General features: G+C 49.1%; 10 protein-coding genes across 16 annotated transcripts in view; 4 read left to right on the top strand and 6 right to left on the bottom strand.

Annotated features, from left to right (window-relative positions):
- Nucleotides 1-7765, bottom strand: part of xxylt1 (xyloside xylosyltransferase 1) — a 16509-nt gene extending 8744 nt beyond the window's left edge. Inside the window, exons 1-3 of the mRNA XM_062450841.1 lie at nt 7529-7765; nt 6428-7082; nt 3201-3348 (exon numbers count right to left, since the gene is read on the bottom strand). Of these exons, the coding sequence (XP_062306825.1) occupies nt 3201-3348; nt 6428-6955 (676 nt within the window). The 5' untranslated portion in view covers nt 6956-7082; nt 7529-7765. The remainder of the gene's footprint in view (nt 1-3200; nt 3349-6427; nt 7083-7528) is intronic.
- Nucleotides 7766-20302: 12537 nt separating this feature from the next.
- enc3 (ectodermal-neural cortex 3) lies at nt 20303-30486 on the bottom strand. Its single transcript, XM_062450674.1, has 3 exons — nt 30127-30486; nt 27092-28898; nt 20303-22028 (listed from the first exon to the last, which is right to left on the bottom strand). The coding sequence occupies exon 2, from the start codon at nt 28888-28890 to the stop codon at nt 27121-27123; it is 1770 nt and encodes a 589-aa protein (XP_062306658.1). The 5' UTR covers nt 28891-28898; nt 30127-30486; the 3' UTR covers nt 20303-22028; nt 27092-27120.
- Nucleotides 30487-30814: 328 nt separating this feature from the next.
- zgc:172121 (uncharacterized protein LOC337599 homolog) lies at nt 30815-33998 on the top strand. The gene is made up of 8 exons (XM_062450729.1): nt 30815-31413; nt 31556-31623; nt 31926-32098; nt 32432-32535; nt 32709-32870; nt 32968-33173; nt 33507-33583; nt 33749-33998. Exons 1-8 carry the CDS (start codon nt 31321-31323, stop codon nt 33841-33843), a joined length of 978 nt encoding a protein of 325 aa, XP_062306713.1. The 5' UTR covers nt 30815-31320; the 3' UTR covers nt 33844-33998.
- On the bottom strand, nt 33879-38762 carry LOC134011209 (basic immunoglobulin-like variable motif-containing protein). Of its 4 annotated transcripts, none has more exons than XM_062450725.1 (10): nt 38596-38762; nt 37502-38074; nt 36768-36897; nt 36392-36487; nt 36036-36140; nt 35841-35935; nt 35626-35758; nt 35452-35535; nt 35259-35355; nt 33879-35133 (listed from the first exon to the last, which is right to left on the bottom strand). In XM_062450725.1, exons 2-10 carry the CDS (start codon nt 37995-37997, stop codon nt 34831-34833), a joined length of 1539 nt encoding a protein of 512 aa, XP_062306709.1. In that variant the 5' UTR covers nt 37998-38074; nt 38596-38762; the 3' UTR covers nt 33879-34830. The 4 variants fall into 4 exon arrangements, with proteins under 4 accessions (XP_062306709.1, XP_062306710.1, XP_062306711.1 ...); XM_062450726.1 differs by having other exon boundaries at nt 37502-38069; XM_062450727.1 differs by having other exon boundaries at nt 37502-38008.
- Nucleotides 38763-39315: 553 nt separating this feature from the next.
- On the top strand, nt 39316-41123 carry si:ch211-201h21.5 (uncharacterized protein LOC555526 homolog). The gene is made up of 5 exons (XM_062450413.1): nt 39316-39560; nt 39718-39900; nt 40019-40130; nt 40312-40448; nt 40590-41123. The coding sequence occupies exons 1-5, from the start codon at nt 39378-39380 to the stop codon at nt 40953-40955; spliced, it is 981 nt and encodes a 326-aa protein (XP_062306397.1). The 5' UTR covers nt 39316-39377; the 3' UTR covers nt 40956-41123.
- A 32-nt stretch (nt 41124-41155) lies between these two features.
- tmem131 (transmembrane protein 131) lies at nt 41156-65197 on the bottom strand. 2 transcript variants are annotated; one of them, XM_062450411.1, is made up of 41 exons: nt 64950-65197; nt 61887-61948; nt 61304-61344; nt 59009-59077; nt 56507-56627; nt 55773-55889; nt 55542-55664; nt 55336-55416; nt 54976-55126; nt 54736-54792; nt 54501-54562; nt 54301-54409; nt 53872-53980; nt 53494-53647; nt 53235-53405; nt 52782-52892; nt 52460-52594; nt 52237-52341; nt 51812-51898; nt 51200-51352; nt 50938-51013; nt 50588-50702; nt 50315-50453; nt 50099-50208; nt 49910-49982; nt 49520-49671; nt 49177-49319; nt 48196-48382; nt 46928-47113; nt 46363-46518; nt 45737-46197; nt 45308-45492; nt 45082-45212; nt 44834-44958; nt 44579-44734; nt 44124-44280; nt 43717-43832; nt 43375-43456; nt 43170-43273; nt 42766-42911; nt 41156-42613 (listed from the first exon to the last, which is right to left on the bottom strand). In XM_062450411.1, exons 1-41 carry the CDS (start codon nt 65077-65079, stop codon nt 42347-42349), a joined length of 5415 nt encoding a protein of 1804 aa, XP_062306395.1. In that variant the 5' UTR covers nt 65080-65197; the 3' UTR covers nt 41156-42346. The 2 variants fall into 2 exon arrangements, with proteins under 2 accessions (XP_062306395.1, XP_062306396.1); XM_062450412.1 differs by having other exon boundaries at nt 44124-44277; nt 64950-65196.
- A 393-nt stretch (nt 65198-65590) lies between these two features.
- On the top strand, nt 65591-79940 carry LOC134011226 (von Willebrand factor A domain-containing protein 3B-like). The gene is made up of 26 exons (XM_062450755.1): nt 65591-65786; nt 65874-65962; nt 66068-66318; nt 66570-66726; nt 66971-67140; nt 67641-67747; nt 67903-68016; nt 68268-68455; nt 68578-68732; nt 68817-68955; nt 69049-69180; nt 69554-69652; nt 69868-70056; nt 70326-70456; nt 70547-70683; nt 70792-70959; nt 71338-71398; nt 71734-71890; nt 73029-73150; nt 73281-73331; nt 73518-73710; nt 74323-74449; nt 74616-74737; nt 74861-74992; nt 75266-75437; nt 79174-79940. The coding sequence occupies exons 1-26, from the start codon at nt 65657-65659 to the stop codon at nt 79380-79382; spliced, it is 3702 nt and encodes a 1233-aa protein (XP_062306739.1). The 5' UTR covers nt 65591-65656; the 3' UTR covers nt 79383-79940.
- A 106-nt stretch (nt 79941-80046) lies between these two features.
- cnga3a (cyclic nucleotide gated channel subunit alpha 3a) lies at nt 80047-87077 on the top strand. Of its 2 annotated transcripts, none has more exons than XM_062450757.1 (9): nt 80047-80369; nt 82028-82179; nt 82377-82493; nt 82863-82991; nt 83304-83363; nt 84082-84309; nt 84505-84606; nt 84714-84820; nt 84926-87077. In XM_062450757.1, the coding sequence occupies exons 2-9, from the start codon at nt 82079-82081 to the stop codon at nt 86314-86316; spliced, it is 2235 nt and encodes a 744-aa protein (XP_062306741.1). In that variant the 5' UTR covers nt 80047-80369; nt 82028-82078; the 3' UTR covers nt 86317-87077. The 2 variants fall into 2 exon arrangements, with proteins under 2 accessions (XP_062306741.1, XP_062306740.1); XM_062450756.1 differs by having other exon boundaries at nt 82818-82991.
- A 1476-nt stretch (nt 87078-88553) lies between these two features.
- ube3a (ubiquitin protein ligase E3A) lies at nt 88554-95882 on the bottom strand. The gene is made up of 11 exons (XM_062450588.1): nt 95648-95882; nt 94965-95006; nt 94391-94677; nt 92836-94073; nt 92463-92607; nt 92154-92359; nt 91773-91937; nt 90959-91114; nt 90784-90857; nt 90519-90662; nt 88554-90148 (listed from the first exon to the last, which is right to left on the bottom strand). Coding segments are annotated over exons 2-11 (2538 nt in total). The 5' UTR covers nt 94967-95006; nt 95648-95882; the 3' UTR covers nt 88554-90027.
- Nucleotides 95883-102751: 6869 nt separating this feature from the next.
- On the bottom strand, nt 102752-131368 carry atp10a (ATPase phospholipid transporting 10A). 2 transcript variants are annotated; one of them, XR_009928373.1, is made up of 22 exons: nt 130707-131368; nt 125939-126143; nt 124975-125060; nt 122784-122890; nt 122362-122493; nt 121767-121897; nt 121246-121498; nt 120694-120911; nt 119947-120141; nt 117840-118413; nt 114732-114835; nt 114082-114208; nt 113685-113869; nt 112646-113006; nt 111117-111193; nt 109469-109594; nt 108585-108785; nt 108062-108142; nt 107720-107824; nt 106414-106601; nt 105066-106161; nt 102752-104967 (listed from the first exon to the last, which is right to left on the bottom strand). XR_009928373.1 is itself a non-coding variant. In XM_062450566.1 (21 exons), the coding sequence occupies exons 1-21, from the start codon at nt 131132-131134 to the stop codon at nt 105510-105512; spliced, it is 4536 nt and encodes a 1511-aa protein (XP_062306550.1). In that variant the 5' UTR covers nt 131135-131368; the 3' UTR covers nt 102752-105509. The 2 variants fall into 2 exon arrangements, 1 of the variants encoding a protein (XP_062306550.1); XM_062450566.1 differs by having other exon boundaries at nt 102752-106161.
- Between the last annotated feature and the right edge of the window lie 7625 nt (nt 131369-138993).

Raw genomic sequence — 138993 nt, 5'->3', positions numbered from 1 at the left:
GTCAGAGACGTACAAACAGCAGTTTATGCAGAGATAGTTCTGAGGCTTCTTTCATAGTGGTATTGTCCAGTAGTCTGTAGCACAGTCCACAGACAAAGCACGGTACCATCACACCTTCTCCTACCCCCGACAAGGAAAGGGTCTTCCCCCTTTGTCCTTCTCCCAGAGGAGAAGCTTCAAAGCTTCTGACCCAGCATGGGGTCAGATACAGAGGCCACACGGCCCACAGTATCAGACAAAGGATTTACAAGGAAGAACTTTCTTATGTGGATTTACAAACATATTCTCAAGGACTACATGGCTCATGGACACTATTTCAATGACAGTAGTTGATGTGTTATAATGTGTGTTTTTCCCATTTACTTAGAACGTTGTTTAATTGAGGTTTGATTATAACTTCCCTTCAAGTATAGTTAAGTCAGCCAATCTTGATATCAAAATGATTGTACCATACTAACAAAACCATTTACGAATGTTTTATTGTTATATTCTGAAGTTTGAGCATTCCATGGACAGTTGAAATAACGGAACTCAAAAGGTACAGCTACTTCACACCTAGGCAGATCTCAGGACGACGCCCAGGTGGGGGGAAACTGACCAATGAAAGAGGTCACCTTCACGGGGACCCCCCCTTGTTCTTTGGAGTATAAAACCCCCAAACGTACAATCACCCCCGCTTGTTCGTAGGAATTAAACTGAAGTGAACGCGTCATTTCTAAACTATTCCTCTCAACCTGCAAATTCACTGAGCGCCCGGAACTTTGGCCAAAGATTCCGTTGTTCTATTTTCGTTGGACGATAACGAAACCATTGACTCTACCCTTCTTCAAACCGACAAAAGTAACTACGATTTGCAATATTTCTTACCTGTGACATATTGGCATGTTGTGATTAAATTGTTGATGTTTGATTGTATCTTACAAATGAGTTAGCTTAACCCTTGCTAAGTCAGTTGCCCTTGCTCGTCCATTGTTACCACAAAGGCCTACCTGTCCCTCTCTACCCCTCTCTCTCTCTCCCTCCCCCCTTTACACGCGCTCTACACAGCCATTGTGTTGCTCGCCCTCATTTGCATCCAGCCACTGTACTACTCTGACTAACCCATAACTTATCTGGTATTTGTTCATTATAATTACATTCTCCTAAATAAATCATTGTGTATAATATTCGCGTATCACTCACGTTATCTGATCTGCTCTACTTTCATAGAATTCACGACTTAAGATTAGACTGATTATTACGAAGGCTATTATTTAAATATTATTCAATAAGGTTTCCTCTATCCCTTTAACAATAAGAGGTGGTGCCCCCCCCCAAGAACTACATACTTTATTATAAATTAAGTATTGCTAATCTTAAACGAGCAAACCCCGCTACAAGTCCTTGTAATGAGGAATATCGATCTTCTAGAACCATCCTCACAATCAACCGTCGACCAGAATCATCTAGGACATGACAAAATTAAAACGTGACATTTAAACGTTTCCGGAAGGTGCCAGATCTTTTATAGTTGTGAACATGCATTATAAATGTTGTACGTAAGATTCCGCAAGCCAGTCCAACCTAACCCAGCCCAGTCCATTTCAGCCGAACTCAACCCAGTCCAGTCTAACCCAGCCCTATGTGGCATAGCTTCACCCAGACCATGCAGCCCATTCTGGGGCAAGGACATTCTCACACGGGCTGTATGGATCTTGCAGTGAATATGCAATATAACAGGGGTCCTTCACTGCCGGGTAACAAATCAGGGAGGGTCGCTGGAATCAGGTAGCGACAGATCTGTCCTCCAATCGCGGTCCAGGTCCAAACATGTTCTCAAAATGAGCTGAATATATGAACTACTGTGTGTCTGCAGGCCACCGGACTGTCTGAAACGCATCTGTGTCTCTCAAAGAATCTATAGTAAGATGGGGTCCAGGAGGGATGGCAGGAGGTTGTCAGGTCCAGACTTGTTGACAGAACCTCCAGGGGCTGACAGGAGCCTAAAAACATGAGACATCTGTGTACTGTTGCATGTGCTGCATCTCTGCAGGGCTTTGATAATAAACAAATTACCACCGAAGTGCATTTCCATTACGTACTATCCTTTCCGTATCAGAGTTGCGCTTCTGACACTTGTTTTTCCAGACACTGATCAGCTACAGTGAGGAGTGGAAAATTTACTTGGATATGTGGCAGCTGCCATCATTGAGATAGCAACTACCAGCCCTTAGGGAGCACAGACAGTACAGAGGAAACATCTAGTACATTGTGGGAGGGGCTACTACACTATGGAAGGAGCTACTGTGTTGTGGAAGGAGCTACATCACTGAGGGAGGAGCTACTACACTATGGGAGGAGCTACTGTGTTGTGGGAGGAGCTACATCACTGAGGGAGGAGCTACTACACTATGGGAGGAGCTACTGTGTTGTGGAAGGAGCTACATCACTGAGGGAGGAGCTACTACACTATGGGAGGAGCTACTGTGTTGTGGGAGGAGCTATATCACTGAGGGAGGAGCTACTAAACTATGGGAGGAGCTACTGTGTTGTGGGAGGAGCTATATCACTGAGGGAGGAGCAGCTGTGCTGTGGGAGGAGCTACTAGACTGAGGGAGGAGCTACTACACTGTGGGAAGGGCTATGGCACTGGGGGAGGAGCTAGAAGACTGAGGGAGGAGCTACTACACTGTGGGAGGAGCTACTACACTGTGGGAGGAGCTACTGTGTTGTGGGAGGAGCTACATCACTGAGGGAGGAGCTACTACACTGTGGGAGGAGCTTGAGAGAGGCGCTACACCGAGTGAACAGCTAGGACCAGCACACAGTGAGGCGGTCATCGCTGCGGTCATCGCTGGGGCAGGAGAGCATCCTCCCTGCGGGGCCCCTCCTCCACGCCACGTGTCTGTCAGGCACCTGCCTGGGCTCCTCTCTCTAGCTGTGCACGGCCCCCCTGCCGCTCTCCCTCTGGCCATCCCTCCCGCACTCTCTAACACACTCTCGCTCTCTCTAGCACACACTAACACGCGCACCCTCTTTCACATACTCTCACACACTAACACCCTCTCTCACACGCGTACACATACTTTACACTTCAATTGGAGAGCTACATTCAAATACATACAAATATTTCAAAACCAATGTTCGTAAACCTGCATGACAGACGTTGCAGATGTGAGGCTTGTGTTAGCAGGGGAAGCATTGGGGCAGGGCGGGCGTACCTTGGGGCATGATGTGGTGCATGGCCACGGACAGGAAGAAGATGGCATCGCTGTAGTAGGCCCCGGAGCCGGCGCTGAAGTGCTTCTGCATGGCCTCCACGATGGGGAACAGCTTCTGGGTCAGCTCCTCCACGTCATGGAACACCGCCTGCAGCCCAACACATCAGAACCTCAGGAACACAGGTGACCCCACCAGGAGGGGACCCTCCCTCGAAGAGGGGACCCCTAAAAGCCTACAGGACCTTACAGGTTGTCCCCCTATAAGTGGGGGTGTACAGCATGTGACCCCTCCATACAGGAAATTACCCCTGCAAGAGGTGACCACGACAGGTGGTGACCCTGCAGGAGGTGACCACTTCAGGAGGTGACCCCTTCAAGAGGTGACCATGACAGGTGGTGACCCTGCAAGAAGTGACCACGACAGGTGGTGACCCTGCAGGAGGTGACCACTTCAGGAGGTGACCCCCTACATCTCTCACGAGTCTCCCAGGAGCTCTAACTCCAGGAAGTGTGGATCGGATCGTGCTCAGTGGAGAGCCGAAGCTGATCTGGACGATCTCTCTCTGGCTTACTGAAAGAGGATTGTAGAAATGCAGTAACCACAGGCTCTTATGCGGGCAGTTTATAAACCGTCAACGAAAAATAAGTTTCCCTGGTTACTGTTCTCTAGATAGACTCCTTAGAGATCCCACAGAGCACGTTAAGAGACATCCTCATCGATATGGGGAACAAATGATGCAGTAGTTGTCTGCAATGTGCAGACAACATTTAATGTTCCATAAAAGATTACTTTAAGCCCCTCGCCTGCAGTATGTCTGGAATCACAACAATCCTGCTGGGGATTTTCCATTGTGCAACAGTAGTACAGAGATTACTGTTCGATAAACCCCCCAAAACTGGGCTGCTTTTCCATTGATACAGAAATAAGGTACCAGTGCCTTACATACAATGCATTTTACCATGTCATCACAAAATGTGTATGGTATTCATGAACCTCCTGGGTAGCAGTCCCTTATGGTGCCAGGTGTCACACGGTGTAAATTCTAAATTTCATGCGTTTACATATACACATATACTGTATATACAGCATTTCATTTTGGCTACGCTACTCTTATAGAACCCGGCATTCGAGCGTGCACTGGCGGCCTGTGGAAAGTAGAGCTTTGCTTTACTTGACGTTCGCCTTCCGAGCGGATGGGAAAACACACAAGGCCTCGGCCATTTCCCAGGATCTCGCACTCGTCCAGAAGAACCGCGTGGAGACACACGGCACAGTGGGTTACAATCCTCTGCAGTGGGAACGCAGTGTTTCCCCAAAGGGTTACAGCTTTGGGGGGGGCGACCATGTAGAGACAGAAATGACATGCCGTCGTGTAAATAAGATAAATAACATAAGGCCATTTAGTTTGTTTAATAAAAGAGCAAGCTAGACACCTGTTTTATAGGAAAGGTTACCTTAAATGACTTATTTTGTGATCTGGCGCTTATGTGATCTGGCGCCCCGCCCCCCCAATGGTAGGGGCGGGGCGCAGCCTAATATAATGGTAGGGGAAACACTGGGAACGTGGCGTAACTAGACAGGTCTGAGAAGAGGTGGATGCTGTGTTGATGGTTACCTTCTCATCAACAGGCCCATTACTACTAGTTATTTCTAGTTCTATTTCAGCATCAGAATCTGGTTTAGTGTCATAGTAGCGTAATACATGTAGTGTAATACATGTAAACTTGAATTGTAGACGAGATGAGACGTAGACAAAAAGAATTAGGAAATAAATTATAATAAAGAATACTATAAAATGTGTACAATATGACTGTTGCTTACATAAATAAAATAGCTGTACAAAATGTGCAAAAATTCACGTTATTTCTAGTTTAAGCTAAATGTTATTGATCTCTTTCAAACTCTGAATTAGATGGCTCTCTGTCTTTATGGGGATGACGGGAGTCAACATTAAACGGAGATCAAACCTAGAGAAATTCAATAAATAAATAAGCGAGTGGCCTGGAATAGATGTTCAACCCTCACAGCAAGTGAGTCACACGTGAGAACAGGGACATCCTGTTAATCTTTCAGTCTGAGAATATCCAGTTCCATTTCCAAATCACAGCGGAACATCAGCCTGGTTGAAAGAAAGAGATTCTCTGGCTGACATTGCCTACATGCACACTCACTCCTGATCTCACTCCACACTTTATGAAGTAACATGTACAGGATTTAAACACACACACAGATACGACGGCTGACCCTAACCCTGAGCAGCAGAGAGCTCCCTGGCCTGGGAAGGGAAGCCATCATCAACAGCATTTCCTCTGGCCTTTCTGGTTCGCCTGCTTCGGGGCAGAAAACAGGAAGTGAATGGGACTACCAGGGCTCTGGACGGCCGCTACATCACGTAGCTTCCTGTAACACAGCACCTGGAGAGCACTGTTTTGTTCCATAGATACATAAGCCCAACACAGTGAACAACCTCAATGGAACAGGGGTCTTGTAACAGATACTCCTCTAGCGATGTAGTCAGTACTCCTCTAGTAATGTAGTCCATAACAATACTCCTCTCTAGAGATAAACATACGACATCTCTCTACATAAATATACGCATCTCTAGTGATGCAATACATAACAATACTCCTCTGTAGAGATGAGATCCCTAACAATAATCCTCTCTAGTAACAATACTCATCTAGGGATACAAATCCTGGCATATGTCCTTCCTTTAGACACAAACAAACAGTTGCATCACAATCGCATCCTTTACTTTGCTGTTGTTTGATGGCCAACACTGCCCTCTGGTGTTGAAAATGATGAATGATTTTGTATATGGTTAGTTTTGAATGAGTTTGGATTGGTACATTAAGTGAGACTACCCGTGTTTATACGGTCAGGTCCACCTATCGCTCAACGTTCTATAACAATGCAAACCCAGTTAATTCGACATGCTACCGGTGGTCATTGATATAGTACTGAATAAAGTACTGTAACTAATCTGTCCATCCATTTGTCTAGTAGTGGTCTCTAAACCTGCTCCACAAGAGCTACCTCCTATGGGGTTTCCCCTCAGAAAATGAATGAATGAATGAATCTGTCACACCTGATTCTAATACTTGTTGAATCAAGTTAGATAAAACTGGAGCTGGAGCCAAAAACCTATTGGAAGGAAGCTCTCCAGGAACAGGGTTGGAGACCCCCTGTCACACGGTGACTGACGTCCCTGGCCTCGCAAGCTCACCTCGTACTGAAAGGTCGAGTCCAGGAGCAGTTCCGGAAGCATCCTCTCCCCCAGCTCTCTGCTCAGCTTGTCCGTGACAAAATGAAGCACCAGCCGCTCTCCTTCCAGGAAGCGACCGTGTTTCACCAGGGACAACATGGCCACGCGGAACTTCTCCTGCAGGCTGCGGCTCTTGTCTACCTTGGTGAACATCATGAGCACGTGGTAGCGGCCGTCCCCGTGAGCTCCGCTGTCGTTCCTCCTGCTCCCGTCCTCCTCCTCATCCTCCTCTCTCTCCTCCTCTCCTCCTCCCTCCCCCGGGCGCTCCAGCCTGGTGTCCAGGGAGAGGTCGGCGTCGTTCCTGTTGGCATTGTGACTGGCCTGGGTCTGCTTGATGCGTTTGGTGGTGCTGGAGAAGTTCTGCCTCTCAGACCCAAAGTAGTAGAAAGCTACGACGGCCAGCGCTGCTGCGAGAAGCAGAACCATCTGATAGGACCTGAACGTGCTGATCCTGCCCATGGTGCTGGCGACAGCTCTCAGGATGCCCATTGCTACTCCAGCAGGGGGCTAATATGGTGATGTGTCACGTATGGGGCGATATGAAGAAGAATCCTGACCGCAACATCCTGGGTTCTTGTGTACTAGTAGATTGGTTGCAGGCTCAGTACTCCTTTTCCTGTGAAGAGTGCATGGAATAACATTAGTCAACATTGAGCTCTTAGGGTTGGGGTTAGGCAGTGAAGTTCTTACATTAGGGATAGGCCATAAGCAATTTCTGTATAGAGGTACCCAGATAGAGCTAGCTCTTAAGATGGCTAGCTAACTTCCAAACAAACTGCAGTACGGGTTTCTCCGTACCATTTCCTGAAAACGTATGTTCCTATTAAAAGTTCACGGACTATTTTAGCAGCAAAATGAATGCTCATAAACTCGTTTCTGAACCAGTTCTGCAAGCTAGGCTGTGTGACAGCTTGGATGAATATAGCTGACTTATGTAGCGAAAGAGGCTTTAACCATTGCTATATAACCCCTAAACCTTGCAGGGTAGACGGAAAGCGAGTTCTAGGTCTTTCAAAGCTTGCTAGTTGGCGTTTTCAAAATAGTCCATAATATATACTGTACCAGTGCATGAAACCGTCAGTCGTTAAACACTGTCCACACGTGTAATCCCGCGCTGTAATTATTAAACCGCAAGCGCAATTGATTAGTTGGGGGCGAGGTCTGTGTGGTGGCAGTCATATAAATATGAAACAACTGTATCTTGTGATCCCTCACTATGCTAAATGAGTGGATATTAACTAAATTATACTATGAACAATTTTAACAGCAGCTAAGACTGCGAGTACTACACCGGAAGACCACTTACGTCCAATGAGAGCGTCTTAAAGGCATAGAGCGAATTTGTCATATTGTCAGAATTTTGGATGTTATTTATAAATTCAGTTTGTACCTCGCTTTGGATGTGGGCGCTTTATGAACGAATACATTGAAATCAATTTTTCATTGTGGGTATTCTTTATCAGTAGCCTTTTTATTTCTTTGATTTTTCTGAAATGAAATTATTAAATGGGTCCCCTTATAATAAATAGCCTTTATTTCACAAAGTGTGTTGGATCTTCTGTTAGGACTCACGTTGGGCCGTCTCTGTACAGGGAGAGGTAAGTGTAACATGGGACAAAGACAAGTACTGGGATCCAGGCAGGTTGTCTACAAGTACAATGAATCAAAAGCAAGCAAGGGTCAGCACAGGGAAAAGTGTGGAGGGACAATCATTAATGCCTTCATCCCTTCATTCAATCATTTCTTCCTTCATTCATTCATTCTCATACAACATGCACAGGTGTGCCGTATGAGACCAGACTAGCTCCAGTACCAGGCCCTAGAGAGACTAGCTCCAGTACCAGGCCCCAGTGAGACTAGCTCCAGTACCAGGCCCTAGTGAGACTAGCTCCAGTACCAGGCCCCAGAGAGACTAGCTCCAGTACCAGGCCCCAGTGAGAATAGCTCCAGTACCAGGTCCCAGTGAGACTAGCTCCAGTACCAGGCCCTAGTGAGACTAGCTCCAGTACCAGGCCCTAGTGAGACTAGCTCCAGTACCAGGCCCTAGTGAGACTAGCTCCGGCTGTGAGGCTTCATGTGTACATCTGTTTGTGCACACACATTTATCCCTTCCCAAGGTACACAACATATACGCGCCGCTCTCTCTCTCATGAGCGAGTCAGGGGGAAGTACACTATATGGACAGCAGGGAAGGCTGTTGTGCCAATCCTATTTAGCTAGGAGCTCTGGAGACACAAGAGTGAGTCTTCCACTGCCCCCCCCCCCCCTCACACAACTCTGTCTTGGGCGGTTGGAGCCGTGCCAATGTTGTCACTGATAATAACCATCACAATCTACCTTCAATATAATTCCATGATGTGAAAGCACTTATGGGTGTTTGCTAAGGCATACTGACTGGGATTGTGTCACGCCTGCCACACACACACTCATACTGCACACCAAACACACACACTCACACACCTACCATACGCACGCACACACACACACACAAAGTGGAAAGGCCTGCCCGTGGCTGAGTCAGGGTTGGGTAAACCCGATCAAGTTTAAAACCTTCAAATCCGTGTCCTAAAATGAACCATATAGCTGCTCCCGGGTGGAGCTCGGCTGGGTGAGGTGAACAACGTCAGGGGCCTCTCTTTCGACAGACCAGCCTGCAGTCTGAGGGCCTCCTGACTCGAACTTACAGCCAGGAGAACAACGCTGAACTACCCTGCCGTGTTTGACTTGCTCTCTTCTTCCTTGGCCTGATGTGGGCACAGCCTCCTGCTGCCTGCTGCTAGCCTCCCGTCCACCCCCTCTCTCTTCCCCTCCCTCCCCTCGCGTCTGTTCCCAGAACCTGTTTACCGATGGTCTGTATGATAAGCAGGAGCCAGCCAGAGAAGAAACACATGCTTATACCCCCATACCTCACCCCTGACATCATGATACTGTGCTCAACCAGTCACCCAGCAAGTCTCCCACACACAGACACATCGCTCTCTCTCTCTCTCTCTCTCTCTCTCTCTCTCTCTCTCTCTCTCTCTCTCTCTCTCTCTCTCTCTCTCTCTCTCTCTCTCTCTCTCTCTCTCTCTCTCTCTCTCTCTCTCTCTCTCTCGCTGTCTCTCTCTCTCTCTCTCTGTCCATCTTTCTTTCTCTCCATCCATCTTCCTCCTTCTCCCCTTCTCTCTCACTTTCACTCTTCCTGTCTCGCTCTCCGTGTCTATCCATCTCTATCTCTCTCCCACAGTACAATATGTGCTTTTGTTGTGAGTTTCAGTTCGGGAGGGTTTGAGGAAGCCAGCTACTGTAATTTCAGCTAGTGTGTGAACAGATGTGTCTGGGAGAAGTGGTGGGGAAGATCAGGTTATCTCTGCTCCTATTGGTTCAGCAGGACCATGTGATTGGTGTTAGCAGACACTTGATAGGTTGTTTCCAGACCTGTTGTGGATGTATTACAGTAGTACAGTGTAATACTGGGTGTAATGCAAACATATACACACCTATAAACACACACTAACCCCCCACACACACATCTACAACATGTGCACACACACCTGTAAACGCACATGTATTCACAAACCATGCGTACACACATACACTCACAAACCTCTAAACATATCACATTACCACAAGGAGGAGTCATTTGGATTCCAGTCACATGCTTGATTACACAAATGTTATCATTGTCCTCCATCGTGACCTCTGACCACTGGAATCAGATTGATTGATTGCATTATTGACAAGCCTGAGGAGCTGGTTCTGGTTGGTTGCTTCAGTGTGTTTCCCTCCCGGACTGTCTGACTGGCCCTGTCGCCAATCTGGCGGTGATGTCATCATAAACACATCTTTGTGTGCCTTCCGCCAGCCCTAATTGGCCAACACACGCCTGTCGGTTGTCTGTGACTGGATGTGCGTCCCTCTACTTGGTCTGACAACAATCCAGGTCATTCAGGAGGCTGCGTAGAGGCCTTCAGGAGCATGACGATCTCTTCTTGATCTGGTTATCCCATTTCAGATGTTTCCAATCTCTCCAGACCTCTGTCTATCTGCATCTGTCTGCCTGATGGCTGTTTGTCTGCCTGCATGCCTCAGTGTTAGAGGGTGGCTGGCTGGCTGGGTTGCTGGCTGGCTGGCTGGCTGGCTGATTGGCTGACTCCCTGTAGCACGAACAGATCCAACAATGGGTTCATTAAAACATGTGCTTAACCTCTTTGTTTATTGTCACCGTGCCAACCTCAGAGCTTGACCAATCGGTGGGGACATCCCGGTCCTGTGAGAGAGTGGGCTGTGTTTGAAGAGGAGTGTTTACAATTCCGTATCCACGCAGCTCTGGGGGGGATGAGAGAAACCGCAGGGTGTCATTACCCAGCAGTACCCTGTCATCTTGCGCTGGAAGGCGACCAGCTCGGAGCGTTCCTCTGCTGTCGCTAACAGCCCTCCGATCCTGGGCTCTGGTCTGGCCTGAATGGGAGGACTGGTTCAGAACCTGCACCTTGAACTGGGAACACAGGGTCATCTGTCAGAGAGAGAGGGAATGAGGGAGGTAGGGAGGGATGATGGTTGGGAGAGGGGAACAGAGTGAGAGGGAGAGAGAGAAAGAGAGACAGAGAGACAGAGACAGAGACAGAGACAGAGACAGAGACAGACAGACAGACAGACAGACAGACAGAGAGAGAGAGAGAGAGAGAGAGAGAGAGAGAGACAGACAGACAGACAGACAGACAGACAGACAGAGAGAGAGAGAGAGAGAGAGAGAGAGAGAGAGAGAGAGAGAGAGAGAGAGAGAGAGAGAGAGAGAGAGAGAGAGAGAGAGAGAGAGAGAGAGAGAGAGAGAGAGAGAGAGAGAGAGAGAAAGAAGCAGAGGGATGATACCCAGGGTTGGCCTTGTACGACATTGAGATCCACACACACACACACACACAGCCTTTCTCCTCCAGCCTGCTGCTGCTGTGATGTGAGAACAAGGAGTCACACCTTTATTTGTTATGGGGAAGGGTGTTGGGATTAAAGTCACGCATGCGTGTGTGTGTGTGCACGTGTGTGTGTGTGTGTGCACATGTGTCGTGTGTGTGTGTGCACATGTGTGTGTGTGTCCACATGTGTGTGTGTCGGAGTCGTCCCAGAGCCTCTGAGAACATATGCCTTCAAAATTCTGTGTAAGCAGAAAGAGCAGCATGTGTTTCTGATCTGTCTTTTTATCCCACAAACACCCCATAATACTGCTGCATGGCATTCTAGGCTTCCTACAGGGCCCTGGGCTCCAAGTTACTATGACGAATAATGTGTCCCTCCTGTGGCCCAGCGTGTGTGTGTGACCCTCCTGCGGTCCAGCGTGTGTGTGTGTGTCTCCTGTGTTTCAGACTGTAAAGCTGTATTCAAAGAGTGCACTGGTCTTCGGTGAAGTCTGAGCAGAAAGGCTTGGATTCTTAAATTAGCATCCAAACGCTGTTAGCTAGCTAGTAATTTAGCTATGCTGCACTGTCCATACTCTGTTAGCTAGCTAGTTATGTTGTACTGTACTCTGTTAGCTAGTTGCAGCTTTACACACAATGCCAATGAATCAATGGCCATGAGGTCAAGGGTTAGACTGTTTTTAATTACTCCTGGTTCTGTATTGAATACTGTGCTGATTGAATGACTACAGGTCTTCAAGGGCCTGCTGAACTGCAGATGTGGCAGCATCTGCTGACAGCAGTGTTTTAACATAACTCTTGAGTTAAGTCTATTGTTACGCCTCGCAGTCTGTGACAATGACAGAACTGGTGGGACTGGCAATACCTTTTTCTTTTATCTCTCTCTCTCTCTCTCTCTCTCTCTCTCTCTCTCTCTCTCTCTCTCTCTCTCTCTCTCTCTCTCTCTCTCTCTCTCTCACTCACACCTCCCTGTTCCACTCTCAGCCTCTTCGCACAGATAAGACCCCCCCCCCCCACACACACATGCACACTCACCCCTGCACCATTCCTACTCCCTTCACAAGGTTAAGACCCCAGACACACACTCCACCTGGGGCAACCCCACCTCACCCAGACACATTCTGGTGTTAAGCCAGCCTCCCCTCCTTGCCTCTCCCTGGTTCAAGCTCTTAATCCCTGCCATAGTTCACCCTGGTGCATCCAACTGCTGGCTCTGCTGTTTCATCAAGGGCTTTAACGCCCTGACAAGATGATTTAGGAACATAGATTGTGTTGTTTTAAGTGGGCTTAAGTCTTGTTCGTTCATACCCTTTAGTTTATCTGCCAGGAGTTCATGTGAATCTGCCAGGACTGTTCTGTTGCCAGCTCTAAGTGGAGCATTGAGCTTTGCCTCATCTGACTTCTTTGGATGACTTGGATGGCTGGCTGGCTGGCTGACTCGTTGTTGTACTTAATTGACGGATTGCTTGGTTCATTGGCTGACTGACTGTTTAATTGACTGACTTACTGATTGATTGGCTGACTGAATGTCTCTTCCACAGATCTTGTCAGTCCTCCGGACAGTGGAACTGTCACTTCAATTTTTCCTTTTTTCAACTTAACTTCCCTTCTAGTCCGTCACCTTATTTTTTTTGTTTTTCGTCCAAGTTTTCCCACAGCTGGACCCTGCTGACTTGAGTTATGGTTCTGGATTCTTTACCGGCAACATCCTTCATGTGAATCCCACCCTGCATGAAAACTATTCTGACCACCCGGGCACTTCCTGTTCTGGTCCACTGTCTGGGCTATGATTGGCTTGAGGACAGGGACTGACAGACCAATAGGAGACATGCCTCTACCACTGTTTGTACTAAACTTCTTAATTGCTGACTAGTGGCAGACAAAGGGCTATTTTCAGGTGTTGTGGTCTGGGCGCCTTTGCTTAACCATGACAGAAGAGGAGACATGACCAGTTGGTGATTGTTGTTGTGAAAGAGAAGACACTGCTGGTTGGTGCCTCCATTTTAGTGTCTGGTATGATTAGTGGGTAACGTAGTTTCCTGACTGACTGTCTGGTGTCTTTCATCTGTGAGGCCAAGTCCAAGGGGAACAGGCGAGGGGTGAGACATGGGGGGGTGGGGGACTGGTCGGAGGAGGGACGGGGGGGGTTTCATGGGACCGGTGGGGGGGGTCCTAGACAAGGTTCTCTGGGGGCTGTCTGGACCCGGATCTGTCCCGAGCCTATCTACCCCTGCTGATGTTCTGCAGGAGTCTCTGGGACGAGGTGACACACAAAGGCGCTGTTGTCGACGAACACAAAGAACACTCTCTCTCGCTTCCTCTGGCAACACTCCGGGTGATAGCAAACGATAACACATTGTATAAACATGCCGCACTGCAGAGCAGAAGAGGAGGGGGAGGAGGGGGAGGAGGAGGGGGAGGAGGAGGAGGGGAGAAGGTGTCTTCAGTTGCAGGTTCGGTTTGCACAACCATCCTGTTTGCTCCAGCTCCCCAATCCTGGCAGCTCAAGTCTGTTTACCTTTGAAGTCGTTGTTACAGTTTGATTTCATTAGGGGTGCTGTAAACTTACGTGTGTAATGAGTTACTTGCGGATGTATTTAGTTTGAAAGCAACTGTACAGCCGACCCCTTTTTTTTATGGTTGTTGGGGTAGGCAATAAAGCAAGCCTGGTAGTCATGGGGATGTGTGTGAATGGATGCCATTGTTGCGGCGACCCGTTCACCTGATCTCTGAGGAGGGAACACAATGCAGGGCCCTGTTCAGGGCCTCCACAGGGAGGACCGGAGGACAGGAAATATCAGGTGTGGCACAGCGCTACACTGGGCCAGTAGCACAGGAGGACAGAGAGAGGACATGGATCCAGGAGGAAGTCTGCTTCTGACTCACTCATGGGTGTGTGTGTGTGTGTGCACAAGGTTTGCATTTATCACTCGAGAGGTGAACATTCAGTGGAGCTGGTTGGTCCAGTTTCCTACACACACACACGCACACACACACACACACACACACACACACACACACACATACATTCGGATCAGTCACTGGACGCTATTGTGTGACCAGCTTTCTCCTGAGAAAAGCGAACGTGGTTTGTTGACACACAAAGAAGTTTCCCTTCACATACCTCAGCAGTCCTGCCTGGGTTCTGCAGGTCATTCACACACTCAGCTCTTGCACTCACCGTCTGTTATAAGAACAGTGTATGTAGTATGCGTCAAAGCGTGAAGTAGCGTTATATAAAGTGTCTAAAGTATATTTGTTCACGTGATACTTTTCCTGTAGGCCTTTTCAGTTCACAGCAGTCTCAAATATTCTCTTCATTCATCCTGGGAATTCACTCTCTTCAAGGTTACTTGTGTGGGAGGTATTTGTGGCCGTCGAAGCAGATAAAATCCCCCCCCTGGTAGAATTTCCAGAAGACAAGTCGATACCTTGAGCCAAACACAGAGGCTGCCAAAACAAAACGCCTCCTGGAAGTCAAGATGGAAACCATTGTCTTCCAAAGAATCTGTTCTCCCCCCCCCCCCCCGAGATAAAAATTAGTTGCTGTTGTGTCTTCTCTCTGGCCGTGCGTTTCTGGTAACGCTGCTCAGATCACGCGGGCCTCCAGCAGGATCCTTCTCAGCTGGTCGCGGCTCAGCACTAACCCACCGACCACCACCAACAAAACCTGCGAGCAAACCGTCGACAGTGTGAGTTAACGCCTGTCTCGGGGTGTGCCTGTCTCTTTAAGGAAACCACGCTGGCTTATTTGCCTCAGAAGAACCAAACAATAACGGTGACTTAGTCCCCGACGACTGCAGCGTGTGAGGCTCTCCGCCGAGGAGTCAGGTCTTTCCAGGGGCCCCGGACGGCTGAGCCGAGCTGAGCTCCCAAAAGGCAAACTGGGGCGTGAGTAACGGTCGTCCCCCCCCCCCGTCGCCCTCCCAGTCCCCCTGGCTGGAGCTCCTTTCATCAGCAGAGACGAGGGTGGCTCCCAGAGGCCGAGTTGCTCCCCAGGGGGGCCCTCTTGTTCAGGAGAGGTGCAGGGGGGGGGGGGGGGGTCTTGGCGTGGGGACTGAAAAAGATCAGTCCCCTCCCGGCCTCACACAGCCTGCCAAAACAACAGCACAACAGCAGGGGCATGTGTCTGTGCGTGTGTGTCTACAGTGTGTGTGTGTGATTCCTGTGTGTGTGTGCAGTATGTGTGCGTGTGTACTGTGTGTACAAACTGCCAGTATGTGTGTGTGAACAGCAGGTGTGTCTGTACTGTGTTGTGTGTGTGTGTGTGTGTGCGTGTGTGTCAGATGAAAGCCCCCTCAGTGTCTCCTAAACCAAACGGTAACAGTCTGATGACACACCAGGGCCAGACAGTATCATGGCTGCCTGCCAGCTCTCAGATCTCCAAACAGCAGCAGCAAACACACGGCCGCTGGAGAGTCTGGCCTCTCACTCTCCAGATTGTCTCCGAGCCGGGACACTCAGCACCTCCCAGGTGTGGCTGTCCGGGGATCGGCCCTGATGTAAGGGATGGATCGTGTTCCCTGGAGCAGGACTGGCCGCCAGCCTCGTTCGCACCCTTTCCTCTCTTCCCACCCTCCTTTCTCTCCCTCCCTCCCTCTCTCTCTGTCACTCTCCCGCTTCGCCGAACTCCACCAAGGCCCTTTGCCTCTATTCCTCTGTGGGGTGTCTTCATTATTTTACAATTCCCTCGTTCCTCCCCTCCCTCTCCCCTCCCTGGCTTTCAATCATCCCGCTCGGCCCTGGGGAGTCTCAGTAGGCAGCCAATGAGAACAGGGCATTCTGCTGTCTCTCCTTCCTCCGAGGAAGTATTTAAATTACCGGGAGTTTCTTGTGAGTGTGTGCGAAGCCTTCTCACACACAAACACACACACACACACCACACACCTCGTTAGTGTGTCTGCCTCGTTCTGCGTCCGAGCTGAGGAAGTCTGAGGCAGGCAGGAGGATACTCACAGCACGGAGACACGCAGCACACAAACGCTCTCTCCTCTGCAGAACACACACACACACTCTCCTCTGCAGAACACACACACACACTCTCCTCTGCGGCACACACACACACTCTCCTCTGCTGCACACACATACACTAATACAAACACACTCTCTGCTGCACACACACACTCATCTTTGGTTCAGCCTGCTGTATTATTCATCTGGGTGTCAGTTCAGATCACAGTGTTTCAGCAGAGAAGATGTGCCTAGTGGCCCCAGTTACTGTGCCTGGTGGCAGGTCTGCACTCTGATCATCATCCTCCTCCAGAATCTGGGGGGGGCGGGGGGGGGGGGGGCAGGGGGGGTGCATCTGTCATGCTGCTGCTAGTCTTTGAACCTTTTTATGGAGGGGGAAGAAGATATGTGTGTGTCTGTGTGTGTGTGTGTGTGTGTGAGAGAAAGAGAGAGAGAGAGAGAGAGAGAGAGAGAGAGAGAGAGAGAGAGAGAGAGAGAGAGAGAGAGAGAGAGATAGAGAGAGAGAGAGAGAGTGTGTGTGTGTGTGTGTGTGTGTGTTTAGCTGTGTTCTCAGGCTAGACTGTGAAGCCTTCCCTCTGTGTCCTCCCCCCCCCCCCTTCCAGTGGGAATATATTTCTGTTTTATTAATGAATCTGTGAGACTGGAAGGAAATGTCAATTCCAGAGCCTTCCTCATCCCGGAACAAAGGCCTTCGCTGTGGCTTCGTGACGGCCAATGGGAAGAGAGACATTCCATGCCACGCGAGTCCAAGTATGCCCGGCGTGTGAGGAATGTCCGCCGGCGGGGTTTTGCCTGCCGCGGCCCGACCTCGGTCTGACCTCAGGAGCCTTTGTCCCCCTGGTCCTGTGGCCCCAGAATGACTCTCCCCGACACGCCGCTGTCCCTCTCCAAACAGACCTTGCTGGACCCTCCTCAGGACCCTCTATAGAGAAGACGCCCTGCGCCTCGGAGGGGGGGGGGGGGGGGGTCGCAAGATAAACACACGGACAGTGTGTGTGTGTGAAGATGTGTGTGCGTTGAGAAATACCGACAGACTCTGGCCAACGCCTGTGGTAACAAAGAGGCTTTAGGAATGTGGGACTGGAGGCCAATAGCAGTAAAACAGCAAAGTGTGTGTGTGTGTGTGTGTGTGTGGAGAGCGCGTGTTGTGACAGTGATTAAGTTGAGAGCGTTGCTTAGGTAAGGTGTGGCGGGTGTGGGAAGAGATTCACCCCATCTAAAGACTGTTTGTCTCTGGCAGCAGACGCAAGCCTGTCACAACGTCCATCTGTCGGCACAGCTCTGCCTCACTACTGCCTCTCAACCCTGTCCTCTGCCTCACTGCTGCCTCAAACCCTGTCACAACGTCCATCTGTCAGCACAGCTCTGCCTCACTACTGCCTCAACCCTGTCCTCTGCCTCACTGCTGCCTCAGCCCTGTCACATCTGTCAGCAGACCAAGAGACTGTAGCTGTTTGGGTGTGGATCCACAGACAGACAAATGAAGGTGCTCAATCCAACACCACCACAACTGAAACCTTAACTACCACCTCTGTCCACACATCCAGACACTTCAGCACCACCTGGGACACCAGACCCAGGCCTCAGAGCAGGCCAGCAGCATGAGGTGGCTGTGGGCTAACCCATGTCATCCTCATCCTCATCCCCATTGCCATCCATCATGTTCATCACCACCATCACCACTGTCGGCTTCTTCCGGACAGATTCGACTCCACACCACAATCTGCCCTCTTCACCTCACAACAATAGACCACCGCCTGTTCTCTCCAGCTTGGAGGGAGTTAAGCGTCCATCGATCTGCCTCCACTCGCCTCCCTCCCCTCTCCTCCCCCCGTGGGGCTTCCAGGTCAGGCGTGCAGGGCCTTGACTCCCAGGGGACCTGAGGGGCCAGTCTGGACTCTCCTGAAGCCTTTGTGTGGAGGGAGGCTTCACAGCTGGGGGGAGCAGGGCATAGACACGCGCCAGCGTTTGGGAGGAGAGGTGGAAGACCCCCCCCCCCAGTTCCACCTCACTGGGCCTGTTCTCCTGGGTTAAAAGGGAGCGGGAACTCCCTCCTGATGCACACGTACGCTCGAGCACACACTCTGACTCGCTAACACACACACGCATACACACACACGCATATCAACTCACTAACATACACACTCACGGTTACTAACAGATACTAACACACACACACTTACTCCCAAACACACACACACACACTCAATAACACACACGCTCACTCCTTGGTCCAGATTGGGTGGCGGTTAGCTTAACCCCCCCCCCCCCCTCTTTCTCTGAAACCAGTGAGTGAGTCTCTTTTGTCTCTGGGTCTCTGACTCTCTCATGTCTAACTTTGTGCGGCGGTTTAATTGTGTCGTCGGCAGAATCTGTTTGAAACGTTCCTGTTTTGCATGACAATGGGCTATTGACCAAGCCTGTCCGCTCGGCCAGCCCGCGCCAACACCGCCCTGAAGAGAGAGCGAGAGAGAGAGACGCTTCCTGTCTTTGATGTGTGGGTGCGTTGTGTCTGACCAGGTCCAGAGAGGAACACAGGACCGTCTGGGTCCATGCACGACTAGACAGGAGATGATGTCATTTCCCCCTCTTTTCTTTTGATTTGCCCGTCCGTTGTTTACATGGAATAACAAAAGCCCCTTTGAAGTTTTTCCGTCGGCTTTGAAAAGAATTAATGATGATTCGATTATGTCGGCACGGTTCATGAGTGTTCGTTGTGTCTCAGTGCTCTGCTGTTGATGTCGACAACATTCAGGAGACAAAGTGTGCTTCAGAGTGTGTCTGTGTGTTTCAATGAGACATTCATAATACTGTGATTAATCCAGATAGATGTAAACAAGTTTGTTTTCCATAAATGTCCATGTATTATTTTCACATTTTCGTGTGAACATTTAAAAAGCCCTCTCTCTCCCTCTCTTGCTGTCTTTGTCTGTCTTTCCTCCAGGGCCAAGGGCCCAGCTGTTTCTGGGGGGGGGGGGGGTTCCCCATCTGGCAGCTCCATGGACCTCCTCTCCCTGGTCACCCTCTCCTCCATCCCCATCACCAGGGGAGGAATGAAGGCCTATACCCCACCTCACCCCACACTCCAGGGACAGGCCTCACTGCCTGGGCAGAGTAGCCACTGTCTGCCCTGACCCAGCGCAGCCCCCTGGGGGCTTCAGCCTCAGTCCACCACAGCCAGTGGGAGAGGAAGGGAGAACGGAGAAAAACAAGAGAGGGGGAGACGAGGATGAAATACAACAGATGTTGTTTTGGATCGGATCCTCCAGTTTAATATCTCTCCCGCCACAGAAGAATTCAGCTGGACAGACTTTCCAGTCTGACTTATGGTGCCCGGCTCCAGACTACGCGGGGGCGTTGAATCTTTCCCACAGGGTCGCCCTGTCCTGCCGGGGCTTATCCTCCTCTCCTCCCTGTCTGCCCTGGCTGTCAGCAGCGCCAACCACAGTCCACCCACACTTCTGCCCCCACCTCAAACACAAATCAACATCTCACTCCCTCCAGTGGCATCACACTGAAAACCGCCTCAAAACCACCCTTCTCCCCTCTCCTTTTGCCCTGTGTTCATTCTCCTCCCTCTCCTCTCTTTCACCTAAACCGTCATAGAAGAGAAGAAAAGAAACTATGAAGAAAACTGAAGAGAAAGTGACAACACCTTCAGGAGGAGCGAGGGTGACAGAGGTGCAGACTAGAGCCTGAACATCTAGTCATCTAGAGCAGTGGTTCTCAATCCTGGTCCTTGGGACCCCCTGTCCTGCATGTTTTAGATGTTTCCCTGCTCCAACACACCTGATTCAAATGAATGGTCGTTATCCAAGCCTGATAACGACCGTTCATTTGAATCAGGATTGAGAACCACTGATCTAGAGTAGAGATTAGAGGTAAAAGGTGCCGATGGATGTTGAAACGCGCTCTAGAGACACAGCAGAACGTCCCCAACATTCCCACGACAACAGAGGACGCACACCCGAACTGAAGTTTAGCATCCTGATGAAATTTATTGACAAATGTACAATGGAATAGGTTTCGTAACAAATGGCACATCACAACAAAGTAGAAAAGCATCGTTTAGACATGTAACAGTTGGCGAGATGGGTCTAGTGGTCTGTATGACCAGTTCTAAATGGTTCTGTTTATTACTTACATCGAAAGAAATATAACTAAATTGTATAACTATAAAATAGGCAGAATTTAAACGTGTGCTACAAAAAAGGCTATGATTATCCACACTGCCTAGAACATTAGGACAGCAATACAAATTTAAGACAATCACTTTATACAAATGTGCAAATCAAACGCTTCTACAAAACGTACAAATTGATATAATTACGCTTAATGGCTGGACTTATCATTAGATGAAACAATAGACAGAGAGACCGAAGAGTAAAAAATATGTTACCGTCCGTCTAAAATGACATATTTACCAAGATGTTTAGAGATGCGTACGTTCTATTATCAGTTAGGATCCAGGAACATTCCAGTCCTGAGAACAGTTAACAGTAAAGGAATTTTTTTTATCCATTTTGGCAAGACTGATGTTTCAGTGTACAGGTGCTGTGTTGTAATGGGCGACCTAATGGTTGGTTGGTGTGCTGTCATTTGGCAAAGCATCAGTTGGTTGTGTAGAGATCGTCTGTTACGCGTTTCAACGTACCTTCCACATGAATGAGCCATCGGTAACACTGGTGCAGCACATTCAGAAGATCAAGCTCAACATTTCAAAACATCTCTGAGGCCACAGGAGAGACGAACAGCGCAGACACCAAATGATCAACAGGAATTTCAGAACTCTACATAACTTAAACCCTGAGACAGAGACATAAAAATAAACACACGGTACAAAAACAGAAACAAACATATTTCGAGAGAGAGAAAAAAATATAGTTAAAATATGCATCTTCAAATCATGGTTCACTTTTTAAGCCGACCAAGTTAAGTTGAGGAAGAAGATACAAATTTAGTTGACCAAAATTGAGGGAAGTTGGAGTCCAAGTCTAAAAATACCAGGAAGATTGTTCTGTGCACTAAAATCATGCACTTCCCAAAATGAACTCTCCAGACTCCAAACCAGAGAAGACATTTCTAAGTTCCTCTCCAGCACCTGAGCAGCACAGCAATGCCCCCACACAGGCAGGGCGTAGAACCAGCCAACAACAGCCACGAGTCAGCCAACCAGACATAAACCAGCCAGCCAGGCACATGAACCAGCCCGTCAGGGTGCGTGCTCAATGACGGGTCCTTCCGTGATTGATAAAAGGAGTTATCTGCAGACTGGCTTCCTGGTTCTGGTGGCGGGGGTGGACAGGGCCGAAGCAGAACTTCCTGTTTATGGGACAGTTGCCTTGGAAAAGAGACTGAGAGAAGGTTCCTCCGAGATAGCTGTCCAAGGCTGGCCAGACATTCCAGCCTCTCTCTCTCTCTCTCTGAGCAGTTAAGCCAGGCACAGTGGTGCAGCTCTGACCAGTCTCTACATGGGGAAGTTACACAAGACACACCAGGAGGTGGGCAGACCAGGGCCAGACCAAGGTGAGTCCACAGTCTTCCTCCTCAGCCGTGGCTCATTGTCCAGGCACTCAGCTCCAGGACTCCTGTCCGTCCGTGAGTCCAGTTGGCGGAGACGACATATCTCCCCCCTCCCCCCGGCGTTCTGCAGACTCAGAAGAGAGACGCGCGCCTGCATTCCAGACACCACCGCCGATCTGAGGGAGAGAGAGAGAGACAGAAGGAGAGAAACAGGAGAGAGACAAATAATGTTAGTTAGGCATGTCAAGAACTCTGAGCTGAACTCTCTGCACTCTTCTCAGTACTGTGAAGAGGGACCACATGACCAGAGATTTCTGTCGAAGAATGCAGTCATGAGCAGCTTATCTATGCCCATATTACCAGGCTTACAGACATACCATTAACAATGAATAATGACAGGGAACTATTCACATCAAATCCTCCCAACAATTTAGGATTAAGCCTTCTGGTTTATGAGCTTGAGACATTTCTACATTGAGAAATACATACATTGAAATGTATCACCTACCATTCTTATATTGTTACATTATTAAGATCATATATATTCACATATATTTTTTTAAATATCTGCCTCCATATGGTTTTTTGTACTGCAGTATATTTAAATTGTGAGATCCTGGAGAGATTTTTGCTGCACATATTCCTGTGTTTTGTGCCCTCAGGAGATATTCAAGATCTTTATTCAGATGGAACGTTCTGGAAGCTGTCAAGGGAGGGGGAACGTGAAATATGCCGAATTAGCATTTTGGAGATAATGCCACTGTGATTTAAGAGCCCTTCCTGCCAAAATTGCGTGTTTATGAGAGGGAGAGAGCGTGCGCGCATGTGTGAGTGCGTCTGGATGCGTGTGTGGCCTCTCTTTATAAAGACACTCAGAAATGTCAGTTAGACTCTGCTGGGGGCTGTTTGGGAAGCTTGATGAGAGCTCATTAGCATAGCTGCCTGCAGCAGATTATAGAAGAGTCTCTTCAGATACACCTGCCACACACACACACACAACAATAACTTCGGCTTCCCAAACAATACACTACACTATACAGTACGCTTGGGCAAGACACAGACAAAAGGATCTCCAAACACAGTCCGTTAGTTTTCAATAGAACAACAATAGGCTCCAGACACAGTAACCTACAGCAGGGCCACTCAGGGGGAACAGTAGGCCCAGAATATGAATTGGGCTCTACACACACACACACACACACACACACAGTGTAAGTATGTACTGTATGTATGTGTCATGAGGGCATGTTTTCTGCTGTTTTTAATCTCTCCCGTGTACCCAGCTGAAGTAGCTGACTACCATCGCTGCTGCTGGCTCCTGTCACAGTAACACTCCTGTTACTGCTCTCCATTACAGGAGCTTTCACGTTGCACAACACCAGACCTCACAGCCTGGCCTTACTGGGGGACACACACACACCAACTGTACCATTTCTGATACCAGAGTCACACCTTCAACCAGAACTGCTCATTAGAGACATTAAAAAATTAAAATTAAATTATACCCACAACGCACCACACCTAGGCTACGCTCCAGTCCCTCGTGTCTAACAAACCCCTACTAACTAGCAACCAGGGTTAATGACTGTACTGGCATCAATCCCAGCACAGACAGGCCCTTTTCTCCAGCTTCTGAATGGACATAAGAGGAAGCCATCACTGACAGACCAACAGTCCACAGCCAATTATTAGGTGTCTCGTCGTCAGCTGTGGCCCCTTCCAACTCCTACAACAACAACGAGGTTCTTCAGAGCCAGATTGCGACACGCCGCGACACAAAGGCCGCCGCTGTGCCCGAACAAGGCCCCCTTCACTCCTCAGGGGTGCAAACTGACGCCATTCAGATGAATCACCCCCGCGTCGCCTGCGCGCGCGCACGCTTGCTGAAAAGGCCCCCCGTCACGGTGGCTGATGTGCTTTTAAAAACAGTTAATCAAGTTATATTTTCCCGGTGATTATTCAACGGTTTATGAGAACCTTTTTCCGTTTTGCTCTTTTGTGTTGGCAATGCGAAGAAAAGAGCAATAAAAACTCTATTAGGTTTATGCTAATGAGGCTGCACTGAGGCCCAGAACAGGACCGATTGATTACTCTGGAGACTCGAGATGCACGTGCTCACCCCCTGTGTGTGTGTGTGTGTGTGGAGAGTACACAGATGCTACTATAAAAGGCTCATTGAGTGTGTGTTCCTGGTGGTCTCAGAGGGCGGGCATTAATAAAACATTAGTATTGAGTGGCGAGCCTCTTTCACCCAGTCCCCCCCCCCCCCCCCTCCCTCACACAACCATACCCCTCCCTCCTCCGCCCTCGACGACCTCTCCGTCTGACAGCAGCTGTCTGTGGACACACACTGCCCAGGTGGGTCCAATCACAGAGGAGAGGTCAGGACAAGGTGGTGACAAGAAGCCTGGCTCTTAGGACTAAAGACTGTGCGAGCTCTCTCTTTCTCTCTCACACACACACACACACACGCACAAGACCACAAAAGTCAGTCGTCCACAAACCATACATTTACAAATCATTACTAATGGAGGTCTATGACACACCCTCATTCCTCCTTAAATTAGAATGAGGATGGCTGGCTTTTTAAAGGAGTCATGCCAGCTATGCAACGCCTGGGTGTGCACGTGTGTGTGAGTTCATGTGTGCGTGAGCGTGTGTTTGAGTAAATGCTGCAAGAGAATAACTGGGTGGTTTCACACCCAATACAAAACATATAAAACAACACCACCAGCAGCTGACAGGGTTTCAGACTCGCTACCCCACAAGATAAGACACACACACAAGCTTTCCAGAGCGCTTGTTTCTCTGTGACCCAGGTTGAACGTTGACAGCCTTGGGAGCAGCAGAAATATTTTTAGTTGGCGCTCTTACGCTGCCAAACGGTGCAGAATACAGCCTCTACCTCTCTCCCTCCTCCCCCTCCCTCCCTCTTTCTGTCTCATTATAGGCCAACTTCTCTCTCTCTCTCTCTCCTGTTGTTCTATCCATCTCTCGCTTCATTTCTCTTTGTGTCCCTCGTTCTCACATCCCTCTCTCGACACCCCTCCTCCTCCTCCTCCTCCTCCTCCTGTTCCATGGCATGACCCAGGGACCCACAGAAAGGTCTGAGTGCTTCAGTGCCAAGCTGAGATCCACGCTGGTAGAGCAAGCTGCCAGTAACCCGAGTCTTTTTCCAGGATCCAGACTGTCATTAAAACGTAAAGGCCAGAAGAGAGAGTAGTAGCAAACTGAAGTCTGTGGGCTTCGGAAAGGCTTGGGTGACTAGAGACCTCAGCTCAGCCCAGCCAGCCTGTCTTTTTCTCTCTCTTTCTCTCCAGTCCACAGCCAGCCAGCCAGCCTGTCTCTCTCTCTCTCTCTCGCTCTCTCTCTCTCTCTCTCTCTATTCCAGCCAGTCTGTCTCTCTTTCTCTCCATCTAGCTCTCAACCAGCTGTTTTCTGCAGCCCAGACAGGCCTCACACTGTCTTTCCTACTCCCCCAACAAACCAAGTTAGACAACATCCTTTAAATGGTAAAAAGCTTCTCTTAAAATCGGAACCTCCATTTCCCTGAGGGAGAGGCTGCGTGTCTAGGTGTATTAATCGAGCATGGTTGGGCTCCGGTGACAGGACAGGAGATGGATGCTGGTCCCAGATTGGAGGTTTGTTTGCACAGAGGAATGACTTGGCAGGTTTGGCACTTACGATTCAAGCTTGACAACATCCATTTCCCTGGGAGGACACAGGGCCTTCTGTGAACGCACAATCCATCTCCTCCTCCTCCTCCGGGACTTGTTTAGTTACCCGTGTATGCGAATACAGAGAATTAGCAAAAACAGCGTCTCCCCAAAGGAAACAGAATGATCCGGCAGCAGATGCAGTTGACCCATCGTGAGAGTTCAGGGCTGTCAGCTGACAACACGCGCTGCAAATCATGTTTCTCAATCCAGCTCTCTGACAGTACAGACCCCCCACCCCGCCCTCCTCCACCCCAGAGAACCGAACAGGCCAACAGTCATGAAATCTGAACTAGCTTCATGCTCAAGTCTGTGCAACATCCCCCCTCTCTGCCACCCCCCCCCCCCCCTCCAGCATTGTCCTGGAGGAGACTGTGTCTCAGCACTTATCAGTGTTAGGGTGACAGAGGTGTGAGATTAGACACCTGCTGTTGGAGGTTTCTACCCCGAGGCCTGACAGCACAACTGGATCTGCTGCAGAAACCAGCCAGTCAGGCAGCCAGCCAGCAAGGCAACCAGTCCAGCAAACTTGCCAGCCAGCTAACCCAGCCAGCAAGCCAACCAAACCAGGCAGCCAGCAAGCATGCCAACCCAGCCAGCAAGCCAACAAACCAAACCAGCCAGCCTGCCAACAAACCAGCCAGCCAGGTAATCAGCCAGCCAGCTGAGCTAAGCTGCCGCCTGTCCTGCAAGTACAGACCTGATCCATGTCTTCCTGTTCGGGGGCAGCTCTGTAATTACCCCTCCGACATTCCTCAAGCTACGCTAGTCGGCCCGGAGCGCTCGCTCTGTTTATCCAACACCCTGCAGACGCCATAAGATCATGTGTAACCGTAACCGCTGGCAACCGTGACAACAGTCAGGGGATTTAAGTGTCCAGGTCCAGCGAAGCAGAACGGACCTCAGCGATTAAGGAGAGACAACCAAAACACTGACTTTGTACATAATAATACATTCATTTAGCGGATGATTTAATTCAAAGAGACATACAGTACCGGGGCAGATTTGAACCTCGAACCCAAGACTTCTTGATCTGCATTTGAATGCTCAAACCACTGAGCTATACCCTCTCTGTGAGCTGAGCTGTACCTTCCCCTAACAGCAGATGTAGACTCATTACAGTGTTTGTGTGGGTGGGATTTTAGAGGACATGAATCAGAGGAGAGATCTCAGCTGCCTGTCAACGGGTCTGCAGAACTCCCCTACGGTCTGCAGGGACGGACAGGGCTTCTGGCCAATAGTAGCTCCTACGCTCTAATATCCATACTCTGAGCTGGGCCTTTGTAGGGAATACAATGGAGCCAAAGCTGGACACAGGCTGTGTCTCCTGTCCGTGATTAATAACACTGCTGGGAGGATTCAGAAGTGTGGTTCGCATTCTCCACTCGCCTTTCCGTTTCACTGCCTCCATGGCTCATGAGATATGCATAAGGGTCGAGCTTTCGACTAAAATCAATAGAGGAATATATTAAACCCCACCTTAACAGACCAGATAGGACCAGAGGAGCCTTGACGGTACTCACCAGTGACCGCTACCAGCTCTCGTGAGTCGCTAGGCCGAGAGGTACTTCCAGGTGCTGACGAAGGCGGTGGGGATGAAGGAGTAGGGGACGCTGGTCACGCTGTCCCAGGTGTCCGTCGACGGGTCGTAACAGTCCAGGGTCTTACACCTCTGCGCCCCGAAGTAACCCCCGACAACGTAGAGGCGGTTTCCGGAAGCTACCGCGTGGCAGCTGATCCTCTTGGCCGTCACGTCGCCGAACTTGGACCACTGGTACGTCTCGCTGTTGAAGCGGTAGGCCGAGCTGGCCGAGAACTCCGTGTCGCCGCCGATCACGACCACGTGGTTCCCGACGACCGCCGCCGCCGTGTAGCGCCACAGCTGCGGGCACGACGCCGGGACCGTCCACCGGTTCTGGCCCGGGTCGTAGCACTGCACCTTGGGGAGCTTGTCCCTGTTGACGCTGGTGCCTCCAAAGGCAAACAGCTTGTTCTTGGCGCCGACCACCGCCGCGTTGCTAACGCCCTCTCGGAGAGGAGCGACCAGCGTCCACTTGTTGGTCTGCGGGTCGTACTGTTCCACCTGTTTGAGAGACACAGACGGGGACGCTGGGAAGGAGCCCGCCAGGGAGGTGTGGCCCCCCACCACGTACAGGACGTGGTCGAGTTCGGCGGCCCCGTGGCCGAAGCGGGCGACCAGCATGGGCGCGGCTTTGGACCACTCGTCGTGCAGCGTGTCGTACACCCACACGTCCTTGGAGGCGCCGTTCTCTGAGCCCCGCCCCCCCGTCACGTAGACCTTGCAGCCGATGGCGCAGGCGCTGCACTCCTTGCGCGGGCTGGGGATGTCCGTCTTGGGCGTGATCTCCTTGGTCTTGTGGTCGATCATGTACACCTTGTCGCACATGAAGGTCTGGCCGCCCAGGAGGAGCAGGGCCTGGTTCACCTTGCGAGGCCGGGCGCAGAAGCCCGTGACGATGCCGTCGTTCTGCAGGAGCCTCATCTTGCAGCGCACCGCGTCCTCCACGATCTCCCGGCCCACCTTGTGGCCCATGACCAGCTCCTCCGACGCCACGTTCTTCAGCAGGTAGCTCTCGGGCAGCAGCGCCAGGCGCACGCAGCGCAGGAGCTCCGGGAGGTCGGCGGTCCTCCGCTCGCCGTCCGCCTTCACCCAGTCGATGACGGCCTCGTACGCCAGGCTCTCGTCCTCCACCTCCAGCTCTTCGCTGAAGATCAGCTCCTGGAGCTTGTCCTTGGGCAGGCTGAGGAAGTCCTCCGTCCCGTGGAGGGCGGCGAAGTTGGCCAGGCACATCCGCCAGGAGAGCTCGTAGAGCCGCTGGCACTGGTGGGCGTCCGACAGCAGCATCATGCCCAGGCAGTTGGACGGGTGCAGGTTCTTCTCTAGGAAGTCGGCCGAGGCGTCGCGGATGTCGTGGAACTGGAGCATGTCGCCGGCTTCCAGCAGCGACTCGGCGTTCTCCTCGTTGATGAGGACGCGGGCCGAGTAGGCGTAGTCCAGCAGGAGCTCCAGGACCTCCGGGTGGAGGGAGTCGTGGAAGTTGACCTCTGCGTCGCGGCTCTCCCTCAGGCCGCCGTTGAACATGGCCTCGAAGTAGCGGCTGCAGGAGGCCAGCACGGCGCGGTGGCAGGGGAAGGAGCGGTTGCCGGCACGCAGCACCACGTCGGTGAAGACGCGGCGCTTGCGGAGCAGGTTGAGCTGCGTCAGGAGGCTGTCGGCATGGGACGTCTTGTGGAAGAGGTGGATGTTCATGGAGCCGGAGCTGGAGCGGGACTTGCGGTTCTCGTGGTTGCTCACAGACATCCTGGGACCTTCACAAAATACAAAAACAACAATGAATAATTCATAGGAGCTGGGTAGATTTTAGTGGTTGGTACAATGGGTGGCTTGTGTGATGTAATGGCAGAGAACGGGAATGGAAAGCTGCAACAGTAGTTTGTTGCAGCTATTAAAGTCCAAGTAACACTCCACATAATAGGCTGTACTTCCGGTCAAAAGCAAACTATAAAATATGAATGTTAGTATTGTGTAACATTTAAATTGTTAAGTCATGTGCCTGTGATCTGGAATTGGTTGAACATAGGCAACACAGCAGCTATAAACCCTGAATCTTATCAGAAGGCTCTGCGAAACAGGAAATGGACTTTGGACTTGTGCAGAGATGAAAGAAGACCTGATAAGCTGTTCAGTAACAAGCGCTGATGTTATGTACACAGTCGCTCTGGCAGGTAATTTCTCAAATCAGATTGCACCTTAAAATCGAGAAGACTGCTGATTTCAAAACTCATAAGAGGTTCATTTGAGTGATTGATGGTGATGAATGTGAAAGCACCTGCATGTACAGAACACCCCCTTTCCTTGACCTTTATCCGCATTTCCAATTTATGAATCACTGTCAAACTTTTGCTTGGCTAGCACTCGTTTGACGGCGCCTTAAGCAAAGCTTTGATGATCCAGTGTAAAACCTGACACCTCCCCGAACAAGTGCTTGAAGGCCAAATGATGTACTGTAGGAATTGTGCAATATAGAAGTATGATATGCATTTGATTAACTTCACCCTGTGTAATCGAATTACAAATGTCACTCTGCTACATAACTTCAAACATCTCTCTTTCTATAAAACCATTTTATTTAAGTACGTTTGAAAATTTGACTTGTACAAAAACTATGGACAAAATAAACTTTATAACAGTGAGCTTACAAAAACATTTAAGTCAAAAAAAAAGCAGCAAGTATGATGCATTTATCAATTATAATTTACGGGTTTGGACAAGAACACTGAAAGGTGAGACTTCCGAGAGGGGATCGGAATACTACAAGGCGTGAAATCTAATTCGTTCGGTGCAGTAAATGTAAACCGTGTCAAGCATGCTTGGGCTCAGTTTTCTTCCGAACTTAGCCTGGCAAACATTCACGACAACAATTGCAAGGGCTGGATCAAAGGATCGGATGTAAGCTTCAACTACTAGTAACATTTCGGAAGCATCGAAGCACGTATCTTAGCGATTGATAGCCTTCTAAATCATCATCTTCCTTACCTTAATCGTCTTCAACTAGCAAAGCAGAAACGCGATAAGTCACCGATGGATGGAATTCCAACTTCTGCAGCAGTTGTTTTGTTCACACTGTCGCTAAAATGACTTTCATCTTAAGAAAACAAAATTCAAGCTGTTTTATAAATCTTAGCAACACTGAAAATTGGTGACCCATCTGTTTCGTTCGCGTTGATATAGATCTGACAGTAAACGCGAATATTCCCTACGAAGTTCTTCGTAGACATTCAATTGCCAAACACGTTCTTGGAGCGTGGTGGAACAGTGAATGCTGTGCGCGCTACTCCGTGCTGTCTTGCTCCAGCTCGCTCCTCCTACTCAGCTGTGTTCTCGTGCAGTCGTGTCCAATAGACAATTACGGAGGGGGTAAAAACGGTTGATATGAGCAATTAGTCTGATTCAGCTTGGGTCCATAGATCTTTAAAATATATATATATCGGGCATAGACAAAGACAAATCCCAGTGGGAATTTGAGTCTAAGTCAGCGCAGTATGTGTCCTTTCTGAATCCTCCGGACACCCACTATCCTATTGTTATCTCGATACAATTCCCCGTAGGGTTCTAGCAGGTGGGCTGATTATGTTGTGGGAGTTGGGTGGGTTTCGTTCTGGTATACTAACGGTGTTGCTATAATGTACCAAACCCTACCGTACCAAACCCTTAACCCTAAGGGTTTTGGTACTGTGGGCACACAGTAAGTCACAATAACCAGCTAATGCAGAACAAGAAAAGGGCAACAGTTAAGGCGTCAAATCCTATACAAAATGATTGTGACAGGAAAAAAACGGATAATTTGGGAATGTGCGATGCTAGAGTATCATGTACTCAAAATTGTGACGAAATAGATTGAACTCTCTTGGACTCCAGTCACTCTTCATAAATGCACATAGACATAGTGCCATCTAGTGGTAAGAAGGGGACGTACATACGCAACTTTTCCAACACCAAGAACGGCGCATGAATTTGTTCTGAGACTTTTATTTTGGAAAAAAAACATGGGGACGGAAGTGCGTTTTGTCATGGAAAGTCGTTGATGCCTAAGAGCTGTGCAAAGGTGGCTGGACCATAAAATGTCTGGACTTTAGACTTCTTAAATAGACCTGTGATGCGCATTGGGCGTTGCCCTTGCAGGAGTAGGGTTATATCTCAACAAGTTACTTATTCAGTCGGCCAGTGACCATGGCGTTTCATATTAAATCTGTCAGTGGTGGACCGCTTGTTTTGGATGGAGGCCTGGCAACTGAACTGGAAGCAACAGGTTTGAAATTGCAGGTAAGATGTCTCAGAAAAGATGATCTATATATGACTTGTGATAATGATTTCGGATTTATTCGTTGTACCTTGGTTCAACTGTGAGTTAATGTGCAATGCAAGCTGGGCAATTTACATCATTCTGCATGTTGTTCTTGCACAGGGGGATCCTTTGTGGAGTGCAAGAATATTGCATACTAACCCACAGGCGGTAAAAGATGCTCATTCTAGGTAAGTTTAACACCAAACCTTAATGAACGAACCACACTTCGTCTTTACAGTTAGATTTTTGGGCGGGTACAGGGTATAATTCAGTTGTAGAGCATCTGACTGCAGATGAAGATTTGAATCCCCATATGTTCGAGTTCAAGTCTTTTATTGTCAGGTACAACACAGGGTCAGGCTAGGCACTGAAATATGTTGCTTTGGATAAAAAGCATCTGCTCAATGAGATCTGCTGAACATGACTTTATGTTTTTTACCTGAAGTGATACGCATGAACCACAAATTCTTGTTACTCGTCTTGGATTTAGATTCCTCTGCAGTGGAGCAGACGTTATCACCACGGCTACGTACCAAGCTAGCATACAGGGATTTATTACTCACCTGGGCATGAACTCTGAAGAGGCGGGGGAACTGCTCATGTCAGGAGTACGTCTGGCCAGAGAGGCGGTGCAACAGTTCACAACAGACAACCCTTCACCTGGTGAGGTTCACTGCACAGTTTATTCCTCACCACTGAAGAAGCCTAGCTCTGTGCACTGCCAAAGCGATCTGGGTTGGCCAGGCTGTAAAAACAGCAATTACTACAGTAGGCCATATGACGCAAGAGTGTCAATTTGGTTTGAATATTGGTAGGGACTAGGGACGAGCATTTTTTATAATCATATGCTAACTGCCCATGCGCTGCGTCTAATTATTGATAGGGGCATTTCTATGGCATGCTATGACTCTGCAGCTGCTAATGCAGGAGAACAGCTGAAGCTCAAGGAGAGAATCTGGGTGGATGTCAGCCAAACGTTCTGGTTTGTCTTCTCAGAGCGGCAGGTTCCTCTGGTGGCGGGCTCAGTCGGGCCGTACGGCGCTTATCTCCATGACGGTTCCGAGTACACAGGAGTTTACGCGGAGGAGATGAGTGTTGAGGTGAGCGGCTGGCAGACTGACAGTAACATATTGACGTTACGGTAAGACGTTAACAACAAGACAGGAGAGAGAGGGAGAGAGAGAGGGAGACACTTACCCAAAGGTGATGAAGGGTAATTACAGCTGAAAGCACATATCTCTCCTGTCCTGCCCTTACCTCCCCCCACCCCTAGGAGCTGAAAGCATGGCATCGGCCTCAGATTCAGTGCCTGGTTGCGGCAGGGGCCGACCTGGTCGCCATGGAAACCATCCCAAGCGTCAAAGAGGCTGAGGCTCTGGTGGAGCTTCTCCGAGAGTTTCCAAACGCCGCGGCCTGGCTCGCGTTCTCCTGTAAGGTACTCGTCACCGCTGTTGATAACAAGCTACAAGTTGCCATGACGAGGGACATGGCTGATCGTATATCACAATCACATATGTAACGGATTCCCTCAGGACGAGACGCGTGTGTCCGACGGCAGACGGTTTACAGAGGCCGTCCAGGTGGCCAGCAGGTCCAAGCAAGTGGTGGGCGTGGGGGTGAACTGCTGCCCTCCTGGCCTGGTCACACCCCTGCTGGCCTCGGCTGTGACCCAGAAGACTCCAGACTTTGGCTGGGTGGCCTACCCCAACAGTGGAGAGGGGTGGGATGTGGAGTCTGGGTGAGGCTGACAGAAATCAAATATTTTCCCATCACACCCAACACACGCCTGGCAATACTGGATATCAGCCTTTCTCAACCCTGGTCCTCGGGACTCCCTGCCCTACATGGTTTAGATGTTTCCCTCTTCCAACATACCTGGTTCAAATGAAAGCCCATGATCAAGCTTAGCAGAAGCCTGATGAAGGCCCATTCATTTGAATCAGCTGTGTTGGAAGAGGGAACCATCTAAAACATGCAGGGCAGGGGGGTCCCGAGGACCAGGATTGAGAAAGGCTAGTGTAGATAGAACATTGATGTTCATCAGACCTTTTTAACCGATTCTCACGTCAAGGTGGAGGCCTTCGGAAAACATTGTGCCCATAGCAGAGCTGTGTGTCGAGTGGATGACACAGGGAGCGTCACTCATAGGTAAGCCATGCAGGGAGGGAAACACAGATCCATCGATGGATACTTTTATCTTCTCTGGCAGAACTGAGCCGTGAGCGGGGAGACGAAAGAAACACGATAGGCTTAGGAATCCGATAGTACTCTTCCTTGTTCACTGACCGTGTCCTGTGATTGGTTCTTCCACAGGAGGGTGTTGTCGTATTCGCCCGGCCCAAATAGCAGAGCTGCGTCAACAGCTTCACAGAGGACTGGAGACTCACAGGACAGCGGGGTGTGATTAAAATTATGTGGAATAAAACTGTAAACTCCATGCAGACATGCACCAGCTATATTCGACAATATGAATACAAACTTCCAACAGGCTATTTAGGAAATGATAGTAATATAAATGCATTTATAGTCATTCGTTGTCAATAAAGAATAACAATGATTCACAAAAGTATAGAAATCTTAATTTATTTATAAAACAAAAAAAGGAGGCTTGACTATGGTAGATTCACTGGAAAGACACAGCAGAGCTGGGGCCAGTCAGCTCTCCAGAGGTTTACAGTGGGGAGAGAAACCAACTACACACCAACTACAGAAGCAAGCATGCAATCCTCTGCTCCTGCATCCCGACAAGGTTGAATATACCAATATATAGAAATACATCATATTGATCCTATCATCCTGACCTCTTACTGGACGTTCGTATTCAAACATAGCATTCTGGTTCTCTCTTTCAGTGTTCTAGAACAGATTGTCTCGGTATTGCACACCCTGGGGTTCACAAAGGGGCCGACACTGAATGTCAGCCGCTCACAGTCATTCGTTTAAAAGACCTTATAAAAAAGTCACCGTACTGTATATTCATCACGTTTTCAAACACACGCCTTTGACTTATGTTTCCTAAACAGTAATGAATTAGGATAGTTCTTCCTTCGTTGTATATGCAACAATGTCAGACATTGAGATTAATAGTGGTTTTCTAAACACTACTGAATGATTAAAAGCAATACACTCTATAAGGACTTATGAAGTGCATTGCACTTTATCAGTATCATCATTCTACCCTGCCCCGATATAACGACACACAAAATCCATGTGCAGATAAGTAAAGTCTTGAAGGCCCTAGGAATGCAACCCAAGGGCACGATAAGACCTTCCCCCCTATTTTTGGTTTACATCATGATGTGGTAGCGCGTTCAAAACCTCTTGATCTAGAAAAGCGACTCAGCAGCGTGGAGAACTCGGCATCCATCCATGACGGCCGAGACACCCAGCCGGCATCAGTCGGTGATGTCTTCTTCCAGGTCGCTCTCTGGAGAGCTCCGGTGCCGGTACTCGGTCGTGTTGGACAGGCGTTTCCACGCCACCTCCTTCTGGTTCCCCGTGCTGTGGGACCGACCCAGGCAAGACAGGTGCCTGGCCGAGGACTTCTCCTCCGAGCCCTCCGCGGTTCTTCCCTGCGCTCTGTCGCCGCCCTGGTGGTGGAGGTCGTGACGCAGGTTCTCCAGGTTCAGAGCCCAGGGTCCTAGCTTCTGCCAGTTTACCCTCTGAAAGGCCATGAGGCAGTGCAGGTTCCCTCCAATCTGCCAGAAAGGGGCATGGTTCTATTGGCATGACAACACTCTACAACAAATGACAACCTCCAAGCCTGACTTTCTTTTGTTTTTAAACAACATGCAGTCCTTGAGTGTTTTTAGTGAACTTGTACCTTTTTGGTTTTGCGACACTGTATGCCCCTCTCTGTGTGTCGGATGTCCAGGTATTCTGGGTTTTGTGTGTTGAGATCTGTGACAATATCAGCCCATCTAAAGCAGGAAGAAGGCCAATGACACGGCAGTTAAATAAATCCCCCGGTGTCTAAAATGTTGAATTCAAAAGCGTACGTTTGGTATCAAACCTACTTTTTACAGTGAATAGCTGGGTGCTTCCTGCTTGGTTCCCCAATGAGAATCCAGTGCTCCGTTTCATTAATTGGCAGAGAACCCCTGAGAAAAGACAATACATATTTAGCATTTTAAACCAAGAAATATACTAGTATTTCTTCATTAGCAGGCCAACCAACAACAAGAACTTGCTTGTACGCCTTGGCGGCTTTGAGTGGTGTAGCTTCAAAGCCGACTGGACAGAAGTAGTGGTTCTGGCAGTGGTAAATGTAAGCCATGGATTCGTCCTTGAGCCCCTGGGTCAACTTCAACAGCGCTCCCTCGGCTTCAACAACAACACAGTGGTTAGTGACGTCTTCCCATCCAGACAGAGAGAGAACCGAGGCTAGTTTGTGTGGCCTGCTCACCCGTTTCTCCAGCAGTCTTGTGCTTCCCGTGCGGTTTGTACAGAATGTAAGAACATCCACGGACTCGGAAGTTGTCATTGATCTGCCTGAACCATCTGTTTACAAAAAAAAATTAACATTCAGCTAATTGGGATCCAGTTTCCTGATAGGCTCAGAAGTAAGTGGCCTGGATAGAGTTTGAGAGTTTCTCGGTACCTCATCAGAGTGGCGTTTCCTGTGAAAGGGCCAAACTTGATCTCTTCAAAAGGTGGCTGGAATCCCAGAATCTCCAAGGCCTCATCTTGTGAGATGGGTGGAAGGCTGCAAAAGACAAAACAGGAACGATTATTGTTTGAAGCATTTCATACATTATTAAAGCCGAACAAAACAATGACGCAAGCAATTTATACACTGGGGAACAATAAACGGCTACTCTCTTTTATACCTCCTTGAGTGCTTTAGATACAGACACCACAGGTTACTCACAGTATATCACTTGCTACAATCACAGTAGTGCTACCAACTCAGACACTACAGGTTACCGACAGTATTACTACAATCACAGGCCATACCTTCCTGCTCCTAGAGTGCTGTACAGGAAGTTCCAACAGGACACCAGAGAAGAGATTCCACATGAGGTCTTGTACTGGGGGCGGCTGATGCAATACCTGGAGGAGAGACAGAGCGAAAAGCTCTGATTGCATTTCTATGATGACACCAATGATTTGAGATGATTAATATTGGGGTACAATTGTTTTACAGTTACAGTGTCGTGTATTACCGTTAGATGCCAGTTCCTTGACTCAGACGACCGAAATACTGTTAGAACAGATCCTTCTGCTGCACTTTCTACACGCACTATTTGTACATTGCTTTCGATAAAAGTGTCTGCTAAACTGGACTAAACTATGAAATGGAAAGGAACCGTTATAAAAAGCTCAGAATTACCATCTCCTGAGGTCGAGAACCTTCCTCTGCTTGATGTCGTCTGGGGAGGTGTGTAAAGGAACGTCCTGCAGGTTTCGGCTGGGTCTGTCTTGCGACTTCATCTTCTTAGAACCTGATTTCTTTACGTTGCCTAGAAACAACATGTGACATGAGAGACGTTTTTTGTTGTTGTTGTTTTTTTTACATACCATCTCAGAATGTACCATCTCAGGTTTCAATATAACGGGCAACATTCGAACGTGTGTTTGTGTAGTCTGTTGTATTCAGATCGGTTCTGCCGAACCACTGTTTTAAAACTTAAATAAAAAGGTCTTAAGGTGGGGCCTGGGTGTGAATCTGACTGAGGCCATTTCCTGATCTATCCCTGCTTTCCTGTCTCTCAAACTGTCTTATCGATTAATAAAAAGCTGTAAAAAGGCCACAAAATGAAAAGACAAAGTGCTGCTGGGTAACTGAACAGACAGATAGATGAGTATCGTCCTGCATTGGTGCTCCATCTCTCTGCTCTCTGAACAGCTCTGCTGTCACTGGCAGAGTTACAGTTACATCATCAATGACAGAGGGTCAGGTCACCAGCTCTCATATACCTGGCATCTCTCGCTTAGCACAAGAGCAGGAAAAACAACAACAATACTGTTCATAATGGGCATTCCTGCATTCAATTAGGCTGTGTTATAAATTCAGCTCAAGCCACAGGTATTGAAAAACGAGTGCTGCTTAAAGACCTTGCTTACTTGTTCCGGTTTTCCGGGTGAGCACTGCATCAAAGTCTGTAGTGTCGATTTCCCACGCCAAAATCGTTTTCATGTTGCCGCCTGAAGACACCTCTTCCATGTCACAGTCGCCATCCACACCCCCATCTTCACCACCAGCCTGGCCTTTGGAGTAGCCGTCCCCAGAGTTGGACATCCCAAAGGGGGCTCGGCTGTCCGGCTGACTGGGTGGCAGCCCTTCTCTGGAGCTCCCGGAGGGCCGGTACACGGAGGCTGCCTGGTTGAGGAGGGCGTAGTCGGAGCAGACGGTGTAGAACTTCTCCCGGGAGTGAGTGACGGGGCAGGTCCAGGGCAGCTGCAGCTCGGCACTGGAGGCCCGCCGGGCCCTCAGGGCCTCCTTGCCCAGGGGGCCCAACAGGCTGTGCTCATCCTCTCTGCTCGTGGAGTGCTGGGGCATCTTGCCCGTGTCGTCGGGCCCTGACTGGTTTGTTTTCTGGTCTTCTGCAGCGTTAGGCATTGAACGGAAAGCTAGAATGTTGAAAATGAGAATTGCAGCCGGACGTTTTAGGAACGTGTGTTTACTGGCCGTCTACTCTGCAGAAGAGATACGTCGATCAACACAACAAATTGTGGAATCAAAACCCTCCATCCTGTTATGGTATCAATAGGTCACTATACATCAAAACGTTTAAAGGATGCAATTATTCAAGATAGCCTTGGTGGCAAACAACATATAATAACTTAATCATTATTGTTATTAAAGTGCACAGTAGTTGTCTATTAATAGGAATGTAACGTAAAGCAATTTATCACATTTATCACATCAAGAAACGGTTTATGGGCGGTGCACCTTTGCGTCTTTTGAGGAAGGGACGATTCGAAAGCCTTGTCTAGTCCACCACTCATTATGATAAAGCTACCAGGCATGTAAACAAAAACCAGCTAGCTAACAATAGTTATACAATTGAACTGTAATAATTTTTGCGACAACCATTACAAAATCTGACCTGTCAGCTCGATGAACACTGGACAGTGATGGCTTAAGGTGTAATAATAACCATCTAACATTAACGTATGTCACAAATCTAAGGTCTTGGTATGCATGTTACACATACCTTGCAATGGCCGCTGATATCACATCGATATTGATTGATATGAAATCCTACACATTCAACAAATGTGTATCCCGAGCATTAAATGGAGATGATGAGTTGAGTTCCTGACGGCTTGGATCTTCTTCCGCTGCACGGCATTGACTGGGCTGTACCATTCCGTAAAACAGGGGTGTACAATATTTCTGTCAAATACGATTCTCAAATTCCCGCATCACGTATAGAGGAAAACGTAAAAAACAAACGTTTTGTAAATTGTATTCCAATTTTGAATATGCTACTGAATTTATCTTTGCATTCTACCTGATGTTATACAAATCTTAAACATGACTGTTGTGCCAGCCTAGTCAATCATTATAATGTCTAAACCAATCAGAGCGTGCCATTGTAGTTATGTAGAATAAATTATATGATCGCGGTGTGCTCTCGACTAGAGCAATGCCACGGTCAAGTTCAGAAGTACAGTACAATTTCTTCTGCTAGGTGAGAAAACAAACGTGAACACATATTAAACACAATATTTCGCAGTTTTCAGTTTATGAAAACATAACTGCTATTAAGTCACAGTCACGTAAGAAGCCTCGGTTATAGGCTATAAACGTTTCGGATTGAAGTGCAAAGTTTATCTTGATTTCCTGTCAGTGGTCAATGATTGATCTATGTGCACGATTTAACTTTTTCAAGTAACTTCGTAATCAACTGCAACTTGCCCACAACAGATCAGACACACATCTACTGTCAAAGAGCTCCCTCTCTTCTACCTCCTGGAGAAAAAAAAACTGATCATGACGAAGAGATTGGTGGTGATTGACACAGATTGTGGCATAGATGACGCCCAGGCGATAATGATGGCTCTGGCTGCGCCCGACGTTCATGTTCTCGCCATCACCTGCTGCTTCGGGAATACAGATGTGGACAACGTCTGCCAGAACGTGCTACGCGTGCTTTCTGTCTGCGAACGCTCTCAGGTAAATCAGTGTGACCTGTAAATTAACGATTAAATAATCTGCCAAAGGCACCCCATGTGTTGAAAATAACGTAATTCGAGGATTTGCATTGTTTCATGTTATGACACGTTTTATTTGACCAAGTTGTGGTGCTGGACCTGTAATTCAATTCCCCCAGATTCCGGTGTACAAAGGTTCAACAGGTCCCTTGGTTGGGGCCACCAACGCCATAAAGGACCACTTTGGTACAGATGGGCTTGGGGATGTGTTAGAAGATAGAGATCCACTGTGGAAAGAGAAGATCCAGACTGAGAGCGCTGTCAACGCCTTGATCCGACTTGTGTCTGATAACCAGAAGCAGGTAACATGAATGCCCTTCTGTGCGATTTACTCCTTCTAACCAGTTACTTTAGCGTGTGGGCGCCCTCTTGTGGTCAAAATGATAATTGTACTACTTTCTTTGATTTACCGTGTTTTAGGTCTCTCTGGTAGCCCTGGGACCACTCACAAATCTGTCTCTTGCAGTCAGACTCGATCCTACATTTCCTGCAAAGCTGAAGGATCTGTTTATAATGGGAGGGAATATGGAAGGTAATCACAAACTAAAATATGTTTTATCTGTTGGGGTATGGTTCTTGAACTTTAAAAGACATTTGAATGGAAGTGTTTGAAAGCTGACCTACCAGTGTCCTTGAATCTAGTGATCATAAGAAATGTTGTCTACCTCCTTCGTCTCCTACGGAACTTGTCTTTTGACTGTTTCATCTTGCAGGGAAAGGAAACGTCAGTCTGTGTGGAGAGTTTAACTTTGTGATGGACCCAGAATCTGCCTACGTAGTGCTGGAAGAGTATCTCTGCCCAACACGCATTGCATCATGGGAATATTGCTGCAGAAATAAACTCACTTGGGTAAGATAAACCGACCAGCAAGGTGATACGTCATATGATAATATCATATTGTTCTTCTCGCTTTTCACTAATAAATGACCCAACGAAGCATGAAAAATGCCTAAAAAGACAATCTGGTCATGTTTGTTTGGAATCGAGCAGGAGTTTTTCGAGGAGCTGGTCAACCAGGATGCCCCTGCCGCACGCTTCATGAAGAAGATCACGTCCAGCTGCTGGGCCTACTCCAAGGAGGCCCTGAAGACCAAGAGGGACGTCTTCTTCGGCTCCGGCTTCGTGTCTTACGACGCCTACGCCGTCGCAGCGTGCGTCGACGGCAGCGTGGTCACGGAGAGCGTCGAGTGCCCCGTCCGCGTGGAGCTGCAGGGGGCGCTGTGCCGAGGGATGATGGCGCTGGATCAGACCGACATGCTGAAGAAGAGCCATCGGGTGTCTGTGATGAAGACGTGCGATCTTGACAAGTTCAGAAAGCTACTCATGGCCTCCCTTAGACTGCCCTGTAGGAAGTAGTGGTGGTTATATAAGTGGTACTACCCTGTAGGAAGTAGGGATGGTTATATAAGTGGTACTACCCTGTAGGAAGTAGGGATGGTTTGCTAAGTGGTACTATGGCTTGATATGAAAAGTTTCCTTACTTGGCAAGGGTCATATAAACTAAAAATTTTCTAAATGTATAAAGGATACAAATTGTTTTTTTCTTTTGCATTACATTTACTTCTCTTCCTGTTCCAGTCAGATACCTTTTTATTTCAACTGGGTGACAAATGCAAGTGATGAACAGTACAAACATGAGTAACACTTGACCTGGGGTTGACATTCATTAGAACATAGTAACTTCAGTGTCACAACATGGTCATCACACAAGAGTTGCATGGTCTAACAGTTGAGCTGCATAGGTTATTATCCGAAACTAAACAAGTCTTTGTGGGGTGGACACAAAGGGGGTAAATGGTTGTTGGCATTGATCTTGTTTTATAATAGAAAGGGTGGATGTTACACAACTTCCACCTAATTCTGCAGGGACCTGCCCTCCCCTCATATAACTGGTTATACTTGTAACCTAAAGACCATATCACGATATGGATGTAACTTAACAATAACAAGGTATTTACTACAGATATTACTATGCAAGAACATACAATGTCAAATCAGAGTCAAGTGTTACCCCAAACGTAATCAAGTTCATTAATCCCTTTAACATGACCAACTTAATATCAATTCCAACAAAAAGCTTCTTTTTTCTCTCCTCACTTTCAGCAGAACCTAATTAAAAAATAAGTAACATCAACACAATGTCTTCCCGATCCGCGGCCAATTGGTGATCTTGACGAAAAAAACATCTGGGCTTTAAGCTCTCAGCTGTTAAACGATATCCTGATCATAAAATTGTATTTCTGGCGTAATAATCACTGAAAAAAGTTTTCCTGGATGTTCTTCCTCAACTTTCAAAATATACTGATGCCAGGACTATGTAAAAACTGGAACCAACCTATAAAACAGAGTGCGTGTGGATTTCCACCTGGGGGCCTTTTCAAACAGAGGCCTACAGAACCATGACATAAACCTCTCAAACATAAGTGCAGCATCATGGGGTACATGGAACCAAGGAACAGCTTCGCATCGTCACTTTCCAACCTTCAAGAAGCTTCATACATATAAAAGGTTATTGCTAAAACAAATCCAAATATATATATATTTTTTAATTTTTTTTCCCGGCTTTGAATGCAAAGCACCTTTACTGAGGGGGAACTGAACGTGGACGTCGCAATCTTTAATCCACCGTTTCCGACCGATTCAAAAGAGGATGCGATCTACGTCCGAGTGAACGGAAGTACCGATTAACAAAGTAACCCTGACGACAACATGTCCGTGTTCGTTGGGGTGGACGTTCTACTGCTCTCTTATTGGTCAGAGTTGCTGGGCCAGGGCTCGGAGCCCCGCCTCCCCGGCGTGGGGCCCCACATACTCCAGGGGTTGAAGGTGCGGCTGATCTCGGGGGGGCCGGGGGGGGCCGGCGGGGCCGGGACGCTGCCCAGGTCGGGCAGGGCGGAGGGGGGGCCGGAGGGCGCGGAGAAGGAGTGCAGGGCTTGGTCTCGGCTGGTGGACCAGATGGAGCTGCTGTAGGGAGTGGTGGTGGACCAGGGGTTCCTCGTGTGGCCCAGGATGGACTAAACAAGCACACAACAGAGAGGAGTCTTTAGAGGGCGGCCATTGGCATCATCCATTTATTTATATTTAACTGCATGTGGACTGTGGGAAGTGGACGTCCAAGTGTGTGTGTGTGTGTGTGTGTGTGTGTGGGGGGGGGGGGGGGTCCTACCGTGGTTGGCACCGTGGGGGAGCTGCTTGGCCAGGTGTGCATGGGTTCGCTGCTCGGGACGTCCCAGATGGAGGAGGAGACAGGGCTGAACTCGGACCAGCTCTGCTGAGGCTCAGGCGGCTTGGGGAACGACATCCCGCTGAAGACTAAACCAAGCGCACACGGAGAGATCAGGCAGCGAATAAACACACACACCAGGTCAACGAGGACGTCAAATAAAGAGCGGTGAGGTGGCTTTTCTATTTTGAGTTAGGAGTCGCTGTGAGTTTGGATTTGTTTATATACGGGCCGGATTCATGGACTGACAGTATTTGTTTGGGTATTTCAGACCCACACCCACAGCCACGACAACACAGCAAGCGATTATATAATACGTTCTCCCTCACAAGACTCCAGTTACTCACCCCCTGTCAGGTTGAAGGAGTTGTTGGGTCCAAACGCCGAAAAGGAGTTGACAGAATTATAGCTTGGGCTGTTGGCACTATCAATGGGACTCCACAATCCAGAGCTGTGAAGAAAAAGATTTGTTGTAAACTAAAAAACTGGCACTACACCATTTTTTAATTATTATTATTATTATTCTGATGACATGAACACGGAATGTGTTACCTGTCAGAGCTGTCACTCTCGACGGACGTCATGTGACCCAGAGTCTTCACCTGGGGTTCGGGCTTACCAGGGCCAGAGCCACCTGACGACCACACAAACATGCCAACATCTCAAGTCTGTGTGCCACAGCTGCAGAGGCTATTCAACAGTGCTGCAGACGAGGTGAGGTAAGAAATGTGATAGGTATGGCTCCGTGATTAGAGCGTTTCACCAGTTCTAATCACCCCCTGCATGTCCGCTTTGAATAAAAGCGCCTGCTAAATAAATACATTGCTATCATTTGACATCTTATCGAGTGCCAAGTAAGGCAAGGTGAGGTCAGAGGTGATATATGTAGATCACCTGGACTTCTGTCGTATCCAGCGGCAACGGCTGCAAACGTGGGGTTGCCATCCTTCCCTGGGAGAGACGCAGGGTTACTCATCTTGTTCCCGGGAGCCTTCTTCAAGTTGGTCTCACTGGAACAGAAACGCAGAGAGGACTTTGGTGAGGTGGGGATTGTGGCTGAAGCAAGGCGGGTATCTAAGATGACAACCACTCAGAAATCCATCTAGCCCGTGATAGACAGATGGTTCATCCAATCACCTCCAAAGTATTTGTTTTCAAAGTGACCCTTTTCCAAAACAGTTTCCAAGGACGACTTCCCAGATGGGCATGTGTGACAAGACCATCTGGCAAGCCAGGCCAGGGCGTGTGCGGAGGCCGGGCCTGATGGAGGATGGGAGGAAGGAGAGTGGCGGGGTCAGTACCTGTTGGCGTTGAGCACGCTGCTGTACGTTCCTCTGGGGACCAGGCTGGGGGAGGAGGGCGGGGGCGGGGAGCACGTCCTGGCTGAGAGGGCTCTCTTGAGGAAGGAGTCCGCGTTCATGGTGCGGATAGAGATCTGCTGCAGACTGTCGGCCTCTGCTGAGCGAGAGGAGAGCAGCGCTGTGACTCATTCACACAGCCTGGGAAGTTCTGCATCCGCACGCATAACACTTAGTAGAGAGAGGCTCATAGGCTTATGGTTGTCTGATAGGCTGGTGGGTCTACAAATCTAGGTGGCTGGTGGCCTACAAGCCGGGGGAACATTCATGTTCACCCTAAAGCCTGACCCTGGAAGTAGGGGACTAACCCTTCATGTTCACCCTAAAGCCTGACCCTGGAAGTAGGGGACTAACCCTTCCTCTCCTGCGGGGATATGGGGTGGGGATACGGGACTCACGATTGCAGGATTTGGGGAGTGGGACGTCCCATTCCGGAGCAGCAAACTCCTTCTCGCCCTCGGAGCTGCTGCTGTGGTGCAGCTCTGGGACGGAACCGGCGGACGGTAGCTTCACCAGCGGCGCCGGACGCCCCTCCTCCGCCTTCCCACAGTGTACTGCGGCGCAGAGAACACCACAGTGTCAAAAGGTGAGGGAAAAAAAACAAAAACAAAGAAGCGAAGTAGGGGAGATAGTGGGGATAGTAGGGAACTCACGGCGTGGTTTCTGCAGGGTCCTTGTTTTGGGGCCATTGGGTGGACTCGGGTGGACCAGGGCTTTGGAAGTGAAGGTCTTGCGTTGTTTGTTCTCCAGCGGCGTGACGTACGGCAGCTCCAGGGAACTGACAACAGCAAGAGGGTCACGGTGAGCAGAGGGCCATAGACAGCAACAAGAGCAAAATCAAGACATTGAGGTTATCAGAGGTAACAGGGAGGCTTGGCTCTCGCTACGAGGGCAAACGAACCTGGACTTCTCGACTTGGGGCTCCTTCTTCGCATTCGCTTGTTTCTTGATTTGGGGTTTGGCGAGGAAGGACGAAATGTCCTCCTTTTGTTTCTCTGAGGTGACTGTTCGCCCTTTCTTTTTCACTGGTTCCTGAAAAAAAGGGAGGGAGGAGGGCAAGACCTCGTAACGCAAGTAAGACCAATTTGTGTGTGTGTGTGTTTACGTTGTGTGTGTGTGTGTCCAACCTCTTTGGTGCTGGTCTCCGTGTCGGGGTTGGAGGTCTCCGTGGTGGTGGAGGAGCTGTCGTCGTTGTCAGCCAGCGGGTCTTTGAGCTCGTCTCCCTGAGTCCTTCCCTTCGCCTTCCTCTCCTTCTCCTCCTTCTTCTTCTGGGCTTTAGTTTTACCCCGCAGTTTCCCTTTAGACTCCGGCACTGCGGGAAAACACACACACAAACACGCAAAGAACCATTGGTATCATTTACCTGGGATCTCTGCCTCAGACACAGAATAATTTTTTGATCAATTATGAATGGGAATTTATTCCCATTCATAATTGATCAAAAGTGATTTTATCACACACTCCCTCTCTCCCTTCCTTGCAGCCCGTTCATCTTCCCAGAGACCACGGTTGCTGTGATCGAGGAGGAGGAGGTAGCAGCTGGATTGTGAGCTCACCTTTGTTCTGTGTTGGCTGAGAGCCCTGTTCCTGCGAGGCCTCCGGCAGCGGAGTCTCTGGTCGCTCCATGTCGTTGTCCATGGCCCCCAGCAGGTTGGCGTAGTCGGGGTCGTCCGTGCAGAGAGCCCTGTGCTGGGGCAGCGGCGACCCCGTCGAGCCCTGAGCCTGGAGCTCCGTGACCCCCACAACCGGATGCTTGGAGCTGCGGGCCTTCCGGGTGGGTAGCTGGCTGGCCACCACCCCCCCGGCCCCCTCCTGGCCCGGGGGGTTTCCTCCTCTGGCAGGCTGGGAGGAGGAGGAGGCTTGCATAGTGGAGCGGCCGAAGCCCATTCTGGTTCTCTGGCTGTCGGGGTCTGGGGGCCCCCGGTTGATTCCCTGCCGGCCCCCGCCCCGCGAGGGCCCCCCTGCCCCATAGACGCCCCGCAAGGGGTTCTGCTGTGAGTCGCTGAAGTCATTCAAGCTGAAACACACGAGACACAGAGGGGGTTTCCTGTTTACACAACCACAAACGAGAAGAAGCAGGTTTTTGTGTTGTCATCCATTTCATTGGTGCTCAGTACCACCACCACCTCAACTGACGCTTTCCCTCTGCGGTCTATATAGGTGACGCTGTAAAATCACTCACTTTGTGTCGCTCTGAATGCGTGCGATTTCCCTGAGGTCGAAGGGGCGGCCTGTCTCCAAGGGAGAGTTGGACTCCAGAGACAGGCGTCTCCTGAAGGGCTCCCAGATGCCCTGGGCCTCCAGGTAGGCTGTGGCTATCACCAGCAGGAACATGGAGCTGGAGAGACACAGGCCTGGGGTTACAAACAACCCACATACAGGACAGAGGATTATTCAATCAAAAGGCAGCAGTTGCCATTAACTCCTGTAGATAGTATCAATTAATCCTGCTTGATGCCATAGACAGAATTTAATGACAGCTGTGGTCTTGGATTTAATAATCAACCATCAACAAGACAAAAAGGATTTCACATCTAGAGTTGCAAGCCTCTATACCTGCTATGTAGCCTCTATGTAGCAGTTTAGCTAGGCATGCTACGTAGCCTCTATGTGGCCGGCAGGCTGACCATGTGGCCGGCAGGCTGACCATGTGGCCGGCAGGCTGACCATGTGGCCGCCAGGCTGACCATGTGGCCGCCAGGCTGACCATGTGGCCGCTAGGCTGACAATGTGGCTGGCGCGCTGACCTCATGATGAGGGACACGATGACGTAGAGCTCCAGCTCCCAGCTGGGCCTGGGGAGGCTCTCGGAGCACGCCGCCAGGATGTGGTACGGCAGCGAGGCGTTGAGCACAAACACAAACTCCGAGCCGCCCGCCGTCACCAGCTTCAGCTCCCGGATCACCCGGGAGGACGTGAAGTCAGGTGTAAACCTGGGACGGAGAGACGGGAGAGGAGGGAGAGAGAGAGACAGAGAGGGGGATGAGGAGGTAGGGAGAGAAGAGGGGAGTGAGTAGGAGAGGAGAGAAGGAAGTAGGGAGAGAGAAGGAAAGGAGGTAGGGAGAGACGAGGGAGGGAGGGAGAGAGGGGGATGAGGAGGTAGGGAGAGAAGAGGGGAGTGAGTAGGAGAGGAGAGAGGAGAGAAGGAAGTAGGGAGAGAGAAGGAAAGGAGGTAGGGAGAGACGAGGGAGGGAGGGAGGGAGAGAGAAGGAAGGGGGTGGGAGGAAGCAGGAAGGGGAAGAGAGAGTGGGCGGAGGAGAGAGAATTTGACCAGGTTATTTAGTGGTGGCGTGACCGAGTCTGTACACTCCATTAGTGAATGTGAAAAAGAGACATGAGGAAGGGCTCGGACATACTGCTTATACATTGAAACACTCATATCTGCAACACTGTCACGGAAATAACTTGTCACACTACACTGGTATGACCCGTGACCCTTAGCCCTACAGTAGCAGGAAATGGTGTGAACACGCGGGTGGTAATCGCGGATGTTGCAAGCGGCTCATTTTCGAGAGCCAGGCCAGGACTATTTCAGACAGATACACCCTAGTTTATGAAATCAGTGAAAACCCTGCCGACCGCCCCTTAAAGCTCGTGTGACTAATACTCGCAGTTATTCAAGCCAGCCAGAACGTCTTTTCAGGGAAATGCAGACATTAGCGGCTTTGCGCGAGGACACAGAGCCCGTTTTCTTCCTACGTCTCAATCGCAGTTATTCATCCCCCTGGTCCACAGAGACCCAGGGCTCGCAGCAGCAGCAGGCTCCAGGCCTTCCAAGGTGCGTGTTGGGTGTTTAAAAGGTTGAAGTGAAACGAGAGCTCAGAGCGTGTGGGGAGGGGAAACAGAGAGGCCATCTATCCTCTTGCTACTAGTGAGGCCTCACACACACGATTGTTGCGATACTTCCTTCCCTGCGCTGGCCTACTTCTGAAACCCCAGCCAGCTGTGGGCATCACATTTACCCAGCATCCCCCCCGCCACTAAAAAACGCCATTCCGTTTTACTCCCCACTTACAATATGACAAGGTCTTTCGAAGCGTTTGGCATAAGTGCAAATTCTTGACAGTTGAGAACTTTGAATCCATATCCTTCGCAGGCTTTCCCGTTGATCTGGGCGGGCTGGATGTGGATGGGCAGCAGGCCGGTGTTCTCCACCCTGAAGGTCCTCCGCAGGGTGAAGTTGGGCTCCTTGGTCCTCGACTCTGAACGAGACAAAAGAGGAAACGGCTGCTCAGATGACAGCACAGACACATCCTGAGGATCTCCCCCGTCTAAGGACGACCTGAACGGGCCATGCCCATGCAGAGGAGACTCAGAAAGGCACGTCGATACCTTTAACACTACAAACAGTAGAACAGTAAAGCAATCGAAGATAAATACTAATGGTTTGTTTTGGTTCCTTCTAGTAGAGCTTATGGACAAGTGTGTGATATATGATATATACCGTATCCATAGCTACATCTACAGTACCAGTAACAGCTGCTCTTTGTACTGCTCTATGCCTACAGCATTGCCGTGGAGCCCCACGCCTGCAATCTCCAAACTCCACAACCCCCCAAACCACCTGCCCCCCACCCCCCCGCCCCCCCCAGGTCTGGAACTAGGGGTCCTCAGTCAGGCTGAGAAAAAACTCACTGAGCAGAACATTTTTGTTTACATTAGGACCTGAGGGGGGGGAACACTGTGTGCAGTCTGTGAGGAAGCTGCTGGTGCAGACCGAGGAAGCTGCTCTGGAGGAAACTACTCTCTGTGCAGTCTGTGAGGACGCTGCTCTGGAGGAACCTACTCTCTGTGCAGTCTGCGAGGACGCTGCTCTGGAGGAACCTACTCTCTGTGCAGTCTGTGAGGACGCTGCTCTGGAGGAACCTACTCTCTGTGCAGTCTGCGAGGACGCTGCTCTGGAGGAACCTACTCTCTGTGCAGTCTGCGAGGACGCTGCTCTGGAGGAACATACTCTCTGTGCAGTCTGTGAGGACGCTGCTCTGGAGGAACCTACTCTCTGTGCAGTCTTTGAGGAGGCCCTCAGTCATCTTGAACCTCAAGGAGCTGCCTGGTCCTGGGGCCTTCCCCGCCACCTTCAGGGTCTCTGTGGCCCCCTGGCCCTGGACCATGATCATATCTATCACCGTCAAGTTGTTCCTGAAAAAAAAAAATGCATTTAACAGACATTCTGAATGTTCCCCCCGTGGAGTGCACAGGTGCAAATTCACCACAACCGAACAGAACAGGAGTTTAACACTGAGGTTAACTATCAGTACAGGTCAGGAGGTGTGTTAAGAAGACATGGAGGTTACTGAGGGTGAGCTGTTAAACTGTGTGTGTGTGTGAGAGAGACATACCTGACTATGAGCAGCGAGGAGACTGAGTGGTTGCTGACAGGCGTGAACCTCAGGTTGAAGGATCTGACCTCGCCGGGCAGCAGGACCAGGTTGTAGACGAAGGGTTTGGAGGAGTCTTCCACGAATCCTGCACTGCTCTTTAACACAGAGTTCTGACACACACACACACACACACACACACACACACACACACACACACACACACACACACACACACACACACACACACACACACACACACACACACACACACACACACACACACACACACACACACAGAATTGTGTTACCTGCAGAATCACTTTTAAACAAGATATAACTTCTATCCGAGTTTCTCAATGAACTACAACTGAAACAGTGAGCCAGTAAGATGTTGAGGATCATTCCTACCATGTTTCTGTTGACCTGAAACTCCAGCGTGTTTGTGTCTATGTTGATATTGGACAGCTTCCCTAGTGGGAACCTAGCGGGGGCACATGAGAGAGAGGTGTTACCAGAGGAGAGGGTATGTTACCAGGTGGAACCAGGCTTGAGTCTGGACTGGTCCAGAGAAGGACCGAAGTGTTCTGTGGTTCCTACCTGTCAGCCAGCTTCCCAGTGAACACGGACGGGTTGGGGAACAGGGCGAGCGGGAGAACCTGTACGTAGACAGGAACATCTGCAGGGTTCTCCAGAACCACCTCCTCCTCCTGCACGACACACACACACACACACACACACACACACACACACACATTACAGCTTGCATGCATGCGGGACAAACACACACGTGCGCTTATTCATCTCCAAACTCACAGAGGAACTGTTGGTGTTGGTCAGGGGGAAGGTGATCCTCTGGGAGGAGTTGACCAGCGACGGCCAGGTCAGCTGGGCGGTGACCCTGGCCTGGACGCTCTTCTGCAGGTCCGTGTTCACCTCAAACACGGCCTCGATCCTGCGCAAAAACCCCCCAAACCCATCCCCCTGATGTGTGAGCGGAACAAGCAGGCGCTGTGTGACCTGACGGCGCCGGACGCTTGCCCCGCCCCCCCCCCCCCTCCCCCTGGACCCCGGCGTCATGTGACTCACTCGTGGCCGGAGCGCTCCTTCAGCTCCTTCCAGCGCCTCAGCAGCTTCTGGTGCAGGTCCACGTCCGCGTCCCAGATGTCCTCCTGCAGGGCCAGGCCGTGGGGCCGCGCCTCCGCTGGGAACACACGCCAGCCACACCCTCCACGTCACCTCAAAGGGTCGCCGAACGTTTGCCTCCACGTTACCTTAATAGGACTATTACGTTGCCTAAATCCTAACCCTGACTATCCGCAACAGGCCAGCATGTCTGCTGTCCCACATCCTCCTGCTGCTCGCTCACACTACACAGGTACAGGGCAGGTGGAGGCCTGGCCCAACCCAGGACAGGCGGGAGCCTCCAGGGTACTCACACTTCAAGACGAAGGGAAGGCCCACGTAGCAGTGGTCGCCACACTGCAAGCTGGCATCGAAATAAATATTTGCTACCTGTGTGGAGGGAAGGGAACGAGCCGATGCACACGCCCACACACACACACAGACACACACACAGACACACGGTTAGAGACGAAACTTAATACCAGTCAACATTCTTAGTGAATATCAAAAGACAGCAGGGCACAGTTTGAGATCACACACACACACACACACACACACACACACACACACACACACCTTGGACTTTCTCCTGGGCTCCAGCTCGTCCTTGTTGCTACGGAGACGTTTGTAGTAGAACCGGACGTCCTCTGTCAGAGAGCGGATCTGCTGTAAACGAACCCTCTGGGAGAACGAGCTCTGGATGCCCAGACTCTGGTGGACTATCTTTCCCTGGAGGCAGAAGGGGACACACACACAGGTGCATTCACAATTAGGCACGCCCACACAGGCAGGCAAACACAGGTGTTCACAGCCCTCAGGTGGCTGGCATACGGAACAATGTGTTTTTTTGTGTCCAGTTTATTCAGAGAATATTTGTTTTCTTCCTGCCATGTCTGACATTGGATCAGTTGCACACTGTTGGAGCTGGCTCAGTGGAACTGGACCCTCACGTCTACACCTCCCTCCCTTCCCCCCTTCCCCCCCTCCTCCTCTCTCCCTCCCTCGTTTCCCTCCCTCCCTCACTCCTCCACATGTAATCCAGTCCGACAGGCCTCCAAAATCCTGAGTCGTCCTCATCAACTCAACCACGCTGTAAAGAGAACCAGCAAAAACAAACCAAAGCACAAGGGTCTGTTTGTTTGCCATGACAGGCCAGCGCCACCATCAGACCAGGCAGTTCCGACTTACTGGGAAGGAGGGCGGCAGGACCATGTGTTTGGGCGCGCTGTTCAGCGTTCCCACGGCGATGAGAGCCTTCACGGGGACGGTTAATATCTGGGACAGAAACAGGGACACTTTGTCAGAAGGTGAACGGTAATGAGACTGCATTTATACAGCGCTTTAGTACCTTAGCGCTACTCAAAGGGCTTTAAATGGTTGCCTCTCACACACTCTCTCTACTCTCCCACAAGCACACACACGCTATAATAAGGAACAACTAGGGGCTCAGAGTCCTTGCTAAAGGACACTTCGTCGACAAGGACAGGAGTCGGGGATCCAACCCTGCAGCCGAGGTGGCCTGCAGAGCGGGGCTGCAGAGCAGGGCTGCAGGGTTGCAGAGCAGGGCTCCAGGGCTGCAGAGCAGGGCTCAAGGGGCCAGGAGGTGTGCGTACCTGGTAGTCTGTGGTGATGTGGACGGCCCCGTCGTAGACCCCCTCCAGGGCCCTGGCCACCAGGGTGACCCTGAACGCAGCGTAGTAGCCCGACGCCAGGATCGCCTGGACCAGGAGACAGCAGGAGGCTTTACATACGCTGTGCATCCATGCACACAGGATGGCAGACCCAACCCCCGAGTCTACCAGTGTTTCTGTTCACTGTGTGTGTGTGTGCCCTCACAGTTTTGTGGTGTGCCGCGGAGCTGTTGTGCAGCTCTCGGAGGCGCCCCAGCGCCACGGTCCGATTCCCCCGCTCCGTCTTGAGCAGCTCCATGGACAGACTGTCCCCCGTCACCAGCCAGGACTTTATCTCCAGCTGGGGGGGCAGGCGAGAAGAGGAAGGGGGGAAACAGGAAAAAGAGAACAAAAACATTTCAGAAAAAGAAGAAAAGAGGAAGGAAAGACCAAAAAAAGGAAGGAGAGAGAGAAAAGATTCGATTTGACCGTCGGGTCAAAGGGAGGCTGTTCTCATTGAGGGGGGGGCGGTCAGAAAGAACGCTCACCTCTATAGGGTTGCTGTTGATCACCACAAACACGATGCTGCTGGTGTCCGTCACGCTGCGGATGCCAAAGTCCAGCTGGTGTTCCTTCAGGCTGGGGGACAGGACCAGGGGCTACACGCACACACACACACACAACGAGGGGACAGAGAACCAGTCAGATACCACGGCCTTGGATGCACAGAACGAAGCCTTTAACCCCCAAATACGCAAACATTTCAAAAGATCTCATTTGAAGGATTCCCAGTTCAAGGGAAAAACTGCCCATTTGACCAGGAATGATGCTTTCAGTGCGTATGAAAGATGCCAGTGTACTTAGACCTCTAGTGTGTATTTAGTTTGGGAACTACTGAGTTGGAAGGCTGTTCTCCAGAGATAGTTTGCCAAAGTCAGTGCCCCCCCCCACCCCCCCCAGCCCCCCTGTGTGTTGTGGCGGGTGGTCGCGGCGAAGCCTACCTCCAGGAAGCCGGTGTAGGCGCGGACGGGCAGGTGGAACTTGGAGGCGTTGGTGACGAGCAGGATGTTGCTGTCGATGTGGATGGAGGGCCGGACGGGCCGGAAGAGGAGGGAGAAGATGTAGCGCGACTCCTGAGGGGGGATGAGGATGGGGGCGCTGAAGTTGTGCACCTGGGGTGGGGGGGGGAGTCAGGTCACCAGAAGGTCTTCCAGGAGGACTGTGTGAGTGTGGCCTTGGCAGAGCTGCTGCAGTACTCACCCTGAACATGGTCCTGGCCAGCTCAGGCAGGGACACGTTGTGGATCCGGATGGCAAAGTTGAAGGTGTTGGTGAGGAAGATGGGCCGGTCCACGGGGTCCACGGGGCTGTCCCTGATGTGGAACAGGGTGGCCGTGTGGTCGAAGCCCAGGTACCTACCCCAGACCCAGGACAGGAGCCACCATCAACCTGGGCTTGCTTTTGAAATTCAATCCTTCACCTCGAAGGACGTTTAAATAATTGCCAAGACAGGACCAGACCTTCAGGGATTTAACAGGCCAAACTACACTGCCCCAGTGCCAACTCCCAGCACTAGAGCCGTCCCCTCCTAAAACTTTGACACGACCCCCTGGTGTGACGGCCTGGTTCTGACACTCACCCCTCCAGGACCTCTGCTTGATAGGGGATCTCTAGTTTAGAGTAGCTTTTCTCCTTCGCTTTCACTGTAATTTTACCAGTGAACTGATATGGTTTTCGTGCCCTGGAAGCTGGAACAGAAGCAGAAATTCAGTTCATCAGGGAAAGACTGCCACAGTGGAGACTCCAGAGTTGTGCAAAACACAAGTCTCTCTCTCCTCAACTTCCCTTACGACAATGTGTCTCTGACCCGTGACAACAATTGAAAGAGTGCATATCTGATCATTTAATGTGATTTTCATACAGGGGTGCTCGTGGAGGTTAGCAATTTGTAAATGAAATAACGTAATCTTTTCCTCTGGAGCCGGGCCAGGGTACAGGAAATGACTGTCTCTTCCTCAGCATGCCACGGTCAACATTCTGGGTTGGAGTATTCATGTGCAGGACTTACCATCAAAACTAATACTTGCAACTTTGGTATATCTGTTCTCTCCTGCTTTCAGCGTGATGGCTTTAAAGTCTATCGAGACTGCTTCGTTTGACGGTGTGCTCCTGACACTCTGAGGAAGAAAACACAAGAGTCACCTTCCGGAAGGTACCGAGTCGTGTCATCGTCGCCTCGCCGACCGGAGCAGGAAGTGAACGACTTACTGTGATCGGGACGTCTTTTGTTCCCGAATTAAGCAGGTGTAAATTTAGCTGCTTTGGTCGATCTGGAACAAAACAAGAGGAGAAACAGAGTCAGAGAGCGAGAGCGAGAGAGAGAGAGTCAGAGAGAGAGAGAGAGTCAGACAGAGAATAAAGGAAATAGAAGTGCATGGTCATGGACATACGACAAGGCGGTCCTGGGTGGGCAGTGTTTTGGGGCATTCATACGACCACGTACCTTGTGACCGTAGCGAACCAAAGTCCAGCATCTCTGTGGACGAGTATATACCAGGTGCTGGAAGCAACAGACGAAGGAGGAGTTCAGAGATTTGGTGTGTTGGAGCAGGGAAACATCTAAAACATGCAGGGCAGGGGGTCCCGAGGACCAGGATTGAGAACCACACGGTCATACTATGTCTTCACCACGGGTCTCCAGTCACACACAAAAGGTCAAAGGTCAGGGTTCAGGGGGACCCACCTGAGGTGACCTCCACCTCCACAGGGAGGATGATGAACTGCTCCTGGTTGGGTGCGTTCGTTTTGATCCTGATGAAGGCCGTGTGGTTGTCAGCGTCCCTCGACGAGAAGCTGGCCCGCATCACCCCCTTCGTCTCAAACGGGGGGATCTCCTGAAACGAGCGGCCGGCGCACACAGGCGTGCACGGAGCGCGGTTAGCCACCGGAACACGCCTCAGCAACAACCTCGACCTCTCGATACAAATATTTAACGGCCGCATCCTCAGAAAAAGCCGTCCCACCCACATTTGAAAACAAAGCCAGGCCCCTGATACATGGCACGGGGTTAGCTTTAGCGGAGGGAACATGAGTTGAAACTCACCCAGAGTTTTCTGGTGCCTCCCTGTTGGCCTGTTGGCAACTCGAGATGCAGGTCGCCACCACTGGAGTACATCTCCACAACCTGGAGGGGAGTCGAAACAAACGCGCCCTCAGTAAACGCCATCCCACCGATGTTGAAGTCAGTCAGGTATTGAACCGCCAGACAGAATACAGCACGGACAGACGGGGCGATCTGAGGGGGTTCACCTGCAGCGGTTCACTGTGGGGGTTGTGGATGTTTATCAGTGGTGAGAAGCTGCTGTTCACTGGGACCCTGGCTCCTATGAAGGGCCTGAGTCTGTAGGGGTTGGGGATTCCAACACCGAAAACCTGCAGCAGCCGTGACGAGAGGGAAAACCAAACCACCCAGTCCAATTAGCATCATGTTCCAGAGGAAAAATGGAACACTGTTCGTGTTTAATGAGTTCGGTAGCTTACCTGGTATGTAAACACCCCATGGTGTGATGTATTAATAAATAAAGTATTTTCTACGTTCCCTACGACCCGGGCGAGAAACACCACGTCGAAGGATGTGTTTCCCCCCGGAGGAATCACCTGAAACCGACACAGAAACACTCATCAGGGAGCTGGCCGAAACACTACATGAAAGTAGACATGAAACAGCACACTTGTCAGAGCAATCATCTTCCCAATGTTTCAGTTTGATTAATGATGTACACAAACTGCACACTGTCATCTTAAGGAAGACCTGTCTGGTGACATTCTAATCTAGTGTATCTGTTGGCCAGCCTAACCCTCCACACACACACACACACACACACACCCCCTGAGGCTGCAATTTACGAGTGTGTCAGGAACAGGTGTGATGGGTGTAATTTATTAGTGTCACAAGCCCCGGCTCTGGACTCCTTTAATTAGCTGTTCCTCAGGAGGTGACCACCCAGCCTCACTACTAAATAGGACATATCTTCTTCTTCTGTTCTTAAACTGAAGGGGAGGAACACTTTGTTTTTAAGGCCCTAATTAACTCTGAGATGACAAGTAAGTATCACGCCCCATAACAACACTGTTCACACCCCAACACACAACACAACACAGGGGCTGTAAGAGTGCACTCTCCCAGCACAGGAACCTTCCCTGGCAGACCCAAGGTAGGAAGTCGACTCCAGGGAAAGTAAATGAATACATACAAATAAAATAAAAATGCTTACCCTATTTTGAAAAAAAGATGCGTGAAAATGTGCAGTTGTTGCTGATATTGATATCAAACTTATTTCTTCGGAGCTCGGATTATGCAAATAAACCTTTTCCATTTTTGGCATCCCAACAGGCCTAGAGGAGAGGGAAAAGAGAGAGAGAGAGGATCAGGGTCCACAGGAGTTTACACGATGAGCAACATCAGTGTATGAAAGGGGCCGGGTAAATATCTTTACACATCTACAGACAAACCCAAAACACAGAAGTCAAATCTGAGGTAAAAAAAAAAAAAAAAAAAAAAAGGCACCCAAATTGAACGAATTAAAGTTACATGTGAGGCAGACGTCCCACTATCAGGGGGAGGGGGGGGAGGCGTTGCACAGGGCTGGGACGGGGGAGCAGCCTGGGGGCCTGCTAACCCTGACACATCAGAGAGCTGGTGCTAACAGGCACCAGAAGGTCCTGTTGTTGTTGTTGTTGTTCGGACACTGAGAGGACGTCAAGAGCTTGCTTTCATCATCCAACCAAAAGGTAACACCCCCTTAAAAAACACCATAAAAAGCATCGAGATGAACTTCTGTAGACTCGGGGGGTCTTTCTCTGACCCGTCACAAGCGGTCAGGGGGGAGTTAGGTTTCAGGTCAGGTGCAGACACCCAATCAGGGGCTGTTCGGGGTCAGCGCTGGGCTCAGACGCCCCCCCTCCTCCTATAGCTGTTCAAAACCCCAAACACCACCCCTCCTTGCTCCCTGCAGGAAGCAGGCCTTATCTGAGGGGTGATTAGCACCGTCAGACTGATTCATGGTGGGGGAATCATTTACCCTGGTCTTTATGACAGTGCTGCTGGTTGGAGCTTGAGATATTCTCAAGGTTACCCGCTGATTCCTTACAAACAAGCACAGCTGATAAGGGGGTTGTTTATTGAGGAAGTCAGGGGGAAGGGAGGTGGGGGTCAAAGACAGCTGTGTGTGGGTGTGTGTGTGGAGTGAAGGGCTGAAGGTCCCCAACTTTGCGATCCTAAATCTCAGCTCGTCGCCCCCGGCAGCGCAGGCTACGAGACTGACAGAGGCGCCGTTCCCTCTGTCAACATTGGCGTGTGTGTTTGTGGGGGGGGGGGGGGGGGGGGGTTAATCTAGTCATGAACTTTTGATGTTGTCTAGAGATATGAATCAGTGTGCTCCAGTTGGGTCCCAAGCAGCCACACCCAGGCTCAAGCTTCCTCGATGACCCTGGACACCCCAGCAGATCCCCTCACACACGCCAGGCTCCAGGGCCCTGGACACCCCAGCAGATCCCCTCACACACGCCAGGCTCCAGGGCCCTGGACACCCCAGCAGATCCCCCCACACACGCCAGGCTCCAGGGCCCTGGACACCCCAGCAGATCCCCCCACACACGCCAGGCTCCAGGGCCCTGGACACCCCAGCAGATCCCCTCACACACGCCAGGCTCCAGGGCCCTGGACACCCCAGCAGATCCCCCCACACACGCCAGGCTCGATGACCCTGTAGACCCCAGCAGATCCCCCCACACGCCAGGCTCCAGGGCCCTGGACACCCCAGCAGATCCCCCCACACGCCAGGCTCCAGGGCCCTGGACACCCCAGCAGATCCCCTCACACACGCCAGGCTCCAGGGCCCTGGACACCCCAGCAGATCCCCCCACACATGCCAGGCTCCAGGGCCCTGGACACCCCAGCAGATCCCCTCACACACGCCAGGCTCCAGGGCCCTGGACACCCCAGCAGATCCCCCCACACACGCCAGGCTCCAGGGCCCTGGACACCCCAGCAGATCCCCTCACACACGCCAGGCTCCAGGGCCCTGGACACCCCAGCAGATCCCCCCACACACGCCAGGCTCGATGACCCTGTAGACCCCAGCAGATCCCCTCACACACGCCAGGCTCGATGACCCTGTAGACCCCAGCAGATCCCCTCACACACGCCAGGCTCCAGGGCCATGGACACCCCAGCATACCCCCCACACACACCAGTCAGACCTTCCTGACAACAGATATGTTTACTGGAATGCACCAAAAGATTATTCCTTGTCGCGTAAACTATTTGGATATTAAACTATATCCTGATCCGGATCAGAAAAGAGAGGCGGAGGAGGAGGGGGGAGGGAGATAGGCAGGTGATAGGGAGGGAGAGGGGGAGGAGGGAGAGATGTGGAAGAAAGGAAGAACCTACCAAACACACCTAACAACAGTGTTTGGTAGGGTCCTGGAGAGCCCAGCAGATCCCCTCACACGCCAGGCTCCAGGGCCCTGGACACCCCAGCAGACCCCTCACGTCACCATGTGGCACGGCACAACCACATTCCACAGACACGACTCAGAAAAGTGGACACAGATGAAGGAACGCGTACGCAGGAGATGAGTCAGACCGTCCTGACAACAGATATATTTACTGGAATGCACCAAAAGCTAATTCCTTGTTCCTATTAAACTATATCCTGATCAGAAAAGAGAGGCGGAGGAGGAGGGGAGGGGGAGGAGGAAGTGGTACTCACTGTTCGTGGAGGTCGAGCATGGGGGGCTCGAAGCGGATGGGCCGGCAGTTCCCTCTGTGTGGGGCCGAGCTGAGACAGAGAGCACAGAGGTTAGCCAGCAGCAGCACCAGCAGGCCGCCCAGCCTGGGGGCCATGCTGAGACCACCCGCCCAGACACACACAGTGCTGGGGCTGCTCCGAGGAGTCCCACCACAGTCTGTGGACCACAGCTAGCACATGGAGGAGTCATGCGGGTTCATAAACACGAGGCCGTCAGCCAGACAAAGGATGGCTCTTGCGAAGCCCTGCTTCCCTAGTGTCTCTCACACACACACACGCCGGGAGACCCTAGCGTGTAGTGTTTCTCTCTCACATGGCAGAAACAACAGCGGGCATCAAGTTCACAGGTGTGGGCCAGGGACAGACAGAAACAGGTGAGGGAGAGAGGGAGGAGGGGGGGGGGGGGGGAGATAGGCAGGTGATAGGGGGAGGAGGGAGAGAAGGGGGAAGAAAGGAAGAACCTAGCAAACACGCCTAACAACAGTGTTTGGTAGGTTGTCTCAGTGTGAATCGGCCAGCAGGCGTGTCTGGGGAGACAGAACACACATTGTGGAGGTGTCTGGTGTCCCATTATGGAAATACGACATGCAAATAGAGCAGGGTAAGTGATTTGGGCTGGGAAACATGACTAAGCCTCAGGCCACTGCATGGCAAACAGTGTTGGGAGATTTGCTCAGACTCTCGTTGTAGTCCGAGCACACACAATCAGATCAGCGGACAGAAATCCGAAAGAGAAAACCTGATTATCTGCCTGTCATTTGTCCTCTCATACCATCCCCCTCCCCCCCCTCATAACAGTAATTATGCTTCATATTTCAGGAGATGATGCACTGGCGGCTCAGATTAGCACAATCAAAGCTAATGACTCCAACTTTCCCCTGGGGTGTTATGACTTGGGTAGCACAGATTCAGTGTTCCCAGTTTAGGGGGGAAAGTGTTGATGTAGCGGCGGGGCCAGTGATGACAGCGCCAGGCTGGTATGGGTTAGCGTCTCCTGGGTATGGCAGCCTGACTCACACAGCCACCCTCCACCACACGCTGGGCGTGCCGGCAAAGGGTTTTTGTTGCAGGCCTACTCTCCCCTCCTCCATGGCTCTCCCCTGCCAGTGACCCCCGTCTTACCCCTCTCTGTCCACCTCCATCAGTAAATAAAAGGTATTAAAAAAAAAACGAAGAACGAGTGTCCATCAAGTGAGTCTGGCCCAATTAAAGTGCTTTGATTACGGCCCTCGCGCCACAGAGCTGAATGTTAGAAGTCGCTGACTGCCGTTACGAGGCGGCTGCTGCCGTCAAATGGGCATCAGCGTCCAGACCGGCGCGAGCGCTGCGTCACCGCTCAGCAGCGGGGGCTCGTCTCTCCGGGCGACGGTGCCAGACGGCCACACAGGAGGACGACGGCCTGACGGGCAGAGGTCCTTCGTTAACAGGGAGTGACCCACAGATGTCTCCTCCCTCCCCTCCCCCCTCCAGCTGTGTGGAGGGACCAGCTCCAGTAGGAAGCCCAGGCCAGGACCTACGGCAGCCACACCTGAACACGCCTCACTCCTCGAGGCCCCGGGAGCCGACACCCAGTGACAGTGCTGGGGGAAAACGCTGTCACGTCCACGACAAGGAGAATACTGATAGATTATGACGCAGTATGACATAGGGTGAAGGGTGAATGTATGGGGCCACACAACAAACACTGTTGTTCACACACAGATAATGACCCAATCAAGGAAGCACCCCAACAGAATTTCCCCACGATGGCAGTGCAGACAAGAGAAAAGTAGGAAACACAAAAAGACCTATTCCTCAACTGGGTAGGGGCTAAAGATAGTGACACAGGCTGTGTTGAGTTTGAAAGACTTTCCGCTGACATGACAGCGGAAGTCTCTCTTCTTGAGGAGCGCGGCCTCGTTCGGGTGGGCGTGTCGTAAACACCCAGCCAATCACAGCAGGGCAACGAGCAGGTGTGGAATGACAGGCCATGCTCCAACGTGGTGGGAGGTTGTGATTGGTTGATGGATTTGAATGGGAAGCCATTATATACGGTGGTTGTTAAAATAGCTTTAGGGAAATAAGGAGGAAGTAGAATATCCACAGGCATGACACAGGAAAAGGACATTTTGTCCCATCTGTCTTTTTGTAAACGACACTAAAAGGTGTTCTTAAAGGATTACATGGAGAGAGACAAGGAAAACCACATACATTATTTACATTTGAATATAAAAGTCTACGAGATTATAGGTATTAGTATGACAAATAAACACATACCTTTTTTGATGATATAAACTAAGATCAATGTCGGACTCTGTCTGTGAAAGCAAAGAGGAAACAATGAACATCCTAAAATTGATACCGTCTATTCTAAATGTGCAGGATTTGGTGGGCTTGGCGGAAAATAGATAAGGGTCCTTTTGGATCTAGCCATCACATTAGGCAACAGAAATAAGAGACTTTTAGAGAGATCTGTTTGAGGCAACTTTCTGGAATCTGACAGTATGGGTACAGTGTGTGTGTGTGGCACACGCGTGTGTGTGGTATCATCTTGTGCAGTGAAATCCCTGTACTAGCTACACCAGTGCCAAGTAAGCCACCCTCACCACAGACAAGCGTACAAGACATCCCCCCCCCCCCCCCACACACACACACACACACACTTCTACAGGGCTAAAATTAGCCCGGGTGGTGGCGCAGCACCGTGCTGCTGGTGTATTTATAAGCATTCAACACTACACTACTACAATAACAAAATACACCCAGCGTTTGCTCAACAGTTTGGTGTGGCAGTTGAAACCAGTAAAAAAAAAGAAAAAAAAAAAGAAAGAGAATATGAGATCTAAAATGTCCCTCTTACCTGCAAGAGTTCTCCTTCACCGAAATGAAGCACTTCTAGAATTGTGTCCGACTGAATAAATGCTGTGAAGAAAAGTTGAAAGTATTTTTTTTTTCTGGTTAGATTTCAACCAGACAACCCTGTTGGGCGGACAGTGATCTAGGGGCCATTTCAATGAAGCTAATGAAGCTAATCAATAATTAGCTTCATGGACATGGATCTGAAAAGGTCATGATGATCGATTAGCCACTAAATCGATTGACTGCATGGTAATTGATTACCCACCGATCAAACCCACTGCAGAGAGGAGTATTAGATAGGAATCTACTGTGTTTTTACACATGGCTACGATCTGCTTGTTATTGATACTAGCCGTTTGCCTTTGATAAAGAGAAACAAGAAACTCAATTTTGCCTGAGGGTGGTTTGTGAGTCATCTGGTTTGGAACTACCCCCGTAGACAGCAAGATTACTGTTGCTTTGCATAGACAAACAGTGCTTGTACTGTAACCTGCAGTCAGAAAAATATTTTATATAAATATAAATCAGGCCCTACAGAGACATTAGGTACTTCAATCAAATTACTAAGTTGTTGTTGAACTCAAATGTGCCCACGTGATATGAATGATTATTTTGTTCAAAGTTAAATATAGACAATATTCAATTGTCAGCCTGATAACAATCCTGCTATCTGCTCTAACACCTGATGATAAACATGGGCCTTGTGCTGTTAAACTTCTGATCCTTGATCTTCGGCTGTACTTTTTCATGCACCACTTGGTACGTTGCTTTGGATAAAAGCACCTGCTAAACGAATCAAACGTAACGTCAACATCAAATGTAAACGGTGTCCCTGCCCCCTGACCTTTGAGATTCCATTCTGTTCAAGAGTCTCTGAACTAGTTGCCCCTCCTAATACGCCTTCCAACAGTCCAACATTAATAATCACCTCCACATGCTGCTAATGGTTATCACATTTACACTCTACAGCCAGACACACTCTCTCACTCACACTTTCCAGCCTACAGAATTCAGCATGTTTAAAGTGAAATTGAAACAGGAGTGAGGATGAACTTTGAATGTACTTTCTCTTGAATTTATGCTGTATAGGACAATCTTCTAATCTAATAAATACACTGTGTGACAGGGCTGCATGGGCCAATGCCATGGCAACGCTCCCACAAACCATTGCATCTTAAGATTTTTTTTTTATTTTTTTTTATTTTTTTAAGAAACGTTTTTAAATGAACATATAATAAACATAGATTGTGTGAAGGACAAAACAACTCAAATTGTGTACGTTGTATTTGAACACACCACAGTTAAATCAGGAAGTTGTGGCCTTGTCCCTCAGACATGGGTGTGAATCTAAGCTCACTTGGGTTTTAGTGTGGCTGACAGTAGACCAACAAACTAAGAGCTAACAAAGACCTAAAACTCTATAAGAATAGCATATCACAAGGTCATAATCATGATGTATGGTTGCCATCTCGGACTACTCTATCTTTTAGATTCTTAAAATCTTACATGGCAGTAGAATAATGTTCTGGGCAGGCACTAGCCTAATCCTGGACCAAGATAGGCCTGCACTCCCACACAAACTATGCTTAGAGGTAGCTACCTCTCAAGGTGGACATGAGTCACAGTCAGCCTAATCCTGCTCGGACTAAGCCATTCAGTGACAGTGGTGAGGGCAAGGATCACACCCAATTCTTGGTCAAAGATACAGTGCACAGCACACAATGCCTGTAACTCCGACACTGTTTTACAAGACCAGCCACAGTTTTGAACACAATACAAAATTATAGGTTGGAGAGAGAAAGACAGTATATTCAAATGGTAGGTGTTAAAGTTCACAGGATGCAATGTAACATTTAAATCATACATATTGTAGTAGATCAAATAACCATATTGTCGCTATTACAAGAGAATCAAATAATAGTTTGTAAGGATAAGGACAGGTTTCCCCTGGGGATAATGAACGTCAAAACCTAGTACTGTACACTCCATACAACAGGCGAGAGGAAGGTTCAGAGAGAAGAGCACAGAATACTAAAACATTACAGTTCTAAACGAATATAACCAAATCTTTCCTATACAGCCGAAGATGCTTTGGCAGTTTCAGTCAATTTTTCCACTAGCCAGAGGGAGCTGCTATTCATTAGTTAACACGACACGACCACCGTTATCAACACTGATAGGAAGGCTGCTCCAACCTCACAAGCTACAATTGACTTCGCAATTGAGCTGGCTATCTAATTACCTAAAGCACTGGTTCAGCTTTCTGTTATTTTAGCCTATTTAGATCATTAAAGACAAGGCTGTAAATTGAATGGCTGCGTCGGTATTCGGGTGATCCTGACGTCAATCAAGATGTTAGCATGACTTTGGATGGTCCTGACAGCTAGCTAACTATGCAACAACCAATGCCAGATTAACAGAGTTGGAAATGTCCCTAACCAGCATAGCCTGTTTAATTATTTTTAAAGAAACTTATATTTAACGAACTATCTAAAAAGGTTCTGTACCCACTTAGCTCAAGACAAAAACATCCCCACAGATTGAACTACTAGCTAGTTAGCAGGCTAGTCATGTTGCTGAATACATTTCAGAACTAATTAACGCGTGTAATTGATTTGAAACACATGTTACCCTGAACCAGGTGTCACATTTTAGCCCGAGCTCTAACAACCCATAGAACCAAAATGTATAAAGATATGTTATCGTTGTACGTATAGTTTTGTCCGCGTTGGCAATGCAGTTCTTCAAAGACTACTAGCGAGCTAGTTAGCGAGCTAGCTCAGCTGCCCATTGAAAGGCCGTACTCTGCTTAATGGCAGGCGAAATAAGTGGTTTGCTGTCAAATATTAGAAGTCGGTTTTTAAGTTAGAAGTTAACTGAGCTGTCTGTTTAATTAAACAACCTGCTAGGCAGATAGGCCATTGGACATATTACAAAATGCAGCCTGAAACAGTAGTACTAGTCATTGCATAGCTCGCTAGCAAGCCAGTTCAGTTGAGACTTTATGCCTGTCTACACACGCCAGTACAGTAGTGAAAATTATGCCAATTGAAAACGTACGAACCTTGTTTGTTTGCCTGCGCCGCGTGAACGAAGGCAATAAATAAAATCCGCACGATTCCAATACATACTGTTTTTGATCTTATTGATGACTGAAGTAAACTCTGTACTCCTTTCTGGCTATCCATGCTCATGCTTCTGTTCGGTCGCTGGCTATCAGAATGCTGCTGCGGCTGATTGCATGCCGATATTATAAACACTGCTCAGTCCGATGACACGACAACTAGAGCTGTGGACTGTCGGATGTGCTATGCTGGCACTTCAGTACGCAATATTAATCCTATCCAGTTTTGTCTCCAAATTGATGCAACTAGTTTTGCAAGTATAAAACAAGATTAGGCTACATAAGTTATAACCCAAATCAGTATACAAACTTAAATTTTTGTGAAAATGTATTATTGACTTCCATTATAGCTACTCAATGGGAATGCCATCTGAAATTCTTTGGGCAAAAATAATAAATGTTTATTACTTTGAAAATATTGGCGAAAGTTAATGTTGCGTGCGTGTGTGTATTTGGGGTTTGTGTGTGTGCGTGTGTGTGTGTGTGTGTGTGTGTGTGTGTGTGGGGGGGGGGGTCAGAAGTAGAGTGAAAGGTGATTGGACAAAGCCTAGCAACTCCACTGTTTCTAGCGTCAACAACAGGCCGGCTGCTTACTTGTTTCTCAGTGCAAATAAAAAATGTAGGAACTTGAGAAGCTTTCGTAGAAAATGGACGAGTTTATGGAGGACGTGGAACAGATGAGTTCCTCGCCTGTGTGGTTGAAGACACACGGACTAAAGGAAGGCAAACTCTGTCTCTCGAAGATCATCAACCAAATCAGCTTTAGGCACAGCGAAGGTAGCAAAACATCATATCTCATATCATACATTAAACACAAGGTGTATTGACCTATCCCTCATTGTAATTCGTGTTGTTTCCTTCCAGATTATGTCCAGTCTCTGAGGAAGTCTGTAGCTTCTCAGTATGGCGAAGGTTTATTTCCCCAGTTCAACAAAGATGGAAGCTGTTACAACGTAAATTAATTCATAGCCTAACTGTATAGTTGTAACTGATGGCCTCAGAACATGTTTAGTATCTTTTTTCTTCTTCTTCTTCTTCTTCTTCTTCTTCTTCTTAAGCTGACAGCCACTCCAGAGCGACTGCAGGAACTGTGCTTCTTGTTGGAGGAAAAAGCCCAGTTGTACCACTGCAGGGTGGCCTGGCTCACCACAGGCAGCAGACAGGTGTTTGGGGTGATCCAGGAAGATTCTGTCAGCTTGGTTCTGGACCTTGGTGGTGGGATCGGGTCTCAGGACCAGCTGGGGAAGGATGCTGTGTGCAGGGTCCTCAAAGAGCAGGTGTCACGGGTCGCCAAGTTCAACCTGATCTGGTGAGGAACCTCTTCACCATGTCTGAGTTAGTGCTTCCGTAGACCTGTTATCAACAGGGCCTAGAAAAGGATTGTTGCATGAATCACTAGACCTATAAAAAAACCTCACATAAAATAGGCTAGTTTTTTTTTTCTCTTTTCTTTTTCTGTGTGTGATGTAACTGAATCGTAGCCTAGCTGTCACACTGTTCGGGGGCTGTCCCACCCACATTTGAAAACAAACCTACGCCCCTGACGTTGTTTGTCGGCAGCTCTGGCATCACTGTGAGGTCGTGGATGAGGAGAGCTGTGGCCACCTCCGAGTACCACATCCGGGCTGCGGAGAGGTGGCTGCGTGGCCTAGCCCCGGAGCCGTCCTGCCCGGCCTCCACCACTGCTGCCCTGCAGAAGGCCATGGAGGATCCGACGGTGGGTGTGTGACCTGGGTCCCTGGGGGTCCCTGATGGTGGATGGGTTGAAGGGAATAACAATAGCATGGTACCCCCCAGTTTGGAATTTGCACTCCCCCATATATCTTACGGCGGTTACAGGACCTCCCTAGCCCTTCCCCACCACCCCCTCAAATTGAGCACTGCTCTCAATTTGTTGCCGCTTGTGTACCAGAGTTGAAAAACGTAACATAACATATAGCTCTCCATTTTTTCTCCAACAGATTCAAGCAGTCTACTTGTTTGTTGTTGGAGATTTCAAAGGCAGTGTCACAGACGTGCTGCGGAACAGACCTCCAGGGAATATGAATCCAGTTCATACAGTGTTGTTCCTGTCCAAAGACGAAGAAACCGTTGCTGCTTTGAGAGAGTTATCACAGCTCACTGCTGGGAGGTAAAGACCTGAACCTCCACTTGGGGTCAAATCATCCATAACAACACTTTTTATTTTTGCAATGTTATGATTCATGCAACATTGTCTTCGGTTATGTATTTGTACCCAGTTTGCACTGTCCTGTTCTTGAGTCTTTTCTAATGCATTCGATCGAAGTGCATTGCTAATAACCCACCAACTCAATAAAGTAAGTTCAATAAAGTAAGTTTCCACCAATCAATACTGAAGAAAAGGTTAGTCAATCAGATTACTTGACATTGACTCGTCATGTCCTGTTGTTTGTGCTGAGTGGTCCAGCTATGAGGACAACTGCAGCTAAAAGCATTTTTCCTAAACAAGATGATCATTGGGATTTACCGCCTTACCACAAGAGCACCAAACTCATGAATCAAACCTGAAAGGATCTTTACCGTCGACTTTTGAATGTTGACGGAAGGTCCCTCAGCTGAATCCCTAAGGGGGATCCTCACCATCGACCTTGCCTCTGTCCTTTCCTGGAGGTTTCATGCTCACACAGGGATGAGAGGGGGCGAAGGCGAGCCATTAGTCTCCGCAGAGAAGCGGGGAAGCAGTGAGGCAGCATCCCAGCCTGCAGGCCGTCCCCCAGGTACGGTACCTCTGCTCTCCTGGCCGCTGAATGTCCCTCTTCGTTAAGGTCGTTATGAATCAAGTTCAAATACATTTAGTTTCATATTATGGAATGTCACGAGGGTGTTGAAAACACGTGTGTGGGTGTGGGTGTGTGTGTGTGTGTGTGAGGAGGTGGGGTCAGAGAGGATGTTTATCTGGTGTGGTGGGAGAGACAGGAGGCTCTAAGAGCCAGGGACGTTGTTCTGGACATCCAGAGACAGACCATCGCAGATCAGACACACCCTGGTGAGATCTCTGCCTAGCTTCACTAGTGGTCTAGCAAGCAAATGGAAATGGCCCACATACATCACATTGCAAAAGTCTTAGGCACAGATAAAAACATTTGTAAAAAAATAATCACAAAATGAAAATAATTTACCAAAAATGTCTCAGTGTTCCACTTTTATACTGCCCCCAAAAACGTAAACAATATTCATGTGAAAAATCTTGGAAGCCTTACTTTTACACAGTACTGAACTTAACCTCAATATGAACAGACTCCATGTGTCTAGATGTGTGTTCACCGGTTGAGAGCCTCAGCTCCAGGGAGTGGCTGTCGAGGTTTGGATTGATCCCTCAGAAACTAGATGTCTTCGGGGCTCTGGCAGACTGTGCCTTCCGCCACTCTGACGGTGTCGTTGACGTCAAATGCCAACCGACAAACAAGACCACCCAATCAGATGCCGTGAGTGAACTGGTTTATTATCCATAAATACAGTTTTATTTGCGCCCGATGGAATAGCTTGTCATTATTATAGTTCGATCACCCGTCATCCCTTCCTCCACTCTGATACTTTTCTCAAAAAGGTAAGGAGAAAGATGCTGGTGAACGCTAAGTACTGTGAAGGCTTCGCTCACACGAAGTGGCGTGACGGCTCTCTCGTTCACGTCTACGTCCCGGCGGAGAAGCTCCGGCGGTATGAAGAGAGGATGGCCGCGTTCCTTCAAAACGTCGGGAGGAGGTAGAGTATGAAGCGGCACGAGGTCCCATCTGCCGTTGGTCAACAAGGGGTTTTCTGAAGGAAAGATGTTTGGTCTCTGCTCAGATTAACGGGGCTAAGAAGTGGAAGCAAAGACTTGTTTGGGACTGTTCTAGAAGATCACCTCTACCTCCTCATCGATACCTCCGAGTCAATGAGAGACCACCTGCCTCTGCTTAAACACAAGATCCACCAACTAATAAAAGTGACAATTTATTTAAAAAAGATATATTTTAAATGGTACAGTTACACCCCCATTGTTTCAGAGTTCATAACAATGTGGATTTCATCCTTGCAGGAACAACTTTGTCATAAGTCAAAGATTAACGTTGTGGCCTTCGGGTCGCGGGTAGCGTGTTGGAGGAGCAGGCTGACAGACGTGAACCCACACAGCCTGGACAGTGTTTGTTGGTGGATCAAAGGGCTGCAGGTGAGCTAGGTCAGACTCTAAAAACAGCTGCTGTAGATCTGCTAAAGCTTGGTGCTTGCTTTGGATTTCCCAGTGTGGAGAATGAGAAGAGGTAGCCTATTTCTAACCAACACCAGTAAAACAGGCTTTATGTCGACACAGATACAGACTTTATCAGATGAGTGAGCATTATAAATGAGCCTGTGTTTACTTCCATTTCGGTATTGTATGGAAATATGCAAACTGAGTTATCTCAGAGTGGATGGAATTACAAAGGGGAAATTCAGTTAGATAATGATATAACTGTAAAGAATTTAACTACATTAGATTAGCAAATTTTCTTCATTTATCATGCATGTTTACTATTATGGCTCAAACAAAATCTTGTTTTTAGGCTGCAGGTTCAACCAATACTTTGGAAGCGTTAGGTCAGGCCTTCACTGACCGGGACATGCAAGCTGTTTACCTGCTGACAGATGGGAGGCCTGACCAGGTACGGCCTTATCTCAGTGGCAGGAGATCACAGTTTGTCAGGCTTAACTTACCGCAAGGTCAAAGATCAAAAGCCACCCCTTGTCACTGTTGGCCTGTGATTCTTTGCATGGAGCAGATAACTGCCCCGACACAAGGGGCCGACAGCCTTTCAAAGGTCATAACAGTTTAACCTCAGCCCATTGAGTGTAACGTTTCGTCACTAACACCTCTCAGCCAATCGGGAGCATCTTGGAGCAGGTTCGTCGCTGGGGCCCTACCAGTATACCAGTGCACACGATCTCCTTTAACTGTGATGACCAGGAGGCCAACGACTTCCTGCTTGATCTGGCCAGGGAGACACAGGGAAGGTTCCACTGCTATCACCCTGCCACTCAGGGCTCCCCTCTCCCCCAGCACTATGAGGTGAGCCAACAGAGACACATCGTTTTGATGTCACAGCCTTTATCGAAACCTCTGAGCGGCGTATGCTTTGTGTTTAGCACGCTGTACAACAAGCAGGCTGTAGTTGTCTTTGTTTAAAATCATCACCAGACAGTGACACTCTGATACACAGCTCATTCGAGCGACGACACGGTCCCATAGCCCCCTAGATCGGTTTGACGGTAAACAAACGTTGAAAAAATGTTCAAAACGGTCAACGAATAGTCTGTTGTCATATGTTTCCCATGAAGAGTGAGGATATCCACCTTTTGAAGTGTGAGATGAAGAGAGGGGAGGGAGACCTCCGACGGGTCCGGAGTCTCCGGGCAGAGTGTGTGATGTTGGATGCGTTCCACCATGAGAGCAGGAGAGAAATCAATAGGTGAGATCGTTATTTGTCGACGTAACTGTTTGACCCCAGACACTGTGATTTTAGGGAAAAGCTTAGACAATCTCCCAGCTGTTTCTACAGTGGAAGAACACGTCAGAAGGGTAACAGCGCCACCACCTGGCAGAACAGCACACGGCACCAAAAAGAGGAACCTCTCGGAAGTGCCGTCGAACGACCACATTCGGAGAGGTGCCAACACAAACCAGAGGAACATAAAGGTTATTATAAAACCAACCATCGCTCACCCCAACAAAGTGCAACAAAACAAACGTACCTAACAAGCAGCTCTCAGAATCCCATCATCAGTGTCTGTTTAACCTGCGAAGGACAAACTGCCGCCGGCATACTTGGGCTTGTGAGGAGCGGTCTGGCTGGGAGTGACCAGGACCCCACCCTGACCGACAGGCCCCCCAGCCCCACCCAGGACTGGATGCTGTCCGAGACCCGGCTCCTCCTCCAGAGGAACGCTGAAAAGCAGGAGCAAGTCCTCCAGAGTGAGTCAGCACGCTGCTACAATAACAAGGCCTACCTGGGGATGGACTCCCCCACCCCCAAATAAATGACTTTCCTGGAAGCCATTTTTGTGTTTCCATTTTCAAGTAAAGCTATACAGTGAGGAGGAGAGGCACAGAGAGGCTATAATCAGACTCATGAGCAGGGTCTTCTGTAACATCCAATCATGTACTGCGGTTTCCATGAGACCCACGATTGGCTGTAATTCCTAAAACATCCTTTTGACTGTAATAGTCGATAATTCAAAATAGAAGTTTCCCCGAGGCTCCTTTTGAAATGTAATGAGCGGTAATTTCAGGTGAGTGCAGCGTTGGAGAGCAGTTTTGTTGATTAAGTGTTCCTTCCTGATTTCCTGACAGAACTGAGGTTGGGGTCCTCGGATGGGGACACAACACGTCAGGAAAAGATCAAACCAAGGCAGTGAGTATTATGTGTCAAGCTGATTCATTTGGGGGTTTGGATTGCCTTTTTGACTGGTCTAGTCTGGTGCCTTTTGGTCTGTTATATTCTACGTTCTCTCTGTATCCTAGTAACTTATTCTAAAACCGAAAACGATAGGAATTATATAGGGTGAAGTGAGGGGCTTGATTTTGCATGAAGCGTCATGGATGGTTCACAAGTTGGACGGAGGGCTGAGGAGTGGGTAACACCAAAAATAAAGGACCCCCTTTGGTTCAACATCTTCTCACTTTTAAGGGGTTTCCCCCAAACGGTCACGGGGGTTGGCTCACATCAAACCTGCACGTGTGTCCCAGGTCCCTGGATGTGTCGTCCGCTGAGTGGCTGAAGAGCAACAGTCTGGAGGCCAGGAGACTCACCTTCAGAGAGGCCGTGACTCCCGCCTCCATCCTCCACACCCCCAAACACCTCCCCCTGCTGGACAAACAGGTTTTCTCCAAAGTTTTCGATGAGGTATGCCTGCACGTCATCTGCCAGTGTGCCACCCACCACAAAGCCAGTGGATCTTATCAGCTACATGGGTTTGTGTGTCCGCCTGGTCATGATTGGTTCACTGTCGGTAACCCGGTCAACAGCTATTCCATTTCTATGTCCGCGTTTCCTTTGAGATCCTGCAGGGGGCAGCGTTGTGATTGAAATAGGTCCGGTTGCCACAGATGATTCAGTGTTTCAGAGTGGGAGGATGAGTAAAAGTTGGAACAAATCAAGGCAAACACTCATCAAGGCTATAATCAGATATTATATAAAGATTAATTTTTTATTTTACCAAGAAATCCACGCAGAAAACCACAAAGGCCTCACCACAGGGTCCCAGGTTCGATTCCATCCCGGGCCATTTCGTACATGTCCTTCCCTCTCTCTCAACCTTATATTTCCTGTCATTCTACACAGTTTCTATCCCAATGAAACAGAAACACCACAAGATACATCTTGACAGTAATACAAACAACTCAGTCAGCTCTACTACTAAGCGTTTGGTGTTTCCTGACGTCTATGCCGAGCCTGATTGGGTGTACAGCCTCAGCGCACGTTCTCAGTGTGGATGAAGCCTGTGTGTGCTACTCAACACTCTGGTGTTTTTCTGCAGCAGCACGGCTGCGCGGCTCCCATTGTCCACACTCAGCTATTGTCCTCCACTGAGAGAGTAGAAGGACCACCTGAGGTACACAGCATTCCTCGTGTTTGGTTTCTTCCATTTCTATTCAAATGAGCCCAACTAACTGTCTAAAACCTCCTATTCATTCCGAGCAGAAACAATTGGCTGCAAACAAGCGCCTGTGTCTGCCTGCTCTCTAGAAGCAGCGCACAAGTATGTAGCGTGATGATGATGGCGGTGTGGGTTCACGTGGATGACACTCTTAAGGCTCAATGGCCTTGAAGGATGACAAACCACGCTGCTATGGCAACGGAGCCGTGATGAGCAGACTGGAGACAATGTATAGTGTAGTGTTGATGGACTCGGAATTGTAAAATAATTTCTCGCTCGCTCTCTCGCGTCTTATTGACACACACGCACACCATTCTGTTTGCATGTTTACCACTGTCTGGGATGATGTGTGTCTGTGAGCCGTTTCTTTTCTCTCCACTTCAGGCCTGTCCTCTCCTGCACATCAGCCTTGGCAGCAAGCAGCACCTGGCTGTGATCAACCCTCTGGCCCTGAACCTGGAGGGCTACAAGATCAAGCTCCAGAAGGTTCTGAAAGCATATGAAAGGTCCTGAGAGCCCAGCCCTTCTGTGTGGACCTCACACGAACACCACATCCTGTATTGTGACTGACAACAGCGTCGTTGGTTTCTTCATCCTAAAAGATTAAACATCCGCTGTTCTTCATTCCTTGATCAGGCGTTTGAACAGGATGGTGTGGAGATGTTTGACTCAAGAGGAGAGAGATCAGTGAGTACACTACATATGAGTGGATTAAACCTAATCTTGACTTTCCTACGGGATCAATAAAGTTAATTGAATTTATGACGATAGTATTTAGACTGGGGTTTCTGTGTTGGTGGTTGATGAACAGCTAGAATAAGAACTAGCTAATCAGAATCTCATTCCAACCTGGCTGTGTGACGTGACCCAAAGGTTTGGTGGCGACGAGCCCGTCTCCTTCAGGGTCCACCGGTCCCCCCTGCTGGGGGCCCTGGAGCGGCTGGGCTGGCCCCTGGCCTTAGAGGACGTCACTCTCCTGGAGGAGCAGATCCACATGGGCCTCTCCTTCCTCCAGCAGGCCTCAGACCTGCAGCGGGCCGCCCAGGAGAGGAGGAGCCTTCACACCGTGAGTCACGCCGTTCTAGAAAACTCTCACGACGGACTCTAGAGTCACTTCCGTTGCCTCTGTGGAATCTGAAACCTTCCCGTGAGATTCGAGTTGTTTCTCCTCTGCTCGTCTTCTGTGCTTCTGAGGTTCTGAGGCCAGGTGACGACAAGGTGACAGCAGCAGACTGAAACAGAGCCTGCAGACTGTCGGGATTACTCTGTTCACCTTGTCTGACATTGAAGTCACACAAGAAGTTCAAGAGGGGGGGGTTATAAATCCAATCATTCTTCAGCTGTGCAATCAAAGGCAAACAGTGTATCAGTTAAGCCTCTGCTATAGGTTTGCACACAAACACATACACGCGCACACAAACACACTTGCGCACGGACAAGACACAATCTCTCTTGTAATCAGCTGGTGATTGAAGTGCAATGGGAAATTAGACCTGCTTCAGGATGCTTTAAACCTCACAGTAATTTGGTCATTTCTGTTTATTCCAAATGTCCTGACATCAGTCTAGTTGCATGTTGTTTTATTTATTTGTTTACAAATCCTGCGAGGAGGAAGTAGCTGGAGAGTAGCATGGTTTGTTCTCCAGAAAGTTCTCTCTCAGTTCCTCTGTTTACATAGAACGCAAGACGCGACAAGAACAGTTCATCGAACACCCCAGTCAGGAAGGCATCCCGGAGACCCCCGGACCCTCTCAGAGGTCAAAGGGTAATCGCCAGGTCAGAGGTTGATGGGTACTACAACTCTGGTAAGCGACCCCCATCCCCATCCCTCTGGAACGGGAACTTAATGTCCTGGATGTAATTAATGTGTCTGACCAACATGTTACTCGTAACAATTCGGAACACACCTTGAATACTCCTTGACTGTGCTTCCTCTCTGGCTCCTTCTATGTCCCTCCGTGCTTGCCGTAGGTACGGTGAGAGAGTGTGTTAGGAGGAGGGCGGTGGTGGAGTTCACCAGCGGAGGCTCTGAGATCGTGCCTCCCGAGTTCCTCTTCCTGGTGGGAGGGGCCCAGCCGTGTCCTCGTCTAACAGTGAGACAGACACAGATGCTTTTTATAAATGCATGAAAAATTTGTGTTTTTATATACCTAAATAAACAGAGAAAACTGAATCCCATCATCCAGAACTTCCTGTCCACCCCCGTGTCTCCTCAGATGGGGGACTTTGTCCTGGTGGCGGACGAAGACTCAGGCGGACGCTTCTTCCCCGGGGTTGTCATAGCAACCCCTTGTCGCCTGGAGCGGGCAGACAGATTGTTTTCCGTCCTCCAGCCCGACGGGAAGAAGGTGCGTGGAGGGCTTCTGGGGGGGGGGGGGACGAGAGGCTGGCTGGCGGATCCAGCACCACTTACCATCCCTGCCTCAGCTGGGACCCAGTCCAGCGCCTGACATCCAGGGCCCCCTTACGCTGCCACTCTCACTCTCCCTGATGAGGCGAAGTGAATACGCTTGCTATGCACACACTGGAAAATCAACTCAAGGGGTTCACATGTGACAAGGTTGTCCGCTTCCATTTTGTATTGAAATGGCAGTTTTCTCATCCCTGCATGTCTGGTCCAGGTTCACTGTCAGAGGATCAGCATGGTGAAGATCAGCCAGAGGAGGTACCTGCAGGCCTGCCTGGACCTGCAGCAGCATCTCCTGTCAGCCAAGTCCAGGTCTTACTCAGACCCACCATCCAGCCAGAGGCCCTCCAATACCAGCACCTCTGAGGGGAGTTGGGACTCAGCAGGTCAGTACAGCAGACCCTTTAGACTCACAGCAGGTCGGTACTGCAAACCCTATAGACTCACAGCAGGTCAGTACAGCAGACCCTATAGACTCACAGCAGCTCAGTACAGCAGACCCTATTGACTCACAGCAGGTCAGTACTGCAAACCCTATAGACTCACAGCAGCTCAGTACAGCAGACCCTATAGACTCACAGCAGGTCAGTACTGCAGACCCTGTAGACTCACAGCAGGTCGGTACTGCAGACCCTATAGACTCACAGCAGCTCAATACAGCAGACCCTATAGACTCACAGCAGCTCAGTACAGCAGACCCTATAGACTCACAGCAGGTCAGTACTGCAAACCCTATAGACTCACAGCAGCTCAGTACAGCAGACCCTATAGACTCACAGCAGGTCAGTACTGCAGACCCTATAGACTCACAGCAGCTCAGTACAGCAGACCCTATAGACTCACAGCAGGTCAGTACTGCAGACCCTATAGACTCACAGCAGGTCAGTACTGCAGACCCTATAGACTCACAACAGCTCAGTACAGCAGACCCTATAGACACACAGCAGGTCATTACTGCAGACCCTATAGACACACAGCAGGTCAGTACTGCAGACCCTATAGACTCGCAGCAGGTCAGTACAGCAGACCCTATAGACTCACAGCAGGTCAGTACAGCAGACCCTATAGACACACAGCAGGTCAGTACAGCAGACCCTATAGACACACAACAGGTCAGTACAGCAGACCCTATAGACACACAGCAGGTCAGTACTGCAGACCCTATAGACTCACAGCAGGTCAGTACTGCAGACCCTATAGACACACAGCAGGTCAGTACTGCAGACCCTATAGACTCACAGCAGGTCAGTATTGCAGACCCTATAGACTCACAGCAGGTCAGTACTGCAGACCCTATAGACACACAGCAGGTCAGTACAGCAGACCCTATAGACTCACAGCAGGTCAGTACTGCAGACCCTATAGACTCACAGCAGGTCAATTCTGCCATTTAGGCTTAGTAACACAAGAATCGAACCGGCAACCTTCTGATTAATAGCTCGATTCCCTAACCGCTCAGCAATCTGACCCCCAATCATAAATCCAGCATGCCTCTCCCCTCCAGCATACAGTGAAAGCTGCCCACCCAAACCTGACCTGAGGGAATTGATGACACACTGCCAGATCATTAAAGACCATTGGATTAAAGGCCAATATGAAGTTCCAGCGACCAAACGCAATACAATCTATATTCTATATGATTCATTGTTTCCCTCCTCACGAATCATTTAGGACACTGTGTCATTCCTGACCTCACTGTTGACAGTTAAAAAAAAAAGATAGATAGATCTGGGCCAGACGTCCACAGCTGCAGGTCTGCGTCCTCTGACCCACATGGACAGAAAGCAGGAGAGGCTTTAGTCATACCTCAGTAGCATGTCTGCTTCAGCATCATAGTCTCTCTCTCTCTCTCTCTCTCCCCATCTCACACTCTGTCATACTGTGGAATGTGTGGAGTAGACAACGTCACTTTTTTATGGAGGGATGGAGGGAGGGATGGAGGGAAGATCAAGGGAGAGAGAGGCTGTACTGTGACAGGAGTTGCTCATGATAAATGATACACCTCAGTAAGCCTAGGTTTTGAATAAAGTAATTACCATTGGCCTGCTTTCTGTCTGTGTAAAGAGGCTTTCAATAGATCTCAATGCACCTGGACATTGTCCTAAACCAATCAACACAGGTTGTAGAGGAGGGTGTGTGTGTGTGTGTGTGTGTGTATGGCTCGATTCAGTATTCTTCACCATGGCAACATGCAATGAATCCAACCTCCATATTCTATACCTATGACGCTGTAATAATGGACTTTGATTGGTGGCCTTTTGGACTTCTGATTTGAATAGTTAAGGTGGAACCAGGTGTGGACTGCTACCCATTGTCTAGCCACAGTTGCTGGACCATGCTCATTTACTGTCCAGATGACATCGAAAGATTAACAGCAATCTAATTGCTGATGATTATCTCTCCCCCCCCCCCCCCCCCCCCCGAGCTAGCTAAGGGAAGCAATGCATTCTGGTCTTAAGCCTCGCTCTTCTCCGAAAACTGCAGACAGGTTAGCAGACCAAGCTGAAGCTACAGTTCGGTTTTCAACACAAAATGATCATACACTTGTACCTGTGTTTAAATATAGGTGGCGTTCATGCTGACAACTGATAGCACACACACTCTGGGAAAAAGCCCTCCTCATGACAGATGGCCTTGGGGTTAAGGGGCTTATAGATCAGAGGGGAACATTTCGATTTAATTCGGGGAGATACTGGTCTGCTGTGTCTATTTACTATTTAAATGTCTTTATGAGTGTGTTTGTTTGGTATGCTGGATTCAGACCCGCAGGAAGGGCTATAGTGTAGTTCTTCTCCATTAGTCTTCTTTCTTTCGCCCTCCCTTCCTTCCTTTCTCTCTCTCTCCCTTCCTCTCCCTTCCTCTCTCTCTCTTTCTCTCTCTTTGTCTTTCTGTCCCCAGTTAGTCCGAGGTAAGAAAATCTGGTCCCTGGCCGACAGACTCTCTATTCTTAGTCCAGCTGAGCCCTTTTCCTCAAGCCAGAGAGACGATCCCAGGCTCTATTACCGGCACCATTGTTTACGTTCCTCCCCCACCGCAAGCCTGTCCATCTCATCCTGACTCTGGTGATGTGGTCGAGGGGGCTGTGATTCCCCGAGGCGACGGACCTGTGTGCTGGTGGGGAGGGGGGGGGGGGGGCGTTAGCAGGCTCAGATAGGCGATCAGGTCTAAGATGGGATTAGAAGTGCAAGCTCAGAAGATTGCCAAGGGGATTGCTCAGGTCTCTCTGGGATGACAGGGGGTTGCTGTGTTGAAGCCAAAACAGGTGATACTTTGTGAAACCGGCCTGGAGACAAATGGTGCTTTTCTCCCAGGCCCAGATAGCTGTTTCATCACTACTCGACAAGCAATGCTAATGACCTAGCAGCTAGGTTATTTAGCTAAATATAAACAGCCCGGTATTTACAAAAAGAACCTGCGATGTTTATGAAGATTAGTCATTTCAGACTTTTTGTCACAGTTTTAGATTGCGGGAAATACACGCCGACTGATTAAGAAAGAAGTTAACCCTTTCACAGCTCTTTCGTTGGTATGTGTGAGCTGGCCATAAGAACAGCAGGCACAGTAAGCAGGCTGCACTGAACAGTTGACAGCCTAAATATGGGCATTGCATTACAGTCACATCCAGACAGCTGAGGGTGTAGGTTGGTCACAGGTGTTTATCTGTAGGTATATGTGAAGCCCTCTGTGACATTGCTTGTAGGAAGAAAAGAAAAGGTCTATGCATGTAAAATGTTTTAATTTTTATTTTCAAGACCTATGGAAATGTGATTCACATAGAATACTTCCGATTTATCTTACCCCTCTGAAGATTAAGTGCTAAGAGGTCTTTCTTAGACTTCTAGGATGCCAAAATCGGTCATCTTATTTCTTGGCTGTAACACCTAAAGTAGTTCTATATTTACCTATTTTCTCACACCCGAGGATGCTTTACAGAAGAATGAACAAAATAAATAATTAAATATATAAAAAATAAATACAAACAAACAACCAGATCTTGTTTACATATGTATATCAAGGCTTCAGGTGATTTGGCTACGATTATGATCCCTGAGGACAGACAGATTACATAGTACTATCTGCTGAACTGATTATGATTGACAGACTGTGTCTGTGCCCTGATAGGCTTCGTGGCCGCTGAGGGTGGGAACATCAGCTATATGAAGACTCGGAGGAAGGCAAGAAAACAGGAAAACACACCTGAAGAAGAGGGCTCCCAACAGGAAGTTGAGGTCAAGTTCATGGCCTCTGACCAGATCCTGCCTTCCAGAAAGCAGCGGGGTGAACAAACTAAGGCGAAGGAAAAGAGGAAGATGAAGGCGATAGGTGAATAGGAGGATGAAGAGGAGAAGGACATAGAGGAGGAAATGGAGTCGGCGGATGTTAATACCAGCTCATCTGAGTTGAGCCACTAAATCATAAAAACTAGACAAGTTAGTGTTAATACTATGTGTGACTATGTGTGTCAGGGAGTCAGATGGCTGAGCGGTTAGGGAATCGGGCTAGTAATCAGAAGGTTGCCAGATCGATTCCCGGCCGTGCAAAAATGACGTTGTGTCCTTGGGCAAGGCACTTCACCCTACTTGTACTTACTGTAAGTCGCTCTGGATAAGAGTGTCTGCTAAATGACTAAATGTAAATGTGACTATGGTTCAGCTCTACCATAACAAGTTATTCTTATGATTTAGATGTTATAAAAATGATACCTTTAGTATATTTACATGGGTCTGTGATTCACATATTGTGATGTGGTAGTGATAAGGTCTGTTTATGATGACATATTTTTGTGTATTCAAAAATAAATCATTTTCTGAGTGTTAATATAGCAGTGGGATATTATAAATCAATCTAGTGTGGACGTTCCTTGATTAACTTATCTACCATAGTATCAAGAGAGTAAATTGAGCAAATATACATGGATCATGTACAAAATGTAGTTAATAATCCAGTCTGGACTTGAAAGGCCTACAGCTGCTCCGTGGCCCCCTAAAATGATAGGGATAAGACGGGAAAGTTCTCGCTAATTAATATTCAACAGCAGAGGCCCATGATTGCATTGGACTCCTCCCACCTTTTGAGAACACACGTTGAGCTGTCCGGTGTCCACGGTGCTGAGGTTTTCCGGTGAGCTACACCGAAAGTCACGTACGAATTATACGACTTAGGCAATGGAAAAGTAGCGTCTTTACCGACGGACAATAAGGAAATACGGATAAGAAATTAACAGGATTACAATTGTATCGGAATGGAATAACTGTAGTTTGGGAGGAATGACCTGTACCATCGATATGCACAAAACAGCGTAAGAAGGCTACATTCAGGTGAGTTTAAGGCTTCAGACTCCGATGAAAAAAAGTTTGTATTGTTTTTCTGTCAAATCCGTTGTTTCACAAATTTTTTTCGAAAACACCCTGACAATAAATGTACGCCGAGACAATCGCATTATAGCTAATTTTGTTAGTGTTGTTATTTTAATTATCCTACAGTAATTTTTCATTTTGTGAGAAGTAATTGTTTGACATTAAATCAGGGACAAGGACACCAGGCAATTGCAAATATTATATATGAGCAGGGCTATATTCATCTCCATAAACTATCCCTGCAAGATCTTATTTAGACGGCCTTAGCTCCACAGTATTAGTGCTAATCTGCAGCCACACGTGTTACAACCGTGATTTGTTACACCATAAATCAGACAGCAGAACCTGTAAGTAAATAGACATCCTCGCCATGGTAACGTGTCATAGAAGGTCCCATCAACAAGACTTTAAGCAGTTAAATCAATGAAAGGGGGTTTGGGATTATAAAAAATATGACACTAATATGGCTCCCTGTGGAGTGCTGCTTGTTCTCTCTCCTTTCCTCTCTGATGCAGGTGTAGGGTATGACACGTCATAAACCATGTTGTATTTTTGTGTGAATTTAGACTTTATTCACCTACACAACTTCATGAACTGATAAATGGACCTATTAGAAGTTGGATTTAGTGCCAGTTTAAAAAAAATGCATGTATTGTCCTTGCTTTGTTCTAGTGGCTACTAGTAATCCAGTTACATTGTTACTGAAATTATTTCAATAACAATGCATTTCTAACTCGAATGAGAACAATAACTAGTAGGCCCCTCTTGATTTCATGCATTTATTCATGGGCACATATCAATCAGACAGTGTTGGCTACATTACAAAGTTTGCTTGCCAATATTAATTAGCCTAATCCCATCCCAAACCACAACAGCACCAAACATTGTTTGCAAGAACATCACAGGTGTACACAGGTATACATAACAGCCCACCCACGAACAAAGAAACACACTTGAAAACATTGTTTCTTTCTTTCCATACTGCTGAAAAGCTCAACCAAGTTTATTCATGGAAAGGGGCGCAGGTTTGTTTTCAAATGAGGGTGAGGATGCTTTTTTTTTATAACTGAGGATGTGGCCGTTAAATATAACTTTCTTAATAGAAAGTGTGGGGGGGACAGATTTGCCGTTTTCAAAAAGTGGGCGGGACATGCCCCACCCATGTGTAATGAAAGCTACACCCTGAATAATTTACATATTCACGTCCAACAATGTGCATCATGTCAGATATACAAGTCGTTACCCAGCACATAACCTAAAGAGAGGGGTAACACATGCTGTAGGGCCATAGTGTACTTACTCTAAAGCTGAGGTGATCTTTGTGAGTGACAGGGCACTGATCTTGTTTAGTGTTTAGGACATAATCAGGATGTATTTTTAGGAGTGGGACGTAAAAATACATCCTGATTATTTATAGTCTCTCAGATAGCTACATTGGGAAAATAGGTTTCAGCCAACACATCAACTACATGTCAGACAGTGTCCAATCTAACTCTTAGGCTTACAGCTATTACCAGGTGTCTTTGGCACTTACAACCATGATCATATGTGACGTTGGGACATTGTGCTGGGTTTTGTGACAGTGTTGACCCCAGAGCTGTGACTGGTGTCATCTACAGTGTTGTACAAGGCTGGATGTCCCTGGGCTATACAGAGCCTGAGGAGAGACCATGGCCAAGATCTGCACAGAGCAGTCTTACCCCACACGCCATCGACCATCCATCCGCACGCCGGATGCTGAGCTGGACGACGTGGAGAACGGGACCTACAGGTCAGACTTCACCACGGGGGCTGCCGCAGCAGTCGAATCAAACGCGCCCAGTGATTTCACACTCATTTGTGGTTTGCGGGAGGTGTGAGACAAGGAGGACTGCCTCATCGAGACGGTCGGGGTCACGCGTGTGTATAACGGTTAAGTCTGTAGACGGTGGCTCGACTGTCGCGTTTCCTTTTTCCCGTCTCCTCCAGGGGGCGCTCTCTGTGTGAGGACAACTCCTCAGAGATGCAGGGGGTCTTGTCTGTGGCCACCAGCAGGCTGCCAGAGTCTCGCAGAAGTTCCTTTGCGGGGGCCGGCGCCATGGCCAGGTATTCAGCAAGACGCCAGATCCCACCAGCAGTGTTGTTTGATTTCAGGCAGCTTTGTTGAGGCCACCTCCAACCAGGGGCATAGGTTTGTTTTCAAATGTTGGAGGGACAGATTTTTTGTAATAGCCGATGATGCGGCCATTGTATGACTTTCTTAATGAAACATGGGGGGGGGGGGGGGGGACAGATTTGCCTTAAAAAAAAGGTGTATAATGAAACCTACGCCCCTGCCTCCAGTGCCAACCACCAGTCCAGACACACTCATATCAGAAACCACGACGTTTTGTTACCGCGTACCTTCTTTTTCTCCTGCTGATCTCCTAGGCTCTCTCACTTCCTGTTCATGCTGCGCAACTGGGCGTCTCACAGAATGCAAGGCGAGGTCGAGCGACCCGATTCGTTCCTGGAGCGCTTCAGGGGCCCCGAGCTCAATGAAGCCTCCAGTCGAGAGAGCAACGCCCAGTCTCTGGGCCACCCCGATCGTCTGAGGAAGAGAAAGTATGTTTGTCTTCAACTGTTAATGTTCCCATAACTGCCCATAACACTGTTCAGAGAGAGATTATAGAGTTCGTAATGGTCAAAATGGTGAATAGTCTAGTGCCTCAAAGTAAACCTTCCTCCCTGGACGTGGAATAGATATCTCGTGATCCGCTGCACCTCTCATGAGTCTTGACCTGCCGTGTAACCGTGTTTACAGCACCACAGAGCACAAACAGACTAGTGGGTTGACAATGCCTATCCTATTCAGATGTCTCACTCATCTGTGACACGGTATTATCTAAACAAAACTCTCTTCAATCTTTCTCCAAGTGCTGTCGGTCACTGGCCACTGGCCACTTACAATATGAACAACTGCAACAACACAGACGAGTAAGTCTCCCATACTGGGTCAGCAACTAGGAGACCAAACGTAGTGGTCCTGGAGTCATTCTAGAACCCATAGACCTTTCTAGAAGGCATGTAGCCATCTTAAAATCGGTACTGTTCTAGAAGCTATAGACAATGTTCTAGAAGCCATATCATGTTCTGGAAGTTGTGTAGTCGTTCTAAAAGCCATATAGTTCCAGAAGCTGTGAAGTTTAATGTCTGCTTGGAAAGTGCCAAGAAATAGCTAGCTATGAACCATAATAGAGAATACTAGTATTATAGTACAGTATTGTCACAACACCTATCAAATGACATGGTAAGATGTTGCTTGATAGGTTTACCATACCTTATTATCTAATGCTAGAGATGCTTGACTCTGTGTCCCTTATAAGTACATTGTTGGTGCTGGTTATACTGTAAAGTCACCATAGTATAAACAAGAAAAAAAAGCCATGTTTTCGTAGGTGGCATACTCAGGTGGTGTCATGTTGCCATCTAGTGGCCATATGTGTGGCCGGCACCCTAACAGCTCTAACAATGTCTGAGCTAAAACCAAAACCTAACTTGATTAGAAATATCCAGCCTCCACCATACCCTCTATATCCTGACTAGTTACAGCTCTGTAGCATGGTCCCGTATTTCACCCACTGTAGTCCATGACAACGCCTCGTAGGTCCCCTCTCTCGTCAACAAGATGAAAAGCAAAACGTGTTATCCGTAGCAAAAAAGAAGACAAGAAAGAAGAAATAAAAAAAGATGATGAGAAAAAGGACGAGAAGAAAGAGGACGAGAAGAAAGAGGGGGATACGAAAGAGGATGAGAAGAAAGATGAGAAGAAAGATGAGAAGAAAGATGAGAAGAAAGATGAGAAGAAAGATGAGAAGAAAGATGAAAAAAAGGATGAGAAGAAGGATGACAAGAAAGATGAGAAAAAGAAAGTGGAGCCCCCGTAAGTATCTCACTGCCGTATCCGAACCATAGCTTAGAGCTCGATACCAGGACTGTGCAAAACACCTGTGAAGGGTAGGATTTCCACATTCCAGTGTGGATCATTTAAACGTGACCTCTGTGACAGCAAAATAACAAATAACCCTTAAAAATGTTTGGATTTGGGACTGTAATTTCACCAAAATATTGATTTTAGGAAAGAAATTTGGATCATGGACCCCGCTAATGATAACTACTACAGATGGCTGACCATCATCGCTGCTCCAACATTCTACAATCTGATGATGCTTGTGACAAGGTATCATCTTTGTTTCTCTTTTCCTCTCCTCTTTTCAGCTCTTCATCTCTCCATCTATCAGGTTTCCATAGTGACCCCAATGGGATTGTCTTTTTCCTCTTTTCCAGGGCTTGTTTTAATGAACTTCAGAACTCTTACACGACTCTATGGATGTTTTTGGACCTCACCTCAGACATCATCTACTACATGGACACGTTTGTGAGGTCGAGAACAGGTCCGGTACTCTTCCGTGCTGCCTCTCTAAGATCAACCGAGCCTAGACTGAGGTGCATTTGATATCACACAGTTTTCACAATTTTGTTTCCCTTACCTCCGATAGGTTTTCTGGAACAAGGCCTGATTGTGAAAGATGCCAAGAAACTGAGGGCAAAATACAGAGAAACGCCTCAGTTCAAATACGACATATTGTCAATGGTCCCCACAGACATCCTGATGTTAAAGTTCGGCTACAACAACCCTGAGCTACGCTTCAACCGCCTTTTCAAAATGTCCCGACTCTTTGAGTTCTTCGACCGCACTGAGACCAGGACCAGTTTCCCCAACGTCTTCCGTATCAGCAATCTCGTACTGTACATCCTGATCATCATCCACTGGAACGCGTGCATCTTCTTCGCCATCTCCAAAACGATTGGTTTCGGCACAGACACTTGGGTGTACCCCAACATCAGTCACCCAGAGCATGGAAGACTGATCAGGAAATACATCTACTGTCTCTACTGGTCCACCCTGACCCTGACCACCATCGGGGAGACCCCGCCCCCGGTCAAGGACGTCGAGTACCTGTTCGTCGTCGCCGACTTCCTCATCGGCGTGCTGATTTTCGCCACCATCGTCGGTAACGTCGGCGCCATGATCTCCAACATGAACAAGTCGCGCGCCGACTTCCAGGCCAAGATCGACTCCATCAAGCAGTACATGCAGTTCCGTAAGGTCACCAAGGACCTGGAGGCCCGGGTCATCAAGTGGTTCGACTACCTGTGGACGGAGAAGAAGACCTGCGACGAGAAGGAGGTGCTGAAGAACCTCCCGGACAAGCTGAAGGCCGAGATCGCCATCAACGTCCATTTGGACACCCTGAAGAAAGTGCGCATCTTCCAGGACTGCGAAGCCGGTCTTCTGATTGAGCTGGTGCTGAAGCTGCAGCCGCAGGTGTTCAGCCCCGGGGACTACATCTGCAAGAAGGGCGACATCGGACGCGAGATGTACATCATCAAGGAGGGGAAGCTGGCGGTCGTCGCGGACGACGGGGTCACCCAGTTCGTGGTGCTTAGCGACGGAGCCTACTTTGGGGAGATCAGCATCCTGGGAATCAAAGGCAGTAAGGCGGGCAACCGGAGGACCGCCAACATCCGAAGTGTGGGCTACTCTGACCTGTTCGCGCTGTCGAAGGACGACCTGGTGGAGGCTCTGACTGAGTACCCGGATGCCAAGAAGGCCCTGGAGGAGAAGGGGAAGGCCATCCTGATGAAGGACAACCTGATCGACGAGGCGGTGGCAAACGCCGGGGCCGACCCCAAGGACCTGGAGGAGAAGATCGACCGTCTGGAGATCAACCTGGGCACCATGCAGTCCAAGTTCGCCAAGCTCCTGGCGGAGTTCTCCGCCAGCCAGATGAAGGTCAAGCAGAGGATCACCGACATGGAGGCCACAGTCAAGTCAGTCCGCCCCGAGGATCTGTCTGAAGTGGTCGCGGACAAAAAGACCCAGTAATTTCACAGCAGTTTACCCAGAGACTTAACAGTATAAAAGAAGCAAGATTTTTGGTTTTCTAATATACCTATTAATAGCTAGTTTGATACTTTTCGACTGTACCCATTTATATCCATTTATACATTAAAACCGTGTATGTATATTATCATTCATGCAATATGTATTCTTTGTGTGAAAAAAAGAATGTGTCAAAACGTTGCTGTACCATGTATGCAGTGCATATACATTGCGGTATGCTGTGATTAAGATGTACCAAGCACCCTGAACCACACCGTGGAGACGTTACCTGCAGGGACGGCAGATACATTTTGAGGAGTAGAGGACCCACACTTCGTCAAGGACAAATCCATCAAACAACCATAAGTGGTTTTGGGAATGTACAGTTTTCCTGTCATGCGAGTTTAGTTCTATGAATGAAATGTTTCACAATTGATTGATTTCCTGTATGTGTCGATGCATTTCGTGTGACGTGTTTGAGCCAGTGTGTTCACGTGGGTTCATTACCCTCTCACAATAGTCAGACTCTGTGGGCTGATCTGTTCACTGGAGGAAAGGTCAAACGATGTGAAGGAATAACACAATAGATACGAAAGGCTCCCAATTCATGTATGTCCCACATTGTGTGCTTGTACAGTACTCATGAATTTAAGCTACACTGTCATCAAAGCACGCCAATGTCTAATAAACGACGCAAGTATGAAATGCAATGTTGTGTTTTAGCAGATGTTCGTATCACAAAATATTGAATAAACGACTTAAAAACTGCATTGTTTGTTGTGGCGGGTTCTTTGCTCAGAGTGTAGGGCTGCATTTGCGGTGTTCCCTGATAAGTAATCACTAACCTGCGTGGAGAGGTACTGTAAATACAGAATGAGTATGAATAGAGAAAGGAGCCTATTCAATCTTGTTGTCACGATACGGGACCAGCTCCTTCCCCAGCAACAGAGTACAGATCATGTTTTGGTTTCAAGGTTGTCAACACGGCTCAAGGCAGAGCCAGCGCGGCGTCGCACGACCGAGAAGTTTGGTCTGTAAAGACCATCGGACGCGTTGCGAGCCATGCCTGTCGGGTGGAGAACCTCCACCTCTGAGCTGTCTCACCCAGTCACCTTGTTCCACTGGAGAGAGGCGGCTCTGCTGGAGAAACACCTGCGCTCTCTGGAGATCCTGAAGAGGCAGACGGAGGCGTCCATCTGCGCGGAGCAGCGCGCCGTCCGCCTCCGCTTCCTCGCCAAGTTGCGCGGGACGACGCGGCGGCGGGGTGAGCGGGAGCCGGCAGGCGGAGACCTCCTCCACCCTGGCCTCCGCGAGCAGCGGCCTCCGGCCCGGGGGGAGAGCCTGCGTGTCAGCACCGTCGAAGGTCGGCTTCACGCCGACGACCTCCTCCTCCGTCGCGAGGCTTGGTTCTTGTGCGAGGAGGAGCGCTAGCCCACAGGAATGGACCGGGCCAGGGTCAAATCTCCAGAGAACACACAAACGGAGTCGTCCACGGGCCCCAGACCACCCCTTCACAGCAGGATCGGGGATATCGACAGCAGCTGTGGGAAGCGTCCCTCAGCCCCTCCGTGAGATCCCTCCGCTAAAGCGAAGGTCACATGCTGAAGGTGGCGACCTTCTGAGCCGCACTGACAAACGCCCGGCCATCCATGGACACGTCCACCCAGGGCCGGACGAGGACGGCGGAGCAGCAAAAGACCTTAGTGAGAGGATGAGGCTATTCATAGGGCAGGTGAGCGTCCTGGGGCAGCAGAACCGCCAGCAGGGGGCGATCCTGGATGACTACTACGCCCAGAGGCTGCGGGCTGAGGCCAGGCCGAGAAGAGAGGAAGCCCAGGACGTTGAGGAAGAGCTGGGCCACTGGGGGCCTGTGGGCAGGGGGGAGGCCTCCAGGAGTCTTACCCTGAGGAGGGTGAATGAGTCGGCCTCTGGGGAGTACCTGGCCCTGGAGCACTACAGAACCCAGCAGACCAGGGAGAACCTGGTGGAGAGCAACTGGGAGAGAAATACCTCCAACTGAAGCCCCGGGGCTCGCTGTTGACTTCTCTGAATACAGTGTGGTGGTTTTAGGTAGGTTGGAAAGTTGATGTGACACTGGACGGCTTCAAAAGTCGACTCAATTATGTCATGTTTTCCTCCTGCATACATACAGTGCTTTGCTTGTTCTGGAGTTCTCGGAGTGTTCTAGAATGTATGGAGGGAGGGTGTTCTCACTCATTCTCTCACTTGTATGACATCAGTCAAAGAATGTAGTCACTTTTAATCCGTTTTGCAGCATTTATACACACAGGTGATTTATGATGATTTAAATACACATTCTTGTCTCTCCTGAGATAGGCTTTGACCGAATAAAACAGTTTACCAACTGTACATCTCCATTCTGTGACCAATATACACACACTGTCTTTTTGTGGAGGCCGAGGAGGCTTCAACGTGTGCAGCATAACACATAATAAATCAATCACAAAAACATATCTAAAAACAATACGAACCAATATGAAGAAAACAAAACGTTTTCATTTTCCAAGCATAAGAAGCAGTCTCTCACGTTCAGCTGTGAAGTGGTGGCAAGTACTGCAAAGCCACTTAAGTCAGATGGCAAAGACAGTTGCTACAGTACGTCAGTATGATATGTAAAGTGAAGTGTGGTAACTAAACAGCATAGTCATTCTGTCATGGCATAAAACAGAATACAAAAAAAAGAAAAAAACACTGGCCAGGATTGATGGCGGTGTTAAACAAATACCTCACACACACACAAAATAGGTTTGAATCCGACTCTAATCACCTCAGGGAGCCCGTTACGATAGTAAGATGTAGGACTCCAGCCAAGACTAGTAGCTTGGTTTGCTAAAGTCACATTACCGGCATAGCAGCACCATAAACAACCCTTGGGACAGTGGGTCTGTGTCCTGATTACAGCAGTCCTACGCCTCGGACCGCACAGATGGCAAGAGAAAGGGGAAGACTTCAGGTCCATCTACAGGAGAACATGTTCCTAGAGAGACAGACAGTATATATATATGTATATATACTGTACACTGTACCGTTCACTGACCTGCTAGTTAAGTGCACTTTCACAGTTTCACGACAATCAGATACGGTTGAAAACTGCTTGAAATTTTGCTTAAATTATATTACACGGCAAAAAACTAAAACTCCATTGAAAAGAAAAGGGGGGGGGGAAGCGAACTGTCTTTGGAAAACATTGAAGCAGTAACAGGGTTGGGTGTAGGGTGGGTGGGGGTGGTTGGGGTCACAGTCATCCAAGACCTGGCACAGAACGACCTGTTTGAGCAATGAGCAAACCCTTCAACAACAACAAAAACGCAACGGGGGGCGAGGAGGCAAGCAGCCGACCAAAAAATGTATCCGACATATCAGCGATAGCATTTGCTGCTTTACAGTTTTGCATTGTTAACAAAACCAGCTGAATGCTGGGTAAAAATATATATATTTTGAATCTTAAACTTCTCAATCTTTTTTTCTAGGAGGTTTTCTCATTGTTCTCCTTTTTCAAATAATTGCAATCATACTATAGTGTAGGTTGCCAAAGTGTCCGCGTGTGTGTGTGTAGTGACAGTGAGGGGTATTCAGGCACAGGATCACTGCAGTTCTTCCATTTCAACCCACTGTACTTCCCATCGTTGACTTTTCCCTCTTCTGAAGATAGCAAACTGCACCCAGGAAGTGTTCACAGGCTCGTCTGTCCAATCACAGCATCCCGAATCCTTTGGCATAGGTGATGGCTTTGAGGAGCCTCTCTTTCAGTTTCTCCTTGGTGGAGTACTCCGGAAGTAGCAGTGCGTTGAAGCAGGTATGAGAGGTGGGTAACCTGGAGGAGGAGGTGAGAGGGTGAGAGAGAGGGTGAGAGAGAGAGAGAGAGAGAGAGAGAGAGAGAGAGAGAGAGAGAGAGAGATGGGAGTGAGGGAGTGAATCAGAGAGAGAGATGGTGTGGGGAGGGTGAAAGAAGATTGAGGGAGGGGGGCGAGGGAGGGAGAGTGAGTGAGACACCGACAGATAAATAGACCGAGAAACAGAGTAAATGAATGAGTGAGGGACAGAGTGAGAGATGGAGAGGAAGAAGATGGGGAGGGTTGGGGGGGAGAGATGGAGGAGGGGGTGGAAGAAGAAAAGAGACAGACTGAGACCGAGATGTAGACGACCAACCCACGAGCCCACGTCAACAAGGGACCGGAGCTGACCTGTCTGTGTCAGGGCCGTTCTTAGCGATGATCATCTTCAGCTTTCCCAGGCCTCCCACGGGCGCCCTGTCTGTGCCTGTGGTGAACTGGAGAAACAGCCTCTTCTGCTCCACACCGAACAAGTGCACCGTTTCCCAGAAGTCTCTGCAAGCAAGCAAAATTAAAAGAAATAAAAAACTTTTTCCATACTTGCTGGTCAAAGCAAAAACCAAGCTATGTTAGGGTGTAATGACAGGAAATGTATAATAATAACATATATGTTTACTTGATAATTTGGCAATCTTTGCTGTAGCCGCCGTCATACTCTGTGGTCTCTTCAAGGGCCTCGAAGTCAAGATTCTATGAAGTCAGGGGAGTTGCAGTTAGCAAATGCTAACAAAAGATAGCGTCGGAGAAAAAAACAAGACCAAAAGTGCTTTCTCTGAGATGACTCTCCATACCCTGCTTCCACAGATGAGCAGCTCCACTTCCTCCGGCCGAAACAAATACTTGAGCGGAGACTCGTTGGTCACCATGTGGAAGCCTCTCTTGAAGGCTCTGAATTGCCTCTCCACGCTGGTGTTGAGGGTGTACTCTGCATACAGACACACAAACTCCTGGCGGACGAACACAGACAGAAACAAATCAGTAAAACAACAACACAATGTCAACACTTCGAAGGCGGACTACTTCCCCCCCCCCCATCTCTCCTCTCTCTCTCTAGCTCTTTCTCTCTCCGTCTCTCCGTCTCTCCCTCTCTCTCTCTCTCCTCCCTCTCCCCCCCTCTCTCTTTCTCTCTCTCAGCTATCGGGGAAAGCAGGGGCAGGAAGCAGCTTGGCTCCCAGACAATGGAACACATCAAACAGCACCAGCCCCTCTTAAAGGCTCTCTCTCTCACACACACACACACAAATGCCAGCCAGCCAATGAAAACACGAGGTACAAAAGCACAAACAGAGCAAGACAAACAGGACATTCCAGCTGACGGCTGCCCTGGATTCCTCTCCAAGAGAAGGAGAGAGAGAGGGGGGGGGGGGAAGAAAAGATAGAGAAAGGGAGAGAAAGGGAAGATTAAAATGAGGGAGAAAGAATGAAAGGGGAGAGAGAAATAGAGATGGAGATACAGAGAAAGAGAGAAGTGAAATTAGAGAGAAAAAGGTGGGAGAAACAAAGTGAGGCAGAGAGAGAGGTGAGGGTCCGCTGTGAGGACACCTGAATGAGCCAGGCTGATAAGACGTTTCGCACGTTTCCCGGTTCGCCCAGGAATCTACGCACCTTTCTGTTCTCGTTCGTCACCGGAATCTTCTCTCCGTCCTCCCTCAGGTCGTACGTGGTGGGCTCTCCGAACAGGTCGGTCTGGGAGATCTGGAAGGTGAGCATCATGTCCTCCTCCACGTTCCCGTCGTACTCCAGCAGCTGCGTCAGACTCTGGTAGAGAAGCTGCCGGAAGGCACGACACAACTTATCAGAGCCGCGCCTCTTCTGGGGCCACTCATCATCCGAGCACCTTCACACACACACACACACACACATACACGCGTACACACTGACACACACACCTAATCACCTCTTCAGCTAACGGTGCATGTGAAGTGCGTGTGTGCGAAGGTAGGAATATCAATGGAGGACTCGGAAGATTCCAGCATGCTACCGTACTGGATGCGAGTCAGCCAGGTCCAGATGGGTCCCCTTCTTGCCCATGAGCTTCCTGTAGACCACCATGGGGAAATGGACATCCAGGATGCAGTTGTTGTAAATCGCCAGTCCTAGAACGATCCCGATCAGTGTGTACTGGGCCTCGTTCTCCAGCGAGGAGGGGTTGAACCAGAAGAGCTTGGTGTCGTCGTCGTACGTGAACATCCCTGAGGGGCGAACGCCACGGACAACACGGAGGGAGGAGTTCAGGAAAAGGGAGGTTTGGACCCAGAAACTAACACGTGATGTCTGTCAAGATACAATTCTCACCAATATCAATGTTGAAGATTTCCTCCAAAACCAACTGAAAGAACTCTTTGGAAACGCCTCCCTCATCTACTCCTTGCTCCCCCTCGAACTCCACAAACAGCTGCTTCTTCAGGTCTGAAGGGTTCTCCATGGAAATCATTTCCAGCTGAAACACGCAACACAGGCAACACGGTTAGAGCACTTGGGATCATGACATTGCAGGTTCAAATCCCCCCTGTACCATATTTTGCTCAGGAGAAAAGGGTCTACAGGCAGACTATAATAATAATTATTAGATTATTCTTAAATTAAATAATAATATTATATAGTATATAATATTAAGGGATAATATGACATGATTATCACCCCAATGCTGTTACTCTGTGTGGCTTACCCGGACCAGGGCGTCATCGATGATGTGGTCTCTCCTCACTTTGAGCCTGAGGTAAGGGTTGTGCTGCTGGCCCTGCACCATGCTGTAGAGCGCCGTGATCCTCCGCTCGCTGTACATGCGGATGCGGTTGTCGTAGTACAGGCCCTGGTTCTTGGTGACGGCGTTGAGGATGAACGGGCAGCTCTGGAAGGAGAACTTGCTCTCCGAGTCCACCTTGAAGAAGGTGAAGTCCTTGTCCATCTCCACCACCTCGTTCAGCGGCTCGTTGACAAAGTCCTCGAAGGGGACGAGGGGCGTCCGGCAGTCCAGGGTGCGCACGCCCAGCTCCTTCTCCAGGAGGTCCACCCGGGGGCCCTTCCGGTGGGTGCGCTCCTCCCCCAGCAGCTCCTGCAGGGTCAGCTCGCTGGACTCGAGCTCCTCGTCCTCCTCCTCGTTGTGCCCCACGTCCAGGTCGCCGGCCAGCACGTTGGCGTAGAAGACCAGCTTCAGACACTTGACGGCGGCCACCACCGCCTCGTCATCGTTCACCAGGTTGTCGCTGTCGTACTCGTTGCTGATGACGGTGAAGGTGATGAGCTGCTGGAAGGTCTCCATCATGCGGCGGATCTGCGAGCCGGTGTACCGGGACCACAGGCGCGTCAGCCTGGCGAGCCCAGGCAGGGGGAGCTTGCTCATGGCCTTGCAGAAGACGGGCATCGCCACCTCCAGGTACTCGGGGCTATGGAGGTTTCGGTTCTCCATCACGATGATGAAGATGTTCAGATAGTTGGGGTCGGTGTCGTACACGTCCAGGTAGGTCAGGTCCAGCTCCAGATTGGGAGTCAGGTACACCAGCGCGTTGAGGAAGGCCGCCTCGGTCAGCTCGTTGGACAGCAGCTTGTCGTAGACCCTCCTCACCGCGTCTATGTCCACGGACACGTCGAAGGGGCCCAACCTCAAAGGGATGCTGTCCTCCCTGGAGGGCTCCGCCTCTGCCGCCGCGAAGGCTCCTGACCCCTCCTCCTCCCCCGCCGCCGTCAACGTCTTCTCATCCTCGCCGGCTTCCGTTTCCTCGTCCCCGGAGAGGCGGGATCCGCGTCGGTCCTTGCCGAAGACCCGGTCCTTCCGGAAGCTGTGCACCAGGGCGTCCGCGTTGGAGAAGATCCTGCCGATCACCCGGATCATGGGAGAGAAGTCGCCGGTCACCTCGCAGGCGTCCATGATGTTGTACACCGTGTGTTCAGTCAGGTAATGCACCTCTGAGGACAGATCCAGCAGAGTCAGTGAGTAAACAGGGGTGAGGAATAACAGAAAACTATTTTAGGATAGGTCATGCAGTAAGTGAAAAAGAGAACAGTTAGCTATATTTATTGTTATTACTTAAATTTTCTTTAGTGTATTGGAATCTTTTGTAGGACCTGGAGTGGGTAAATGGGGGTGAGAGGTTAAAATAATGTTGAAAAAAAGCCCTTATTCATTTGACCTGCTAAACAAATATGTATATATATATATATATATATATATATATATTTGTGAAAGAAGACACATGCAGGGCGTTTCGTTCATCTGAGGCTACCTTTGTAGTCTTCTCTGGCACTCATCTCGCTGTCGCTTCTGGTTAAGGCAGGGTGGATTCCGTTGGCTCCGCCGTCCGGATGGGCACCGTCGTTTGGGGGGGGGGGATCACAAAGTTTGGCGTTAATCTTATATAGCTCCAGTGCCCTGACGGCGGCTGCGTTGTTATCCACGGGTTGAAAATCAAGACACGATGCACAGAATGTATTTGTGCAGTCCCCATTTCCACAGCCCTCGGTTAACTGGCGAAAGTAGCGCTCGATTAGATGCTTTGCAGTCGCTTTCTTCCTGCACAAAACATTCAAACGGGAAGGCAGAAGGTTTAATGCAGTGTCGGAGAGCAGACTTTATTCATAGTAGCTCTCCTCATACATCCAAATTAGCCATTAAAACAAATCAAGGATGTTTTTAAATGCCCTTCACTGGCCCATGTTGCCATCTAACGACAGACACTTGTCAGACTGTCACTGATGGTCCGGGCCAGTGTCCTAGACCAAGCACATCAAGACAATGGTACAGTACGAAACCATGGCAACAATGGAATTAGTAGTGGCATGCCAACTAAGACTACTTACATTCGGCTTGATTCAGAGTCTCTTGTGATATTTGATGGTACTCTGAAATCACAAGAAAGCAATCTTAAGAGGTATAATTTCCTGATGTGTAGTACTAGGCCTACATGTTAACCCACAGTATCCAAGCTATTGCCATAAATATGGTAGGCCCAAACATGTTAATTCATGGTATCCATTGCCATACATATGGATGCTAGTGCCAGTAGACCAACTGAATGATGGAAGAATGCAAAAGTTTGAACGGCTTCAATTTCTCTAGCCCTCTTACAAGGTCATAGCCCTTCAACACAACGGTCTAAAAACTTAATTCTCGACTTGTTGACACAATTCCCCCCTAGTTGTCACATTCAGCATTGCTTGGATACACTGTCGCCTTGGCTAATGCTGCTTGAACATCATGTTGCAACAATGTTTACGGTTATTGGTTCACATCGCACATGCACAGTTTTGTCAACAGGGAGAAGAGGGGAGGGGAAGGGGGCAATGACATTTTTAGCCGCTTATGGCTAATTCTAGCGATGTCCTCCAAGTCAAATCTCTCTATTTATGAGACAAAAAAACAACACGAGGGCATAAATGACAACAGTATTTACAGCGGGGGTGTGAACTAATGTACTAAATAAGGTCCAAACACAAATGTAGAGAAGTAACGAAAGGTTGTATGCTTATATTTTTCTACCGACCTGTCAAAGTACAGTAGCTTCGTTTACTGGGGACTGGTTTTTCTACAGCGGTGCGTAAGTCCTCTCCTTGACAGTCCTCCACAAATTAATTCACGTTGAGAACCAGTGTCCTTTCGATGTGGATTTCTGTTTCTCTTTATTTCTGATAATACTGGTATTTTATTTAAATCTAAGATACAGTACTTTTGTTTTGGGGCCTGAACTGTCAAGTCACGAAATGTTCACTGCCATTTGAGTAAACACTGAGATATCCCATCGTGCAATGCGCGACTTGTCAAAAAAACGTCCAATCAGAAATCATCTCATGACGACACGATAGATGGGGGGCCTTGAATAGTTCTGTGATATTAATGCCTACATTGGATTAAAGCTGGATAATGAATTAGTAAAAAGTTGTGTAGAAATTGTTGCACACATTACATTTCAATTTCAAGAGTGAAATATGTGTGTGTGTGTGTGTGTAGGGGGGGGGGAGGTGTTGAAAAATATGAATGGATTTATCCTTTTCCAAAAATAGATCAAAATGCATATCATACAGTCCTTCAAAAATCGTTCTTGATCGCAACCTGTAATACTAAATATAATCAGAAGATGGCAGTGGTTAGTAATGACCACAATCAAAGCCAGGCATGTAACGCAATTACAATTTATGGTTATTTCTCCCTTGTGCTGTGAAGTGTTTCTAAGGGAGCAAACTGTCTCCATAACAACTTGAACAGATTGATCAGAACAAAATGTGAAGATATTCAAAACACACTCGGGAAAACCTGTCAACTCCTTTAAACCTCATATAACCTTTCCCTCCTTTTACACAATTGTAGTAGAAATATATTACTGTCGACCTTTTTAGCAATGGGGGATAAAGAGTTATGTTCATTTTGAATGACCTTTTCAAAGGGGATGTGAAACAATGATGTGAACATCACAGATATAGCTGGAGATGTGAAAAGCAAAACAATCTAACACTACAGAAAACCAAGGCAATGTTTTAGTTTCTCTGTGGTGTGTGTGTGTGTGTATGATAATTTGTTTACAGAACGTAAAGCTCTCACCGTGCTCGAGTCCTATATCAATCGGGTGGAAGAAAACGAGTTGACGGGACACGCGGTCAGGACCCCTTCAAGATTGTCTGAGCCAGTGGAGCATGCGTTCTCCAGACAGCTCATTCCTCTAGGCTTTCCTCTCCATCAGTTTTAGGATCTAGTTAAATGGCACTGACGAACAACCTTTCATGAATCAAATAACCCACGGCCTTGACACCTCCAGTCCAATTCATTTACATCCTGGGAGCCAGCCATGAACGCTGTAGGCTATCACAATACTAATGGTGGGGTGAAGTTTGTGGAGAGAAAACATAAACACCATCTGTATAGATCTTTTCTAATACAGTGCTGAGCCTACCCAACACATCACCAACATACACACACTCACAAAAGCACACACGCACACATTTTCAGCATTGGTGAAGTTGACGGCACTGCTTGTGTCATTATTTACATACAGAGAGCATATTCTATCGGTACAAGGACCTTATTTCCATCTGATGTAAGGCTGGAGGTGGGAGGTGAGGTGTACATGATTCTTGAGTAGCAGATGCATATTTAGGCCTACACAAGGGATATAATACCCAGACTATGATTGATCCTTCTGGTATTCTTTTTCTTTTCTTTTTTTACTGCGGGCGCACACTCATGCATTGCAGATGTTATGAATTCAATGGTACATAAATCTATTAACTCGGTTTTCCTTTTTAGGTCTGCTGAGACCCGCATGGTGGTAGTCAACACACACACCTTAAGCCCCCAGTGAGCTTTATGGGATAGGATTACCGGCTGAGTATTTTTAAGGGGCTTATGACGGGTTTACAATACCTGAACACCACCGCGGTCGTTTACCTTGCTCCTCGCTAGCGGGAAGCAATGCAATCAGAATCCTAACCTTTCATAAATCAACACTGGCATGCGTCACTGGTACTCCAAACCCATGGCATCTCATTCTGAAATAGTGCCTTGTAAATTATGCATTATTTAATCCATGTGCACAGCCCCCTGTGGTGCTGGGGACTGTTTGTAATTCTGTGCGTGCGCGTGTCAGCTTGAGATGGAGTTTTGCATTCGCTATGACATTTTGTTTGAGCAGTTATCAGTCCTCCTTGTCACAGGGAGAAGGTTCGGTCGTTTAATCATGTGCCAGCGGTATGGGGGAGGTCGTCAGGGCTCGAAGCAGCTGCTAAACATGCCTTTTAATGCACGTGGCATTTCACATCACAAACTGACTAACATAGAGTCAGAATCCTGAGGTAATTGGGGCACAATTAGATTAGAGGTGATGGCAGGGAAGAGTCTCATTCTCATGACTTTAAGTCAACAGCTAATTTTCTAAACAGGACCCCAACAGCTTGTTAATTAAGGCAAGATGAGAGAGGGATGCCCCTATTACTCAGTCTGAACACAATACAAAGGTAACAAATGACAACAAAGTGAAACCATGTCTGCTTTGTTTAACATTGAGCTGTACATTTGGGGACTGCATGCAGTTACCCACTCCAACACTGGGAGTCTCTACAACTTCATGACAGACCGGCTTCAGTCACATGGCAGCCATCGCTGGAGAACATCAGTTTGTACCCTAAGATTGATGGTGGAGATAACATTTTTGCTATGCCATGCATATCTCGTAAACAATTAATCACTATAGCTATTTGTTCCATAGAGAGGTGTCTAAATGGATGTCAATAGCGAATACAGAATGTGAACATACACACACACACATATGCTGTGACACGCTAATGGGTAATGTTACAGTTTGTGTGCGTGTGTTGTTGTGTTTGGATGCCCATTTGAGCAAAGTTATCCATATCTATAATTTCTGTAAAGGGGTAAACAAGTAAACAAAACAAATCCTCCGGAGTGTTTCGTTTTTCGGGGGCAATATCAACATGGGCAGATGCTGTCATAATGCTATGACACTCTGACACATCTAACATATGATATGCTTTCCATCTGGTTCCAGGGCTCCGTGAAGCCCTGAGGGTCGTCTCAGGACACCTAAAACAGATGTGCTATCCCAGGAGACAAGAGCCTCAAATAATAATAACGAAGCAAACTGGATTTCTTTTCCATCGCATCTACAGTAATACTCTGTGATTTACCTCCCTCACATCTAGACCATAAAGACTGGAAGGTTGGTGTCGGGAGGGAGAGGGGGAGTGGGGGGAGGGGTGGGGGCGTACTTAATGATAACTCATGAATTCTGTGCGGCTTTGAAACAAAGACAGGCATAGTAACAGTGTGACTGATAGGAGACCTTGCTTTCAGCAGTAACGGCACAATCTGGGGGAGAGACGTGGATCAGGCCAGGATGCTGGGATTAATGCATGTTCTCAGGGATTACAAGAATGATTTAGAATGGCTCCTGTCGTCCCAAATGCCCTCCTCCTCTCCCTTCTCCCTCCGTTGAGGAGACCGCGAGTGAACCTCTTCAGCTAAACAAATGTGAATCTGTGTCATTTTCACATCTTTAGATTTTGCCGATGCTGATTACAGCATCTTCAATGATTCGAGAAATTGCCCTTTGATAATACCATGAAGCGTGGACTGCGTCGCACTCCCAGTCCTTCAGAACCGCAAGCTGCTGAGAGTTACAGACCACAGAGAGAGAGAGAGCTACGGAGAGGTAGAGAGGGAGAGAGATCGGGAATAAGAAGGAGAGAAAGAGAAACAAGGAAAACAAGATAGTGAAAGATAGAGAGGTGGAGAGAGAAATAGTGGAAACTAACCCTAACCCTGAGAATTATAGAGACAGAGAGAAAGAAAAGAGAGAAAGATAGAAATAGAGAGAGAGAGAGAGAGAGAGAGAGAGAGAGAGAGTGAGAGAGAGAAGCTGCCCCATCGATATCTGTAGCCAACCTAAGCTTTACAGTCCACAGCTCCTACACAAGGGCCTGCTGTACCATTTCCATTTTACAACACAAGCGCTGTTCCTAACTAACCTCTCTGCTCAGGTCATGTACCTTCTCAATTATTCAACGCCGCAAAATCAGGGATTTTAACAGACTGCCCGTCGGACAGACCAGCGCTCAGCTAAACCTGCTCTGTGCTGTATAAGCCCTGGTCCCACGAGGAGGGCAAACACGTGTCGTCATTCCAGCCGTTATTACCCCAGTCAGCCTTTGTACGAGATGAGAGGATAACACGACAGAAAGAGGCTTCACAGTGAAGGTGAAGCCCCGCCACTGTTCAGCACGGACCGCAGCACGGCCTACACGAGGCGTACTGTACCACGGGACACATCCGTCTGACCCTGGTGATGCATCGTTGACATGAAATATGTGAGGGCGACGGCGGAGTACTTTCAACCGTGTTCACGCAGCCAGCCAGACCGAGGCCTGGTGAAGGTTGTTCCTAGGACAGAGGGAAGGGGGAACACTATAGGAATGTTTCCTCATCATCGTTAAGTGATTCCTGGAAATGTGCCACAGGACCAGCAGAGAGAAAGAAAGAGACAGGGACAGAGAGAGAGAGACACAGAGAGATAGAGAGAGAGACACACACACACAGAGAGAGAGACATACAGAGAGAGAGAGAGAGAGAGAGAGAGAGAGAGACACACACACAGAGAGAGAGACATACAGAGAGAGAGAGACACACACACAGAGAGAGAGAGACACACACACACACAGAGAGAGAGAGAGAGAGAGAGAGAGAGAGAGAGAGAGAGAGAGAGAGAGAGAGAGAGAGAGACACAGAGAGAGAGAAACACAGAGAGAGACAGAGAGAGAGACACACACACAGAAAGAGAGAGAAAGAGAGAGAGACACATATAGAGAGAGACAGAGAGAGAGAGAAAGAGAGTGAGAGAACGAGGGTTAGTGAGGCCATTAAAAGAGAATCCAAGTGCTCCGTGATCACGGTGAGCCTGCTTCTCCAGAGTCCCACAGGCTACAGCATGGTCTCTGGGCCGTGTCCATGGCCAGCATAATTAACACGTCCTCCCTCTCTCTCCTGACTTGGACCGCTGGCTCTCATTATCCTGTCTCCCCATCATCTAACTCTCCTCAGTACAGTACCAGTTACCTCACAGCACATCCAGGCAGCAGTATGCAACGGTACAGGTTTGTTTTCAAATGTGGGTGGGGCATCTTCTTTTTGATAACTGAGGATGTGGTCGTTAAATATAATATTCTTAATAAAAAGTGTGTGTGTGTGTGTGGTGGTGGGGGGGGGGGGCGGGGGAGTGAAACCTGAAGAGGTGTGGGAGGTTTGGACCGACCGTGTCACTCTGGGAGGACAGAGCCACTCGATGTCTTCTGGGTATGGAGGCAGATGGCCCTGGACAACCCCGCTCTTTCATTTGCAAATTGGAGCCTAAAGTGACTTGACGCCTGACTCACGTCTTCTGCACGGGTGTGAATCAGAGGCCAGTATTACTCTCCGGTCTCCCCCACACCCTCTGTTGAGTTGGGGACGGCCCAACACATAAACTAGTCGGTAGGAGGCTGTAACACGGCCCGGTGGCAGTCGCATCGAAGCAGACACTTTTATGAGGTGGCTCAGAAGATTGGAAACGTTCTGATTTGCACCTATTAAAACTATGAACAGTGAAGAGGGTCGTGGTGGTTCACGATGCGAGCCCACCGGGCGCACATGCAAAACATGCAAATAACCTCCATAACGGCAGCTGCGCCAGCCTCATCTCGGCCCACGGGCGCAGGTAATCAAAAAAAGTTATCAGGACGATGAAAGGAGAGAGGAGCGGATCCATTCATCCTCACAGAAGAAGGTCGTCCAATCACATTAGTCACCTGCTACATATCATCGTGGACAGAGATAGGACAAGCTTGTGACGGCAATTAATTTCATACCCTATTCCTGGTCATATCACTCTAGAGAGCAGCAACGAACCCCAAAAGACTTCGAGAAAGAGAGAGAGACAAAGCGAGAGACAAAAGCACTACAAAGTCGCAAAAGATGCCCATATTATGCAGAAAAAACAGCTGATCAATCTGTCTGCGTATACGACCTCGGCGGCAGGGCGCTGAAAGAGATAGAGAGAGCATCGCGCAAGGTCGGACTAGTCATCATTATCTCTGTGTTAAGATGAGGAACTTGCTTTTGAAAAGTGCAGTGACGGTCAGTAATTTGCCGATCCCAGGGTAAGGGCGGAGTAACGGCGGCATCAGCACTGCCGCCTCCGTCCCATCTCCCTCGCTGCGCCTTAAAAGAAATTCATTAATAACAGCTTCACCTGGCGAGGGACCACAGATGCTCCGCTCACACAGCTAAAGCAAACCTCTGCAACAACAGGCCAAAGATCATTCATCTTGTAAAGGCCCATCGCCTCCTCCCCGCCCGCCCGCCAGGTCTCAGAGGAGAGACGTGCCGAGGCAGGGGAAGAGAGACGGGGGAGAGGGATGGAGAGGAGAGCACAATCAGGCTAGGGCACTCCTTCCGTAAACATGTGATGATAAAGCTTTCACCACAAGCGGCCAGCACGTCAAATGACCAACTCCACATATAGGCTAACAATGTTACTGTGATGTTGGTGTAGTAATTACATTGATTTTTTTTCCCTTTCTTTTTCCGTTGAATGAAAACCCTGCTGTTTACAAGCAAGCACACAAGACAGACAGTTGTGCGGTTACCAACTCAGCTACAAACTTTGAACCTATGGCAGGGACTCCCAGTCTGCAGGGAGACAGCAGTGCCTTCTGTGCTTATGGGACAACATCAAGCCTTGTCTGACCGCTGGAGTTGAACAGAGGTGACAAGGGAGGGGGCAGCAGGACCCCTCCAGGGACCTGGGTTGTGTGTATGGGCAAACACAGAGATGCACACGCAGTCCTCCTGCCACCAGGACTCCGCTGGGACAGGGATGACCATATGCCCCCCTCAGTCCAGATGCACAGCAACATCCGTCTCCCGGGGTTACACTCCCAGCTGCTCCTCCATAGGTCAGCACGGAAGGGGGTTAGGTTTGGTTCCTCAATATACCGGTCGCGATGTCATTCAAACATGCAAGTATTGAGTTATCAAATTACTTTTATTCAGCTCAGGGTTTCAGTTTTATTTTGCACAAAAAAGGATTATACACAGATGTTCTCTTTTTCCAAATCAGTTTAAATTTATTAAATATTTCAGACGCATCAGAACTAAAAACGGCATTAAGTAGGCATTGCCCGAACACCACATCAGACAGACAGAAAGAACAGCTGGAGAAGTCCGTGAATCAGCAACGGCACCGTAAACAGTACATCCCATAATAACAAAACACCGCAACAACGTTGTTGGTGTGGGAAAAAACAACAGGAAACTCTCAAACAAATGGTGTGACACATCAAACTAACCGACAACTATGACAGCCACCATGTGAAAGGAACGAAGCAACAAACCAGGAGGTGTCCCAGGGTCAAGTACTTTGTGTGTAGTATTTGATGTGTGTGTGTATGTAGTTTTTAATGTGAGTGTGTATGTGTATTTGATGTGTGTGTGTAGTATTGTGTAGTGTGTGCAGTATTGTGTAGTGTGGAGGGAGACGGGGTGCCAGAGAGGAGGGCTCACAACTATGAGAGCTCTGTGCCGGAAGGCAGCAGGAATTGAGGCCTGGTTTGGTTCCAGAGTGTTCTGTATGTTCAACAGCAAAGAGAAGAGAGGAGACAGCAGCCGATAACAGCAACACATCCATCAAAACATGGATGTTATACTGGAGACCTACACTGTGAAACCTGGCGACCATTTAAAAAAAATACAAAAAAAAATATACAAAAGAGATGGATTTAAAATCCTTATCAATGTGCAGCTGAATTATCTTAGTGTTATCTTGGTGATGGTAAGTATCAAAGTCTTTAATGAGGAATACCTTTTCCAGTGTTGAGGAACGTTACCGTTTAGGAAATACACAGATGGACTGGATAACAGTTGGTCCATCGAACACTTCAAGAGATGATACTGTCAGAACCGATTTGGACAATATAGCATCATAACATAACCAGCTGAAAGGCTTTACAGGCACTGCTTGGTACAACCCTTAAGTTTTTGGAAAAAGCACTTTTTATTATTTTTCCCTGGGTAACTGTAAGCATCATGGTATGGCTGAACATGGTTTCCTTTACCTAAACTAAAAAACACCAATGTGAGTGCATAGTTAGAAACAATTACTTTTGTAACTGAACATGATTAAAATAACAACAGTATACGATTTGAGATAGGATATATATCCAGAATCTTTGGTAGGAAAGAGAAGAATATGTAACAAACTTGGCTGCTTAAATTCAGAGTAAGTACACACTAGAAACAGAGAACTTGCATTGATATTTTAGACATGATCCTTTTGAAGCCATCTGCTCAAGGTACTTGGAATGCTCTTGCATAGAATGTTGCTCATGTTACTCACGGTCAGGCCGTTTTTTCATTGGCTGCCAAATCGCCAGAAAATTCCATAGTGCAACTTTGGATTCTATATGGGAAGGAGCAGTGGGTAGCAGAAAAACAACAAACTTAACAATCATAAGTCAAAGGTCACACTCTCTAGGTACTTTGGAATGCTGGATTTGGTACACGAGTAAAGTGTGTATTGGTTGAGATGTGTGTAAAAAAAATAATTAAAAAAAACGAAAAACGTATTATTACAACTTACAGTTCTACTGCAGTGTGTGAACCTTCAGCTGACCCTCAACACACACATACACGCACACAAACACACACGTGCACACCCACGTACACTGTGTAAAGGAGTGAAGACTTGAACACGGAAGTGAGACCTCGCTGTGCTCAGTACAGTAACTCACAAGGCATCTTAGGGTCACTCACAAGGACTACATCACTTGGCTTTGTAAAGGACTACACGTCTCCATAGAAACAGCACAGGAGGAAAGTGAGGAGAACCAGATGAGAAGAACTACGTTTTTTACTGCTACAACATTACTGCTTCTACCGTAAAGACTGTAGCTTATATAAATACTTCATGGAAAGCACTTAAGGTCAGCGGAGCCATAAAGAGGTGAAAACGCCAAATTCAAGGAACTGAGTGACATTCACACGGTTATATAAAACGAAAAGGCCTGTGTTGAGACCTAGATGTGCTTTGAAGCGAAGCGCCTCAACACAGGCCGCGTGTGATACAGTTTCAAGTAATGGCAAAAACCTCGATAAGTCCTGCTCCGACGCCGTCCTCCAGAAACTGGTGTCGAGGAGGCTTGAACACGGAACAAAACGGACCCATTTCTCTCACCAGAACCACAGGGAAGCTTCCAGTAACAGTTGGTGTGAAATAAAAGGCACATGGAATCTTCCGAACGAACGCACCACAGCGTTGAGGCTAGCCTGGGTTGGAGCATAAAAGGCACATTGAAAAGGATTGATCGTTCGGAGAGCAAGGTCACTGTGAATCTGGACATAGATGAATGGATTCACTCCCAGACCTGGCTCAAGGAATAAACATCGTGCAGTTGTACACAGATTCCTTCTCCCATCAAAGACACATGTAAATAACTGTACTCTCTCTATAAGAGAGAGAAAGAGAGATATGCAAAGAGAAAGAGAAAGACTTAAAAATATATCTATACAAGCTGGAAATGGAATGCCTTTGGTCTGCTTTAGCTGGAAGCAGAAATCCTCTGCAATTTGCAAGACATCTTTCTAATACCCCTGCAGAGTTCCAACTCCCAAAAAGCGACCGTCCAGTTTGATAATCTCCCCAGTCAGAGCGACTAACTCTGCTTCACTTTATACATCTAAAATACAAACGTTGAGTACCTACAAATCTTTTATAACTTTATAAAATATCTCCAAAAAAATATAAAAAATTCAATAAAGCTATCGTGCAAATCAGATGGTTCGTGTAACATAGTACAAATGGTGACCCATCATAGTAAGCTGGTTTGGAGCGAGTCCCTGGGGCCGTGTGAGGCCCGTGGGCCTGGCTCCAGCACCGCGTGGTCGGCCCCCGGCCTCCCCTCGCAGTCCCTCCTGTAGGTGGCGCTCTGCCTCCCCCCAGCAGGGGGCACCGTGAGCTGGACGCTCTCTGCCGGGCTGAGCAGAGGCGTGGAGGTGATCCAGCTGGACAGACTAAGGCGGGAGAGGTCCAGACTGGCATCCACGTCGCTGGCCGCGTGTTTAGCCGGGGAACGGTGGTGCTCGGCGGGCCTCGGGGCCTCCTTGGTGTACGGGAGAGTGTCGGTCTCTGTGGAGGCCAGGGTGAAGGGATCGGTGAGGCTGAGGTCGTTGTCTCTGAGCCCTGCTAGGCCGCTGGGGGCCTTCCCTTGCGGCCTCAACGGCCTCTCCTCCAGGGGGCTCTTGGAACAGCCGAGGCCGTCCTGGCCTCCGAGGCCGCAGTCTTTAGGGAAGGAGTCGCCAGGGAAGGGGAAGAGGGAGGGTCGGAGGGCGTAGCGGGCGCCCACGGCTAAGCCGCTCAGGCTGAGAATGTTCCGGCGTGTCTCGGCTGGGAGGCGGTCCAGCTGCCGGCCAACCTGGACCTGGCTGGGGAACAGCGAGCCCTGACACGCCCTGTAGAAGTATCTGGAAGATAACGTGGGAGTGAGACATCAGGACATACTTCCTGGCAGCTCTATCTGGGGATGTGAATACCATTTCACTGGATTAAACATAAAAGCATCTGGTAATGAAAACAGAAATAACCCCACACACAGAAAAACTTGCACTCACTCCAAGACAAACGCACGCACGCACGCACACACACACACACAGTATACACACATGCAGAGGTAGACAGACATTCAGACAGACAAACACACTACACACACACTTCACCTGGGCAGCAGAGCGGCCACAGGAGTGACGACACACAGCAGGTAGAAGAGCGGTTCTCCCAGCAGCCTCTGCATGGTCCAGTAGGGGTTGGACGGGGAGTAGCAGGAGGGGCAGGAGGCATTGTAGCACAGCGACACGGCGAAGAACAGGGCCACGCTGAAGCCGATGGACAGCCAGTTCATCCACGTCTGCAGGGAGGGAGAGAGGGGCACAGTGACTCACAGCCACCTGACTCTGCTGACTCACCACACCGCCGGTGGCCACGGAACGAAAACATTCACAACGCGGAGAAACGTCCATCAGTGTGTCACCAATTAAAGGGAGGTGGGGATGACGACTGAGGGGTCTCTCTCTCTCTGGTGGGGGGGCAGGTGGTATGTTTCTCTGAAGGGGGGGGGGGGTACACAGTGTTCCCTCGCACCCCCTCCCTACCTCCCATACCTTTTGAATGACTTTCACAAACCTGTCCCAGTCAACAGACTTTATTTTCCTGGCCAGGCAGGCGGTACTGGAACTGCCAGCTGAACATTTGCTCTCCAGCGTTGCCACGGCTAACTGGGACTGTGGGCTTCCTCTCTGCCCTGCACAAGAGGACATCGTGGGCCATTTTTCATGTACAAAAGCTGTCAGGTAAACCAAATTTACAGCCTTCCGGCGTAATGGAAAAGGCTTTAATCCAGTCCAGGGTCATCCGTTTTAAAACGGCTCGCAAGCCGCCCATCTCGGACGCTAGGGGAGGCACACACACCTGGGAACCGACTCGTGGGACACCCAACTAAATAAAGCTTTATTTTGGCGGCTGAGCGTTGCGCTGCCTCGTAGGGGGAACGCAGCGTCGACACGTTGAGCACAGGCGGGGATGGTCGCCGCGGTGATAGATGGCCTCGGGTGCCGCAGTGTCTTCTGGTTTGATATACTCAGCTAGACGCGCGCGGAAACACCTACTGCCTTGTCAAGCCTCGGGCTGGTGCAGACACTCAGCCAGGGGGCTGGTCGGAGGCTGCAGGAGAGGGGGATTCTGGGAGAGGGAGTTTCTCTACCGCCAGGGCCGAGGAAAAGGACTATTTTTAATCCCCCAAAAAGCTGCAGCAACTAAACCTCACAAGCTTTGGTTCAGTTACCGCAAATTCCCCCTTTTTCTTTGTAGCTAAAACGTTTCCGCTTAAGTCAGGGGAGCCTCTGCTGAACCAGGGCCTCATCCAGCCGCAAGCTTCTTTATCGGATTTCTCAAGTCGATTGATTCCGAAACTCGAGCGCACAGTCAATTAGTACTGAATGAGCGTGTGTGGGCTGGCGGGGTCCTCACCCAGGTCTTGGTCTCCACGCCCAGGTGCAGGAGGATGGTGAACAGGGCCAGCGTGGTGATGGGGGTCCCCCACGTCAGCAGATCCACCTCGGAGTCAGCGTAGGCCTGGAGGAGGGGGGGGGGTAAACAGGGAAAGGAACGGGGAAGAGCAGGGAAAGGGGGAGTAGAGAGAGAGGGACAAGAGAAGGAGAGAAGGTAGAGGGAGGAGGGAGAGACAGAGAGGGAGAAACACAGGGAGACCAAACGACGCCAGAGAGACAAAGAGAGACCACAATCAGGCTCGGCAACGAAACAATATAACTGAATATCCAAAACGCAAATCGAAACCAGAAAAACACTCACAAAGTAAGGGATGAAGAAACAGACGAGGCTTTGGTAGAAGGCATCGATCATGTTCATCCAGAACATGTATGGCTTGTATTCCTGAAACACAGATCCAACCAAAGCCTTAACTTTGAGCATCACAAACCACTGCTCCCCTGTGCCTGTACCAGAAACAGTCCGCCGGTTAGGACGTCCTCATAATGGACCTATATGAAGTTATGGTCCGTGAACAATAATCATAAATGTCCTCTGAAGAGTCGCAGAGGGCCCAGATCAGCCCTAACTGTTTAATTGTTCCGTGTAGGGTGATTCGGCTCAGCGGTTGATTGAGTTTTAGAAACCAGAGGCATGCCTTCCTCGGATGTCAAACTCCCTGTAGGATCAGCCGCTACAGAGGCTACAGCTGGGACGTCCTCTCTGGAAGCTTCTCTCCCGGCGCTGCGTGCTCTACACACAACCTCCCATCCATGAAACCCCAATATGCTTTCATACCTCTTAAAAGATGGGCTGAGAGCACAGGTGAGTGTGTGTGTGTGTGCACCTCTGAGTTCTGTCCGTTCATGTAGAGCTGAGGTAGTTCCTGGAGCGTCTGGGACGACACGTCCTTGTCCAGCGTGCCCGTGACCAGCTGGGGGAACGCCGAGAACATCAGGTTGAAGAAGATGAGATACCACTGGTCGATCATGGCCGAGCCGGAGAAGCCACAGTAGAACTGGTACCAGAAGACCAGGGCCACGAACATCTGTGAGGAGAGGGAGAGAGACACAGACAGAGAGAGAGAGGGGGAGTGAGAGACAGAGAGAAAGGGAGGGGAGAAGGGAGAGAAAGATGGAAAGAGGGAGATAGAAGACAGGCAGAAAAAAGGTGAAAGGTGGAGAGAGAGAGAGAGAGAGAGAGAGAGGAATGAGAGAAAGCGGAAAAGGGAGGGAAAGGAGGAGGCAGAGAGATAGAGAATGAGCCAAGTGAGCATCTGCAGCTGTTCTCAGGTAAACAAACGCGGGGGAATCTCATAGCCCCAGGCCACACAGGATGGCCGTCCGACAGACCAGACAGCAGCTCCCAGACTGAGGCACGCTTTAATCCAACGGATTCCAACACGGGACACACAAACAGGGGGCCGTGCCGGCCACTAAGTAAAGAGCTCTGATGGAGGACATTGAAAATATTGATGGAAAATATTAGCACAGATCAAAGCAGGAAGGAAAAAAACCTCTTCCAATTTTTGGGTTTGTTATTTGGGGTGACCTCCGTGTTGGACTAAAGATGAAAGGGAAAGGAGTCAGGGTGACAACATGAGGTTTAGCCTACATGTAACCCCCTCAGGTCAGTCATCCTAGAACCATCATCATCTATTCCAGCCCAATGACTTCCCAGTCTCCCGCCACAGTCCCGTTGCAGACCGGGCCCCGGGAAACAGACACTCACTGCATTCTTGTAGAAGAAGTAGAGGATCATGTTGGCCAGCCGGGAGTAACACCAATGTCCGTGGACCAACAGCAGCTTCTGCAGGTACTGGAAACGCGGGAGGGAGAAGTCGCTGGCCATGACAGCCTGGCGGAGGAGGGGGAGGGGGGGGGGAGGGAAAGGAGGGGAGGAGGGAAAGGAGGAAGTGTCGGGTGAAAAAACATGTATAAGTGAGCACACACACACTTCAAAGTGCTGACACACACTATTGCCCACACACACACACACACGCACACACTCACACACGTTACTAGGCACACAGCCCTTCACCACACTAACTCCTGCTGTGGGAGCATGACAAATCAGCTGCTTCTTCTAGACTAAAACGCTTCCTGAAATTATCTAAACATCCCCTGAAAGACTCCCTCTCCTCAGAGCCGCGCCGGGCAAGCCGAGCGCCATAGTCGAATACAAACACGACCAGAAGAAGTCAGAGAGACACAGAACCCCCCCCCACACACACACACACACACACACACACACACACACACACACACACACACACACACACACACACACACACACACACACACACGCACACACAGATCCCTGGGACACCAGGAACCTTCTGGAAGGCCTCACGACTGTCAAAATAACAGCAGCTGCCTCATTGTACAGTAATTTAATTTCTGCTGCGCCCCTAATAACCGAGCTTAAACGACCACGCGGGGGAACCGGTACCGACTAGAGAGAAGGCCAGTTAATCACAGCGCCTCGTTCGCCGCGAGCGGAGAAAAGCCCACCTCAGCAAACCGCGGGCTCTAGAGGAGTGACTGTCTTCTCATTAAGACCAAATTTTATTAACAATGATTAATCTGGCGGGCGGCGCAGAGACAGGATATGGAGTCTTTAAACAGATGTGAGGTGCTGCGTGCCGCCCACAGAGCCCTGCCTGCAGGTTAATTGGACGGCTCCCTCCGTTGCTATGTCGTTGCTATGCCCGGTCACCTTCCCGGAACGCGGTGCACAGTTGCACTCTAAGTTCATGCACATCTCTCACTCGCACACACAGACAAACTCACACATGCACACACACATATACCCAGACACACACACATATACCCAGACACACACACATATACCCAGACACACACACACATACCCAGACACACACACACACATGACAAACACACACACGGCAGACTGTTCCTCAGAGCCCAAAGGACAGTACCTGGTGTGGTTAATGAGTGGGGATGTGGAGTGCATTACAGGAAACCACCCAGTTAACCCAGCCATTTACCATTACCCCTCCTCTGACTGGATCTCCCTTTTAAATGTCATCCCTCGCTTCCCCAGGCCTATTACTGTACATCCCATCCTCCCTCCATTCTCCCTCCATCCTCCCTCCCTCCATCCTCCCTCCCTCCCTCCATCCTCTCTCCATCCTCCCTCCCTCCCTCCCTCCCTCCCTCCCTCCATCCTCCCTCCCTCCCTCCCTCCCTCCCTCCATCCTCCCTCCTCTGTCCTCAACCCCCTGTAGGCACTCACCCCCCCCATCCACTCACTCACTCACTCACTTATATATTTTATAGTCCCCTTTAAATCACCCCAACCCTGCTTCTACACCACCCCTCCCTCCCTCCCAGGCCCCTCCCATGTTTCTCCTTACCTGCATGCCCTCCTGTCCCGAGATGCCCACGCCCACATCTGCCACCTGGATCATGCTGACATCATTAGCCCCATCACCTGAGATTAATGTGGGGAGAGGAGAGAGAGGTACAGATAGAGAGAAAAGAGAGCGAGAAGGAGGGAGAGGTGGAGAGAGAGATGAGAAAGAGAGGGAGAGTGGAGGGAAAGAGGGGTGGGGGGAAGTGGAGAGAGAGAGAGAAAGAGAGGGGGGTGGGAAGAGGAGGTCTCAAGAGACAGAGAGAGAGAGAGAAAGAGAGGGGGGTGGGAAGAGGAGGTCTCAAGAGAGAGAGAGACAGAGACAGAGACAGAGAGAGAGAGAGAGAGAGAGAGAGAGAGAGAGGGGGGGTGGAAAGAGAGGGAAATAGGGAAGCAGAGTGGGAATGAAAAGAAAAGAAAGGGAGAGATTCAGTAAAGGGTGTAAAGCTCCCCATCCCTCACCACTAAGTCACTCCACCTAACTGCTAACACAGCAGAGACAGAAAAGCGCTCGGCAGGCAGAAACGTGAGCTAGCCGAGCGCAGGGCAAACAAAACAACACACACAGTGAACAGACAAGACCACAGTGAGTCGTAGCGGTCCCCGCAGAACACCACCTTCATCCCGACGGCACACCCTTCCCCAAAACACACCTCTGCGTAAACAGAAAGTCCTCTCCATCAGAGGGGGGGGGGGGGGGTCACAAACACAGCCTATATATATATATATATCTGGGTGTTTTATTATCGTTATTGTGGGTAGGTCCGATGGTGGACCCCCCCCTAATAAAGCAAATAGTTTTGGCACCAGTGGAAACTGCTGTCGTACGGGGGGGGGGAGGGGGCGAGGGGGGTTATGGATGGAGGTCTTGTGATGGTGAGCTGCTGGAGGTAGGGAGCAGTCTGTCAGAAGGTCTCTGCCTGGTATTGGCTGCCAACACGCTAGCATATTTCACAGCCGTGAAGCCCCTCTCCTGCGGGGGGATAAGCGAGGAGTGATGTGGGGGGGGACAGGGGGGACGGGGGGGACGGGGGGACAGGGGGGACGGGGGGGACAGGGGGGACAGGGGGGACAGGGGGGACGGGGGGGACAGGGGGGACGGGGGGGACGGGGGGGACGGGGGGGACGCTACACTTCGGGGTTTGAGCCGCTTTCGAGGCATTCCATCCATCAGTTGGGTTGTTTTCCGGGAATCACCTGCCACAGTGTTTTAGGAGGTGAGGAGCTGGGGTTTTCTCAAAGAAAACTGCAGCGATCACTTACAGCTGCCCCGGTCTCCCCACATGACGAGCCAATCACCTGCTGACGGGGCTAATCGACCAATCGCCTGCTGATGTGACGAATCGACCAATCCCCTGCTGATGTGACGAATCGACCTAGCGCATGCCCAGCCAGTCACCTGCTGGTGTGACTAATTCACCAATCACATTCTTATGGGCTTCGACAAAGACAATCTCACCGAGACGGTGTGAGAGAGGCCACAAAGCAAACCTGATCATTTAAAAAGCCAGACAAGGACGGCACTTCACCCACCTATGGCCAGGGTCATGACCTTCAGCTTGTTCCGAACCAACTGGACCACCATGCTCTTCTGCAGCGGCGTGGAGCGACAACACAGCACCGAGCGGCAGCTCCGGGCCACGGCCAGGAACTTGTCCTCCAGGCTGCGGTCCAGCGCGTAGGCCAGCGTGCGCCCGTCGATCACCAGCCCCAGGCGGTGCACCAGGACGGGCGCGGCCTGGGAGGAGGCGGTGGAGGAGGAGGAGGGAGGAGGGGAGAGGTCGAAGAGGGGGAAGTCGTGCTGGAAGGCCCCGGCCGCCTGCTCCGGGGAGGGGCACAGGAACTTGGCCTGTATGTAGTGGAGGCTCTCCTCGAGCAGCGCAGCACAGGCCTCCTGAAGGAGAGAGAGAGGGGGGGGGGGGGTGGTGAGGGTGAGAGACAGAGAGAGAGAATTGGAGAGGAGGGAGAGTTAGGGAGGAGGAGTAGAGAGGGGTGAAGAGGAGAGGAGGAGAGACAGGGAAAACAGAAGAGAGAGACAGAATTGGAGAGGAGGGAGTTGGAGAGAAAAAGAGAGAGGTGAAGAGGAGACAAAGAGAGAGGAGGAGAGAGGGAAAATAAGGAAATAGTCAGGGAGAGAAAAAGACAGAAAGAGAGGGTCAGGCTGTTTCTATCTAACTTTCACAGAAGGCGCGTGATTTACCGACACACAGTCAGGGGGGGGGGGGATAGGGGGGCAGGGCCGGAGGAGAGGACACTGTCAGTATCCAGCACCGGTCTATCCCTCAACACATCTGGCATCCAGACCCTGGTACCAGACCAAGCCAGAACTCACTGCCACGCCTGACCCAATCACATAACTTTCTCCTCCTCGAGCCAAAAATAATTAGCCAGGAGAGAGCGTTCGCCGAGGTGTTGAACAGCATCCAAATCCCTTCTCCTTCACGGAGAAAATGCCCAGAAACGATCCATCAATCGCTCTCAGCGCTCCCTCCATCCATCTCTCTGCATGGGGGCCAGTAGAGGGCAGCGGACATGGGGCAGAGCCAGCCAGAACCGCCCGCGGGGGCCTCACCTGGGAGTCGGCGTTCAGAGTGATGATCTCCTCCTCGGGTTCCAGCAGCTTGCAGGCGTAGGCGATGTTGACGGCCGTTTCCTGTTTGTCCCCCGTCAGCACCCAGATTTGGAGTCCGGCCTTGCGCAGGGAGGCGATGGTCTCCGGTACGCCGTCCTGAAGACGGTCCTCGATGCCTGTCGCACCTGCATCGTCACACGCCCGCTTTGTTTACTTCCCACATGACCCTCACAGGGACCCTTACACATTCCCCCCCCCAAAAAACCAAAACAAAAATGCATTCTAAATTCTCTTTAAACCCCCAAAAAAGAAACACTGAATTGTAGACAAAACGTGTGGATTATTTCGCTGCTGTTGTCGCTGCTGGTGGCGGGGCGGTGTCGAGGTGTGCGTTTACCCAGGAGATGGAGGTTGGTCTCCAGGCGCAGGGCCGAGTCAAACAGCAGCTCTTCTCGGCCCTGGAGGGCCGTCTCGGCCTCTAGGTGGCGCCGCAACCAGGCGGCATACTCCTCCTTGGTTAGAGTCTGACGCGAGCACACACACACACACATACAACCATACACAACAACACAGAGCGTAAAATCCCATATTTAGTCTTCTTACATTTTTTTTTTTATCTTGATGTGAACTCTGAGCTCAAAAACAAGGGTTTTCCCTCCTTACTGGGCAAGGGGAGGTAAACAAACCAGCGGCGGGTGGGAGTGAGCGAGACCTTGAGGAAGGGTTTCATCACACCAGGACGCGCCGTACACAAGGGAAGGTCAACGATCTCACGAGCCTCGGAGGTGTCGAGAGCTCGAGTTGACAGGCTGGGAAAACGGCCCGGCCTTCGACTGAGTCACCACGCAATGTCACTCACGGAATCACCCCAAAGCCTGCCAGAATACGGCTTTCGGGAAAGTTTTCCCCGCGGCCGGCTCAGTGACACGTCACGGTCGAGTTTCAGGTTTGAAAACGGATGGTGCTGGATGGCAATGTGCTGCATGTGTAGCGGGGGGGCCGTGGTGTGTGTGTGGGAGTGTTGTCGTTTTCTCCGGTAAGTGTTACCTTTTTTGCGATGCACAGCGTGCGTAGCCCGTCGGCCGCGTAGAGGTTCAGGTAGTTCTGGGTCTTGTAGAGAATCTTTCTTTGGCGCTTTCCTTTGGAATCATCTGGAAACACAAAAAAAAAAAACGGGGGAGTAAATTAAATTAAATTCAAAAAGGGAGGATTCCATCTTGTTCTGGGAGGCCATGTTCTAATCCTGAATGACTTAGCAGCTCTTTCCCTGTCAGTTCTCGCACGAGGCACATGAGAGCCATCTGTCCTTCACACCAAAACAAACCCACAGGCTGGTGTCTGCATGTTAGTCATCCCACACAGCTAGGACAGCATGCAGAGAGAGCATTCAGCTAGAACAAACTAAGATATTTCAGCAGGAAGTTTCAACAAGCGTGACAACAAGTCCTCATCCAAAACGAGTCCTCGTCCTCAGTCGACGCCGTTCGATCGAGACGCACGTCTCGCTTGAGGACGGATTGGCAACCTTGAGGATGGGTGTAGCTCGGTGGCAGAGCATTTGACTGCAGACCTGCAGGTCGCAGGTTTAAATCCCCCGTGGATGATAATGGATAAAATAAATTGGGAGTGCAGCAGATGTAAGGGACTGTGTTTTCCCTGCTCTTTAAAGCAGGGCCTGGCCTGGCCTGGCTTTGGGCTGAAGTTACATTGTGACAAAAGGGTAGTTTGTCACTTGGGTGTCTTGTGGCCTTTCCCCCTCCACACGCAGTGTTGTTAGAGTGACGCGGTGCGCCCTCCCCCCTGGCTGCCTGAAAGGAGCCATTGTAGCGAGGGGGGCTCCACTGGACACACCCAGCCTGCAGGGAGGGCTGGTGCTGCACAGAGGACACAGCACTGAAAGCCTGGAATTATGAAACGTTTGGGCCTGGGCTGGAGCTGGGGACAATGTCCCAAAACAACACTCTCTCTCACTCTCTCTCACTCTCTCTCTCTCACTCTCTCTCACTCTCTCTCACTCTCTCTCTCACACTCTCTCTCTCACACTCTCTCTCTCACACTCTCTCTCTCACACTCTCTCTCTCACACTCTCTCTCTCACACTCTCTCTCACACTCTCTCTCACACTCTCTCTCACACTCTCTCTCACACTCTCTCTCACACTCTCTCTCACACTCTCTCTCACACTCTCTCTCACACTCTCCATTCAAGTAAGATACGACACTGCAAGTTTTATATTTTGGTAAAGTTGAGTCATTTCCTAAGTCTAAATCATAACGTCCTGCGACACTGCTTTAGACAGCCCTGTGCAGAGGACACTTAAGATGATGAACATTCAGCCGGGTACCAAAACGCAGGAACGCGCTGCCGAGTTCTAGTAATGGAAAAATCCATATTGTAAATCACATTTTAATTCAGAATTATTTCACTGGGGTCCGACTGCTCTCAGACGTGAAAACAACCTGGGCAAGTTTTTTCTTCTGATATACGCTTAAAAAAATATAAATAAAGACTGTTCGAGGAGAGAGCTTCAAGTCATTCAGGGTTGTATTTCTTTGCGACTGAGATGAACTCGGGTCTCCATAATGAAGTTCGAAAAGAACATATTCAATCAAAAACACCCCGAACCCGACGGCAGGAGGAAGCACATAATCCACACAACGTGACGCCATGTTTGAATGTTTCCATTCGGCTGCATGCCATCACACCATCAAGCTGCTGAGAGCTACAATCTGAACCTCGTCATGGAATGCAGCGGAGAGTGATGTTGAACGCGTCCTTGAGCGTGAACCAGCACCTTTCCCCGTCACAACGGCAGGGTGTTCTGAACCCGCTGCTTTCCTGTTGGACGCCCCCTCTTTCCACTGCACTTCTGGAACCACCTCGTTCCAGGACGCGGTCGTGAAATAAAACCCGTTGGAACCCCCCCCCCCCCCCCCTACAACTGTACTGGATGTGCTCCAAAAATGGAGGAAAGGCGATTTCCATGACCGAGTTGTTTTTGGTCGTTCCCGCAGCCGTCCTTCACCCAGCGGGGCAGCGAGGCGTCCGGGCTGGGCCCTGCTGGCCAGGCGACGGGGGCCTGATACACAGCAGTACTGATACACAGCAGTACTGATACACAGCAGTACTGATACACAGCAGTACGGCAGAGGGCCTCCATGGCTCTTTGCAGGCCTGGAAAACTAACGACCCCTCCACCTTTCCGTCATTAGGCCTCCACTCCCAGCTCCGCTCTGCTGACAGAGGGAGGAACCACCACACGCTGTCCGAACTGGGGGGGGTTTCAGCGTGAAGTTCAGCGATTGAGAGAGAGCATATTGTCTTCTACCAGTAGTTAAAAGTTGGACCTAAAAATACAGCTGGTCAGGTAAGGTGGATCCGTGTCTGTCCCCCCCCCCCCCCCCCGATCTTCACAGGCTACACACATGGGCTGGAGAAACTTCTACTGGGATGACTGGTGTTCCAATCCTCAGAACACAGGTCAGACGAGGTAACTACCGCGCACGCGCGCGCACGCACACGCACACACACACACAGCCTTTCTTCCGCAAAAACGGAGCTATCCATAATTGAAAGCAATTAATCACAGAGGATTGACCAGTGCTGCTGAAAATCTCCTCCATTTGTTAGGGTGTTCGCTCCCTGGCCGAGCCTGGACTACAGCCAGTGATTTGTAGCCTTCCTGGTCCTGTGCCAAGATTCATCAATCCTACTGGAGGATTAAGTCGGAAGACAGCAGGCTGGTCCACACACAGTCTGGACTCAGGACACACACACAGCCCTGTTAACAGCATGATCGTAGTGGGTTCGTACTCTTCTGGGACTTTGATGTTATCACCTCTCGCCTGAAAATACCCCCATCATCCAGGAACCCAACCTACACCACTGTCTATCTCTACAGCCTTCCCAGCTCAGGATTTCACAGCCGCAGGTATTTATGCTCAAGCTCATAACTGACATCGGAGTTTTAGTGACACATCCAACCACATTTTAATATCTGGAGCGGGGCAATACTCCAATAATTAATTGTGTGTTATTTGTTTATGAAAAAGATGTATTTCTGAACCTTGGGAACCAAATTTTGCCATGTGTATGTGTGTGTGTGTGTGTGTAAGGGTGTGTCTCTGTGTGTGTCTTTCTCTCTCCCCCGGCCTACCTGTAGATGGAGGCCTTATCAGGTCCATGATGACTGAGTCGGCTCCCTTGGTGTAGACGGTGATCTGATTGGTCAGCGGGTGGCGCACCACCACCGACATGCGCTTCCTGGTGGCGTCAAAGCCCAGCGTGTGCAGCAGCTCAAAGCTCAGCTTCCCCAGGTGAGGCAGCTCCACGGTCACCTGATCCGGCAGCCGGCCAACCAGGGAGCACTTGTAGGCCCTCGCCGCGTACACCAGCGCCGCCTCATCCGGAGACTCCGCCTCATAGCGAAGCTCGCCCTCCTCGACGGGCGCCGGTTTGGCGTCGTAGGAGGGGGGGGCGGGGCTGAAGGCGTTGGCGTCCGGCCCTTCGCCGCCGCCGCCCTCCCCCCCCTCCCCCTCGTCCAGCTTGGTGAGCGTGCTCTCCGAGGAGGGCGAGGGCATGGCGCCCGACACGGCCCTGCGGGCGGAGCGCTCGGCCAGCAGGCTGGAGGAGCTGCTGCTGTTGGAGGAGGTGAGCCGGCTGGGGGTGAAGCGCTTGATGAAGTCCTCGATGGTCTTCACCGGACTCTTCAGCTCGAACCTCATCCTCACCTACAGGAGGGGGGGGGGGGGGGGGGGGGAGAGAGGGAGAGAGGGTTCAAACCCAACCTTCCGGAACCACGTCAGAAACCCAGAGAACGTCGACACCCAGGTGTGTCGGCCGTACTGCCCGGCACGATCTGCGGAGGGAGAGACACACCACCCGCTGCATCCCGCCTACACAGTCCCCAAGGTCGTTCATCTCCGCATCACACCGCGATAGAACCTGACACGCGAATACCGTCATCATTTATCTACTCTTCTCCCAGTGCCTCCCCTCCGCGAGACTCCTCAGGTCACACCTAGGAGGTGGTTCCTGGTCTGCGTTTCCAGCCCAGGCGTTCCTCCACGCCTGGGAATGTGGCCCCGTCTCCTGGGCTCCAGACCAGCCAGCACACCTCCTGACTGGAGACCCCTTAACTCTTTACTCCGAGGTGGGTCTTTACTCTGGAGCTCTCTCGGAGGACCCCGGCAGCAGAACTCAAGATATTAATCATTCAGCTGGCTTATGCACAAGGGCACACAACACAAATAGTAAAACACAGGCAGTTACAAAAAGGGACTGGGGAAACACTAGAAAAAGGTGAGAATGATTGTGTCGAGGTACGGCATCTAAGCCAGCTGCATTAAACAGACCTGTTTCCACTCACATTCTTTTTAAAGTGTTTCCTTACTTATTTTTTGAAATGCTTTGTGACTTCCTTGGCATCCCCGAGAGCCTTCTTGCAAGTAAAAACGTCATTGTTTCGTGGACGCGCGTAAGAAAGTTCAGGAAACAGAAAAACTTGGAACCTCCACACAGAAACCCATCAGTGACGCAGTCGAGATATAAAGGTGTTCGATGGGAAGGGGTTTGGCACGGAGATAGGACAGGAGCTGGGCTGCACAGCTGGGCAGGATGTTACCCAACCCTGACACACCTAGGCTTCCAGGAACCAACACAAACACACACCCAACCAACCAGACAGACAAACACAAACTGAAAAGACACACAGACAGACACACCACCTTCATCCAGATTTATGAACACTAAAAATCACTGCAAACCGGAAAAACTTGCAGTTTTTCCCCCCTACTGATGCAATATTGTCATAGGTCTTATGCATTACACCTCCCTCTGCTCTGCCCACACAACCAACACAGCTGCTGGCTGCATGGAGCGGTGGGCTGCCAGGTTGGGGCCTCCGTGTCTCTCCCAGGAGAGTCATGGCAGTGGGGCACACATGGTTTATCGGTCGACATGGTAACTGGGGTGAGGGTGGGTGAAGGAGGGAAAGGGTCGAGGAGGGTTAGGGGCTGAGAGGTAAGGGAAGATTGAGGGTGTGGAGGAATGGAGTGATGAATGGGGTTGAGGGATGGAGAGGGGCGGAGGGATGGAGGACCAGATTGGAAGGGGTGAAAAATGGAGGAGGGGACGAGAGGAGGGATGGAGGGCAGGATTGGAGGGGGTGAGGGATGGAGACAGGGAGGCGTGGAGGAGAGGAGAGATGGGTGGATGAGGAGAGGGGGGGGGCAGGGAAAGCAAGCACGTGTAGAGGGTTTCACCTTCTGCCTGGGCTGGTTGGGGGACGACACCACCACTGTGTTGCAGATGGTGAGAGCGATGAAGAAGTCATTGATGTCGCTGAGGTCGGAGGGCAGCTGGGAGAGAGGCTGGCTGTGGAAACGCATGAAGTCCATCTGGCTGCCGCCTTCGTTGACCTTGTCCAGGAGCTGAGGGTCAGGTGTGATGTCCTTCTCCTGCAGGACACAGAGCACACAGGTCAGACCCTGGGACCGACAGACAGAGAAACAGAAATAGACAGACAGACACGCAGGCAGAGAAAAAGATAAACAAACACCCAGCCGGACGAACAGGCAAACTAACCAGGCAGACAAAAACAGCTAGCCAAACAGACAGACAGGTAAACAGCTAGTCAGACAGACAGACAGCCAGACAGACAGGTAAACAGCCAGACAGGTAAACAGCCAGCCAGACAGACAGACAGGTAAACAGCCAGACAGGTAAACAGCCAGCCAGACAGGTAGACAGCCAGACAGACAGGTAGACAGCCAGCCAGACAAACAGACAGGTAGACAGCCAGACAGCCAGCCAAACAGGTAAACAGCCAGCCAGACAGACAGGTAAACAGCCAGACAGGTAAACAGCCAGACAGGTAAACAACCAGACAGACAGGTAAACAGACAGGTAAACAGACAGGTAAACAGACAGGTAAACAGACAGGTAAACAGACAGGACCCCCAGCAGACAGCAGGGTGTGCTGGTGCCGGGGCCGGCAGGCCGGGACCGACCATGGGGCTGCTGAAGGCCGTGTGCTTGGACAGGATGCTGGCCCGCTTGGCCTCAGCCCGGCTGCCCGTCCGGCGATGGGACTTGGTGCTCTGGGAGCGCAGCACCACCTTGGTGCTCTGGTGGCTAGTGACGCTGTCGCGTCTGGGCAGGGTGCCACCGTGGGACACACACTCCTCCTCCTCAGAGTCCAGCTCCTGGTACATGGCTAGTCTCCGAGCTGGAAGGGGAGGGACACACACACGCACACACACACACAAAGAAAAATCAATTCATGATGCGCGTGCACACACACACACACCACTTCCCATCCCACACGGTCATGTATAAACAGATTCTACAGTCAAATTCCGTAGTATAAACAGATGAACACATCGCTAAACAGAGCACCGCCCGACGTGTCCCACCCTTGCCCTCCGGCCTCTCTCAAAAGCAGCGTCCCTTCATCTCACGCTTTCATCCGAAGCCACGTGCTGCGCGTGGCTTTGAACCTGCGACCTGTTGACCCACAGCACAGCGCTCTAACCCCCTGAGCCATCCTCCGGCCCTCGTACCGTTGGCGTCGTGGGAGTACTCCACCCCGGCCACCGTGCAGCGGCGGAACACCATCTTGTTCTCGGTCAGCGTGCCGGTCTTGTCTGAGAAGATGTACTGCATCTGGCCCAGGTCCTCGGTGATGTTCAGTGCCCGGCACTGCAGCTGCGAGTCGGTCTCCTCGTCGTACAGGTCCACGTCCTGGTGGATGAAGAACACCTGGCAGATCTTCACGATCTCGATGGACACGAACAGCGAGATGGGGATCAGCACCTGGAGAGGGGGAACGGGCAGGCGGACGGTAAACAAGACTGCGAGGTGGGACAGGAAATGTGGTTGCACATCCTGTGTGGTTTTGGTATCTAGGGCCTGCTGTCTGGGCTTATAGAGCACGAGTCCTAACCAGATCAATTGTAGTAAATAAGAGTCTGTGAAGGTCATACATGATTATATTCATGTATGTTTTTGTTGTTTTTTTGTTGTTGCAGGAAGCATCTTTACGTCATTGGTTCTGGTAATCTGGGACCCGGGCGTTCCATACCTGAAATACGATGATCATGGTGAGGAAGAGATAGATGGCCGACAGGGCGGGCGATAAGTCGGTTCCCTCAGGACTGAGAACGTCAAACACGGGCCTCTTATCGCCGTACTGAAACATCCACAACCCGTGACCTGGAACAGCAGCAGAACAAGGTCATTCTACCCTCACTGTTGATAAGTAGAAGATTTAAACAGTGGTACAGCACCAAGTTGCTCGAAGACATTCAGAAGCTCTCCAGTCTACAATAACCAAAGCATCCCAAATAAATAGCTTGAAAACATTTGAAGTATTAATTAAATTCAATGAAATTCTATTGGGAACACAACTCTGTGATGTTGCTGTTTTCAAAGCCCACTACCCAGTGGTAAAGCGCATTAAAATCTCTAAGCAAAAAGACAGTTCTCAGCTCTCAAATCGGCTAACCTATCTAAGCATCCCAAATAAATACGCAAATATTTTTGACACAACACTTCAATTCAATGACATTTTCTTCGGAACAAACCCCTGTTTAGACGATCATATGCTTGTGAACGTTTTGACCCAAACGAGTTCAGTCGAATTTCCAGAGGCCGTTCCGACCTGTGGACACACCTACCGATGGCTGCCAGGAGGCACATGATCAGCAGGATGATGACACACCAGAACACGTCCACGTTCATCTGCCTCTCCAGCTTGCTGCGCTTGTAGCGCGGCCCGTTGTTGTTCAGCATGGCTTTGGTCTCGTGACCTGGGAGGAACCGGGAGTTAGGGAGTCAGGTGGCTGAGCGGTTAGGGAGTCGGGCTAGTAATCTGAAGGTTACCGGGTCAATTCCCGGCTGTGCAAAATGACGTTGTGTCCTTGGGCAAGGCACTTCACCCTACTTGCCTCGGGGGGAATGTCCCTGTACTTACTATAAGTCGCTCTGGATAAGAGCGTCTGCTAAATGACTAAATTACCTTCCCAGAGGCTGGGGGGGGGGTTGTGTGTGTGGTGGATGATGGTGGAAGCTGTCTGTGCTGGCGCACGGCGGCGGTTACCTGCGTAGATCACGATCCCCACGGCCTCCTCGGTGTTGCGGACGGTGCAGCCTCGCAGCAACAGGTTGTCCTTGTACAGCCCATCCCTCCTCCCACTGCGATGCACACTGTCCCAGACAGCCCAGAAATAACAGCATTACTGGTGCTGGTCAGGCCAGCACAGCACACAAGCAGCAGCTTCTGAGCAGACCAAGCAGTCGTATCCTCGGCTATTTCCCATCTGCTGCCCTCAGTCACGGTAAAAGTTGTGAATCTGAAGATTCCGAGGTTGATCTGAAGGAGGGAACACTCGTCGTTCTACTCGGTGGGACTCGTCCAATCACAGGCGAGCCTCAGGAGGGATACCGTATCACGACGCGCTCCCCGGGTCTCGTGACGTAGAGTTGAGGAGATCCCCTAGGTCTCCATTCCGGCTGGGGCGGCTCCCTCTGGGAGAGGGGGGGGGGAAGCCAACCTGGCAACCCTCCATCCCCCAACCCCATCATCTCACCTCAACATCCCAGAGTTAAAACGCATACAAATCAGGACGCTTGATAGAAAGCGCCAGACGCGACCAGAATCCCACATCAGTCCTAACGACCAGTCGGACCTGCGGGCTGGTTCAAACAGCTCTGAGAGTAAGCTTCCTTACTCTCAGAGTAAGAAGTCAAATGCAAATGGGAGAGATTTAAACGAGAGCCAAAACGTTCAACGCCCCTGGTGCAGAGAGGCTAAGCTTTTAACGTCAGCCCTAATCCCATTACTAAATCGAGGATTACATCTGTGTTAGTTAAATAGCCCACAAGTGTTGGTTTGGAGCGCCGTTTAATCGCCTGCCCCTTCCCAGTGGGTCTTCTGGGGAAGAGGCTCTGTCAGCATGTTTAGCTACATTAGAGGAGGGGAAGGGGGAGTGGTAGAGCCTTTTGCCGGACGGCAGCCAGACTGACACAGAGCCCAGGGATAACCATTTCCCTGGACTCTCTGGAGGCATTTGCCCCTGGTATCACGGCCAGTGCCCAGCCCAGTCACCAAATGGATCCCAGTTCGGACCTCCGGATTCTCCGCTTTCTCTCTCCGCAACGTTGTGAGATTAGACCGTGATGCCAGTGGCCTGTGATAGTTACCCAGGAGGTGTGCCGTTGCACAAACACACCACACCACCCACACGCACACACACCACCTACACACCACCCCCCCACACACACACACAGCATGGCAACGGAAGGATGGCAGCATCTGGTCCCCATCAACGCTGGGAATAAATGTCATAACCCTGGGGCTCCAGGTCAGCAGACTGGCTGGCCTGGCCGGAGCCCTCCGTAGCCCCGCAGCAACACTGGGGACCCTCTTCAGCCCCGAGGGGCCTGCGTCCTACTGCTGGAGACCAGGAACACCCTGACACCAGTCTAGAAGAGAGCCTGGAGGTAGCTCACCGAATCACTGCACGTACCACGCAGGCTAAGGCCTTCCTGCAGAGGCCTGGGCTCACAGTCTGGCCTTGGCCCTTCGCTGCATGTCTTTCTCTCCCTGCAATTCCCAGTCACTCTTCACTTGAAACTGTCCATAAAGCATGAAAAATGCCCGAAATACACATATATATATAAATAAGAATAGAAACAGTTGAAAGAGAACACCATGTGCACCATGTACATAGTCCTCACAGCGCTGTATCGATCCCACACCAAGACCGGTTCTCCTCAAGCTCCCTGCACTACCGCGACCTCTGACCTTCTCAGACAGGGAGACCCCGGTTGCTTACGATTTGCCCTCTTCGACACGAGGAGGGCAAAGGAGCTGAGGGAGGAAGACCTGATCGCTTCTGGAAATGTGCTGGCAAAGAGTTACTTGGGTAATTATGCGCTATAATAGAGTGGGGGAGCCATCTGAATAATGCTAGTGCAAGTGAAATGCAAAGCGCAGCCCTGTGAGGACATTATTAAACTTTGGTTTGTGGGTCAAAAATACCCACTCATCCAGGAGATTTTACTGGTTAATGAGCTTTTAACCAAGATGGGCTCTACGGGACTGAGACATTTGAAAGTATTACCACCATCTAGGAGTTATTGCGATGAAAACAAATCATCCCAATGACCAAAAGTACAATTAACCCTGATAACGAATGATTATAGCTGAATCAAGCTTTCTGTGCAATTAACAGGCACCAGTGTGTGGATGACAAATTACACTGCATGGACATTTTAATTATACTCACATGTAACCACGGAAACGGTTCAGGTCATTGTTTGGTTTCTCACATTCAATTACGCTGTTGTACTTCGAAGGGTCAAAGTCACAATCCTGCAAGAACAGACTTAGTTTAGTGATTCAGTCCTTAAGAGGAACAGACACCTCAACTGAAGAGAGCATTCATGCATCAACAATCTCTAGAGTAGGTGACAAAATTAATAAAAAATTGAGAAATTACCCACTAAGTAGGCCAATGGATTCTTGCCACCGGTGTGTGAATGGCAAAACAAACTTTTTAAAGTCGGTTTCAGAACACTGACAGAGCTGTTAAAGTGCTTTTGTTGGTGGAGTGCGAGTAAACAAGGAGACTAGCTCAAAAAGTCCATTAGCTTTCGTCCACATCCCATGGGGGGTTGAGGTTCAAGGTCAAAGGTATAAAATGCAGTCGGAGCAGTTAGGATTTTGCATCCAGGAACCGTGCTCTTCTGCTGCCTGTGTTTTGGGAAACAGGCCAGCGATGAGAGCGACGGCTTCACACCTGGGTGTTGTGTCTCGGCATTGGCAGACTGCTGGAACTGGCCAATCAGACCACCAGCTGAACACACCGACCCCAAAACAAACACCTCTCCATTCCACAAAACACACACGCTTAAAAAAAAAAAAAAGGAAGGAAGGAAGAATCACTACCACCCATTTCCCCTCCTCCTCACTACCGCCACCCTCCCCTCTAGTAGAGTTTAAACTGCTTATCGAGACGAGCGTTGCAATTTTAGTTTGTCAACAAGCTAGTCTGAGTGTTTCGACATGAAACGGTGTTTCGGAATAGAAATTGGGTGCTACTGGCCAGCAATATGACGTTTACCGTAGTAGCTCACGCCACTTGCTTTTTTTTTCTTTACGCATACAAAACATCACAAAGACTCCGAGGATATATACACCGTCTGACTGGCTTTAGGAAGAAGTCAGGAGCCGAGAGTGGTGGTTCTCACCAGGTCGAGGAAGCTGCGGACCACCTGCCTCTGCTTGAGGTTGGTCTCTCCGTCCAGGGTGGCCGTCTCGATGTGGCACAGCCGGTCCGGGTCGCTGGAGCTGAGGAGCAGGACGTCGGCAGGGAGGATCTCATTACAGCGCAGCCTGATGAAGTCGCCCACCCGCACCTCCTTCCAGAACTTCTCCACGTACCGCCTCTCTGGTCTGCCGCAGGAAACGGAACGTAACAACAACAACAACAACAGCGTTAGAGATAGAAATCTGTTGGTTACACTTGTGGGTTTTATCATGGGGAACAATAGGAGAATGGGATGCATTTTTCTTTTGTTTAGATATTGGTCTATTCAATTTGCCATATGATATGCTGATGGAAGGGTAACCACGATGATACGAACGACTGAATGACTACCACAGCCTAAGTAGGCAAATCCTTAACCCTGTAAGACCCCTGGTAGCTCTCTAATTGCTCGTTTTTTTTTTTGAAAGACCAAGCTCGGAGAGCTAAAAGTGATGTTGTAATTTTAAACCGGGTCTTACAGGGTTAAATCCCATGAGCCAGATGTTCTGGCCGAAACAGATGCTCACAAGCATCTGGTCAACCATCTAAAATCTTGTGCCTCCGAATCTCTGAGGTGATGTGGGAACGTCTGTTCCAGGTGTAAAGACTAACAGGAAGAACCCGGAAGGAAAACTGCCGCTTGCGGCGGTTCTTCTTTCCCGGCCCCTGGAAAACCTTCTGTGTTCTCCTCCTTCAAGACCAAAAAGGAAACTTGACCACTAGTTAACCTGCTCTCCCAGGCCAGCCAGCAGCAACCTGGGATTATTCCACTGCAGTGATAACAACGTACTGGTTGAACGTGGACGAAGACCGTCTATGGGGGTCAGAGATAGGACGATGCTACCCTACTACAGGAAGTGTCCCACCCACATGACACCATACATTGTCGTTCACACAAGGAGAAGCTTGTTGGAGGGAATCATTTCCCCTCAACCAAGGCTAGCTATATATAGAAGCAGTCTGGCTTGCACAGCAGAATAAGTGGACTCTCCAAACCACACAAGTTCGTACGATGACTGTTTCACCACCAAGTTTGTTTACCCCTCAAAAACAGATGTCTCAATACAGTTCTCTAAATAGGAGATAACTTCAGCCCGTGTCTCAATCCACCATTATAAACAGGCTGCAAACACACTGATAAGAACGCCCCGAAAGATATTTAATTATATACGGGAGGGATACATTTCTAAACGTTTCAAATATTCCTGATAGCGAGATTGTTAAATAATGCATTCCCCTACAGATATGGTAGCGGCCCGAAACCAGCCCACAATAGCTGAACGCTTGGAGAACCCTCGGAATTAGTTATGTATTAATTCACACCGCTCTCTCTGCATTAAAAGCTCCCATGTTCAGCCTTCAGTTGTGTGCCGGCTTCCCCCTCTCCCTCTTGAAGTGTCTGTGAACATGAAGAGGCTTCCTAAAGGGTATATGAAGTATCTGCCTAAATGGATCTCAATGTGTATGAGAACTGTGGTAAACAATAGTGTCGCTTACGTAACCCCATCTCCCAGACTTCTGCTAATGTTCCCGATATGCTTCTATTTCAAACTGAGCCTGAAGATCTTTCACATCAGCATTCAGTTACAGGACAAACACCACAACATCATCTTTACGCACAGCCAACAGAACGCCTAGAAAGAACATGAACAATATAATAAGACGATAACAAGGCCACATGATTTGAGCCAGGTTTGGTACATTGCACAAGATATTTACTTCCTCAGAAACCATGTGTTTCTCCCCCTCTCAAAAGAAGATACCAGTCCATATTTCAGAACAAATTAATAATTTAGTATTAATTTGGTCTGTCAATAAAGGGAAGTGTGTGAATTGACTAATAAGAAAGATTACAGTAAAAGTGAAGCTCCGGAATTATAACCATGATAAGGAATCACAGTAAGAACAACAACAACATTCTGAACCATCAACAACACCAGCAACAGCATCATACTGGCTAGGGAAGTGCAGTGTTTAGTTATTAATGTAAATTGTTTTAAAAGGAGAGAGATTCCAAAAACGCAAAACCCCGTCTTTCAGCGCTGCAGTGCTTAACCTACTCCAGTAGCCAACGGGCCCAAGACTTCCCTTCATCAATGTTGCGAGGGACTTGAACCATTTCATGTACCCCTATGCTGTTCTATTCTCCTCCATTCTATGTTGTTAGCTAAGGTTTTGGAGCCATGTCATTAATGGACTCTGTACTATGAGCAGGAAGTGTCAACAAACGTCTGTGCAGAGAAAATTCCCTGCATTCTTGTTTCTCCATCTTACAGCCAAGGAACCAAGGCTGAATATTCAAAACACCTCCAGAAACAGATTTTTAAATCATAAACATGTGAACAGGAGCTGAAATACTGTTCATTTTGAATTCAGACCAATGCTTCAGACAACTCCCAACCTCATGCGAGCACTTTAAACACTATAATTCGCAGGAAACACAGGAAATGTTAGGTGGGGGACAGTTTTTGTTATGCTCAATGTGAAAATTCTATTGTTGAACAACTTTGGAGTTCTGGCAATCACAACCTCTTCCAATAGTAGGCTGCAGTCTGGGAAACAAGGCAGTTTGTCACTCCCTGTTGCCTGAGAGACAAATAAAAGCAATACAACCGTGAAATAGTACAACCGGGAAGTACAAACCATGAAACAGACAGGCAAAACTACAGCAAAGATAAAAAGGAATCTCACAAAAACAACAACAACTTGTATAACAACTTGTCATGTGTTGTGCAGAAACATACTTAGGAATATTTGCTGATATCTGAGCACTTACGACCCTCATACATTGCATTCCTCGTAGCTTGAGAGGAGGATAGTCACTCTGACCTTTGAGACGGTGACAAAAACACCAACAGCATGTGAGTCTCTCTGTGTATTAGGTAAACATCTAGCCAAAACCTGATGCAAGTGTTGCAGGCCCGCTGGCCCACGACCCCAATGAAGAGAGGAGACAGTGAACCTCCCCTGTGTTGAGCTGATGAAACACAGGCCGGTTTAGCATCTGCCCCCCCCCCCCCCCCCCCCGTCTTCAGCATGTTTGATAAGGCTGGATTGATAGAACTGTGCCACACAGGTATGTAACCCCCCCACCCCCCCTCCAGCTGTTGTCATGGGGTGACAACCACACAGAATAATTGGTCTTGTTTTCTGCCTGTATCAGCTGAGATCTATGGTACAACAAATGTTCATTAAAAGAAAAACTCATGGAAAATTACTGCCACTCGAGCCACCTGGGAGGAAACAGAAAACAAGGCTGCTTGTTGAAATTTCAAAAAGATAAGTCATCTTAATTGCACAATTGTTGGCGCATAGCCTAGTTGTTGTCTAGTCTGGGGTTGTTTTGCTACGTATTGACCACAGCACAAGTTACAGAAAAAAATTCAATCATGTCCAACCCTGAGAACAGCTCTGGCCAGAAGCTACCTAAAACTGTACAGTCACAAAAACACTGAACCTTTCTCCAACCATGAATCATGGACTGTGCATGGCTGACAGTGCTGCTTTTCATTAAGGGCAGTACGCTCTCAGCACACGGACTCCAGAAAATAAATAAGTACAAACTTTCTCAGCGAACAGAGAGCAGCTCAGGATCCCTTCAGGGGAAGCAGAGGTCGAAGAAGCCACTTCCAGGAGAATGTTTGGAGACAAATAATTACAGTTCAAACACCAGACGGCCTGGCTTCTACAGCCACACAAAGAACACTTCGTTTGCTGTTCCAAGTGTCACCTGTAAACACTGTGGGCCGAAAACAAAAAAAGTATCGCTCCTTTCAAGCATGCCTAATTTGCCTTGCCCGAAACACAGCATTCTGCTAAATGAGTACCAGCATGTCAAGGTACTTTCCAAATCTTCCTCTGCCCTGAATTTTGAAAATATATGCACAGCAAAAACACAACAGACCTAAACTCAAGTTTCTCCTGTTCAGGGATGTGTCAATGTGAAGCATGGGTTCTCTACAGCAGGGCTGATATCTGAACATTACAGTCACAATAACAGCAACAGCAAAGAGAATGGACAGAGATCCTACAGACCACATGAACCCAGAGCAGGTTCAGGTCCATTTTAATTCAGTAAATTCGGGCAGTTGGAAGCTGGTCTTCTGACCACCGCAGTGATACTGAGGATGTTGTTTACAAATAAGGATAAACAGACGGGTTAGGCCCATGGTAACAGGGGAAAACATCACTACAATGTAAAAAAATAAAATACCCTGGCAGAAGGAACAATAGAAAGTATTTAGAGTTGTCGTTTTTTACGTGTCAAAATCCAAATTCCAATGTCCAGGTTTCTCTCTGCATGAACGACCCAGAGGCCTGGAATCATCCGCCATCAATCACAGACTCAAGAATCCGACTTCTAGTAGCTGTTTGCAGAATTCGAACTAATTCTAATCCGACATTATGGATGTGATTGCGATGGCATATTTCAAACGGAAGTATCAACAACCTGGAAAGATAATCTAGGGTGATTGTTTACCAACGATATGGCAAATTGACAGAAACGGAGGCTAACTGTTGCAAAGGACAGCCTGTTGGGTGCTTAGCAAAACGGCGATGATCTTGACAATAATGTTCGTAGAATACCAGATGGTGATCTACAAACAGTAACAAAGTATAATTGAAACAGATACTTGTTGACACACAATATGTTCGCCCAAAGATGATGGCTAATCGGATCAAATGCATCGATCAGTAGGCTACATTACCTGCTGTATACCAGACAATCCATGTGATTTATTTCTTTATCAGATCGGTGTCTTCTGTAATCTTCCCATAGATCTTTGATAGCGGTGACAGACAAAATGAAGACCACAGGGGCCAATGCCAGTTCTGGTTGAAATGCATTGACAACGGGAACAAAGTTTAACAATGCGATGAAAACAAAATACACATTCGCAAACCTGTGGAACTGTTCGAAAAGATTTTTCGGTAAAAACGAGAGAAATGTGTATTTGGTCGTTTTAATCTTATTGTTTGCATAGTGTCTGTTTGGATTGTCCTCTCCTTTCGCATTATCATACAATATATTTGAGTGAACAGTTCTGGCTTTGTTTTCCTTCTTGTTTTTCTTCTTTCTCTGCTTTTTAACTTTTGAACCTTTGGTTGCTTCAGCTTCTCCAACATCTAGCGCCATACTTTGCCTCAAACTTCCAAACTTTTCTTGTCCGTTGTCTGAAAGTAGCCTACGTTATCATGCTGTTTTGTTTCCGCAGAATCGCATCGTTCCTTTTAAGCAGGTTTATCCTTTTTACTCACATCCTCGACTGTTTCCATTCCCTCTACGGTCTAAGCAGAAGAAACTTTTATTGTCTTTTTCCTGTTGCGAGTGAAGATGCTTTGAAAGCGAGTAGCGAGGCACAGAAACACGTTAAACTCAATCGACGATCTGTAAACTGCAGGGATTTACTTTATTTAGAAACCAAAGAACGTATGATGCGTGAAGATCAGCTCATTTGTGCAGTTTATGCGCAAACAGTTGTCCGTGAAGGAAGGGAGTAGGCTGGTCATTTCTGACGAAACACGACCGAAAACCCCTCTCAACCACGCTGCGTTTTTTTCCTCTTGGATGGAAGTGCCACGCGGTATTATTTGAGTTCATGCAGTTCTGCCGGGAAGTCAGACAACTTTCTCTGTTTTTCAAAGTCTGTTTTGACTATTGATTCCCATGCGGCAGGCTGGAAGGATACCGGTAGGCTATATTGAGTATCTGTTGAGGATTTGAAGTTTTTGTAAAGAGAAACCATTGCGAAAAAAATAAACTTTATCTTATATATGGTTTTGGAATAGTTTTTTGAAGTGGTAGAGCGTTTGACTACAGATCAATATAGGTCGCAGGTTCATGGCACCTTTAGTAGGCCTACGTCATTTTGGATTACAGCATCTGCTAAATTATAATTAATTTACATGGACAGTTATTTTGTAATCAGCCAACTTCCAGCAGGACCATCACTCCAGTGACCAAAGGAATTAAACATAGTACACAGGGCCTATATGTTGAAAAAAGTTTAACCACTGCTCTCTGTGCCATGGAAGAAACGAGCTGCCATATTTTAAGTCGTTTGGTCGCTGTGGAGACCAACGTGACTCAGTACTGTCGCTGGTCGCTTCTGAGGTCAGGTTCAGCTCCAGTTGTCTCGGTTCCAGTTCTCTCTGGCCATCCATCACAGGGAAATTGAATTGTTCCCCGTGCCAAAATGCCACAGAGTCCAATCAACCATTACTTTTTAGCCCAACAGCTGGATGGTCATATTGCAAATCACAGCAGACGGCCCTGAGATAGGCCTCTGATTTATCTCCTACAGGGCCACGGCTGGCTAAGTGGCCAGCCTGTCTTTCAGAGGCTGAAATACTAGGGGATTCTGCAGCCATTTTCTCCAGGAAAATACTCCTGTGGCTGCATACATATGGGAGTCCATGCAATTTCTATACAGTTGTGTTAGATGTCTGGGTGTGACAATCTCTAATTTAACTATCTTAATGTGTTCATATTTATGGTTACATTCTGTCTGGTTCTGTTAAGATGGGGCGCTTAACTATAATGCTTTGATGTATACAATCATTTGGCATGTACAACAATAGGAAAGGGAGTGAACCATTTGGTGTCCAGCACAAGCTTCAGGTTTTGCCCTGAGAAACACGCCCCCTAGTGGTATAGCCAGGAGGTTTAACCTTAACCTTCAGAGAGAAGTTATTTTCTGACTCGTATAGGCAGAGGCCTCACCGTAGCGGCCTGGGTTTGAACAGGCCCTTTGTTACACATCATCCCCCCCCCCGCCTCTCTCTCTCTCTCTCTCTCTCTCTCTCTCTCTCTCTCTCTCTCTCTCTCTCTCTCTCTCTCTCTATCTCTATCTCTATCTCTATCTCTATCTATCTCTCTCTATCTCTCTCTATCTCTCTCTCTCTCTCTCTCTCTCTCTCTCTCTCTCTCTCTCTCTCTCTCTCTCTCTCTCTCTCTCTCTCTCTCTCTCTCTCTCTCTCTCTCTCTCCCTTTCTCTCTCTACCCCAGGTTTCCTGTCCCTCTATACCGCACTATAAAAACAATAAAGGCAGCAAAACCCCCCTGATTAGCTGTCCTCCTCCTCCGACCCCCACACAACCCGGTCAGGGTTGCAGCTTTGGGCCCAGAGCCAGCCCAGAGCCAGCACAGGGTGGAACACAGATTCAGGTACCGCAGGACAATGGGAATCCTTCAGCAGCATCTTCTCGCATGAAAGGTTGTCATGGTAATTGCAATACGCCAAAATGATGCATCGTTTGAACACGCGGAACCTCGTAGCCCTTGTAAAGGTTTAGTTCACGATCTCATTGTGGATGGAAAATGTGAAACAAAGACAATGTGGCAGGTTCGACTTTTGTGCCTGCAACACAGCAGTGAAAATTGGAACATTTAAGACGATACAACACCATTGCAGTGCCTGGCGACAGAAAATATTAAGATGTAATAAAACAATTTGATGGCCTCCTAATGTGAAATATGAGGACATCAGTATTCTTTAAGAGAGTCAGGTGGCTGAGCGGTGAGGGAATCGGGCTAGTAATCCGAAGGTTGCCAGTTCGATTCCCGGTCATGCCAACTGACGTTGTGTCGTTGGGCAAGGCACTTCACCCTACTTGCCTCGGGGGAATGTCCCTGTACTTACTGTAAGTCGCTCTGGATAAGAGCGTCTGCTAAATATGTAAATGTAAGAGTATGAGAATTCAGAATATTACAGTAATATCAAGTCAAGGATGAATAGGAACAATGGAAGCTACCCCTGGAAATCTTTAAACCTCTGATTACATATTGCTTATATCTAGGCTATGATATTTAGTTTTTTAGTCAGATAAACATGCACCCAGACTGCAGCACCAATTGTGGTTACTGCACTGCACAGCTGCACTGTTTTAGAAGGGAGAGGTTTGGAATCTCTGAGGCTGAGAGAAGCCATCCTGGCAGCCCTCCAGAGACCAGGGTGTATGGAAGCAGGTAGACAGTACTCTGCCACACCTGTCTGAGCATGCATCAAGTCTCACTAAACAGAGAGAGAGAGAGTACACCCTCGAAGGAAAAGTCTGACTCCAACTGTAAAAGGGTAATTGCCCCCCCCTCCCCCGCAACCGAGGACAAATCCAATAGGTTAAAAGGGTGATATATCATGACATAGAAATGAAACCATTTGTTTTTGTTGTATTGAGGGTATCAGGGTAATATGAAAAGTTGCCTTTTTTATTTGACATGACTGCACTGGAGGTTCAGATTTCTCTGTAGCTCACTGTTAGACGGGGGCTTAGTGCGTGCTATTACCCCGCGCCTCACATGCACTACACGTTTGTCTGACGGCCCTTCCGGTTGATTCTGAACACATCTCATCCACCCTGCTTCTCTGAGACGGAGACAATCGCCTTGCTCTCCCGGCCAAAAAGCGGCCCGCCAGAAGAGGGCATGAGACTCCAAACAGTGTGCGCCAAACGTTCCGCTGTTCCCATAGCAATGTGTCCTTGTGCGCGCGCGTGCATGCGCGCGAGCGCCATTCCACTTATTCTATTATTGCTTTTCACTTCCACACTGTGTCGATGCTGAATAGACTCAATCAGTGGTTTGCAAAGAGTTTCTGACTGATAGTCTACAGTGTCAGTGAGTTCTCCAGATTGAATGCTGAGACCGTGCGTAGGTGTGTTCGAGCCATGACAGTATTCAAGCTTTGGTATTCCCACCCACCATCAAATCTGTTTTGGCGTTTGGCTCCACGGAGGATTTCAGCGCACTGGCAATTCACAGCTTTTCCTCCTAAGAAATTTGGCATTGTTAAAAAGAGGTTCGGGGGTTTGAATCACACCGCAACCTTCATACATTTGTGAAAAGGAGCCTGACACCTGACAATGACATGATCTTGTTGCCTTGGAGACTGTTCTGCATTTGGCAAAATTCTGGATCTAATTCAATCTTACGGTTCCAGACAGTTCATAGAAAACCATCCCCAGCAGAGATCCGTCGCAACAGAACAAAACATGTTCTGTTATTTTTTTTAAATATATTTTTAGTTCAGTTCAGATCAGTACACCATTGGTGCCACAGTGTGCCAAACCAAGCAGGGAGGAAGCAGGATGCGTGCTCACAGCTGCGTCCATTGGACTGCAGTATTCAGCTCTCTCCAGCATTGTGCACCAGGGCTTAGAGTTAGTCTCACACTGTCCTCATGTGCTGCTTTTCACGGGAATCCATTTACTGATCACAAGAGGGCCAGGGGTGAGGCGGGTCTGGTCGATGGAAATGATCTTGTTTCCTTCCGTGTCAGTGATGGAAGATTGCTGACATCATCGTCAAAGGAATAATATCTTGATCTCTATCCCTGAGTAACCTCAGACAGATATGAGGTTTCAGACTGCGCAGGATGCAGACGTAGGCCAGGGGGAGGACAGACACACAGACAGATCCACCCCCAGTCACAGAGACAGATAAACAGACAGACAGACACACAGACAGATTGATGGACAGACAGACAGACAGACAGACTCCTGGGGGGACTGAGGCTGAATTAGCAGCACTCATGTTCACTGTAGTTCCCCTGACTCCCGGCCTGCTTGTAATGAATCCATGGGATGAATATTCCCTTTGTCACATGGATAAGCAGTGCCTGCCTGGCTTCCCAGTTTGATGGGAGAGCTATCTCTCTCTCTCTCTCTCTCTCTCTCTCTCTCTCTCTCTCTCTCTCTCTCTCTCTCCTCTCTCTCTCTCTCTCTCTCTCTCTCTCTCTCTCTCTTTCTCTCTCTGTTTCTCTCTCTCCCGAGAGCTAGCCGCAAAGCTGCTGATTCTGTTGAAGTTGCAGATCAATCTGCTGGAATGATTTACAAGGGCTTGCAAGCAGCATTGCAGAAGCTGGAGGAGATCTCCAATCACTTATTGCAGATGGCATTCATGACCCGGACATAACGTACCTCCTTCAGTGAGGAAACACAGTTGATGCAACAGAGAGAGGTTTACAATGACATAACCCCGGACGTTTTGATGCAACTGAATACGTCTCTTCAAAAGGTGATTTCACACAAACTGTACACAGGTTTGACATCCGTACATAACGCACCTAGTATAATCTGTACCTTCAAACTTCAAATGATTTCAAGATTCAAAAATCTTTATTGTCTATTACATAATGATCGGAAATTGCCTTGAGTTAGGGGCTCACGAACAGCGTGAAACAGACACCCATGAAAGACATAAAATCCCACAAAAAAACACGAACAATCCATAAAATTAACAAGAAATCCATCCAATAAATGAAATAAGGAAGAGCGGGTGTGCAAAGCTGCATTCAAAAGTAGCGACAGTGGTTTGAAATGGCTTGTTTGAAATGGATATTGCAGTGGGAATGAAATACGTTGAGTAAGTTCTGTGCTTTGGGGTACTCTGAAGCATCTGCCTTATTACATTTACATTTAGTCATTTAGCAGACGCTCTTATCCAGAGCGACTTACAGTAAGTACAGGGACATTCCCCCGAGGCAAGTAGGGTGAAGTGCCTTGCCCAAGGACACAACGTCAGTTGGCATGACCGGGAATCGAACTGGCAACCTTCGGATGACTAGCCCGATTCCCTCACCGCTCAGCCACCTGACGCCTTATGGGAGTAGCTGAAAGGAGTGGTGAAGGGGGTGTGAAGGGTTCTTAGTGATGGAGTTTGCCTTTCTTTCTCTTTCTCTCAGACTGTGAAGGTACGAGAGTTAGAAGAGTTGAGATTTTGAAGTAGTCAAAGGTGTTCGAGGAGGGTTTTATGTTCTTGGTCTCTGTGGATATCAGAATCAGAATGGGATTTATTCGCCATGAAAGTTTGCACAGACAAGGCATTGGCTTTGGCGGGAAGGTGCATACAATAAACATATAGGAACCTAAAATTAAAAAATGTGGACTATCTATACTAAGGGTACATAAACTAGCAGTACTAAGTGGCATTAGAATTACAATAAAATAAAATATGATATATTACAAATAACAAATAAAAAACCTTGCCTGTCCAGCACCCTGGTCTCTCTAATCCTGCTATTGGACCACTGGGCCGGGCCAAGGTAGTCACGGGAAGAGGAATGGAAGACATGTTCTTACTTGGTGGGAGATGGCTGGGTTTAACCAGAATTGAAGGAAGCGGAGAACTGCTATCACTGTCCATGTCTGTGACAACTTTCCCTGTGTTAGAGATGAAGCCTGAACCAGCAGATAGACAGCTTATCTGCTTGTCAGGTAGGGAAGGGCAGATATTCAATATAAAAGCAACAAAACGATGAAAGTGAGACTGAGAAAGAGAGTGACTGAGAGACGGAAGAGAGAGAGAACTCGAGAGATGAGAAGGAAGACCAGAAAAAAGAAAGGTAGAAGCAAAAAAAGAGACAAAAAGAAACAGAGAAAAAGAGAGAGAGAACTAGAAAAGGTAGAGAGAGACGGAAATAAGTACGTGCAGCCTGCAGTTGGACAACACCTGATTACCACGAAGCTCTCGGCGTTTATGTTAATCAGAGCACCTAGTATTATGGTGTGCACACTCTAGTTCCTAGCAAGGAAAACAGTAATTAATCAGAGCACAGCTCTGGAGCAAAGTGTGGGCAAACCGCACTGGGCTGCCAATGAGCGGCATATCTAGGTCATGGATGTTGTGTGTAGCCCCCTCTCTGGTCTGGGGGGGGGGGGGGGGGGGGGGGGTTGGAGGGGAGGGGGGTGGCAAAACAACAGAGGGGGCAAAAACAACAGAGTGAGTCAGAAACACCACGCTGTCCTCCCAGGCATTTTCTTACCGACCTGGTGCTGCTGTTGCAGGACTGTCTGAGCGTGAGTGTGGCTGTGGAGAGAGAGAGAGAGAGAGAGAGAGAGAGAGAGAAGAGAGAGAGAGAGGAGAGAGAGAGAGAGAGAGGAGAGAGAGAGGAGAGAGCGAGAGAGACAGAGATGGTTACTGTGTCTTCCACATGTTATATACGCTATGTTATATGTCCTTCAGAGGAGAAGAGATGAGAGAGACAAAGCACAGGAGAAACAGAGTGTCAGAGCGAGAGAGAGGAGAGAGAGGAGAGAGAGGGAAGGGGGACAAAGAGAGGGAGAGACGGGTGAGAGAGGGAGGGAGGGAGGAGACGGAAAGAGTGAAAAGGCGAGGGGGGGAGGGGAGGGAGAGAGATGGAGAGAGAGAGAGAAAAGCGAGAGAGTGAGAAAAAGAGAGCCACAGTACGTGTGAGGGGGACAGATTGTGAGCCTTCTTCTCTGGCCTTGAGGACAACACACCCACTTGAAGCAATCAGAAAAGAATCATTATTTGGTTATGCAAAGGCACCATTGTGTTGATTGCTGCCTCGTGTGTTAATGTTACGAAGAGAGACAACAGTGGTTTTCCACTCGTCGCTCCCAGCGTCTTGTACATTAGAAAACTGTGCTATCCACATGAGACAATTAAACTGCTTATTTTTAGAGGTTTCGAGCTCTGGTTTGAGCATTCGACAACAAACAGTGAACCAAAGCATCTTTACATTCTCAGAGAAAGGATTACGTCAGAGGATAACCTATAGTATGACATATCTTTTTGGGAAACTTTCTCTTGAAATGACTGTTGGAAGAGCATAAGAAAGACTGGAATAAATGTAACTAAATACAGTATAGCACATACCCTCTAAAAAACAGAGCTATACAAAGAGCCAGTGTACTCTATCGCTGCCCAACCAATCTGTGGGCTGTCTAGACATATCAGGCCAAGCAACCCATAAGCATCAGAGGAAGTATCGGCCACATCTGCTAAAAGCAATATTAAATCAAGACAAAGGGAAGAGAAATACAAGTGGCCGAAAGGAGAAAATCAATAGAGTGGAATTCATTTTAGGAGCAGGCAAATGAGACGGCCCGCCTGCCTTCTAGAAGCTTCCTCACCGTCCAACCGTCCTGGACGTTATTCAGGAGGACTCGCTTTCCTAAATGGTGGTGAAATAAAGGGAATCGGGCGTCAGTCGTCTCGCTAGGAGAAGGAACACGCAAGGGCACCTCCGAGGC

The sequence above is a fragment of the Osmerus eperlanus genome, chromosome 24 (assembly GCF_963692335.1).
Source record: "Osmerus eperlanus chromosome 24, fOsmEpe2.1, whole genome shotgun sequence".
Taxonomy (NCBI): Eukaryota; Metazoa; Chordata; class Actinopteri; order Osmeriformes; family Osmeridae; genus Osmerus; species Osmerus eperlanus.
This window is presented reverse-complemented; position numbering and strand designations above follow the sequence as displayed.

What these genes read in the sequence shown, in the direction of transcription:
- si:ch211-201h21.5 (XM_062450413.1), top strand. Translation starts at nt 39,378, where the DNA reads ATGACGAAGAGATTGGTGGTGATTGACACAGATTGTGGCATAGATGAC. An exon ending in CTGTCTGCGAACGCTCTCAG is followed by an intron (nt 39,561 to 39,717) that starts GTAAATCAGTGT and finishes CAATTCCCCCAG; the next exon opens with ATTCCGGTGTACAAAGGTTC. An exon ending in TGTCTGATAACCAGAAGCAG is followed by an intron (nt 39,901 to 40,018) that starts GTAACATGAATG and finishes ACCGTGTTTTAG; the next exon opens with GTCTCTCTGGTAGCCCTGGG.
- LOC134011226 (XM_062450755.1), top strand. Translation starts at nt 65,657, where the DNA reads ATGGACGAGTTTATGGAGGACGTGGAACAGATGAGTTCCTCGCCTGTG. An exon ending in AGACCACCCAATCAGATGCC is followed by an intron (nt 68,456 to 68,577) that starts GTGAGTGAACTG and finishes TTTCTCAAAAAG; the next exon opens with GTAAGGAGAAAGATGCTGGT. An exon ending in GTTCTGAAAGCATATGAAAG is followed by an intron (nt 73,151 to 73,280) that starts GTCCTGAGAGCC and finishes TTCCTTGATCAG; the next exon opens with GCGTTTGAACAGGATGGTGT.
- tmem131 (XM_062450411.1), bottom strand. Translation starts at nt 65,079, where the DNA reads ATGAGCATGGATAGCCAGAAAGGAGTACAGAGTTTACTTCAGTCATCA. An exon ending in GGCGCAGGCAAACAAACAAG is followed by an intron (nt 61,949 to 64,949) that starts GTTCGTACGTTT and finishes TTTTCTTCACAG; the next exon opens with CATTTATTCAGTCGGACACA. An exon ending in CGCATTCAGAGCGACACAAA is followed by an intron (nt 46,198 to 46,362) that starts GTGAGTGATTTT and finishes CGTGTGTTTCAG; the next exon opens with CTTGAATGACTTCAGCGACT.
- atp10a (XM_062450566.1), bottom strand. Translation starts at nt 131,134, where the DNA reads ATGGCGCTAGATGTTGGAGAAGCTGAAGCAACCAAAGGTTCAAAAGTT. An exon ending in CGGCCTTCAGCAGCCCCATG is followed by an intron (nt 120,142 to 120,693) that starts GTCGGTCCCGGC and finishes TGTGTCCTGCAG; the next exon opens with GAGAAGGACATCACACCTGA. An exon ending in CGCTGTGCATCGCAAAAAAG is followed by an intron (nt 114,209 to 114,731) that starts GTAACACTTACC and finishes TGCTCGCGTCAG; the next exon opens with ACTCTAACCAAGGAGGAGTA.
- ube3a (XM_062450588.1), bottom strand. An exon ending in TCGATGACGCCCTGGTCCGG is followed by an intron (nt 92,608 to 92,835) that starts GTAAGCCACACA and finishes TGCGTGTTTCAG; the next exon opens with CTGGAAATGATTTCCATGGA. An exon ending in AAAGATTGCCAAATTATCAA is followed by an intron (nt 90,663 to 90,783) that starts GTAAACATATAT and finishes GCTTGCTTGCAG; the next exon opens with AGACTTCTGGGAAACGGTGC.
- zgc:172121 (XM_062450729.1), top strand. Translation starts at nt 31,321, where the DNA reads ATGGCGTTTCATATTAAATCTGTCAGTGGTGGACCGCTTGTTTTGGAT. An exon ending in GTAAAAGATGCTCATTCTAG is followed by an intron (nt 31,624 to 31,925) that starts GTAAGTTTAACA and finishes TCTTGGATTTAG; the next exon opens with ATTCCTCTGCAGTGGAGCAG. An exon ending in GGGTGGGATGTGGAGTCTGG is followed by an intron (nt 33,174 to 33,506) that starts GTGAGGCTGACA and finishes TCTCACGTCAAG; the next exon opens with GTGGAGGCCTTCGGAAAACA.
- LOC134011209 (XM_062450725.1), bottom strand. Translation starts at nt 37,997, where the DNA reads ATGCCTAACGCTGCAGAAGACCAGAAAACAAACCAGTCAGGGCCCGAC. An exon ending in AGCACTCTAGGAGCAGGAAG is followed by an intron (nt 36,141 to 36,391) that starts GTATGGCCTGTG and finishes TGTCTTTTGCAG; the next exon opens with CCTTCCACCCATCTCACAAG. An exon ending in AGTGTCGCAAAACCAAAAAG is followed by an intron (nt 35,134 to 35,258) that starts GTACAAGTTCAC and finishes CCTTTCTGGCAG; the next exon opens with ATTGGAGGGAACCTGCACTG.
- cnga3a (XM_062450756.1), top strand. Translation starts at nt 82,079, where the DNA reads ATGGCCAAGATCTGCACAGAGCAGTCTTACCCCACACGCCATCGACCA. An exon ending in GTGGAGAACGGGACCTACAG is followed by an intron (nt 82,180 to 82,376) that starts GTCAGACTTCAC and finishes CGTCTCCTCCAG; the next exon opens with GGGGCGCTCTCTGTGTGAGG. An exon ending in AAAAAGAAAGTGGAGCCCCC is followed by an intron (nt 84,310 to 84,504) that starts GTAAGTATCTCA and finishes TATTGATTTTAG; the next exon opens with GAAAGAAATTTGGATCATGG.
- enc3 (XM_062450674.1), bottom strand. Translation starts at nt 28,890, where the DNA reads ATGTCTGTGAGCAACCACGAGAACCGCAAGTCCCGCTCCAGCTCCGGC.